Raw genomic sequence first — 144,179 nt, 5'->3', positions numbered from 1 at the left:
CACATCTCTCTCTTACCCCTCATAAATTAAACACTGGCTCCTGAACCCCGCACACACGTTCCAGCTATATAACCTTCCTCCACCTTTTTCATCCGCGCTGCGCCAACACATATTCTCCTATAGGAACTCTCAAAGATGAATTTCTAATTTTTCTTTATATAAATCAGAAAACATACTATATATACCCTTTCTATCCTCGTGCATACACGCAGTCATATACATTATATATCATCACTTGCAGCTCATCGCACCTTGTGATATTGTCAAATTCTTATATTATATTAAGAATTTGGACCACAGCCTTCTCCCCTAAAATTATATGAAAACTATACCCTTTCTACAGTATTCCTGCTTTAGATATATATATATATATATAACGTTCCTCCATTTTTTCTTTCTATAAATCTTTTATCGTTCTCATAGTCACTAATTTCCAACTGAATCACGCGCACAGTACCTGACATGTGCACTTCTATGTATATACATATGTATATAGGTATATATACGTTTGATAAGAGCAATTAAACGTGATTCTAGCTACCAATGAAATATTTCACGAGGCATATTTGAGGTGTACGATAAAGATTGGACGAGATTGACACGTGGACCGGGTCGGGTCGGGTCGGGTCGGGTCGGGCGGAAAGGTGCGTGAAATGAGAGATGCGTGCGCGCGCGCGCGCGCGCTATTATAATGGCTCCGTGACTTTTCACGAAATTTCCACGCTCGTGGGCTGGGAGCCGGGGGCCAGGGAGAGGAGTGAAAAAATTCCAGGCAAAATCGACCTTCGCACATTCTGACCGCGCGCGCGATCACTCTGCACTTTCCCATCGATTTTCAGGAGCCAATCTCCTCCGTCCGTTTCTGTCTAACGACTTTCGAATACTACTTTTGGCCAACGTCCAATTTTAACGTAACGTTTGCTTAATATACACCAATACAGACTCATTTATTACAACATTTTATCGCTCCGCGTGTAATCAATTACGACCAATTTGGTATAATCGCGAAAATTTGCCAATTTAACCAGTCGAGGAATGTTTTGAAAATTCATTGATTTTCTTTCCAACATTAATAGTCGCTCGAATATAATCGAGGAGTAGATATATATCCATTGACAAATATTACAACTGCGTTAATTAAACTCGCGACAATGTGTATAATCGTTGGTTGGGTTGAAATTAATTGAGCTGGATATTCGCTGGATATATATATATATATATATGTATGTGTGTGCATGCAAGTCTCATTGCACGATTTTGTATATAGGTAAACAATTCTTTTTAATTCTGTTTCAACGTCACTCGAAGCTCGCATTCGTTTGACAAAGGAACGCGTGTGCGCATGCCTATCGTACTTGGTTTGGAGCGACTTAAATTTGTAGCTTGGTCTCTTTCATATAGTGAACCACGCGCGACGCTCGGTATAAAGCACAAAAGTACTTTTTCAATTGCAGTATATCTTATATACGTGCATGCGCAAATTATAACTGAGACGAGTCGTGCGAGAGATTGTTGAAAATATATATTTTCTTTTCGACTAAAAGGTTGTGCAGACCTGGTGAATAACACTGCAGGATTACATATTGAAAGCATAAATGGGAAAATGGTGTCGAGACTTTTTCCATCGACTAAAACTGATAAAACCTGCCTTGGCCACTGAGTGCAAAGTCGGCAGGGACCGGAAAATCGCATTTATATATATATACACGTACGCGGTAAACACTACAGTAGCGATAGTGGGCTAATAAAAATAGACCATGCAATTGCAAATTTATCTAAAGATACCAACTTTTCATGAGAGATTGAAAGAAGCGAATTAAGGATAGATTTTCTTTCGTGTGGAGGGTAAAAAATAAATGATAAAAAAACAACGAATTTCATAATCTATAATTTGACTCGCAACGAGTATACTGTACTGTATACTGCAGTTTGCTATAGTTGAGTTTTTTCTCGCAGGAGAGTCATATATACCGAACGAGACACTTGACGGCCGTACCAGAGGAAACGTGTCAAACAATTGTTCGTCTCCTCAACAACAATAAATATATATTTATATCTCACCAATAGAGAGAGAGAGAGAGAGAGAAATGAATTCCCCTATATTTCAACCCATGGGGCATATATCTCAGGTGCCAGACTCTGCACACACATATACATATGTGTGTGATGACCCTTTTGTGGGGGGGGGGGGGGGGTGGAATTTTGGACTTGTCACAGCTACATTTGCAATAAGAGAAAAGAGTGGGCTGGAGAAAAGCGTTGTGGATTGTGATCGCCCCGGGTCCGCGGAACCAGCATCCAACCTGCTTCTGAGGCACTACGGCCTACGGGGAAAGTGCATAACTGCGTCAAGTTGCAACTCTCCAAGAGCTGCTGTAATGCACTAATGGCAGCTCGAGAGTAAAGTAGGAGGGAGAGAATCCTCTTATATAATCTCTGGCATATTAAACTCCTGTCTTGAAATCTCTGTGCCTATATCTATGTCCATGACTATATGACTACATGATTGTGCGCAGCCTTTGTACACGGATACGTGCACACACACACCGTAAATCCTCCCCACCTCGCCCCCATAAAAATGCATCACGCCAGACCTTTAAAACGTTAAAAATTCACTGACACACACATAAAAACACACAAGTAGGTAATCAACATAAAACCACCGAACAGGAACGAATCTCACGTAATAGCAGTCTGTGGCTGAAAATTGAAAAATTAATGTCATCATTTTAACGAAACGTAGTAGCTTTTAATTTTGATTCACTCATCATTAATTAGATGATCGTTTCGCTATAGTTTTATTACGTTTTCCTTTATTATATATAACTGCGAATCCATGCTCGTGGTTCTTAGCTATTTTCATTCTCTGTTCTATAAAGCATAAGATTCATCGTGGACACAATCGGGAATTACCGATTGTGAATTTTTCCACTAATCAAGGGAAAAAGAGTCTCACGGAATGCGGCGGCGGCGGCGACGACGAATCGATATAAATGCATCGAGTGTTTTCCAGCTAATAGCAAATGTTGACGCGCGTGCCGCGCGCATATTCATCCGATTCTGACTGTTGAAAATTTATGCAAAGTTAATTTGACCCAAGTGTTTACGCGTTAGAGAATGACAATGAACGAGCAAAGGATTATCCTGCAGAGGTTTCCTGAAAATTGCCATTAGAGAGAGAGAGAGAGAGAGAGCTCTAGGGGCGATTCGTCGTCCACGAGAAGATGGTCGGTTTTTCATGGAAATTATTGCGAAACGAAAGGATAGATACTTATTGGTAGAAAAATGTAAATAAAAGAAGGAAGCTTTGTCAAGTGGAATTTCGATAGAGGCTTTTATTTGCTTTCTCTCAAATATAGAAGCTGCGGTGCTGGGCTCTGATGATACGGACGAGGATTCTTAAGGAGGTAGATAAAGTTATGCGTGCGCAGTGCGCGCACGCACGTGTACAGACTCTTCTCGATTAAAATCAACAGTGTGTTTGAAAAAGTTTAATGGGCAAAGTCTCCGTATTCTAAAGACAGAGGCTTCGCGCACATCCATATATCCTGTAAATAATTTAAAGAGGACACAACTCGCTCCATGTACTCCATTCAATAAATCCATCATCATCCTCCATTCAAATTGATCGTCGTGTTCTGAAAGCAAAGAAAAATACGCGCGAAAGAATATTTCTAAAAATTCTCATCGAGTCATTGAGAGAATTACAAATTTCTTTCATGAATCGCGAGTATAGAGATTTGTTTAATGAGCAAATTTCGCGAATTGGCATCATGGACAAAGAGCCTCGAGAACTTATTTGACGTATATTTTCGATACGTGATCGGTTTGAGAATAGACTTTTGCAATTTTAGTCGGTCGATTTTACATTTGGTCGAAGGAATTTTAATGTATTTGCGAGTTATCTCGATTAAAATGAGCAGAGCGGATTTTGAGGAAGCGTATATATATGTACACAGACACATGAGAGAGCCCCGTTGCATATTCTATAGCTTTTCCGAAGGGCATCGTGTCCATCGACTGCTGAATCGCGAAGTAGAAAGGATCGGTGACCTTCAGGGTCGTCGTCCACCAACACAGATCGTCTCGTATACGAGTTGCCCACGCAGTCCCACACACGCACACGCACCTTCAATTTTACCGCTTCCTCAACGTGTCACAACTGCACAAGTGAAATATCTTGCTCGTTCGAGAAGTTGGCGCGATCCTGTAGGTATATACATATGTGCATAGCTCCCTATACACATTTATATTTATTCCCCACATCTTTAAACGAAACTTTTTACATCAAACCAATATATAGGTATAGTAATTCATCAGTATATATATGCGATGTATATGTTAAAATATTGTTTATCATATATATTTCAAATGCTTCTACTATAACAATCGATTAACACGCTAATATATCGATCAGAGGCGTGTCAAAAGTTAATTCCATTTGGCATTTTTGCAAGAATGATTGATACAGTTTTTATTTCAGGAAAAACTTTACGCTCTTAGTGATATCGCTCTATTATTCACTCTTTGCATTGGATTATAAAAAAAACAAACAAACGGAAAACTATCGATCGTCGTTTTTTACGATAATTGAATTCCAATTTTGAAATATTTCCCAGGATTATTGAGCAATTATCGATAAGCTGAGACAGAGCGATCTATAGAGAAGAGAGAGAGAGAGAGAGAGAGAGAGAGAAAAAAGCGAAGCGAGTAGAAAAAGGTGTCTGACTAATGAGAAGCGTGACGCAATTTAGCGTACTTTCCGAATGAATTTTTTGCATTATCAATAACATCAATAACACCGTCGTTTTGCGTGCTGAAACTTTTTGTTCGTTATTATCGAGAAATTACAGGTTGTTAATGTAAATAGAATCAAGCCTGTTGGGGATTGTGTACCGAGGGGAAAGAGGGATGGGGGGATGTAGCCGCGTGTTACAGTAGAAAATAAATACTATGTAAGCCATGCAGACATAGGAGAGCGCGCGAACGCATCTATCGCAGTATAGGAAAAAATTCTCAACGATCGATTGTGATATAGAATTTCAAGTTGCTCCTTTCAATGTTTCTCACCGTTCCATCCTGTTTTCCATTCTCTCGGCCAGTTCTACTCTTCGTTATATATATATATATATATATAAAAATATAATGCTCGAATCACAGGAGTCTCTCTCGCGCTCTCTCGCCCTCCTCGTTAGTTTTCACGTTGGAAAAAAATCATAAAGATTCATCGAGTAAATTTGAATCACCGACTTGTTGTTGTGCAGTGTAGTTTTACGAGGAATTCCAGTCTATTGTATAGCGATGGGTGATGGGGACGATACCTATATAGAGATGCTTGTTGGAATAAAGTTGCCGATTATATTTCTAGGCAAATGATAGTCTACGTCTATAGGATGAGAAAAGTGTCGAACACTTTTGAAATGTGGAAATTGAATACCATTGTTGTATATAAATATTAGCGTGAGGAAATTTAAGGAGGAAAATTGATTTGTGGCCTTTCGCGAGTTGTTTAAGCTCACGCGGTATTGAGACGATAAGTTGTTTAGGGGTTTATATATGCATATACAAATAGAGAACCAGAGAGACTGAGAGAGACTCGAATACATGCACACTGCACAGATAGAGGACAGTTTACGATTGCGTCTCCCGTGCGTTTTACGCTACGATAGCCAGTTGTTGGCTCATTGATGGTTATTTGCGCAATCCGATTGTTACCGAAGAAAAAGCTAGGCTAAGAGACTGTAGAAAAGACAAAATACCAAACGATCGAACCAATCGACCGTCCCGTTTGAAAGCTCCGCGTCAATTATGAGACACCGCGACAAGCCCCCCTCTTATATATATATATATATATTCCATCCATTTGACAAATTCCTATATATCAGCTGATTGATGATTCTCTTTGCTATATACGTGTAATCGGAGAGAGAGAGAGAGAGAGAGAGAGAGCTAGATTTCTCTCACCATATAATCTTTTTCAACCTGCCATGGAATTTTCATTTCGAGATTCGTTGGTGTAATTGTTTGTTTCTATAAGGTTTACCGTGCAGTTTATAATGAGCAACATTTATTCCTTCAATCAAATTCTTCAGAGCCGATTTCTTATGCAAAGGATAATGATAGATCGTCGCGAGTGGCTGTTGATAGAATTAATTTTTCTTCGAGTCTCTCAATTATAATGTTAATTTCTCCATTGATCCATGTACTAATTGGAAATAAGGTTTTTACCGTGTGCTCAGTGTCATAGTCATTCGTTCGATCGAATTTTCTCTCAGCTCTGTTATATAGGTATACACAAGACTTCCTTTCTGCGCGAGTAATAATGCCGGCGGAGGATTATTGGCCCAATCGCGCGACTTTTGCTTTCGAGAATCGTTTCTCGGTTATTTTGAAACTTGTGTCACAGTCGTGACAAGCACAACTTCCCCTCCCCACGGCTCCCTTTCCAAAGATTATAACATTGCACGAAATTATTCACTCCCTGTAATTGTTGACAATTTCTTGATCATCTCGCAACAATTAGTTTTCACTCTCGAGTAGCATATCGATGTGTCTATACCCTGTATTATAAAAAGAAACTATATATATATATATATATATATATAGTCGCGCACATGTGCGCATACGAGCAAAGTGCATTTATTAATTGGATCAGCAAAATTCCTCAAAGCTGCTGCGCTGCTCTGGCTCTGTTTTCTTTTGCCCTTTTTGTCGGGCGAATAAGACGCGCGCGAGAAGCTATTATCGACTAATTGTATCAACCGAATGGACTTTTACTTTCGAGAATCGTTAATATACCCTGTCCCGTTTGAAATCTCCGCCAGCAGCTATGACCGACATTCACGAAAATTCCTCTCGTAATTCTGTTTGCGAGTCTCTCGCGATCGACGCGACGCTCAAACGACTTTTACTTTCAAGAATCGTGTTAATGGCTTTGACCGATTGTTCGCGAGAGTCTCTAAAAGCGTTATCGTTTTTACGGATCGTTCGTTCAAGGATTGGCGAGAATGAAATGGTGCATGTTACCGCGTGTGCAATCCTGCATATAGAATTGGGGAAAAAATTGCTGGAAATTAAGAAATGGCAGCGGAGCGAAGAATATTTGAGAGACAAAGTTTGAGGGGAGCTATATATATGTACGGCATACACGTAGCTTATATATAGGCAAAAACTACGCCACATGACGCGCGCGCGAAACGCATTGAGAAACGACCACGACTACCACGACGACGACGACGACGACGACGACGACCACGACGGCGATGACGATGACTCTCAAGGCTTCCTTTGGATTATAAGGATGGCCTAACGACTATAAATACGTCCATTAAACACTCCCACAGGCTGTAGCGAACGCGTGGAACGTGAATCGAAATTAAATTAGCGGCTCGCGTGCTCGCGGTGATTCACTGAAAGGAAAAGGAGAAAAGGAAATCATTGGCCAGACGGTCCTCCATCCATCCATTCCCCACCAAGTTCACTGCTGTAATCAATTGGCTGATGTCGCATCATCGATCGCGTTGCCTCATCCAATTTTCTATTGTATACATATTATATATAGTACATATATGTAGGAAAAATCCAAACCCATGCACTGCACCGTTCCTTTTACCGCAGCGATCCAAATATACTTGAAACTCCAACGAACGTAACCATGCAAGCGCGTGTACGCGATGATCACAATTTACGACGCGTAGTCTCTCGTATACGTGGCAGAGAAATTCTATTCTGCCAATTAATAGCAATGATAATTGAGAGAGAAAAAATAAGTACCTACCGAGAGGAGGAGAAGAAGCAGAAGAAGAAGAAGAAGAAGAGGGAGAAGAAGAAGAAGAGAAGAGCGTCGAGTGGAGAATTGGAGCACTATAAAAGTCACAAACAACCCTGAAGATCGTGGTAGATCCCGAATGGAAGTTCGGCAAGATAAAAACAACGAGTTTCGAGGAAGCGGAGTAGAGCGGAGCACGCGCGCGTTGAATCGGCAATTTTCAACTCGGGGATTCGAGATTTCGTCGCGAGATCTCGATCCTGCCTCTCGATGACTTTTCCCACAAGGATATACTTATTATTCGGCGAGACACGCGAGAGATATTCTCAATAGGGGACTAAGAGGATCGAGCAAAGTATAGAGGAGAGTAGAAAGGTGCGTGGATGGGAAAAAAAATACGGGGAAGGAGAAAAAAAAAAGAGAGAATATATATGTGGGGCGGGCGCGCGCGCTCGAACGTGCTGCCGTCGTGCCAACTCGCGGACTGACAGGCGTTAGGCCGGTCCATTGCTTTTAACCGAGCAGCCATATTGGTACCGACGCATCCCTCCCACCTGTGGACAGCCTGTGCGTGCACACTTTCCCTAACACTGTGTAGGTGAAAAGGCCTGAACCGCCTCTACTCGATCCCCCCACATCCCCTTCCCCCTACCAATCCACCCGGCTATATACAACACACCGTGTAGTGTCTAAGGAGCAACAACACGCACGCACGCACGCTCGCACGCACGCACACACACAACTTCTTTTTTCTTCGACTTCGTCTTCGTCTTTGCCTTCGCCTTAGCCTTAGCCTCAGCCTTAGCCTCCGTATTCCTCTTCCTCTTCCCCGCATCCTTTTTCGTATCCTCTCGATCAACCAAACCAGACTCGAAACGTCCTGACGCACGTACATACGACCCTTGCCCCATGCGTGACTGAGAGGGAGAAAAAAGAGAGCTTTTTGCCGACGCAAAAGCAACCTTTAATATCACAACCGATATTGCGCTATACAGCCCCATGTAAAACATCGGATACAATGGAATATTTGTCATCATTATTTAATCTGAAATTTATGCGACTCGCGCTACATATATATGTGCAGTATAGTCTCTTTGGTGAAAGGTTTCCAGAATTTTCTCCAATCTTGTTAAATTTTCTTAGGGGATTATACACCGTACTGTTAACTTCTTCAATCGTTCCGTTAAACTCATCGGATAATATGCGGAGGCTCTTATATGATCAAAGCAGGATAACGTCGATTTTTGATCGAGACTTGGAAAAATTGCAAATCTCATCTCGTGAATTTTAATTGGTTCCGTTAGAAATTGAACTCGTGTAGGGTTTCGTAGTGCCGAATTCAATCTGAGATCTTGGATATAATTAGCATACATTATAGAGCCGTTAAGGTTTCGTATGGCGCATATGTATAGGTATATATATATATATATATAGTTTGAATTATTTTGTGGTAAATTTCCATCAGCTTGGAGAGCGAACGACGCATTTTGCGATCGATTCCAAGGGCCAAATTATTGCACGAGTCGATCATTCGTGCGAACTTTACTGCACAGCATGTGTCTTTTAATCCGATCGATATATTCGTTTATTATATTATTATAAATTGAGCGTGAGCACGGATTTTGGAATAATTAAGGCTTTAATGTGAAATTTCTATATGCCACAATTAATGGATTTCTTCTTCTTTTTTTTTTTTTTTTTTAAATTTTCTACTATATATACTCTTCAGTATCTTAAATGTGTGAATAAAACTATATCGAGCGGATATTTATCCGAAAAGCCTATTCGAAATTTCTTTATGGCACGAACCGAATGTATTCTAATCAGCGTTGCCAACTCCGCCATTTTGATTATACTACGGTGTACAGTGATGCCAGAATCAAGCTTTTAGCAACAAAAATACCAGCAGCAGTATAGAAAATTTGAAGGGAAGGGATATATACCTCTTCCCTTCAAGTTTTCAATAATGCTGCTGGCTAACGGTTAACTTTATTTTTGTTGCTAAAAGCTTCATTCTGGAATCAATGACATCACTGTACACCGTACACTGAGAAAAAGTTCCCATTTATTTTCATCCAATTAACAGTTATTCGTGATATTATTAAATTAATTTTATTAATATTACGAAAAATGAATTGATTGTTAATTTATTCATAATATCAATAAATTTAGTTATTGATATCACGAATAACTGTTAATTGGATGAAAACATTTTTCTCAGTGTAGTATAATCAACAATGGCGGAGCTGGCAACGCTGATTCTAATCTGGTTAAAAATTATCCCTCTCATCTTTTTCCACAAATTGGCATAATAATTTCATTTCACTGACACATAACTATTAAAACCTCGATACGTCTCAACATCCATATTTATCGCGGCGTTCAAAATTGATTTTTCCCCACTGTTATCACAAATTTTCGACATTATTACTGCGGCACGTGTATAGAGTAATGCTTCTCGCAGAGACTAAAATCGTGTAAGACTTTACGCATGCAAGTATACACTTGTTTTTTCGTGCATTTGTGCATCATTCATAATTCACTAGTTTCTTTGGTATTCTAGAAATGCTTCGTTCCTCCAACGTCAATGCTGCTCTCGACCCTCAACCGTTTGTTACAGAGAGAGAGAGGGAGAGAGAAAAACAATTGTCCCCTGCGATTCCGCAATTCATAATATATATTCTTAAAGCACATTGATCCTTGCTACGACAAGCAAAAAACTTTAATTGTTGCGAGCATCTTTAAAATAAGCAACCATAATCGAGAGCCTGAGCGATTCTTTGCCAAGTAAACACCTGCGGGTATGAAAGATTTGATTAAAAAGCGAATGTGTGTACATTTATCAAATGTAGAGAGTTAATTTATGCCAATAAGTAGAAAATTTCATATACAATCCTATATGTTTCAGCTCCCCCCCCTGTATATTCATCGATCGATTTGGCGTGAGAGTCAACTGATGAGCACGCGCGTGTGCATGCACCTTGTAAATTACGTACGCTGTATTATGAATGATTATATAGAATAACTAAAAATTACTTGTCCTTAAAGGACTTTTATTTATAGAAGCTGACAATATGGGGGACAGCTCTTTAGAGTTGTGATTTAAAGCTGCCTTGTAATTTCTATATAGTAAACAGAGAGAGGAAAAGGTTTTGCTATTTCTTCCTTAGTCTTTTTGTCCACAACTTTTTATTTCTTTCAACAAAACGACTTGTCTGAAAAATTATTTTCCCAATGAAATAAACGATTTATTACAATTACACAATTTAGCTTAGCATATATTGACAGTACATGGCTGAAGTGTTTTATTTACATGCTGCAATCACAGGGATGGAAAATTTCGATCCGTTCGGTACAATCAGAGAGATTTTACGACGAATCGATGGACGCTGCTCTATAGCTTCGTTTAAACAATGTTAATTAACAAATTCTGTCAATTAATTTACAATGGAAATTAATTATATTGCAATTGATATAAAGCATTGCATAAGCAACAAAGGTATATACGCGTCGACGGAATCTTGCAAAAAAAGATATACCATCTTAATCAATGGGGCGAATCATGATATAAGGAAACAGATGCGTGGAACGAATCAATTAGAATTAAAGTGCATTTGCGTAAGAGACAGAAATTATTTTGTTGAATTTATTTTTAAGAGTGCTATTATATAGCGATATATGCAGCATTTATGCAGCTTTCAATGCGCTCCTCGCGAGAAAGAGATTTTCAGAATCAAATATACACATTCATTCGCATAAACGTACGTTTTCCTACTGACTCGATCTGCATACGCGAGCGCCTACAATAAAAATCATATATTTTTTATATGAATTATGTTATTAGTACGAAATTTTCCTTTTCATATTCGAAAACGTTCCACACTTCTTCAAAAAAATAGTTTCTTAAAAAATCTAGTCTGATGACGAGACACAACTGCATGCAGAGAATGAAAACGCTATCCTCGTTCTGATAATTGTTATTTTTAAAAGTGCGTACACAGGCATATGTATATATACATATATATATATTTTAAGGGGTCAGGAGTTTCTATGAGAGTGAATTTTTTGCAGCTTCCTTCCGTGGAAGCTGCACAATATAGTTGCACAGGTCAGGGGAACAATTGTTATTCATGCACCTATAGTACCCGATGCAAATTGTTCCTTTTATTTTACAAACAAAAAAACATTCTCTCTTAGAATGCGCTAGCTCACTTTAGATTCTATACGCGATTCGAGTTTTTCTCATACCGATATTCAACGCTAAATTGTATTGATTCTAATGGTTTGATAAGGAGAAAAAAATAAAAACACTCATTATTCAGTGTGTATACTTTGAACTCTCAATAATATAAGAATAACTTATTGCCCCGGCTCTGCACACTGATCGGTTATTTCTTATACGTCAAGCAAAAAATCATCGCGATGACTGCAGTAGACATGTATAGCCTTGAACTTTGATTTACGAAAAATTTGGTTATTTCAATACGTATAGGTATACGCAGGCGTCCCTCTTTCGTCCTGCTGTGTATATACGTACATACTCCTTAATGTATGTATTTGGGATAACGCGGCAGGATTCACTCATTATAATAGCTAGTATAGGTATGGTGCCTTACTTCTTAAGAGTTGCATGGGGCAACCAAATCTTTTTCATTCCGTACGCGCGTACTCTGACGAAATTCCAGCTCTCTCACGATAAAAATTGCGAATATCCATGCGCGAATCGTGTAAATTTTCTTTGGTCTGGAAATCGAAGAGTCGCGACCTGGCTTTTTTTGTGTGTATATATATATAGTATAAAACAACAAGACCGCCTCTAGAGAACGAGGATCGTGCAATAAGAGGCAATCCGGCTCTAAATTTCTATATATTCTATATTTTTCTTTTCTCTTCTATCTACAATTAACATGAAAATGAAGAATCTCGCTGCAGATGTGATCCAGTTTTAAATATGTATATATAAATATGGAGATCGTTACACGCCGATCGTCATGCATATAAGAATGATTTCAATGGATATTAATTGAGCTGATGTGTGCGGAGGCGCGCACCACGAGCAAACTACATCATCGCTCCAAAACCTATTGGAAGCATATATATCTTGCAAGAATTTAAAAATCAAAACAATTTACTCGCTAGCTACTTGATTGACTTTTCCGTGGCGCACCTCGATCGTCGTTTCCCTTGAACTTTCCTGGCCAATTCAAATTTTTACGCGTCATCTTGGATACTTGTATACGTAATACCACGGCACGCATACACACAGTTCAGGTTCTTTTTATTCACACCTCTCTATATACCACCGACACCAATAAAACTACACACAATCGATCATTACGAGCACTACTCTCTATAGCTCTGGCTCTAATATATATATATATATATACATATATAAAGTACATGTATATTTGCTGCAAAATAAAATCTGTATAAAATTATAGAAAAGAAAGACATTGAAAAGCAAGATAAATTATTATATTATTAAATCGATGCTGTTGGACGTGTATAAACTAGAATTATATACATATATATCATTAGGAAAATTTGTACTTTGTATACATTTTGCAATGTTATTATCGTTATGATCGATTTTCATATGCTGTGACGTTTTTCAAGTAAAAGATTTTTCAACACAGAGTTTCCCTCAGTTTAATGAGAGGCCATAAAATAATGCCCTAGGCGAGACTAGTCGATCACTAATTAATACAATTCAGCTCCGAAACTGGACTCTCTCTCTCTCTCTCTCTCCCTCGGCCTAGCTTCGACGTTCCTTAACGGGTTATCGCAAAGGTCAAAATCCAGATGTACCGTACGAATAGTTTCGCATGTGGTGCTTGATTAATTTTCACAACCGATACTTCCTTATGATTTAATAGATTCATTTCCTACTTTATGAGAAAGAGAAAAAAGATGAAAGAAAAAAAAACAACGCTCTCTCGTGGCCCGCTCAGCTATAGTTTGACGTAATACGTATGCGCAGGGATTGATGACAATCATAAAAAAATCTATATTATTAAATCATCGAGTGTCATTGACTCGTGGCGCGTTTACGATACGTAATTTACATCCGTTTCCTTCATATTACTTCATTTTTTTCATCATACTCAATTAGCATAAGAATTAAGTAGAGATATATACGCGCGATATCTTTCAATGTATATGAATAATAATTGACCGAAAAATCTTTTGAAAAGGACCGACGACATTTGCACATGTAGGTACCATAATTATATTTTTACCACATACACAGACGTTTACAAATGAGGTTCCTCTTTTTTCTTCGCGCGAGTACTCGATGAAAATTCTTTCCAGGGGGCCAAACCCAATGTATATATAAATATATTATACATATAATGTAACGCGGCTGAATCTAAATATAATGAAGAAAATCACCAGTGTCCGTGATTACATCAGGCAACAATTAAAGTGTACTCTGAATATATTGCGAATCGTTCATTTCGTTATATGCCGAAGAAAGAAAGAAATTCAACGTGCAGTCGCGTGGGTGTAGTATTTGCATGGATTCCAATAGGATGAGGATCGAGCAAAGTGTTATTTCGGGTGTTGAAGAATTCTGTCCTTTTTATTTTCCTATACAATATATATACATGTATATAGTTGCTGTGTGCCGCGAGAGTACATAGGGAGCGAGACATGCATGCATCGTGTAACGCGGAGTGTGGCATTGCTTGATCATTCATGGATCGGCCGGTCGATTTATAAAGAAGCGTGTGTCTGGAATGGTGCATGAGAAATTTACGTTTTTTGAGTATGTGTCAGGCGTGCGCGCGCGCGCGCGCGCGACTGGATCTGCACCCCGTTTATTCCGACGCATTAAAATATTTTATCAGGAAAAGCTTATGCATATATTGACTAAAAGCGACGAAACGGAAAAAAGAGAGACTGGACAAGAAAGAAATGAACGTAAGCAAGGAACAAAAAATCCTGTCATACTAATACTTCCGTTTCTCCATGTGCGCGCGCGCACGCGCATTTGTCAATAATTCTCTAAATTGGAATCGATGATTAATCGCTCGAGGGGACACATGCCATTACTCTTCTGCTATACGTATATCTATACATATATATATATATATATGTGTGTGTGTGTGTGTGTGCGCGCGTATATAACGAGACGATAATGACCAATCGAGAGAATTAACGTTTAATTGCTATTTCTCAAGTTTTAAATTAAACGCGGTGCTACGTAGAGGGTGTTGCGTGCATGCCCTCGAATTTCCACTATAGGATTAATTGAACGAACAAAGAAACTCACTCGTTTCTCTAGTAATAAAATATATGTTCTGTGTTTTTTATAGAGCACACCATATTTCAAAAGTTAATGTATATATAGGTATAGCAATTTACATTCCAAGATGAGATATTTGAAGAGAAAAGAATAATCGTACCTGCTACATGTGGTTTAAAAGATAATTTAATTGTGATAAATATATAGCGCTTAATGTACGTATAGGTCCTCGGTAGTAGAATCCTGTATATCATTCGTATACCTAGCAATATAGGGGAACTTTAATCCAAGATATACAAGGGGGGTTACTGTATAATTAGGGAAGAGAAAATTTTCATATAATTTGGAAAAGTAGTGTGCGTCAGCAGCTAGACCGGGGTATAATTAGTTGACGTTGCACAATATCAATTAGGCTAATGTATAATATACTATATATAGGCACGATAAGAAATATCGTGCTATCTCGACGCGACTTTTCAGCTATCCCTTCGCTATATATATATATTCACCGGATTTCCGCGCGCGACACATGCAGCCCCATACAAATTATTAAACCGCGGCGTATACGCGAGAGAGTGTAGTACGTATATAGGCGTATACAAGAGGCGCTCGCGCGTAAGCCTCGATTAAGAATGTGTATGTACAGCGGCACGACAGAATGCGCGTGTGTGCGCGTGTTTGTGAGCGGGAAGTGCACGTGGAAGAGCATGTGGGGGACTAAAGACGCGAAAAAACTTACGTGCGTAATCGTGATGCAATTAACGTATACGTCTGAGCATCGATAAACAAAAGTCTGTCTTAAAAAAATAACTTAATGCAAAATATATTCCAAGAACGTATAAGACTGAAAGAGTAATAACGCGACAGAAATGAGATTTAATTGAACGTCATTTCGATATTAGAATAATCACTATAGGAATTAAACATAGTAATATGGAGATTACTGATTTTTCTCGTTATGTCATATAGTATACATATATACATAGAGAATACGTGCAGCTGCCATATGTCTATATGCTATAAAGCAAAGCGATGATATATAGGTAAATTATTGAATGGAATTGAGGAACAGGATTCTTTCAAAGGCGCCTCCGCCCGCCCGCGCCGCATACAACTTAGTCTCTCATCCTTGCGCGTTCCACTATTTTTTCCATCTCATCGCTGCAGCGCATCCATCGCACAATTTACTTTTTACGAGAATCAACGTAAGCGATATAGAGTGCGAACATTCGTCGTATATACGCTGCTTTATTTTTCTACGCATGCATAGAGAGGGAGAGAGAGAGAGAGAGAGAGCGCAACCTTAAAAAATGCACTTTGATCGAAAGAATTTAACTTTATTTATACTATAACCTTATACTAGCTTGTAAAATCGTCAAAGTCTTCCGCGCGAGTGATAAGCAGCAGAAAAGTTATACTTGGCGCGTCCAGACGTGCCAATTCAAAAGAAAGATAACAGCGTTAATTTCTTTTTCGCGATATTGTCACATCCAGAAACTGAGAGAAGCTAAATGTTTATATATAGGAAATACAATTAGCCATCATGCATGCAGATATACTCGCAGTTGCGATAGCTATAGCCTCTTCCAATGAAAATACTATACATATATACAAGCTATCCGAATATTTTCATTCGATTAAATTAATCGCGACAATTCTCCCGTATAGCTGCTCTATATAGCCCCCCTATATACCACCTTTTTTTATCCATTCTCAAAATATCTTTTCCTCTCTCACTCTCTTACAGCGAGCGCGAAAGCTTCGAAGGATGCTCCACCAAAGCATCATATAGAGGTTTAGATTCTTCAAAAGTCGAAAGAAAAATCAAACAAAGAAGAATTTATGTCGCTTTGAATTCTACGCGTGCACGCGTGTATACATGTACGAGTACAAGTATAATAAATATCTATATACATTTGATTGTGCATGTGCATGTGTACGCCAATCGAATCGTTCGTGCACAAGGATCGGTCGGCCGAACGCGCGCGCTCTCGAGATGAGTCTCTCTCCTCGAGGTGCTGGTGCGGTCTCGGAGCTGTCTCTGGTCTTTAAGCGGAATAGTGGACCAAACGAGGCATCTACGACTCATGTCCGAAGGACGTACGTTTCAAGGTCAATGCGAGAGACAAGCGCAAGCAGCTGCTGATTCGTCCATGCATCTATCATCAGCATTGCTCGCGATATTCCCGAGGATCGTCTCGCGTATCGTCGTCGTGCAAGGATTCCGGGAAAGAATAAGACGCGCGGGGCATTCGCGGCGGACAAGACTGTGCAGGCAGAGTCCTTTGCAGTCCGAGAACGCGCTGCCACGGAGATTCCCCATCTCAGCTGTAGCTGCTGCTTGTATGAATTAAAAACAAATCTACAAGAAAAAAAAAGGAAAAAAAAAACTCGCATCCTGCTGACTCAACCAAAAGTTACCAAACTGCACCTATACTTCTCTCTCTCTCTCTCTCTCTCTCTTTCTTTTATTTTTTCTTTTTTCCTCGACAACAGGTAGAACGAACAGTCGACCGCAGGCACAACGTTAGCTTTGCACATTTTTTTTCTCCATACCAAATACCTGTTTTGATAATTTTTTCCTCTTTAAAAATGTAGCTACAAAATTTTCCACTTCTCTCGATAGTTTTAATAGCAAGGATTCGTTATATCACATGATTGTATTATTTTCATGAAAAATGCTAAACTCGCAGTTGTGCTTGTTTATTTTGCTTTCATCATCAAGCCTCGCAATATTGACTGAGTATCGGTCGAACATATACATATATATATATATATAGTTTTGCATGCAATTCGGTGGAATTTGGAATGTTTTGAGTGGAGAGATAGGTTTGCCATGTGGAATATTTTATTGAGAGGGGTTGTAATATTTCATCAAAATAGGGGAGCTAGAAGATACTCGTAACTCCTACAAAATAGTAGAGGGGGTTGAGGAGGGGGAGTGGTAAAAATTGAATTATGCATCTTTCTTCTGAAGCCACACACACACACACAAGTCCCAATCTCTCTCTCTCTCTCTCTCTCTCTCTCTCCCTGGCACTGGTCAATTGCAAAATCGATCAACCTTACAGTCCATTCAACGATAAGACAGACTTTCTCTCAGGTTGATTTACGCGTCAAACCAAAAATTGCTCATTAGAATTTTTAACGTTTCGCGTGAGAGAGATTCCATCGGGAGCTAATCGACTGACGAAATACCAAACTTTTTCTCGGGGTGTTAAAGAAAATTGCACGCGCACGAATGAATATATGTTTGAACGATTCGTCCTACAAAATAAAGGCCTATCGCGCAGCTGAAGAGACAATTAACAATTAAAGATCCATAAGGCCAGACGACCCCACACTCGAATTTAAATATATAGGTAATCACCGTTTTAATTCCACGAATCTCTTATTAATCTCCTTGGTAAATTTCGATGGTATATCCAAAGTACCATAGGATACTCTCGATCGACTCCTAATATGCAAAATGTTCTTTATAAGCTTTGATCGATTTCCGGGCTCCTGTGAATTTGGTAATAAGGAATAATTAATTACCGTATAGAAGAGAGGGAGGGACGCGGACGGACGGATGAGCTGTGCGGAGGTGCGAACTTTGCCTTACGAATAAATTATTTGGAGGAGAAAAAAATTCGAATAATTCTTTTTTTCTCCCATCTGTATTATATATATATATATATACACATATACGAAGCACTATGCTAAAAAATTGCAACTCGATATCTAAACCCTATTATTGAAATATATTCCCTGCGTGTCAAAGAGAAAAAACATATACCGTTAACCAGCTGGCATCCACATGTACCAGCAGCATAAAGATAAAGTTCATCCAATTATTAATATTTATCAGAATTTTTTTAATACGAGTTACAAATTTCTTTCTTACCAATTAATTATGCATGTAAAGTAACGATGTTTGCGTTATTGCTCTTATTACTATCGGTTAATTATATGATTCCATATAATTGCTGCTGCTGGAAATGGCTATTTGAATAAATTCCTCGACACGATTGTAATACACTTCTAATGACGTTTTATGTGTCACAATGATTGAATTTTACTGGCTCTTGTAATACTTTGTACGGGATGGAAATGTACAACAAGTTTTACAGAATTAACATTTGCAATTTCGTATGCAATCAGTAGGCATGTGCAGCAGCTCTTTGCTAATTTTAATTTATTATTAATAAAAAATTTCATGTGTAGCCTTACAGATATTACCTATACGTACATCTTTTACACATCTCATTAAAAATCGTCATTAGTCGATGATCTATAAATCATTGCTCAAGAAACTGATACTTGTCTTAAAAGACAATAATTTCATTACGTACTTGGAGATATTTCAGTTATTTATATATCCAGCTTCTCCTACGTGAATTATTATCTATAAAGCAGCACAGGCTGAAACTTAAATCATCACAGAGGATGCAACCTAGCTTTTAAAACAGCACTTTTTTCAAGCAACACCAATTATGCTTTAGTATTTTAGCCTTAAGTTTTTGTTCATTGCACAATTCATAAAACTCTTCCTGTAAGCAGTATTTGTCTTTTTCTTCTCTCCATCCTCCCTCCCCTCTTTTAGAAAATAACTGTGTATCCAAAAAAATCAATGGTAACGGGACAGGATTTATCTGAAAAAAAAAATGAAAAAAAAAAAGGCACGAGTTAAACTCTCATTCCCGACATAATAAACTGTGTGTATACACACGTATTTATAAATTTTGAGTTTGATGGCTTTTAAATGTAATAGATTGGAATGCTTGTAATCGCTTACATAATAGAGATTAGAAATATAATACAATGATTGGTCGAAGAGATAAATATTAGGTTCAAAAGTTGCATCAAGAAATCCCTATAGAGAGAAGTTATAATACACTTTAGTATGTGTGTCAGGTGTTTAATACAGAAAATGCTTTCAATGTCGTTTGAGAAGAATGTTCGAGGTCGTTTTAGGGATTTTACGATTTATTATATGTAGCAATGAATCTCGTAATTATTTTACTACCGTATATGACAAACGCCAGGTGTTTTCTATATAAAATATCTTAACACTATGGTTTAAAGATATTTTCAAGGTCGTTCCGTAAAATCGCATACTCAGCTAGGTATCATTTCTCTCGATAAATAATAAGTAATATAGTATATGTACATATATGTACTAAATAGGTATTAACATAGAAATATATGATAAGTGTGATTGGGAGAAATTTCTCCCTCTCTCTCTCTCTCTCTCTCTCTCTCTCTCTCTCTCTCTCTCTCTCTCTCTAGGGAACACAACGTAGCTCGTTTAATCATGCCAAGCTTTACCAAGGGTTTCCCCCTAAATCAATCACTCTTTGCAATCAAAAACTTTAAAGATTGGAATAATTGCATTGATTCTGCATTCATAGCGTCTCGCCTTCCAAGTTCGCGCATTGAAAGCTTTACTGCACATTAAAATCGATTAAGTCAACGATATTCAACGCTACAAGGAAAACCTGGTGAAAATATGTGACTTGAATACTCATTGTAAAATCCAGATCAATAAATAATAAATAAAGAATAGTCATGTGCACATGGACCAAGTCTTTTACTTATGCGATGCATAATCTCGTCAAGTTTACCAAATAACAAGATATAATAATTGTCTATATAGATTTATTTTGTCTAGTCTGTCAAAAATGTCCTTAGAAATTCCTTAAAACCGATTAATTATTTGTCGAATCGTCGAATTCTATTTATATAGTGCAGTCTCTATATATGTGCACAGAATTCCAACAATAAGTCAAACGACCCAGAACATGGAATTGAATAATAAACAGGATAGCAACGGACCTTATAAGAAATGTTTATACGTCTATATATATATATATATATATATATTTATATAGTTACTGATAGAGATAAAAGCACCTATGTCTTCGCGTACTTAATATATTCTTGACTGAAATTTTTAATGTACAGATAGAGTATGGGGAAACAAAAAATTAAATCATTTCATAGACAATAGGGCCTGCAATAAAGTCACTCAGTTTATTAGCTTAATTTTTCGTGATCGAATAATTGATCGAACAAATAATAAGTGCTTTCAATCAGATCGAATCGAATTCTCATTTCGATTAAAGTTTATTCATATCCAATAATTAATTTTATCGAGACTGTTCTAGTGCATCGCTATATGTTCGAATGAAATAATTATTTTTTAGCTCACTCTTCCAAACCTTATATATAATAAATAACTCGATATAGGAAATTAGAAATGGAATAATAATTATGGTATAAATGCAACTAACCTACAAATGACTTTAACAGTGACCGATAATACGTCCGACAGGCAATATATTTTGCCATTTTAAACGAGTTTAGCATAAAAGTCTCGTGTTCCGATAAAACTGCAGCCTCGATCGTTTCTCCTGAAAAACTTTTCTTCTCCATTCGGCCAATTGACACTAATCAAATTAAAAAAGATTGATATATTGTTCCACTGTGCGCGGGGGACCATATAGGCTAGGATCGCGAATTGTCATCTAAAATTCAATAAAGTTATTATGTAAATCAATATAACGAATGACAATTTGTGTGTAAGAAACATTAGGAGGGCGGGGGGGGGGGGGGGGATATATTCCACGAAGAGTTAACGTTAGTTTTATTTTTCCGACAAACGACAATGTTTCCGTGATCTGCTTTCGCAATTCGTCGTATTGTATATTGCGAATCATTCAGGCTTTTTTCAGCCGATTGCAGCGTCGTTGAATGAACACGCAAACGTTAATCCGAATTGCAGTGAAATGAAGGTTGCGGTCGTTAAAGTGTTAAAACTGACGGAAGATTAAGAGGAATAAGAAAAATTAATGGCAGAGAGAGGGCGCTGTTGAAGCTTAGAGAGCGAAATTCCTATATATATATAGAGGATATAGGCATGCACGCACACCCTGGCCAATAAATCTGAACATTTCTTCATCGAGCGGATTCTTGGAAGATGCGATACCCTGTGGGCTATTCGTCGTAGTGCATGCGGACGCGCATCGGGTCGGCCCGTAGGCGAGTGGCGCGACTTCTCTCTTCAATAAGAAAATAAAAGAAACCTCGATCGGTCGGTCGGTCGCGCGCGCGCGCGCGATCCATCCTTTCCGTCACACACATGGCTCGAGACTATTTAACACGTATACCTCTCTATAATTTAGGAACCAAACGATGGCACTGTATTTTTCCTATAAAAGAAATTATGCTAGACGCTGCCTAACTCCCATAGTTCATTATTATACATATTATATGTATATCTGACTTTTATTCCTTTCACGTTTGGATATGAAACTGGTCAGTAGTCGATGCAAGAATATGTGCTGAGATGTAATCAATTTTTTTATTATATATTTGCAAAGTTTCCTCTTGAACTTTATTTCGAAGGAACGAATCAAGTTTTATTGTTACATGTATATGATTAAATTGTAAAACATATACGTGCGTATATGTGCAGGAAGAAGGCAAGAATCAATATTCTTAAGGAAATGAATGAATGATCGTTGGTGTATTAAGAATTGAGAGGAATGAGACCAAAGTTGCGAACATATATATATATATATTGTGTGTGTGAGAGAGGCGGAATGGAAATTGACAAAAGTAGATCGGTCACACACAGGCAAGCGAGAAGGTTTACAAAGCAGGTTGGCAGTTGGCAGGCGAGTATCACGGAGGATCTCGGCCTTGGCCCACTAGTTCACCTACATATATGTATGTTTCCTACTGTGTACGTACGTGTGACATGAGCTAGCGTCAGAAAATCGAGCGTGCGACGCGATACGTTGCACAAGCCAAAGGAACGTGTGTTGGCGATATCGCTCCCTGCCCGGGCCCCTGCCCGATTTCATATACTCACTGGTTTCTCTCTCGTACGCTCCACCAACTTCATACGTGTACACTATTAAATATCACTATTTCACTGCTCGTGACACACACGCTCACACACCCTAGAAAACGTCTGCCCAAAATCATCACTATATATATACCCATCGATACGCGCGAGCCAGACTATCCATCTCTCACCTCTGTCCTTCTTTAATATACCTCTATATTTATTCATCAATTCCTTTAAATTTATCCATTTCATATTCGATGGTTTGCGCAAGCTTTCGCTACCCCTGCCTCCATCTATAGGACGAATACAAAAATACTCTCGAAGGATCTCCAAGTAAAGTGTATTTCTCAAATTCCATGGCGAAACTGGAGCCGAGACATTTTCCAGTTTCTTTTTTCTTTTCTTTCTTCTTTTCGTTCGTTTCTTCATTGTTTTTTTCCGAACCCTTGCAAAGTTTCATATACACAAATCCACGGGAAGTATTGAAAGAAAGCATATTTGGTAAATGACCTTTGGTCCAAAACCAATGCTAACTTTTTCTTACAACACTCTCGAAACACTTGAAAGACGTATTTGTCAAGAGGACTGCAAGTACTTGCTTCCCCATTGCATTGTTGAGTAGTTGTAGAGAATTATTGGTGCATGGATAAATGTAGGAGCAAACTTCCGGAATCCAAGGCAAAGAGGAGAAAACATTTTAGCACTTTGCGTTTTCTTATCATTGCAATCGTTTCTTTCCATTCTGGAGCCTTTAGCTTAAATTTTCGTAATATAGACTCTCAAACGAGTGATAATCTGTCGGCATTGTATACAACACGCAACGTACGTTCAAAACAAAAGAAACAATGTTTTCTTCGCCTCGGACGAAAGCCGAGGAGGGATAAGGATTACTTTGAATTTTTTTAACGCGCTCTAATGTCTCCGAATGATTGTGGCACTAAAGTATCAATGTCACAGAAACGCGACGTTCAAGTTGAAGGAATAAAAGAGATGGAGACAGTGTTGAGACCTCTTGCATGGTGGCTAAAAACTTAGTCTGACGATCACTAAAGTATATCTACGGCGTATGCACACAGAGACCTTCGCTTTTCTTTCCTCCACTCTCGCTGCACTTGTCGTTAAAGCTCTGTACGTATATGCACTTTCTGACATTTATTCAACAAAATTTCAGTATTGAAATACTTAAAAAGTACAAATAAACTAAAACAAATTTGATACTTTATATATATATATATATATATATATATACCAGAGTTTACTACAATTATTACAAAATTACATTACATTGAAAAGAAAAGCCCTATTAACTGTAAGTGGAAGAAATAAAAATGAATAAATCTTGCAAGAAACGCATAGGCTCGATAAAAAATCACGAGTTTAAATGATTGTCGCGAGTGCAGAGAATTTTCGTGATTTTTCGTAAAGTACGATAAGAAACTATTTATACCACAATTACCGCTCGTGTCTGCGCTACAACCAATGCAAATAATGCAACGCGAGTTCACTTTTGTACTTGCAAAACGGTTCATTTGATTGCACAATGCTTTAATAACCCAGGGACGAATACTATTACGTGGATTCATAATTTTGCTTTACAGTTCCACGAAAAATACGCGAAAGGATCATGAATAATCGCGTTTGGCAAGATTCTTTCCTTTTTTTTTTTTTTGTCGTCGTTTTAGAAACCATATAATCCTAAATCTCGTCGAAAGCGATTAATAACGAGGCGAGCAACGAGGATAAGTCGCCTAATGAATTGCCGGGAATGTTGCATCCCACCGCCAGCAGAAATATACGTACGATAACTGGATGGGGGGGGGGGGGGGACGGTTGAAATATTTGGACAGCCAGTGATTTCTGACGATTCAAGGACCTTTTCGAAGAAAAACAATGGATCAGCGGTGGGAAAAATGGAATGTGTGTGTGAGGCAATTTAACATTCTTTTTTTCTTTTTCTCATTTATTCAGAAGAGACTATACACACATACGCATATATATATACATTTTGGCGCGCGCGACGCAATTGATGATTGAAAAATGTGCAATCGTTCAGAAGCAACTTGACGTAATATTTGCTTGCAACGCCTAAGGAGCGTCTCGGTTACGACTGGTATGTACGCGAGTTAGGGTGAAAGAGAGAGGGAGGAGTCCGTGACGCCCCATCGAAAGAAAGAAAAGGAGAGGAATTTCTCATCGACATTGCCGAAGCTATGGAATAGGCTGTTGTCGATGATGGAGAAAGTTTCGGCTTTTAAGCGAATTACACGGCAAGAAAATGATTGCTCGAGAGAGACTCGCTCCATCCCATTCTTCCAACGATCGACGACCACGACCACCCGATTCATCACCGATCGCTTTCCTATATCCTCCAGACACGAAATTATCTCACTCTGTAAAAAAGCATCCTTCCTAACACAAGGCGAGCGCGAACGTATCACACGCGCTCTCCAACTCTTATTTTCGCAACGCAACAACTCGAGCAATTTCATTGAAATATCAAACTCCCATGCTTGCTGTTTCGCTTTATAGCTTGGTCAAAATCTTGTGGTGTACAGAATTCTCCTCCAACTGTCTCTAAACGGATTTATATTGCAATAAATTAATCGGGGATTAGATTATATACATATATATCTCTCTCGCAAATCCCAATTTATGTATCGATTACCCGATACGTGATATAATGAAACCATTTTTTAAATTTATTATACGTTCTTCCTTGGATCATCTTTATTCTATAATATATATTTGCGCGTGTGTACGAGAAGTTTCAAAGCTGATAATTTGATCGTATACACTCGTATAGCGCATACCTTATCGCACATTTTGCGAATAAAAAAATCAGACGATTCGATTTGCAAAGAAATGAAATTCTTTGCAGCAAACTTATATTTCTATCCCAGCGAAAATTTTCATTGCAATCAATCTTTCCATTTTCATATAGTAGCTGTACTTTCAACGCTCTGACAATTTTCCACTTATTATTTATATATCGAACTTGCTGTGCTGTGTGTGTTATCTCGTGGTATTGGCATATTGATATACCACGTAGAACTATACATATAGATATATAGGATAGGTTTAGAATTACATCGATATTTCGATCTATTCGTGCCACTAATTTGCTATTCCATTATTTTCCCATTCTATGAGATGATGAGTCAGAGAACATTTCTAGTGGATTCGATTAATATTTTAATAGGAGATATTAACCACGGTGTGCAATATCTACACGCGAGAGGTTCATGATAATTAAAGACCGTAAGAAGGGATGAGGGAGTATATATGTATATGACATTTGTAAACTTGTCAATGGTTTTTGAAAATTTGTTCTGAAACAAAAAATGTCATTGGACAATACGAGCGAGCCTCGTGTCGACTATTCTTAATAGTTACTGGAATATCTTGCTCAAGTGCACGTAATTGTTTCACAATTCGAGCCGAATGGCTGTGCGACTGAACGGTTTTGGATTTCGGACGTGCGTACTCGTAAAAAGTGTCGAAACCCTTCTATTGCCCATGAAATTGGTCAACTAGGTATATATATATATATATATATACAGGGGGAAGGGGGGGGGGGAGGGGAGGCGCGCCTTTCTAGTTTTCCTCCAGAAATTTACCATTTTCTCCTAGACCTCTTAAATTACCGAGAGAGAGAGAGAGAGAGAGAGAGAGAGAGCGCTCCGTATAATTCTCTCCTTTCGACAACCCTCGTGCAAATACTCGTATCACTGCGAGATCTCCTATGCAATCTCCGTTCACCGTAAGTATGTAACACCGACCAGTGGTTATAACAGTAATGCACGAAAATATTTGAGTGATTTGGAAAATGGAGTAGCGCGCGCGCGCGCGCGCACACACGATCGATTCCAAAAATAAATTTCCCAACGACATTTTTCCAGCTCGTCACACGCGTCCGGCACAAAGTCAACGCTCGATCTCTTGAACCCGAATAATAAACAAATATTGTATTCGCCTTGTATTCTAATTAATCCACGTGTTGTTATGTGCAGAACACGCGTCTCACATGTAGTACACACGTATATTTACCTTAGAGTTTTTCGATTAACAAGTGAAATTTTCTTCTTGGCCTATTTAACGCGACCACGGTCGATGTTATAACACCGCGTCGCGTCGCTTCGGATAAATTACGAGGAGAAGAATTAATGAAAAACCTTTCGTATCGAACAAAAAATATTCACTGATTTACACGCGATAACTCGCTCGTATATAGCTTGTACTTTTTTGCCGATGGAGAAAATTATACGGATGCAAATCGAAAACCTCGTTCAAACTTGGAAAGTCACACTATAAGGATGAGTATAGAGTTTTATAATAATCGAGAGGAAGCTTATTTTTCAGATGAGGAATCGCGCGTCGTACAGTCACCTGTTAAAGAGAGTGACGAGGGAACAGATTCACGCGGTCGAGTTTTTCTGGCTCTTATTAAAAATTAAAAATTACGCCCATGGTGAATAATCTTTTGAAAAAAGGTGCAGCAACATTAATTACATGACATTATTGAAATGAACGAGGAAACGTATACGCGCTTGGTGAAGCGGTGAATTGAGGCACGAGAACCCTCTTATCAAACAAGAGGTGCAATCTTCTCTTCGCGCGCGACACTTGCCTCATAAATTATAATATATCTCAATTAAGAGTGATAAAAGGTACAATGATATATTTTGCAATAATTAAAACCTCGCTAACTCGAGAGATGATCACTGCTAGATCGCGCAAACATTGAATCCGACTCATCCTTCTCTTGACAAAAATAGAAAAAGGTCTGGATTATTCGCGTGAAATACATCAACTTTTACCATGCACATACGTAGCAAAATTTTGCTTAGCTATAGAGACCGTGCACACCAACACAATGATAGCGAAGTGTCAATGTATAACTGTATACGTATAAATAAATTACACTGAAAAACTGCGAAAATTGACCGATAGTTTGCGCTGATAGTATGCATATACACTAATATACATTCTTATCTCACTGTCATTGTGTTGGTGTGCAAGGTCTCTATAGGAGGAAAATAACAATTAAGAGAGAGAGAGAGAGAGAGAGAGGAAGAAGTGGACAAATTGTTTCAGTCCGATCGCGACGTACTGTACAAGAGGGCACGTACCTATGAAAATCCGGCCAAGTAGAGTCGAGGCAAGAAACATTAGGCGTTCCTGGCGGCGCGATCAGCTGATCGGGGAGAATGGAACGGGGACGACGACGATGGTCCCCCGGTCGGTAAGGCAGACCACTTCCCTCGGTCCCTCGTCCGCGTTGTCGTCGTCGTCGTCTTCGTCGTCGTCGTCGTCGTCGTCGTCGTCGTCGTTCGCACGGAGAGACACGCGCACGCATGCACGCACGCACGCACAGGCATGTACAACACACATGCAGTCAGGCACAGTCGAGCACTGCAGAAAGAGACATTCACCATTCACAGATTGTATGGGTGTAGAGTGGCAAAGGATTACTCGTGGAAGAGATGCGATCGCCCGGATCTGCTCTCCAGCCGGGGCTCTTTCTCCAGAGCTCTCTGTACCACCCGTTCACACGATTCATGCGTCCGGAATGCGAAAATTGCGGGTCCAAGAGTCACGGGGTAGGGCGCTCTCTCGCTCTTCCGGTTTAAAAATAATTCACCACGGGCGGGGCACGATCCGAGACTAGAGCGTCTCGCGAAGCGTCCCGACGCCGAGACTATACATACGCGCGCGACGCCCAGCCCCAGCGTCGAACGCGCACGTGCCAAAACCCCCTCCTCCTCCTCCTCCTCCCCAACCATATCCATCCAGACGTAACCCGGAAAATCGCCAGGAGCAAACCGAACGCTCGCGCCCACGGCCAATTCTCTCTCCAACTCGATCGCTGGACGTCAGTGCTCTACTCTCGAGATCATTGATCGCCCCCGCTATATATGTATAGTACATGTATATATATATATTTCTCATATTTATTCTGCATTCTCAATTATTTTACGCGAGCCTTAATCGCAGTACCTACATCGTTCCCCTCCTCATCGAGGGGACCCGTTAAATTCTCCCTCCGTGTGTGTCTTTCATTTAATTATTACTCGCCTCTCTCTTCAACTGCAATTTTGGCATGCGCCACGAGACAGAGTCTTATCAGAAACGATCCAACGATCGAAATTTTTGTCCATGCAATTTTCTACCAACACTGCGCGCGTTTTCTCGGAGATTTTTTCATTTCCTCTCACAGGCACGGTGTGTGCACCAGCGATTCTTCATTAATTATCTGCCTTTAGGAATGCAATATGCATATATATATATATATATATATATATATATGTATATATGGCAATAAAAAATTGTACAAGTGTTTACTATCTTACTGCATCGTCCGCGATAAAGGAGAATCCAAAGCGAGCAAAATTTTCAATTGTACAATTTTTTAAACCGCTGTATATAGCATTGTAATTTAAAGAGTACACTTTTGATGCAGACTTTTTCGAATGAATAATCTTCTGTGGTTGTATGAATTTTAACAGAGTTGCATAACTAAATAAGCAGTGTGCCAGCAAACTTGCATATCTTTTTGTAAAGAAGCCACGTGATAGCCGGATCTTATCAAGCATGCGTGATTTAAACACACGAGCTTGATAAACCATCAGTATATGTATATGTATATATATATATATATATATATATATATAGTAGGGAGAGGCTTGTATTTTAGATAGAGGAGTTCTTGGCGCCTTTTTGCTCGATAAGAAGAAACTGTTGCATATACCAACACTTTTTCTAATATTCAAATTACCTTTTGACATATTAATAACGACTTGATAATGTACGTACGTTACGATTGTGCCTATACTCTTTTCTTTGTCTCTCGCGTGGAATACACTGTAATATTTTTTCCGACAACGTTTCTTCATCCTTTGACCATCCTCCTCGAGTGGACAATCGATATTATACTTACTTTTAACGAAAATTTGGTACACCGAGTTGACCTTGAGCTGCAAATATAAAGTTAGCAAGGACCACAACGACCTTTGTCTATTCACTATATGACACCTTCCACTTTGATACAAGTCGGTAACGCACAACGCGACAAACTGAATGACGAGAGACCAGTAAATACAAATAACATACATGAATGACACGAAATAAGATGTGTAGCACAGCAAAGTTTTCTTTATTAATATCTTGCAATTTCTATCCGAGTTTCAAATTCCCTGCACTGTACAATCTCATCGATAATTTCAGAATCAATTTGTAAAGGCGATCGAGTGAATTGGCGCAGAGAGAAATTAAATGGGTTGATTTAAATAAAAATTGTGTGGATTTAAGAATTATTATACAAGTGTGCGCATGCGCGCGTTTATGATTATAAATTAAATTATAAAGTATTAAACTTGGCTAAAATCTGCGGTTACCACGGAACTACGCGAGTTTCACGATTGTTCTGAACACTCTCGCGCGTTGAACTGATCAACCGTAATATAAACTCCAAGACAAGCACTGCCAGAAAACCTGGTTAGCTTGATAAGGAAACTCTACGACAGCAAACGTTTCTCCTATATGCGGCAATTTATCAAACGTTCAAATATATTTTCTGCTATAATGATACATCGTTGACCCTATCTATATATTTATGTATCTTATTTTTTTATTAAATTATATCTCATTATTTATGAACGAAAAGTGCAGTTATTTAAGAAAATCTGTGTAGAATGTACTGGTGATTTAATTGGAGCGAACGAGATTGTGCGTTCGTAAATTCGCACGTTGAGACTACAAAGAGGAATTAATGAATTATCGGAAAAAATCAGAAATGCATCGTTCAAAGGGTCAACCGGAAGTGGTACGACACATCCTCATCGCTTAACATCCTTCAAATGTTTTCCTCTTTCTTTCGATCGGAAACTTAATGAACAATCGCGTTCACTTTGATCAAAACATCCCGTAAATTGACTCGCGAAATTTAAGTGAGAATCAGACAAGTCTTTCACTTGCAATTAATTTGATAAAATAATTCGATAAAATGTCGTTTAAAACAAATGGAAATTCAGTCGCTTTTGGCCTCTGATTCAAGGATTGATGATAAGTAATAGACGCGTGCTGGTAACAGCAATATAAAGCTGTTCTCAAGGCTATTTATCGAATATAAGTCAAGTATAATCAAGAATGTCTGCTCAGCCAGTCTGTCTCCACGTCAAAGTTAAAGATGCGTAAGAGTCTAAAGTATTGGGGGGGGGAGGAATACATATAGGTACATTTTTTCTATTTCAATCCCTATCGTCGTTCCGAGGACTCTTCTATTGAAATATTCAAGCCAAATTCACGCCACAGTGAAATTAATGTATACCTATCCATCTGTACTCTCCATAGTACAGAGACATCGTGATAAATCGTTCTTTTCATCATTTTTCCTTCGTTCGTTTTATTCCCTCTCGTTTAAGCTTCTTCTTAAATACCTGTGTATACAATAATTTAATGAGAAAGAGGATAATCCTTACAGAACTCGTAACATTGGTGTCTCAATAGCCTATCATTTGAATAGCATTAAAACTGATAAACACGCTATCGTCTCTCTACATTACTTACGTCTATATATACATGTACATTTTCTATATAATCTTTTCTTTCAATTATTTGTGTGCTCGAAAGCTTTTCACGAAGCTTAAACGGGATAATATAATAAATGTAAAAGTCTCTTTATTTTAACGTAAAAAGTAATTATATTCTGCCATTGTGTATTGTAAAGGTAGAGGTATATAGGTAGCATAAAAACTTCTCAAATTGTAAGAATAACAGGAAGTATTTAAAAAAGCCAGTTCACATCCGACTGTCAGACTGCGCAAAATGTTAGTTTTGTGATCAGCAAGCAGTGGCTCTCGATTAAATACTGAGAAAAATCTTAATGCAATGCGTCGAATGCTTAATGATGTTACACGAAACTGCACGGGCTCATTCGTCGAGTGTAATTATAAAAAAAATGGCATCCTTCGATCCGGTCGAGCCTCGAGGGGGCTCGGAAGAACTAGACAAACCAGTCGTGATGAGATGAATAAATAACGATGAATTAAAGAAAAATGAAGAAAAAAAAAATACGCAGCACACACACACACACACACACACACACACAGAGTAAAAGTTTTCAGGCTTTAACAAGTGTGACATCACTTTCGTGCTACACTCAAAGTATCTCTCGAATAACATTTAACACACATAACGTGCACCGTAATTGTATCGAGAGGGACAAAACAATACAATAGACCTCATCGAATGAAAACAATATTCTTATTTCTGCACAGTCTACACAATATCGCATTCAACAAGAGGCGTACTGTAGATCGATATTGTTTTTCTTCGATTGCAGTCTTGCACTCGAACTTCGAACTTTCTGCTACTATGTACACATAGTAGAAACATGATAAAACGAACAGTCTTAAATAGCCAAGTAATTGTGCGTGCGAGAGAAATATACATATATTCGTGAAGGGAGGAATAGTGTAATAAGTCTTATCCACTGAGCGGAAAGTTCGAATTAAGGAATTGTTCACGTTTTTCCTTCGTATAAAAGAAAAAATAAGAATAACGTTGGACGCGCGCGCGAATCAGTGTAAAATTCAATTCCTGGCTTCAACACTGAGATCAGGTGAAATGATTACAATGTATAAGGTATAGCTGCGCTTTTACAAAAATTCATTAACATCGACGGTGATCTTATATATATATATATATATATATATATATATATTCAATTCAGCACCTTAAAGATATATCAAACATGTGATTGCTATTTGAACAAATGAATCGAATCGTATTCGCAATTTGTATGACACATGCGTATATATATATATATGTATGAGTGGATAATTTACTTGGATAAAGCACAAAGTAAATTTAATAATTTAAATAATTTAATCAATTTCTTGTGTATATTATCAAAATCATTATAATAAATTTACATGGCTTAAAAACATATCAAACAGGAGATCGCATTACTTATTTCATTTCATTGTTCGACGAATTTTCGGAGCTAATGTTTAATCCATCTTTAAGTATAGCCAAAAACAATTGAAAATCTTCGATAGCGTACTCGATTAATGAATACGCATGGCCCTAAATTAATATCGATAAATGATTTGAGGCTCAACAACAATTGCCTTCTCCCGTAGAGAATTATATATTCCACACAACGTGCACTATCTCGCATAATGTTACGAAAACTTGGTGTGTCATTTCGACATATTCGTACCTCCCTAATAATAAAGACTTGTAAAATGTGGTATAAATTTATAGCAGCTTTTTTATTTCTCTAAAGTATAGACCCATTCCCGTTGTAAAAATAGATTAGGTTCAGTTCAGTTTATACAATGGGATACTTTGTCATGAAAATTTTATTACCTTCGAGTCATAAATAAAACGTTAATCAAAATAGGAAGCGTACAAATATTTGCGTTATTCTATCATCCCAACACATTTTCCCTTTCACTGCGTGCCTACACAAATGGAGTAATTTACATTCGACTTTTTGCTTTTCGGTGATTTTTACAAATTCATGGAAAGAAAGAGAGAGAGAGAGAGACACGATAGATACGATAGATCTTGACTGGGCTCAAGAGACTGTCAGTAGTCGGTCTCGTTTCTCGAGAAGTGCGATCAAAAGCTCCCGTATCACTTTCCTATCCATGTCGCTGTATTTGCATGATAATTTGGAAAAATGAAGAAACGCTTAAAGGTCTACGAACACCAAAGCTTTTGAACACAATTTGGGCAAAAAAGAGACAGACAGCGCCATATGACGATCGGAAAAGTTCAAACGTGCCCCGGGCCTAGAAATGCCACGTAATCGCGTGCAACAATCGCTAATCCACTTTCAAAACACACGCTACCTTTTTATACAATCGTACACACAAGCGGCATACGCAACTATACGCAACAGACATACTTTCAGGAATACACGCACGTCGATTGAAGGCATACAATAATAGCTTTCTATACGGTTTCCTCGGTAAAGCTTACTAGAAAGACTCGACAACGCGCGACGTTCTCCTACTTCTGTTTCTGCCCCTACCTCTTGTTTCATTGTGCGTAAATTCCTTCCCGAAATCCTTAAGATCCGTCAAAGTCGTCGACGAGCTATTCGGTTCGAAGCGAGGCAACGATTAACGAGCCTCGTCGAATCTCGATGCTACCCTAGCATCCTTATGCAACACATAGCTCGGTCAAACTGACCATTGAGTTCGTCTCGCCGACGACTCTTTGTACAGAATAAAACAGATCTTACTGACTATCTTACAAGCTATCTCATTATGCCGTCATCTTGCGTATTATAGAGCAGAGCCTGATCGGCATATATCAGGAGAAAGGTGGCACGCAGGTGCCAGCCCCTAATTCCCTAGTTAAAGATCTGTCGTGTAAAGAAAGGGCAATCCTATTTCGATGACTCGGATGGGGGCGCGCGCTCGTAGAGAAATCTAGCTCGGTCCATCTTGAATAACTAGGATGAGAGTACTGGTACCGGCCTAATACATGCCCTTGTTCGACCTGATAAAATGTTCGAACCAGTCGGAGAGGATTTCGATCAGCCCCACGTTAAACGGTCAAACTAATCCACAAGCTCTGTGCTCGATGATCCATGTTAAAAGGTGTGGATCGATAAATCTATCATGACGAATCGTAGAGACCAGCCCAGCTTCGAAGCTTGAAACGAAAGACACGGGGAAATAATTGTTATCAGGCACCAGCCTGATAGACCGTGATGTCCCGATGATCTGTTCTCAAGGCCTGTATGGCATTTCCATTGGCTGGATACAATGATCGAACGCTCCGGACGCGATCCAGACACAGCTATAAGGATCGATATATTATGTAGTAAGAAAGATTAATTGTGGAAAGCACAGGCCAGCTTGACACATTGACCGGAATAGAGGAGAGACGCGGAGGGGCCCGCGAGACCAGGAGAGCTGTGAATATACGCGAGAGACGAAATGAGAGACATAACACGCGAGTCCAAGAGTCTCAGCCTCGCAGAGGCTTCTCGCCCCAGTCTAAGCCAACTTCTTCTCCGTATTGTTATTCGCCACGTAGCCGTTATTCGTGCCGTTGCTGTAGCAGCTGTTATATTCCTTATTGTAGATGGTGGCGTACGACGAAATTCCATTCTGTTTCGGCTGCGTATCATCCAAAACCGCCATGCAGAATCCATTTTTCCCATTCTTCTCGCTCTTTCTGCCAGGCTTTCCACACTTGGAGGTATATTTGGTTTTGTAAAAGTCGGAGAAGAGACCCAAGAAGAGAACGCCGTGCAATCCAATCCATATCATGAAGCTGCGAGGGTAATCGCATTCCGTGAACAGCAATTGGAACTGGTGGGTCATGATCATAACAAACTGGACCTAAAAATACAGTTTCTTGTTTTATCAAACGTGTGTAGAGAAGCTGACGCGACACGCACGTAGATGTCGCGTCAATGCTTGTGGGTCAGCGGTAAGGCTAGGGTGTGAGAGAGAGACAGAGAGAGAGAGAGAGAGACCCTCGATAAAAGCCTGATAAACATTTAAAATCGCTCTCGTCGTCGAACGCACGAGAGGTACGCTTTAGCCAACAGTTGCTAATATAAAATCTCATGTAATAAAGTAATTTTTAACGCGCTATATGTCAAACTCTGGCTCGAGAGAATGCCGAAGAGCAATAAAGCGAATAAACTTTTCGAGGACAGTGTACCAGAGCGAATATTATTGATAGATAAAGCTTGAGAATGAATTTTACAATAATCTCGAACCGATGGAAACAATTTTACTGTACTGTTGAATCCACGGATTAAGTATGACTGATCAAAAGGACGAAACGTTAAAAATCATCCTTACCATTTGGAAAGTGGTCAAATACTTTTTCCACCAAATGTACTTTTGGTACTTTGGTCCCATGGCCGCGACCATGTAATAAAAATACATAATGATGTGAACGAAGGTGTTGAGCAGTGCGAAGAACGTGCTGTGGCCTCCAGGTGCAAATTTCATTCCCATCCAGACAGAAAAGGGCATCACGCCATGGTGAATCACGTGCAGCGTGGAGACATGCTGATTTTTCTTCCTCAGGATGAAAAAGAGCTGTAAAATACAGGAGAGAATGTTGTAAGTGATTCTGCTCAGTTGATTTCGACGTCGCGGGCGAGTCAGTATGCTGGCGAGGAAGTGGGTCAGACTACAGTTACAGCGTTAATTTGTGTACGGCTAAAATTTCGATTCAACGTTGAATCTTTGCAGGGTCAAAATCACCAGCAGCACCAACGGTCGCAAAATTTCAGCAAAAATTCGAGCATCGCGTCTACGCTCTCCGACTGGTCTGTCTGTCTATCTGTGTGTTTCCATCCCAAGAGTATACGTCTTTGACTCGATTAGCTATTTTTGCAGCTGGAAAAGAGCGTCTCTCTCTCTCTCTCTCTCTCTCTCTCAAGCCTCTCAGCCCTCTCAACCCACACGTATATATATTGTAGAAACTATCAGAAGAAAGCCTCGGATTATCCAATTCTACTCAAATACTGTACTAACAACTATGAATATTCATCATAGGAGAGAAAGTGCTTATCGTTCGCAGTGCTGAATCTTTAACAACGTTTGTGTGCTTAATTACACCTAAAACGTAAAAATAAATTAATAGCCAATATTAATGGGTTACGACTGCGGAATAAAATTAATAAAAGTGACCAAAGCTGACAATAATAAGAATTCTCTGTAGGTATAAATACGCGTTCCCCGATGCATGTTCAAATAGGAAATCCAGCAGGAATGAGTGATGCGCGCGACACAAAATTTGTTGCATAATTTTCTTGTACGCGTCGCGTGTATACTTACTGTATCGAAGAATTCGGTGAACTTGCTGAAGTAGTACCACCAACACGTGTTAGCCATTCTGAGGGCCATCGGACTGGTAGAGTAGTCGACCGGTTGACACCGGAAACTGTATCCTCTCGCCCATCCACTCATCAAGTACTGTGAAGAAGAAAAATCAAGTTAGATACGAGTCGAAGGTTCGTTCGATGAAGATATCGGCAGGAACAATGAAATGGATGAAGAAAGATTGAGATTACTCTGTGCTATACAACTGATTATTAAGAATTGTGGAAAGTCGCGTGTCGTTCTTATACATAGTATACATATATGTGTGAATATATCTATATAATTTTCCCACTCCTCGAATTTATCTGTAAACTTGTGTATTGGCAGTGCCAGTAGCGTCTCGTACGTTACAGGTATATACTACCTATAATATGCGCTTGGTCAGCAATGGGTTAAATAATGCACAGGTAGAGTGAGGGGAGAGTATGGAAGTGGGGGGGGAGCAGCAACGACATAAGGGGGTGAGTGTGCTAACGAAATTCTGTGGAACCTGGCGTGACGAGCGGAGGTTCGTGAAACCAAGTTGCGGCGTGTGTGTGTCCGGTTTGAGAAATTTTACGAGTGGCTCTCTCGCAAATAGAATGGCGTGTGTTTTGCGAAAACGTGATGGAGGCGACGCGACGCGACGCGACGCGACGCGACGTAGACTTGTGTCGTGTGCACCGCACGAAGCTACTACCGCACCAGGTCACAGCACAGCTCGTCCAAGGTAGAACGGTTACGACTATTGAGCTACCGTGCGCATGAAAAACGCACAAACGGTGTCACTTTTTCAACCATCCACTCGATTCAATCTCGAATTTCATATGTAGATCAATAATTAACACTGTACACGTAGCCTACGACGTTATATCTTCATTTCCCTCCAACGCGTGAAGCTATAAAGTCCTTTTTTAAAAGGTACCCACTGTCTGCGAAAAAATTGACGTCTTTTACAAGTATTTGGATAAAGAAATTAATCGTGTAGAAAATCCTGCGGAGGATCTCTCGAGAGAGTGGACAGCAGAGAGAGAGAGAGAGAGAGAGAGAGAGAGAGAGAGAGTTTTCGGACCATATAGCGGCGCCATAATAAGATATGTTTTATCGTTGAAGAAATTAATAGAGAAAGGTAAAAGGATCACAGAGCTGCTGGCTGCATGTGCAGGAAAAATGAGCCCTGTCACGCGACCAAATGTATACCTACCCTTTGGTTTGTCCACGTGATGCGAGAGAGCGCGTTGCGACAAGAAGCTGCACCCCAGATGAGAGCTAGCCTCGAGCAATTCAATATTGACATAACGCGATATCGCGCGGAATCCGACGAGAGCTGGGACGTAGATTGAGAATAACAATTAAATTACACGATTGCTCGCTGAAAGTCGTCGCTCGAGAAAAGGCCCTCCCTCCCCCTCCAATGAAATTCTAAAAGGCAAACTACCGTCGTAGTCGTTGCTCTTTATGAAAAAATCCACAACACGTTTTTATCCCTCTTACATCAACGTGCTCCAATTACTTTGTAGTTCTATACGCGCAACTTTCCCGCCACAATCTCACTTTTTTCCATCCTTTCTTCTTCTTCTTCTCCCCACTCCCCCCCCCCCCCCCTCCCGTTTTTTTTACATCTATGCGACAGTCACCGCGAGTAGCGATAAGAGAAAAATATTCGTGAAAGAGTTTAATAAAAGAAATATCCATATCGAGAGATGATTATACTTTGACAGAATTATAGCTATATAGGCGAAAGTTTTAGGAGAATATATAAATATAAATAAAATAGTGTAGGTAAAAGTAGCTGTGATGGGAAAGATAAGGTACAGGTTGTGGAGCAGTGTCAAGTTCATTGGACAAAAATTGATCCTCGATTTGTCTCGAGCGAAATAGGAGTTGCGATAAGAGCGACCCTGAGAGATAAAGTTGGTATTCTTAAATACCCTTAAATATGCTATTTTGCCCGAGTTACGTACGTGGGCCGTCTGGTTACATATATATAGGAGAGCATATTAGCAGCTTGGCTATGATCGAACGAGTCGTGCATGTCAAGGTCACATATTTTTACCAAAGCAGCATATTCTTCCAGTGCTCGCATTACATGCGTTTATCTACATATACATACGCATATGCACATAGTTTCTAATCAGGTTCATCCTCCATGTGCACGCGACTCATCATCTCTTACGCTCGTCCCCGCAACAAATTCACACAAATCCAATTCTTTCATTCAAACCGATCGTTCGACGATCAAACTCTCGTGTGCGTGTGCGATTAAACTTTCATCTCTCTCTTGAATTAAACCAATATATACATGTAGCTATTATATGCATACCTTTGAGAGACGTAAAAACCTCGATCGTTCTCGCAGATTTAATAATATGCATATATAATTATGAAAGAGAAGAGAGAGAGAGAGAGAAAAAATAGATCAAGTGGCAGTTTTTTCATTTTACACGAGTGCGCGCGCGCAGCGATCAGGGCCAGTTGGGGAATGACCTGATCAGCAAATAAAATTAAGCGTTGTATACATAATTAAACTACGTACTGTTACATAATAAACTGAGTATTGTGTGCGCCGGTTTTAAGCATGCTCGTTAATGATTTGTTTATAAACACAGACGATTGATTAAGTCAGCTTTTTCAGACGCTATACGTATACGATGATAATCTCAATCGGTAAGACGGTGGCAAAGAATTGTTATATATGCGCACGTCGCCACTTTGTATATTATGACGCGACGAGGCGAGCGGGGTAAACGAGCTTTGACCCCGCACGCGCGGCCGCGCTCTTCAAGTATAAAAACAATGCGATAATATTTATTACGAAACTGCGCTTCTATTTGGGAAAAGGCTGAATTCGTTTGAAAGAAATGCTTCCGGTGTCTGTGTGCAGTATTTTCCTTTTCCATATACGGGACAAACAAGTCGAGAGAGTCGCGGCGCGCGAATATATGTGTACATATAGCTATTTTTTATTCCAATTCCCTTGTGTCTATGAAGAAACTCTTTTTCATTGCGATCGTATGATTGAAATGTAGTCCTCGCGTCAGAGAGCAGTGTCAGCTTTTCCAGAAGAAGAGGAGCGCCAATTGGTGAAATAATCGGTATTGAAGAATGCTCAAGCTTGCCGATGTGTCTATTTGCATGGTAGTATATAGTTTTATCGTGTTGAAACATTTATGTGCGGATAATATAAAAGATGGCAAAGTGAGAAAGGAGGTAGAGCGGAGCTAGAGCTACGTAGTATATACACGTAGGTATATAGCTCTGTTGCGTGTGTGTGTTTCTCGCGCTCTCTCCTTCTCTGTAGCCGCGTCGCGTCGTCCACGGATCCAGAGGAGCCGTGCTGCTCTGCGATGCGACACAAATCATTAATAATCTCGCCAACAAGATATAGACAAAAACCCACATGTCTGCGCATGCTAATACACTTGTCCCATCAGTTTTTTTAACCATCCGCTTTTCTTTCGTCGTCTCGGCTCAACTTTTAAAAGCCTCTCGCAATCGTGTGTATATATGTATATATATGCATATAATAAAAAATCTAGAGTCCCTCCTGCAGCAAACAGTGTCGCCCCCGCCTCGCGTATCAGCTGCTCCTCTCTCCACTCCTCATTGTAGCGCGCGCGAGCGAGCACAAGAACAATTTCTAAACGATACGCTATCGTCCAATTAAAATGTCAAGTATATACCACTTCCGGATATCCGCGTCAGCTTCTTTTACATAACGTGTACGTTGCACGGTAAATTTATAAAGTTGGTACAACAGAGTTAATGGGAGCTGCACCCGGTATACGTAAAGATGAGCTTATTTTCGTTTAGAAATATGATAACGGTTAATTGTGTTTTTCTTTCCTACACACACACACACACACAACCTCTACTGCACCAGCAATGTGGGAGCCAGCCGGGGGCATTATTGGGGGCTCTTGTAATTAATCGGTTCAACTCTCTCGCGTTGTTACAAAGAAAAAAGAAAGAAAAAAATGGCTGTAAAATAAGAGCTTTTCCCCCTGTTAATTTTAGTGGAATATACATCTTTCCTATTACGCGTGCAGAGTGATGATTTTTAAAAGTATATATATATATATATATATATATCTATTATAGGAGGGGGAGGAGGAATTGGGAAAGAAAGTTTAACCGCGGAGAGGGGAATTGTAATAAACTTATATGACGGAAGCACATGACGCTGCGTTTCGTGAAAATTTAATTAAAGGCATTTTGATGGAGGGTTGACAGAACGGATGTGGTATCGTCTCGTTCCTGATTAAATTTCCAGTTCCATCAACGCACGATCGTTTCGCGCGATCAACTTGTTACTTTCGGAAAAAAGCTCGAAATCTCTTGCTCGAACATCAGGATGCGCACCGGAATTGCCGCACAGGCAATTTCAGCGATACTCCCAAAACTTTTCACACATCGGCTTCTTTTAATCGTAAGATTGAATCAACGGCGTACATGCATGTGTAACGATCGATATACGGATAATCGTTAAAAATACTATATAGAAATATTTCATTAAACTTTGCCATCGATAAAATTATTATAGAATGGAATAGAGATTGTGCGGTGAGACAATTGTCGGAGGAAAGGTGTTGAGATATGTGATTCCCTCTAATATATGTATATACATAACACCGTATGTCCTTTAATGATTATACATATATAGTTTCAAAGTCAGGCTACATCGACTTATTCTTAATCTTTTCGATATGGATAAGAAAATAATGGCCTTTTATATTGTAATCGTTTATAACGATATTTCCGCATTTTTATCGATTGCCTGTACCAAATAAAGGAATTTTATTAGAAATAGGGTTTTGTATAAGCCTCTCTCGTATATATATATATGTATACAATTTAATAATGATTATCTTGGCACGAAATCTGCTGACTTTTTGCTGCTTGATAAGACACGAGAGGCAGGCCCGATATATCAGAAGCACTTGTACATACGACGTCCCACTTGGAACTTTTCTCCAGTAAACTCGGCCCTCCATTCATATACACATTGTACATACACTCTGTACTGTTTAGACTCCTTATTTTTAACAACTTGGGTAATGCTACACGTATATCATTCTTCTCCTTGGCTCTAAAAATAATAAGAAATTCAATTTATTTATTTTATAAAACGCATGCACACCTCGAGACCCCCGGCGGCTCCCACATGTGATATACCTGACTGTATCGACTTTACTCGATCGTTTCTCAACCATATAACACCGGTAATATGGCATTTATCTTTAAATGTGAAAATTTACGTAATCTTGTGCGTTGTTGGTAAAGTGCTGGTAGACTTTTTATCGAGATTCACCGAATCTAAAACCGTCTGACTTTTATTCGTGAAGATTCTACCTGGTTTTAATCTTTACAGGGCATCATTCTTCCCAACTGGTTTTTACGTAAGATCGATTACAAGATTTCGATAAGAAGCCTATCTAAAGAGAAGCAATTTTTCATCACCGTCTAAAAGATTATTATAGTAAGCTATTATCATCGTCATCCGTGTATTGCTGTTTAAAACAGTACCTTCATTATTTTACTAAAATTTAATTGATTTAAATAATGCGTTGTTATATGTACATCTAGAGAGAGAGAGAGAGAGAGAGTATGCGCGAGGGGAGAGAGTGTGTCTCGTGCAGTGTAAATAAATGTTAAGTAAATAGGAGGAAGAGAGCAAAGACGAGTGTGTGTGTGTGTCGTAGTCGAGTAACTAAGCAACTATTTTTCTCAATGAAATTTCTTATCGAATGTTAAGTAGGAGCCGGGGTAGACGTGGACAGGATGTCATGCAGATGCATGGAGGAGACTCGCTTTATAACTGTATTGCAGCAAAAGCCACGAGCCATACCAAGCAAGCAGCACGAAATATAATCGGAATTCGATATGAGAGCCATGCAGCATATCTCATGATCGCACACGCACGCTCATTCTCAGCCGTGCATCGTGGAAACGTTGCGTCCAAGTATCATACTAAGCTCTCTCGAGTTTATTCATTTTTATATATGCTTCACTGTTTGTGCGTTTCACGACCTTCCACCCGAAAGTGAAACGCACAACTGCGCACACCCCCTCATTAACGTATACGTTCATCCACCCACCCCCGTAGAGCGAAATCTTGACAGAATTTTCATCCCAAATTATTTCATCAATTTCATAAGACTTTAATTTTACGAGTGCTACACAATCCCTACGCGCCATGTAAAACTGATCATTTGCCATATACATGCGCGTGTTACTCTTTAGTATTGTACCGCGATGAGGCATGCGGCGAGTGTGGAAAATTCACAGGGAGTAGGGTAGGTGAGGGTAGAGTATAGGAAAAATTAATGAAAAAAAATTACGTTGGTTGAAAGAAGTTGAGAGTAAATTATAGTCCCGTGTGTACCAAATGTTTTCGGTTAATTCATTTGGAGACACGTGGGATAAGGAAGGAAGAGAGGAACGTTATGAAGGAATGGTCCATCGCGAGGACTCGTGTGAATTTTTCACTGCCAAAGTCCCGCAAAAGCACGCATAAATTTACAATGCCGAAATCCTCATGGTTTATCCACGCAGAGCTTGTGGATGGAAAGCATCGATCTCGCTTTAGCTTCGTGGCATTATTAATGAAGCTTCGACCGAACGACCGGCAAGAATTGCTTTTTCGCAGATTCATCTGGAACAGGTGGTATAATTTCTTCTTTCTTTGAGAAAACAATCGCTACAGCTCGAAACACTATTTTGCCGATCCTCGTTAAAAGTTGCAAGTCTGTCGTTTAGTCCTGGCGCTACGCAGCACGTTATAGAAATGTTAGAATAATAGAGAGGGGCTTGAGTGTAAGAGGGGGGAGGCTACGATGACAGAGGAATAAAATGCAATGTATATGTGCATGGAGGGTGTGAGAGGAAAGGATGAAATGTGGTAGAATGCTAAGTAAGTGAGTGAGACCAACCTCGTAAAAGATCCACGTGGAAAAGAGGGTCTGTATAAGGTTATAAAAGATTAAGATCCTCCTAAGGTCGAAGGGCTTTCTGTTTTCCATCAGCCTTGGCCCCAGAACCTTGCTGAAGTACGCGTACGACAAACATATCGCCAGGGTGGGAAAAGGGCTGCTCATCATCGCCCAATCGTTTACCCTGGGATCTGAAAGCAAGAAACAATATATTAAAGTGCGGGCATAAGTATCGTCAGTGTCCAATGTATTCAACATTTCTTTATCTCGTATACTGCTTCCTCGGGGTCAAACTTGCATTTTTTGCCAATCGACCAAGACGAAACTAGAGGTAAGAAGAGGAGGAGGAGGAGGGAGGCTCGCGAAATGCGCTCGGTGACTCGAGTCTTTCGAAGAACGGATCTAGCGCCGGCGAGTTGGCTGGCGTGTCCCCGATCCGATATATCCTGCATGCAGCGCCGTCGACGAACAAAAGAGGATGATGCCACGGGCGAATAATCATGCGGAAATTCTATAAAAAGCAAGGAGACGCGTCCATCGGATCTCGTCAGTGTGAAAATTAAGAGTGGAAAACTGCCCGACCCTATATAAATCTCCATTCCTTCCTCTTCCATATATTTTGCCGCTGCTACATGCTGCGTCGAGAAATCTGCTGAGGGAATGCACCATTTTCAATTAACAATTCAAAAGAGAGACTTTGACTTTTGTAAGAGAAGGATGTCAAATGATCCTTCGAATATACCCAGCATTTGTCTCCACACACATGCATGCACAAGTAAAAAAATATAATAAACAATTTAAAGATTCGTACGGGGGCAATACGAAATATGACAAGGAAGGAAGCGATTGTTTGTTGAAATACATGTATAGTTTTCTCATTGAAATTAACACTTGAGATTGATGGCAGTCGGGCTTGAAAAAGAGCATCAAGCTCGCTACTTGCTCTTGGACGAATCTCAATTGGCGCATTTTGCAATTTCGAGAGAGGGAGAGAGAATGTGGGCCGAGCGGCGAGTACATACGTATATATATATACATACGAGCGCCGCATGCACTGTGCTCGAGTGATCCTCGAGTTGTGCAAGCTTGCAGCCCGCCCGCCCACCTCTCGCCGGTGTGTACTCGAGGGATTCGCGACCGCCCGCGGCGCGTCAAACCTCCCAAATGACGACATTGCGAGTATTCGTGACGTGATGCAAATCAATCCCGGACGCACCAGTCGCGCCCCGCGCCGTAAAGAACAAATCAACCATCTAGCAATATTCGCCTTACTGCCCTACTCCTTTCACATCCCCCTCGTTGAAACAATGAGAGTCGATCGAAGGGGAGAAACACCGGAGCTAAGAAGGATATAATCTGCGCACCTATTGGACGATATTCCCTTGTGTGTGTGTGTGTGTGTCGTTGCTGTTATTGTTGAATAAAGCAACGAAAGAAATTGCTATAAAAATAGAGAGAAGAGTGGTGAAAATTTCAGTGAAAGATATATATATATATATATATATGAAAAGAAAAAGAGAAGAAATAAAGTTTGTGGAGTCAGTTTGATTGATAAACAGAAAAGTAGCAGATTGATAGAGGAAGCAGCAGAAGAAAGATGAGCTTCTATAAAGAAGAAGGAGCTTTCAAAGTTTGGCTTAATTGGGTCAGATGCATTGGCGAGGAATCGAATACACAGAGCGAGCGCTCTCGTGCGGCTGCATGACTGGCTGGTAGTTTCATCTATTCGCAAAATTGTACTTTCTATATCGAAAAACTTGGTGAACGTAAGAAAGTAGGTAGCAATTGCCAAGAATAGGAGAGAGAGAGAGAGAGAGAGAGAGAAAATACTGGAAAATTCGTTAAAATCGAAAAGACTGCAGCTTTGTCAAAAGGTCGCTTGTATATTTTTCTCCATTCAACTGACTTGGCTGCAGAAGGAGGGAAGACGCCGCCGTTCAATTCTCAACGTGCCTAAAACATGATAATTAGTTGAAAATGAGTCTCGAAGGATAACGCGTGAGGATCTCATCTGGTGTTGAGCTTGCGTTGGGGGGGGGGGGGGGAGGTTGAGAGGGAGAGAGAGAGGCGCCAGGATATATAGGTAATATATTACTTTTCAAGGTAGGTACGCGTGCATGCATGCGTTTTTGCCCCAGTGGGAAAACTCAGGGGGGGGGGGGGGGGGGCAAGCAGGTTGGTTATGAAGGAGCGACAGAGAGGGAGAGAGAGAGAGAGCAGTCCTTCCGCTAATGCCCTCTTCCGACCCCTTTTACGCAGTCTACACGGTCTACTGGCAGCCGAGCGCGTACATGCGCGCAAGTTGGTGGCCGACCAGCCCTCCGTGCACATGGGGGAAACCCTCCCCACCGAGTTATTATACCATATATATATATATATATATAGGTAAGACGAAAAACCACCTGGACGCAAGGTAATATAGTATACAAACTTGACGATGCATACATACATGATGGAGAAATGTCACACGATTGATTTTCCATTACCAACTCGACCATTTTTTCCCCTGTCATCGCGTCTACGATGAATTTCAGCGGGGAAGAAAAGTAGGAAAAAGTTTGCACCAAAAGCGCGCGCACGAATTATCCAATCGATGGAGCAATTTGGTGCTTGCTCCATCCAAACATCAATGTTTCAATAAAGCGATCTGTTCGCCCAACGTGTCATTGTGTAAAAAGGCTTTTGAAGGAATACGCGTGCTGCCGATACGGTACACATATACAGATATTGTCCGTCCGTTCGTCCGTCCAAGTGTCGCTCGATCCGTGTTGCCTCTCGTGCGAAATCTATATAGCAAAGCCATGAAATATTCATTGGCGATCCTCCTCCTCGGGACAGAGAAAAGCTACCTTATGGCAAGGTTTTATGGGAAAAGCTGTAAAGGTGCGGGTAGAGCGAACGTACGCGTGCCCCCTCTTCCTCTTACCTATTGGCTTTGCCCGACTCTCTCTCTCTCTCTCTCTCTCTCTCTCTCTCTCTCTCTCTCTCTCTCTCTCTCTCTCTCTCTCTAAACCATACCTTCCCTCCTTATTATTGCACTCTTAAATTTTAATGCAATCATCATCCTGAAAGAATAAAAAGTTCATGTTTCCAATTGATTTATTCCACTGTAAAATACAAGCGATGACATTATAGTCATCCATTTCGAAGGTAATTGCAGGATAAGCATCGGTTGTTCCACAATTGGGTAAAGAAACGTGACGTTTGTCCAACGACGACCGATTTGCATTAATAACGAGCAGCGATTCTCTCGAGATGTGATTTACGGGTGACGCGGGATCCGAGTCGAGTCAAGTCTTTGGAGAGACGCTCGAGCTGCTGAGGAATTATTTCGGGGTGAAGGTACCACACCCCCCCCCCCCCCCCCCCCCCCCTAGGAATATATCGTAGAGCGGAAGAAGGAAAGGATAGGTATAGGTATATAAAGGGGATCGCGCGAGGGACGGTTTAAAATGGGCCGTCTCAACGTATCTATTGCCTATATATACGATTAACGAAAGTATATATACGGTCCGGCACACACATGCCGCGAGCCGCTATTAAATCGATAATCCTCCTCACGTGTTGCACGCACGAAAGTGAAAAATCCCGCACGGAATCCTTCGCGAAATGCCTCTCCCTCCTCGGCTCTTATGAAACTTGCGCAAGAAGCAGTAAAAGAACATTAATGCAATGTCTGTCTATTGCTCACTGGTGCAACAAATAAATTTCTTCCAAAAGTCTCGCGAATATTCCAATAGCTCGCGCGATTTCCCATTTAAAGTCCCGCTTGATTAGCCAAAGAGCCGTTTAGCTTGATTTATCGCTCGAATTGCAGCCAAATGGTTCTTAAGCTGCTCTGCTAAATTGCTACAAGCGACGAAACTAATCGCACGTTTCGCATAGCACGTGAAAAACAAGTAACAATTGTATATACGAATGGCATGCACCGCGTACGAGCGAGGAGAGTCGAGAGAATCGAGTGGCTCTTCCCTCTCTCTCACTCTCCCTGATTCAATAGTACCTGTAGTACGATAAAAGAGAGCACACAGAGACTGTTTACTATAGAGCGGAGCCACTATACAGCTTTTTCCGAGCAACAAATTTCTTCTTTTCGCAAATAGTTGCGCGTGCAGCCTTCAAGATGCCCCCCGATTGCTAATGACGAAGTGTATAATAGTGGTAGTTTGGCCCCGAACACACACACACACACACACACATATGTATATCCTAACGCGTGCTATACATAAACGACCATGCTCCCCCGCGAGTACACTAAATTATATTCCATTGACTGCTGGCCACCTCTCAATCGCGTCCTTTCAAACAACCGATGAATCGCAATCGACGCGCGCCAACTCTATATACAATTCTATATCATTTTATTCCCGCGACGGACCCGAATCGATCGATATAGGTATATAATTGTTATAAAAAGGGATTCGAAACAACGATCATTCTCAATCGTGGACAATTGACAAATTCATGCATCTCGCAAGAAATTAATTGTAAAAGCAGCCTCGAATAGCAGCGATATACCATTGCTATACTCTGTATATATATATACTCTTGTACAAGCACAATGAAAGAAAAAATAATAATTTGAAACAGTCGGTTGATGTCGCAATCGCCAGAAACTCTGATGTCTGTACGACGATTGGTCTGTGCAAAGTGGAGTAAATTTGATTCCGAGAGAAGAATGCGCAGTGGAATTTCGTACGCACGGGAGGATTTAAATTCGAGTTGTCGGAATGGACGAAGGATAATTTGTTGCAATAATACGCATGCACATCGGTAGCGTATACTCGCGATGATAATCTCTCGGATCCGTGATCAAGTGTCGGATGAATATATAGTTTTGCGGTCTGCACAGGCGTCTACATACATGATATATGTATATACACAGAGAGGGAAAGAGGATGGCGCGCGCGCGCGCGCGCTTGTGTCCGGCGCGGCCCTGCCTGTCGCAACACGCACGCACGCACGCACGCACGCACGCACGCACAATGCTGACAGTAACACCTTTCTAATTTGGCATGCGCCTTGCTTTTTTGGCCCGTAACACTTTCACGCCCCCATATCCGAACGAAGCAACAGCAACAACCTCCTTTCGTATCATCGATTATTTCCTCGCCGACCAATCCAGCATCGATTAAACAAACGCCACCACCCCTTCCATTTTTCACTCTTTACCACATACTCCTCGAGAGTTTCAGCCTTCCTCCCAATCACTCAACTATATTCAACGACCATCAGAATTTCTGCAGTAATCCTTATTCTCTCCCCCCACCCGAGACATTGATCACTGCTCAGACTCTGCGTACATATACATGTATTCGCCGAGAGAGGAAAAATCATTTTAATTGTAAATAATATGAGGATTCGGAGGAGCCAGCCCGGGCCAGGATAAAGTTTTCAAGTGGACTCGGTGCTAAATCATTCATGATGGAAAGGAAAGTGTAGTTGCACGCGCGGCACAAGTTTTTCGGAAATCTAATAAGATTCTAGGGCTGGCAGAGAGCGCGGCATGTGCGAGCATGAAAGGACGATGGGTCGGTCGGCTCGCTCGACCATTAAACTCGGCCTTATGATGATGCTGCATCTTTATTATCGGAGCGACATTCTTCGAGACGATTGAAACGCTTGTTTTTCCACGCACACAGCCTAGCGCCTTCCGTCGTCCCAAATGAAATTTTACTCTTAATTGCCCGATTGCCATATACCGCACTGCTATATATATATATACATATACACATGCTCGATGAATCTTTCTTTCTACGATTCCAATGAATTCGATTGCAGCACCATTTATTTGTCAAAGAAAAAACTGGGATTCCCAGACGCCGTTAGAGCTCCGAGGGTCAAGGACTTGGAGTTAGACGAGAGAATACCAGCACGTATAATACTTTCGACTCGACGGTGAGCGAGCGCGCTACGAGTACCAATGACGCTCCGACCGAAAAATATCAATGGTGAACAAATCTTGCCCAAAGGGGACAAACCAACTCTTTGGCTTGTGCAACACGCTTTATGGACGTCCGAGTTACACACACACACACGCATGCCGTTATAAAGCCAAAAGTGTCTCGGGCCTCTGACAATTGTATAAACAAACACAGAAGGAGAAGCTGGCTGGACCACAGAAATATTTACGAAATCCAGCAAAAGGAATGTGATTTCCATTCTTGAAGATATTTCCTGTGTGACCGATCACTTTCCAATCCTTCCTCTCGATATTCCCAATTGGTTTCGTGAAATTTATACAGCCCACGATACTCTCCGCCACGCTGTCACTTGATCATTTCGTCGGGCGATAAGCAGCATATATTTAATATTGCAATGACTTGACTCGCTGCAATGAAAACTCAATTGATCCTCCATATGTTTCAAAAATGGCCCCATCGATGTACTACGTTTTTATTCAGTTTTTCACCTATGAAAGTATAATTAAGAGAGAGAGAGAGAGAGAGAGAGAGCAGTCGATAAAACATGTAAGGAAAATTAATAAAATGATCTTTAATTTGCTTATAAGAAAAACGCTTAATAAATACTTCTTCTTCTCGTCCTCCAAGATACTCTTAGATACATATTACGTTTCCGTTTTTTTTTTACCAGCTATTCCAGAGTCTTTTGGGTGTTGTATAATACTTGGACGAACGAGTGATGGGGATATATCAGATTATGTATGTATATATGAAAAAAATGGAGTATAAACGTTTGAAAGAAGGTGTCTTTTCTACCAGAGTAATGTTTAGTGTATACACATAGGCATTGGTTGGCCACAGGAGAGAAACGTTTGTAAGCATATTAGTATTGAACGTTTTGAAGAAGCTTTAGAAAGTAGATGCTTACCGGATCGATTATCCATAAGGTCCCTGTAACTGTGCACCAAATCCGCCACTATACTTGTCATCTTGACTGATTTCTGCAACAGAAAGAAATTATTCAGTTTTCATACAAACGTTACATTAAAATTGGAGCTTATTCCTTTTACACACACGCATGCACGCACGCACGGAAGACCGACCTTTACCAAGCATCAATTTTACACGTCGCACGTCGCAACGATTCTTCGATTGGCTACAAGAAAATTCACTGAGCAAACAATTAGCAATTATATCGAATAATAAAGACACGGTGTTCTGGGAACTAACATATATATATATATATGTATGGTTTAACATTTCGCAGTGCTACCAGCGAGGAGAAAATTGCTGGTCTATTGCGAATATATTATGTGCAAATTTAATGGATTGACAAATAGAAGGAGCTCCCATACTGTCAGAGTTAAGAAAAAAAGTGGAGAGAGAAAAAGTAAAGGTGAGAAAAACTCATTTTCAATGCACAATTTTTGCATAACGCGATTCTTGACGTAATCGCGACTGCTCCAACAATATTGATTTATTATTACCATAAAAAATGGAGAGTAAAAAGACGCAGTAAACATTGAATAATGTTAATAACATACATTAAATTAAAAATGAAGTCATCGCGACGAATTTCATTGGTAATTCTCTTGGAGAGTCGGAGGGAGGCTCGAGAGACGCGAGCGCTCGCGAGACCGGTTACCGCTGACCGGATACGCAAGAAAAGCGCTATATGCGATATAGAAATTCAGGCAAAGGTACCTTCCACGCAATGGTGGAGAAAAGTACCGATTGATACAGTGCCTGCCAATTGGTCTCTCGATGCGCATGCAATAGCTGAAACATACGAGATTTTACATTTACGGCTGGAAGCTTGCTACAATGAGATATTCCATGTAAAACACATTTCTGCGTGCACTAGGCTGTTTGTCTGTCTCTGTGCACATGTGTAAAGTATAGACGCGCTCTCGAGGACACTGTCACGCCAAGTTAACGGTTCCCTCTAGCTTTGACGGCCGACACCTAAAGTTTCTCGACCAGCTTCATTGAGAACGCCTCGCGTCGCCTCGCGTCGCGTCGCCTCGCGTCGTAGCGCCGCGCCGTACGCGGCTATAACCAATTGTGCGAGTACACCACGGTACGTACATACGAGCGCACAGCCTCATATCCTGCAACCAAACTGTTTCCTTGTCACGCGTCGCTCTATATGCGTATATATGCCGGTTTAACCAACAATCTTCGATGATATTGAGAGGTGGTGCGCTAAAAAGTGGCCCGATATACTGTATTGACGAGACGATAAGACACGACAGTTTACAAACAAGTTTGCTCAAACTATAGACCCGTCAACTATCCTCTTCTTCGACAACCTTCCTACGATAACATATAATTTTCCATTATAGAGAAAATCAAGCGACGCGCAATAAACTAGTATAAATCTCTGTAGAAATATATGCATATAAAATAGTAAACACTTGTCGAAGAAGCAAAAAACCTTTAATATCGCAACGCGCATAAAAGATTATACATATACATGTACAAGTAGAAGAAAAAAGAACTGGACGCGCCAGACTTTCCTGAATCTCCATGCCGAGATCAAGTTCTCGTGCAATAATCACATTTATATATACAGTCACATAACAAAGTGGTCTTGATTGCTCGTAATTCGCCAAGAGAAATAGTAAAAAAAAGTAGGCTTGTGTTCCCGATACTTTCGGCTATGTATGCGCCTCTCAATAATATCGTGCAATGTGTACGCTTCACGCCGAGGACGAAGATGCGAGCGAGCGAGCGAGCGTGCGCGCGCGTGCAGTATATATACGTTTTCTAATCCGATGATCCAGTGGGTGCACTAAAAAGGAAAAGGAGGAAAAGTGTTGAAGGAATGAGGAGTGATTTTGAGAAAAGCAGGAAGAAAGCAAGCAAGGAAAAGAATGTTAGATTTTATTCAATTGCGCGATTGGTTGATTTTTCGAGAAGGTATTTCGGTCATGGAGCCGGAATGATCGAGACACGAATTTCACCGTGGCACATCGGGTCGATTACAGGGATTGCGTAAGGTGCCCTATAGGCCTGTGCTTCGGCGAAAGAAAGGTGAAGACTCTCGAGGAGGAGGAGCTGGGAATAGAGAGAAGATATGGTGCAAAGGGGGCCTTTTGCTTGCTGACGCTGGCCGCTGGATTCTATCAGGGAGCAGCAATGCTGCGAGAAAGTTACCAAATAGCCGCTGCGCTTACGTAGCTGGGATCGATTACACCAGCGGTTAACGTAATCCGCGGATCGATGTGATGATCCATCGATTATTCCGCCTTACCCGTCCCATCTCCATCGACTCACTTTTCACGAAATTTCGTGCAAGCAGCACCATCATCAAACGTATTCTATCATTATACATATATGGACACTATGTTTCCTCGCTATAAGATTTTCCAACCGCTTCTTGCACACAATTTCTGCACCGAGACACAAATTTCTCTCTCTCTCTCTCACCGTCCATGTAAAAAATATTCAAGCGTTTCTTTGCTCCTCAGGCGAGATGCGTAATCGACCGATCGATTATTTCATACACATCATCATCATCCCATCCACTTATTTTTAACTCACTCTCAACAGATTCTCTCGTGGGTGGTAAGCAGCACCATCCTCGAACACTGCGGTACGTACGTTGTTACATGCGGCGGAGAATATATACTTTCTCGTTTTTGCTACGAGAGAGAGAGAGAGAGAGAGAGTTCCTATCTATATATATATGCGTCCGTCCGCGGCGATAAAGTTAAAGAATTTCGCTTCGCTTATTAAGAGTTATATCGTATATGACTGGATATATATGTAGATCGACTCTACATATACTTACCTGCGCCGTGCCATATATGCACCTCCATCCAATGTTCTCTGAATCAAGTGTCCCAAAAAACGAAGAAGAAAAAAAGTAACTTGTGTGCAATATTTCATCTATGAATAATGCTTCGCGGTATATATTAAAGTACAGTCGATCAATTACTTTCTAAACATTCTTTCAAATCCCATCGAAAAGGACTCGTTGTCCGCGAAAAACTTTGCCTTTCGTAATTCACTATATATATATATATATATACTCGAAAAGAAAAGAAAACTAGTGCTTTATGTGTGTGCGGTTGTCGTAGGCTGAAATAATCATGTAAATTAAGAGACTAATTTACCGGGTAATATTTGTTGAATCATGCCCCCCAGTGATAAAAAAGGGAAAAATTAAATCTTTGCGGAATCGAATGTGTCAAGCTCTCGCTCGTCTGCTCATGAGAAAGAGTTAAAACTTTAATACTGCATGGAGCATACGTTCTTTTTAATTACAGCAACAATCATTGAGCAATACAAACGATGATTGAGCTTCCATGCCAAAAAGAGACGAGTTCGGAGCGTTGATTAAAGGGTCTCTCTCTCTCTCTCTCGATATCACGGCACGAATTAGGTAAATAGGGAATATTTCTTGGAAAGCACGTGTTTCAGCAAGGTTAGGCACATAATGCTGCACGCACTCGCTTGGTTTCTCACATTGCGTGTATTATTTATAATCGGCTATCGTGACCGAGCGAGGTCCCTTTCGTATCGATCTTTCTTTCTTTTTCTTCTTGTTTTTTTTCATTCCCTCCCCTCGCTGACGCCTTTTCGCGACAAATGTTTCTCATTGTAGAGCGCTGAATCGGAGGCTCGACGAGAAACAAATTCCAAAGATGAATTATTTTCATTGATTCATGGGAGAGAGGGGTGGGGAAAGAGCAGCTGAGAAATCATTAGCGGGAATTCAGCCTCGTCACCATCGACGCGCCGAGCCGGCAGACATGACATAATTAAGACAGAGTAGAGAGAGAGAGAGAGAGAGAGAGAGAGAAATTATTCATTTTCCATTAATATTTTACGCGGAAGACTTTGCATTTGCATAATAAAAGTACACTTAATCAGGAAATTACGAAGAATGAAAGTTGCGGACCAGTTGTTATTGCGCTTATAAATCGTGCGAGACGCGTAATAGTAATAACGTTGGACGCGGGATTAACACGATTGCTGCATGTGTATCCATCGCGATAAGCTTTGTCCAAAAGTGTGTGTCGTTTCGTCAGTGAAGAAAGACTTATCGACCGTCTTATCGTTTTAACCTGTAAAGAGAGAGAGAGAGAGAGAGACGGACGGAAAAGGGAAAAAGGAAGAAGGGAGCAGAAATGCGAAAAATCTCTTTCTCTGCAATTTTTCCCGCGTATAAATAACTTTCGCCCCATGATTCCTACAAACAGTTTCCAATTACGTGCAATCGTTTCGTTAATTATTTTCTTTAATTACGGGGGATAATAGACTGTTGATAGAGGTTGAAAAAGTCATTGCTCGTAATAATGGCGCGCGATCAAAGATTTGTCCGGCCATGATTTGGAAAGATCGGTCAGGCAAATAATGAAATAAAAAGCGTCAATGAACCCAAGACGAGCGGAGAGAAAGTGCAGTACAGCATTTGCCGGAAGCGCGAGACATGGCGGAACTGAATACAAATATAATAGACCGACTTTGGTCAAATTAATTGAGAGATATATGTATACTATGCTAGATATACGAAAGGAGCCGTAACAGCGCGAATCTTGCTCCGAGAGAAAAATCAGAACCGCGGATAATTCATTAAGAGGCATTTATTTTCTTACCCGGATGTAAATAAATATTAGAAAACTGTGTTGCATGTGTATTGCTTACGGATTGAGAACGAGTTTGGAATATTTTATTAGAGGCGCGCGGGTTGAAAGGATAGGGTGGAAACGATACACACGCGAGAAAGAGAGGGGGAACGAGTATATTTAGGATCACACGATAAGACACGAGGACGCTGCGAAAGAAAATACTGATTACGGGCATAACCGAGTTTCGGTAGAATTTCGTGGATTCCGCGGCAGCATGGTAAACAAACGGTTTGGTCCAAGCTAAAGCGCGAGTGTAGATTTCGTTGACGAAAAACACCGTCTTCTCTAGAGCGAGAAACAATTTCAAACGTTTGCTTTCCTTCCGTTTATAAACTTCCCGAATTCTTATATACAAACAGAGTAGAACAATGATGAATATCTGTAGGAAAACAGGTTTAATAACGGTTTTCAAGCTGTTCGCCATGCCCTTGACTCAATATCTCCGAGAAACGGTTGGCGGCCGCGAAAACCTTGAAAGCAAACGCTATAGCCGTGTTATAGGACACAACTTCTCGTTTCTCGTTACTAGCTGTTATTTCTGTAACTAGCGAGTATCACAGTTTCTCTGGAATCCAGCAAATCCGAAATACTTCTTTAGCTGCGATATCTGTGGGAAGATAAACCGTTGAGCGAGGCTTTACTTTATTTTTCGACTACCTATACACTTGCTCTGTCGAGCTGACATTTCAAGAAAAACATGGCAGAAGAGAAAAGCCTTTTTCACAGAATTGGAGGTTAGGGTCGGTCACTGGGTTTCGGCTTATTGCAGCTGAATAACCACCAAGGCACGGACCGAGAAAAGGGAGAGTGAGAGAGAGAGAGAGTAACAAGATATGTACTCTCTTTTGGTTAAAAGCTGGACGCATTTGAGGTTAGGTTAGCGAGCAACCAATGAGCCAGCCAGCCAGCCAGCCACCCTCTCTCTCTCTCTCTATCGGTAAAAATACGCCCTCTCTGCCACGTCTTTTGCTCGTGTCTCGCCCATTTCCTATACGAATAGTTTGATCCTTCCACGTGTCAAAAACTCAGTCGAGAAAGAACGATGGTAATCACGCGAGGCGATAAAGGATAGCTAGAGAGCTGTAGACGCCGCGAGGTCGTTAAGGTAATCGATCGGTTATTTCCTAACCTCAAAAGCCGGTACTGAGCACTGCTATACTATATGATAAGTGAGAACGAGCGGAAGGCTTCCGTGCGCAAACATGCAGAAAAACCTATGGGAGAGGGGATGACTACACCCACCTGCTTTTCCTGCTTTTTACCCGCTTGGAACTCAGCCTTCCCTCGGGAACAGCTCTCACCGCGTTAACACCACCTGTTCCTGTCACCTGCTCGCGCACATAAAGCTCTCGGACCGTCTAGTACGATGCAAAGTCGCTTCTCTTGCCTCGGGCTTGTCTATCCGTAAGCTGAAAATCGTTGACTTGGCTCACTTCCCAGTTCCCGGTCTTCCCTCCAAACTTGACTTGGCTCTTTTGCTCCGTCGAGCCGGTCGCGCTTGACGTTTGGCCCCTCGGGCGTCAATTCTCTCTCTCTCTCTCTCTCTCTCTCTCTCTCTCTCTCTCGAAGTTTATCGCTTGATTCGCGGAAGAAGGCACAGAATTCGGTCGTTGGGTTTACGCACACTAGTTCCCCGTGCACGCGGTCGCGCTCGACTGGCGGTCTCCGCCTTTTAGTACGGTCTATTCAGCCGGCGGATTTTCGTTGACGCGGTTCTCAGTACCGCCCTACCCCGCACAATTCCATTTTCTATCCTTCTCTCTCTCTCTCTCTCTCTCTCTCTCTCTCTCTCTCTCCTACCACCGGCTTTCGTCTCTCCTTCCACTTTCCTAACCTGTCTGCTTGTCTGCCTCAGCTCGTTGGCTGCTGTCGCTACCGACACTCTCCGTTCCCTCTTCCTCAAAATGTTCCATGCATATACTCCTCCACCTCCTCTCCTCTTCTACCTCTGGTATTCCTAGTGCTGGTTGTCCCCTCCTGTTCTTCCGCGTCTTCCAAAATTGCGCTCTGCTCTGCCGTCCTCGGTCCTCGCACTCCTCACTCCTCAGTCCTCAACGCGGACGCAAGTCGCAAGGAAATCTCACGTTCCGAAACTCTGAACATCACGCCGGAACGAACGGCAAACTACGAGGCAGTACAAGGACGCTCCGCTGCAGACGCCACTCGACACTTGAAACTAGCGTCATCCAGCGGTCAACCGGCCAACCAGATTCCAACTGGTCTTACTCAACGGGCTATACTCCCTCTTCTCGACCCCCACTCTTTTTAACGTCGAAATCACTCATCATTTAACCGCACAAACTCTTCTTTTGCGTTATCCATTACTTAAATGCCCCCATCCTTTCCCCATGCCGCGAGGAACTAATTATTCTTCGAGGTTTCATCGTAAAAGAAACGCGAATAAAGAAGTAATGGGCCATTTTAACGCTGCGCGCGCACACGAGCCGATCCCGCCATTTCATGGCGGGAAAATTAAATTTACGAAGCTCCGCGAAAAGCGCGCCAGTTTAAACGTGAAATTGAAAGAGCACTCTCAGAAAAGATTCCACGTAACTTTTATAGCCTTGTTTCTTGATACGCAAGAAAGAGAAAAGTTTCCGAATGTCACGAATAGACTGAATGGCATCCTAATCCTTTAAAGAAATGTCTGATTTGAAGAGATTGCAGGGTGTGATATAAGATATGTTTGCGATCGATAAAAGCGAAAAAAGGAATGAAATATTATAAAAACGGCGGCTGAGTGGGAGTACCAAAGGATTGTGTGTCAAACATTAAAATAATAAAGTATATAGGGAGGAGAGACTGATGCATGGATCGCGCGAAGAAAAATGGTCGTTTTGAGTAAAAGAGAGCAGTGCTAAAGTAACGCATACATGCAGCAGCTATTGAACCGAGTGAAATCGGTCTTTCGCTCGATCATTACGTCATGCGTTATGCGTGCTTCGCTAGCTCTGTCTTCAGCTCTTACGAGAAAACACTCAACTGCACGTACATACGACGCGTCGCACAATAATCACGTTTACGAGCAACTGGCGGCACAACCGGACCCCAGGAATTCCCATCTTATCGCTAAAATTGGCAGAAATAACTTTTCCAAATTTATATACATGTATATATACAGGCTGCATATACATAAGAAAAATTGTCAGATTAGCCAATAATATAGAGAGATATAGGCGCGTTTGTAATCAGCCAACGAGACGTACGTGTGTTTTTCCTTTTGCTCTCTTACGAAATAAACAATTTTCTACCATAAGGCATGCTTTGTTTCGATAAAAAAAAAAATCTTTGTTTATTTTTACGTAAATTTGGGCGCGCACACGGCTTGCTCGGCAGATAAAAAGTGCAGGCTGCCCAGCTTTTGTCCTTAATCGCGATAATCTTGATGCAACGTGCGATATCTCTGCTGGGTAAAATGTCTCGTTTATTTGCTCGTTTGTCTTTGACATTTAAAACGTATGTATATATGCGTAGCTGCATCTTGTTATCTTTGAGCCTGATTTATCGCGATTTCTGTAGGATCCACGGTGCACGGAGCGAATCTAAAACTTTGATCGTCTTGTCGCCCGCGCGCGCGCAGTCTGCAGATTCGTACAGGTATATAGGTATGTCCTTCGATAGCTGCGAGCTCTGAATTTATTTGTTCAATAGAATTCTTGCAAGTCCATATGTATATATACTTTTACTGTGAAAACTAATTGTTTCTTTCATACGCATATATAAATGCATGAGACACACTTTTAAGGAGTAATATATATTCTATAAGAATTATAATTGCAGAGAGAGAGAGAGACAAATTCTTGATAAACTATTATCTGTTTGCTTATATAGAAAAACACAATTTTAATAATCATATTTAAAATATTTGCATCCAACGGTAAATTAATATTAATGAAAGAAAGAATTGGCGAGTTGCGAAATGGAGTGGAGCCGTAAACGTATGGAGAATTAAGAATCGTTTAACACGAGCATCTAATTAAGAAGGTCGAGTTTGGGTAAAGCGAAACGAAGCGAGATCAAAGTCCAGGAATTGTCTTGCATAATATACTGCATAAGATTTTCAGCGAAATATTCACATGTTGTTGTTATACGTCGTGGGAGTGAGATAGAGATCGGCCGGGCCGGGCCGGGTCGGTCGGCTGATAGCTAAGCGCAATAAGTCGAGCGTATAGATGAAAGTGAGCGAGTGGGGACCGGAATGAGAATGATTCCGGGCTGGCGAGGCTGCGCGAAGAAAAGAGTAGAAAGAATTTAATGTCGCGTCGCGTGCGTATACGCACCCAAGTATATATATATGTATATACATAAGACTTGCCACACAGAGGTTATGCAAGTCACGATCGACTCGCGCGGGGCGGCATGCACGCGGGGGGATATACATATAGTATAGATAGGGAGAGAGAGAGCGCGCTCGCGGCGGTCAGCGAAAGTGATCTTTACCTGTTTTCAATGGACGCACGCGCACGGATGCTGCTCGTCTGCTCGTGCCGAACACCGATACAAATTTCTTATCTATCTATCGAACACGTGTCGATACAAACCAGCAGTCCTAATGTTTTCTCAAACGTTTCTCATATGCATCGCGATCTCGATCAATGCTACAAATTTCAATGGAAGCTGCAGAGAGCTGATTCGCGCATATTACGATCCTTTATTGCAAATTAAAAGTTTCATCGATCAGAAATTCGTCAGTCTCAAAAGGGATGACTCTTCGTAAAATGCTGGACCCCGTTAGATTTTTAATCCAACCAATGTGGCGCGCGCGGCGACCAACGAATATAATATAGATATACGAATGTTTTCCTTCTCAACTTGAAAAATTATAACACGTACTGTGCGGTATATATATATATATATATATATGTAAAAGAGAGAAAAATAGAAAGCAAATTATAGACTACCCACGCGAGACTCACCGAGTTTATGCGCGGCGAGATGACCTTGATACAATAGCTCGATCGTTGAGTGTGAGCTGCGGAGAATTTCACTTTGCTTTGAACTTGTTATCGAATGAATGCAGCGCGTAGTGTGTGCATGTATATAGATGGCTTATTCTGGAAACGTCCAAACTATTTCAGTGACAATTGCTGGAGGCGCGGGCGGGCTCTCGTCATTTCAGAGCCAGCTGCAGCATATGAGCGAGTATATAACGATATACAATAAGTATAACATGTATACGCGCGAACATGTGCGTGTCTCGCGTCGCGTCGGAGAAGAATTCGAGCTGGAAGAGCGCATGCAGTGCTACAGCTAATCGCTGCTATCGCGCTAATAAGGTCCGTCCCCGTCCCGCCAGCCTGCGTGTTGCAGTATACGTTGCTTTATTGCATTATCGAACCCTCTCTCGATCGCGACAGCTCTGTTGAATTTCTCCAGAATTCTGCCGAGTCGAGAGGTGCAAGTGTGTTGAAATCGACCAGAGTATCAATTCCAAAGCAATTGTTTACGCTTCTTCGTTCGGATGCAACGCACAACTGAAATTCTGCAAAACATTTATCGCAATTCCTGCACATGTATATATATCCAAGCTTGAAATATATTAATTTTTCCATCCACATTGATCTCGCGGGCGATGCATTTCTTAATTTCTTAAAATCCTTCTGACGATTTTTATATATACATATATGCGCGCATCCTCCACAGAATCTACCTCGTGGAACACACGGCGCTCATTCGACGTGCTCCTTTTGGATTTAATTGTTTAGCATTATGCAGATTCTCTATTAATTGACCGCATAGAAATGATATATTTCCATTCGATTAAAGTATATAATCCAATAAATATCACTATTCGAAACATTATATTATATATTTAACAATACTCGATCGCGCTGCGATCAAAGAGTTTTTCTTTAAATCAACGATCGAGCTACTCGTACCATATATTAGATCACTTGAATAATCATAGTTGTATTATATTCTATGCAGTATAAATATGGAAAATCTCCCACCCCCCAAGTATAGCTAATATCCAAATTGACGAGTAACCTTGAAAGAGGAGGAAGCGAATTCCTCTCGATAATTGCATGCGTACATGGTCAGGATTTTTTCATAAGAATTCTACTGACAACTTTTGAAGAATTGTAACAACTCTCTCTCTCTCTCTATATATATATATATATACGTATATATAGATACAATACAAATAAGACTTGGTATAGAGCGAGTCACACAAATTATAGAAATGTATTATGATTATCGTGGCGATTAAACGAAATGTTGGCCGGGGTACAAAAGCGTTACATATCGCGGTGTCCTCAATGCCGGTGTATACAGATTTCAATGAGATATACGTATATACTCCAGCAGATGACGTCAAACCTTTTGGAATGCATACAATTTCCTTTTCTTACTCGCCGCGACAATAATACGATTCATTTGATTCCTTTTTTTTTTTTTTAGAAATCCCCATCGCGTTATTACGCGAGTACATATACATATTGAAAATTACCATAATAAGCGCATTGACGCGCGTTGTTTGAAACGTTTAAATACGCGATAAGATTTCGAAATGAGATTCAAAGTTTTTATTGCAAAAATTTTGCTGCATTGGTAAATAAATTTGTCAGACTAGCTCTCATCGACGCGAACGAATCTCCAAGTTAATTTGTCGTTTGGGGGGAGTTTGCTTGCTCAAATGATTTGTGCAAAAGTATTACGTGTAGGAAAGATCGAGGAAGTTTAAGGAAGATTGACAGCTGATTAAATGGAAGAGTCGTTAAGAAATTTACGTGGAACTGTTTGACGAGAGCGCAAAGCATATTGACTGAAATCTCGCCTCGTATAGCACTCTACGCGCGATGACGCATTAGGGGGGGGGGGTGGCGAACATTACTCATATATTGATGTGCGCGTATGTGCGCTTTCGTTCTCGGACATCCAAGTTCAGGAACGCTTTTTCACGGTGAAGGATAGGACACGACGAGTCGTATGTATATGAATAATGCACGCGCGTATTGGAGACTCGATCCGCCAAATGATTTTTCCATAGATTATTTCGAGGAGAAGGCGGTAAGGTTTATCGGATATATGCAGAAAAGTATTGCTCTGTCGGTAAATATATATATATATATATATAGCTCGGCCCCGTGTGTGCATGCGTGTGTTATTTGTTTGACATGGCCCTGCTGATGTGTTTGTAGAATACATATAAAAGTCGGAGAGTATCGCGCGCACGAGAAGCGTGGAGAGTGTTGGGGGGGGGGGGGGGGGGTGGGCATGCAGCCTTCGATCCTGTTAGCACTCGACATTCCTAGGATCATCACAACACTTCCTCCCATAACGTCCCAATGCTCCACGTTATTTACCTCTCGCAGCTCTCTTATATCTGCGTAATAACACACATCGGAGACTCGCTGCACATGCGCGCGCGCCTCTATATTACAAACACAATCGATATTTATGCACATGCAGTTTCCTTCCTTTTCTTATATATAGCCATGCAATTTTATTTCGAGTATCCAATTTTTGCACCATATTTCTTTCATTAATTATTTATAATTCAATAATCGCGATTCGAGTGTGTGTTATTATTGTAATGATTGCTTGAATGGTAAATAAAATGTTAATGTTACCGGCGCGCGGTGGCGGTCATTTAATTTCCACTCGGAGTCGCGCCCCTTATACCCGCGCGCACAACACACACACACACGCGTATATATATATATATACATATACCTACATGTATATTACATATCTTTTCGTCGTAACGTCGTAAGACTCGTATGCATAATAACGTATACTATATAGTTGCGCGCCTAGCCTATATTGACGCAAGTAATATCATGCACCTATACCGATTTACTTGCTGCTTCCTGCTCTTGTAAGACGAAATTTCCATTAATAGAAATTCACCGCGCAAAATCTGCCGAGAAGCAATTTCTCAACAAATTTTCCTCACTTTTGTCATTTTCCTCATTTTAATTCTTACCCAAACAATAAGTGGCCATTTCTGCGGCGTAAAATACAGGGTTGATGAATAAAAGTGAGAATGGAGAGAAGAAAGAAATATAACGACGATCGCGCGATTATAAAAGCCGTACACATTATTTAATTAGCAGAATTTTATCAAGGACGCGCGCTTACATAATTCTTATACATATATATATATATATACGTATAGTGTTGTAACGAAGAGGAAGAGCCGGCATCTCTCTGTGTTTTGGAATTTCATTGAAAATCATTTGGAAAGTCTGGCATGAAATTCTTTTCTCGCGCGGGGGGAGGGGGAGAAGGTTACACTTTCAAAAATCTATACATACCGGGCGTGCGATATGAAATGCGCGATAAACGGCCCTTATATCGAGCCATTTTCAACCTATAATCATGCAATATATATACACACGTGCTATACTAATGCTGAAATGTTGAGAATTTTACTATATAAAAAATGAGCAATTTTAAAGTAGTTGTACAAGTTTTTTCTCTTTGTATACACACACGCGCGCACTGCAGGCATCGCAGGTAGTACACACGCAAGGTCGATCGGCACAAGGAATAAGAAAATGAAAGTAAAGTAGATGGGGGGTTGACAATGACGTCAAGACTCTTCTGTAGGATTTATTTATTTGAATAATTGACACATCAAATGATTCTTGCGAGTGTCGCGATTCATGCAAACAATGACGCAATAGGGGTCACAGAGAGCGCGAATCGATCTTTGATTCGTCACATCTAAATGCTTTTGCATAAATGGAGTACGTGCATGGTTTAAGCTGTTTGCTGCAATGCGCCCTTGCGTTTGCTGCTTTGACCAGGAATGCTTTTTTTTTTCTTTATTTTTTTTTTCTTTACTCAGCAGGATATGTTCGCGCGTTCGTTATTCCCATACAAATATGTATATACAAAAATACAATATACGAGCCTAATTGAAATGCAATGTACATAGAGTTGGAATCAATTTGCATCGTAACACTTTCTTCCAGGTGAAAGAAATCATTGAATATTTATAACGCTCGCATCCATTATTGCTGCAGATATATATATATATATATATATATGTATATATAATGTACCCTCTGCAATGTTTACGCGTATATAATACATGTACGCAGCCATTGAATATTTCTCATGTATTTCTCGTTGACCGCCAGCTACATGAACGCGCGGGCGAATATAAATTGAGAAGCGAGATCGAGGGTTGCAGGCAGGGTACATAGTCGCCACTCGCCATGCAGCACTCGCGAAATTACATCGAGTCGAGTTACATCGCGGAGAAGGTTGAAAATCGTAATTGCACCGATAGCTCTGTATTACATGGATCGTCAAGTGCCATGCGCACATATATGTATATATATATATATAGAAATTGAATAATCTCGAATGTTGGGCCTCGCTGGCATATATGTGTATGTATATCGGCCTCTTTTATTCTGTCGCGCATATATGGCTTGCACTTTCACCAAGCGGCGCGGACACTTTCACCATTGAAAATTAGCACCGTCCCTCTAGCTCCTACCGTCCAATCCGTGCTAATACGACGACCTACTGCGCTTAGCCGCGTATGTACTTGCATGCATGCATGCGTTTCAGAGGGGGAGGGGGAGCATCTCTTAATTCCTCCTCGCTTTAACATATATGTAAAAACGCCTCGTAATTCGCTCCACTGCCTGCAGCAGCACTCTATTTAAATCCATCGATTAAGAGCTTGCGCTTATTACGAGAAACAATTATCGCACAGCCATCAATGTCACATAAGTCAATTTATCTCTCAAGTGGCAATAACTCGCTTACCATTAGCAGTCGTTGCTTTGTATATTGTTCTAGCCGCGCGCGCGCGCTCTGGAGAATTATATGTATAGATATTCAATTGCCAACCGAAATTACCCCTTTCAACTTTTATGCTTTAATTATCGAGTTATTAATTTAAAATAAGAAAGCACAATCATGTCAATTACTATAATTGAAGCTAATCATGATTCGTGCAAGTGCGATTAAAGGCATTCCCCACTTGGCTTTTCTACACTTGTACAAAATTAACATTAATCGCACATACACGCACAATTATAAATTTTTACAATATTATACCTATATACATTAGGGTGGTGATTAAAAAAATATTTTTTGGCGGATCCTTAAAAAACACTAGTATTTGATGAGAAACTACAGTGGTTGAAACCTGTGGCCTGACACAAATGATAGAAACACGTGCCTCGATACGATCAAATATAATTTTCGAAGAATTTTACAGTTTTTCGCAGATAACTCATTAAATATTCGATTCTATGAAAAGATGCATATAACCTTTTCTCTGAAGAATTAAATTCTACATAATAAAGATTCTATACATTTTTCTTCTAGAATGCATACTAATGGAGATATTGCTGAAAAATCGATCCTCTTTTTCGTTTATACACATATTATATATTGACATATGCTCATATGAGTAGTTATTCTTATTTCGCTGTAGTTACACATTTTATTTCTCTTAATTTAATAAAATATGTTAATTGTACGGTAAACTGAATATAATTATTCATATAAACATATATCAATATAATGTGTATAAACGAAAAAGAGGATCGATTTTTCAAGAATATCTCGATTAGTATGCATTCTAGAAGAAAAATGTATAGAACCTTTATTATGTAGAATTTAATTCTTCGGAGAAAAGGTTATATGCATCTTTTCATAGAATCGAATATTTAATGAGTTATCTGCGAAAAACTGTAAAATTCTTCGAAAATTGTATTTGATCTCGCATCGAGGCACGTGTTTCTATCATTTGTGTGAGGCCACAGGTTTCAACCACTGTAGTTTCTCATCAAATACTAGTGGTTTTTGCATGGGGATCCGTCAAAAAATTTGTTTTCAACGACCACCCTAATATACATATACAAGCTGTATCATTGTGATATCTTATAATGAATTAATTTTAAACGAGTTAAATAGTTGCATGTTTAAAGCCGGATAAGATGATGGGACGATGGAGCGATCGACTCTAACTGTTGGAAAAGATAAATTAGACCGCGGTGCACTGATTTATCCAGCATGGTAAAAAGTAAGCAGCAGCACAGCAGCAGCAGCAGCCACGCACGTACCGGATACTCTCCCATACCAGTGGTCGATAATGTTGCGAGCGGCACTTTTTCCGTATCTATATATCATACGCGCGTGTGTGTGTCGTGTCGTCGTTGCCGCACGCGCGCTCGTTGTATTTCTATTTTACCCTCGCTCGATTACAACGGAGAATAACTTGGGGGAAACAGCATGTTTAGTTTGTACCTATTCTGCACACTCGGTTTTAAGCAATGATGTACGTTCAACTTGATAAATATGACACACCCAATGTTAAATTTCTCTTTATTATTTGACAAATGTCATTGACTCGATTGCCTCTATGAATATTGTACGTATATATAGAAGAACGCATGCGCACTAGCTGTCCTTTTAATCGCGCGAAAAGAAATCTTATTTGTTTTCGCGCGATTAAAATTGCTGCAACATGAGAGGATGGATGACTGCGTTGGAGGATCGAGGGGAGAAGGTCGTCGGTTGATACAAACAATCGCTTAAAAAGAGTATACAATTTATTTGTCGTATAAAATAAATATACAACTACTTGAGTGAACTCGCTCTATACAAAGTTACTTAACGTTATACTACGTGCATTTCTCGAGTTTCTATTTTTTGCTTGCGATTACTTTTAACACTTGGGTACAGTATTCGTCGAGATTTCGTAATGAATAATGCTACTCGAAGATCGAGTCTTTGGATATTGAAGGTAAACGCGCGAGGATTCCTTTAACGGATGGATGCATGGCAAGATTTCCAGATGCACTTCTATTTCGCAAATATCGCCCGTGCGCGTGATCGCGACCATGCGGATGAACAATTTTATTTTTCTCCAGCGCTCAATAAATTGTCCGCGTCTCTCGCAACTAGCTGCCTCGTGCGGGAATAGGCGAAGAATCAAAGTCAAAATCCAGATTAATATTCCAAGGAAAATACCTTTGGCAAAGGCCGAGCAATAATAATCGCACACAAATTTGCCTTTTTCCTCTTTCCTTTTTTCTTTCAAGAGAAAATTATTGCTCTTTCAGTTTATTTTGAAAAATGGACAAAAGTGCTTACCTAAACGGGAGGACCTGGTTTGTATAAACATTCTAAAATTTATTAGAAAATTAGTTTAACAGAAACAACAGAGATCGAGCAATGTAATATATATAACAATAAAAGAATCGTGATGAATATATGGGAATTATATAAAGAGTTAGAACGTATATATTAATTGTTGACTAAAAAAAGTAATAATATTCTCTCGAGGGGCAAATTAGCCCTATTGTACGATGGATAATTATTGCACAGCCTGTACAAAGTGATATATTTCACTGATTCTTTGAGCAATAAATCGATCGTGTCCTAATACATTTAGTGCCAATAAATGATATACATATATAGGTATGTCGAGCTAGGCGAATTTGATTCTCAGACGAATATCAAGTAGCTTATATTATTTCGGTTTGTCGATGTACGCGGAAGGAAATGGTCATTTCAGTTTGAATTGCCGATCGCGTCAAGAGGATCAGAAAAATCTAATTAATCTGAATTTCACGAAAAATTCATAAACTATATACTTTACATGTATTATCTTTATATATGTGTATATATATACAAAAACGCTTTAATCTATAAACGAGACGAATATAGCAAGGCATCTCAATTGGCTTATTTTGGTAATTGGATAAGATTTGGCAGGCCAATAAAAAATTCTCCTTAACCTAAATAACGTTACTCAGTCCTCCAGCATTCTTTCGCGCGAGCACGCACGCACACACGCACACATGCACGCACACATATACACGCAAGCATTCGTTAAAAATGTTGCAAAATGCTATTCATGTCGAGACGATGAATAAGCTCTCTCTCTCTCTCTCTTTCTACGATATACATATATAGGAGGAGGCGAAAAAAATTCGAAGGAATCGAAACCGAATCGCGAAAATCAACGTGGATTTTGGGCGAGTTTGTCTGATGCGAGTGTCAGAACGGACTAATAAATCGCATAAGGATTTTTGTCAGGACGAAGAGATCGATCTCATCGAGCACGCGCGACGAGGAGGAGAAAGCGCACAGCAGCCTCCCTCAATCTTGAAATGCACGATTGTCGATGAACACGCGGTTCCTCAAGCCCTTGTCAGAAATGTATCCAGTCGCCATTTTGTACTGATTGGCATAAATCACAGAATTGTCCTTGGATCCGTTTAGCTGGGTCTGCTGTTTCAGCTGATCGAGCCTCGATTGCTCCTGTCTGTACTGTTCCTTCTTCTGGGCAATGGACATCTTCCTCTTCTTGTAAGCCTCGACGTAAAAGTCCCTGAAGAGGAAGTAGAACATGACAGCGTGGAGTCCGATCCACCAAACGAAGGCTTTTGGGTAGTTGCAGTCGACGAAGAGCAGCTGGAAGGCATGGATCATCACCAGAACGAATTGGATCATTTGCAGACTCGTCAGGTATTTCTTCCACCACAGGTAGGGCTGTATTTTTGGACCCAGAGCTGCCAGCAAGTAGTAGGAATACATGACAATGTGGACGAACGTGTTTAGTAATCCAAAGAAGGAGCTGTGGCCACCTGATAACAACAATCACCATGTCAGCAGCAATTAAGGTCTTTAGTCTCCTCCAATAGTTATATGTACAAACACGCGCGCGCGCGCATGCAGCATCATTCTCATCTTGCTGCACTCTATAGTTTTTGCATGTAAAGAAAAAATAACACGCGTTCCCATACTGACAGCGCGAGATATTCTATACACATGCATATATACTCTCCCAATATACTCGCGCGCGCATGTGCGGTATGCTGCACGACTCGCGTCGTGTAGCGCGGGAGATAAAATAATTGTTGCCTCGTGAAAATCACGATTCTTTTTTTTAGATTAGAAACTTGTTATCGTGGCCACCCGGTGTGCCGATAGGAATTTTCTGCCCCGACTCTCTTACCTGGCGTAAATTTCACTCCGAACCAAACGGATAGTGGCATGCAACCGTGATGGATCACGTGGAGAGTCGAGATGTGATTGTTCTTCTTTCTCAACACAAAGAAGACCGTGTCCATGAGCTCGGTGAACTTGGAAAAGTAGTACCACCAGCAACCTCGTGCCATTCTCATTGCCGTTGGGTTGGTCGAGTAATCAACCGGTTGACACCTGAAAGAATATTGTCCCCACCAACCGGATGCCAGGCACTGTGCAAAATCAATATAGCAATTTTATTACACCGTCCTTATAATAATAACCAAATGGTACAAATAAACTAATCATTTTTTCACGATACGATATAATACACATGCGCGGCAACTTATTCTCTCTTGATTTTTCTCTTTTGTCTTCTGAAAGCGAAGAAACAAATGGCTCATCAAGTGCCGCGCACTCGATTCACTATATATATATATATATATATATATGTGTGTATACATATACGTAAATTTACCATATTATTTTGTGCGTGCATGCATGTGTATATGTACTTTAATTTAACGTTGATCAAACAATCGTGTAAGAGTGATCTGCGATTGAAGGAAAATATGGTACTTGCGACGAATATAGCGAAGGTCATTCAACTCGAACGTTGGATTATTGTCCTTTTCAAGATTTCTTCAAACTTGATAGGGTGGGGGCAAAAGTTGCACACTCTTGAAAAAACTACTCTATATGTACAGAGAGAATCTAATGCGTATGGGCGAAATGGGATATTTGCATGATTATAGCTTGTTACCTCGTAGAACAGCCAGCTGGAGAATATCACTTGGAATAAATTGTAAAATATCATGACTCTTCTGAGATCGAAAGGCTTCCTGTTCTCCATCAGCTTGGGTCCCAGGACCTTGACAAAGTAAGCGTAAAAAAGGCAAATGGCCAGCGTTGGGAACGGACCGCTCATCATGGCCCAATCGTTCACTCTTGGATCACTTTTATTATCCATGATGTCTCGGTAACCATCGTAGATCTTCCTCACTATGGTCGCCATCTGAAAATTATAGCAGCATATTGAGAGATCCTTGCCGAGTGTGCATGATGATATAATATCGATGATATATTGGGAGGAAAAAGTGGAAAGGCCACGGTTATAGGATATATGTATATATGCATGTGTAGGGAAATGGATGAGAGAGCGCGAGGTCTAGGGGGCCTAGGGCTGGATATATCTGCCTGCGCGCGCGCGCGTGCTTGAAAAATTATTGGAGCGTTGCTTTATTGGAGCTTCAGTGACGCAATGGGGCACAGCTAGGGATAGAGTAGAAGAGAGATTTTTTGCAGCTATAATGAAAGACGACTAGCAATAAGCGATCTCTTTCCGGTCGAGATCAGCTGCGCGCGTTACACAGGATAAACTGGCCGATAAACCCGATCGACGAGTTTCTGCTCGATCGTGTTGGGTTGGGGCTAGCTTTATGGATCAACGTTCTCCTGCTTATTCAGGCTATATAGGAAAGGTTACATTGCTGTCCTTTCACCGACAAAGATTTTCTCGAATGTGCCAGAAAAAAGTCGGAAATATGCACCAGTTTTGCCAGTGTGTGGATGTCAAAAAAAAAAAAAAAAAAAAAAAAAAAAAAAAAAACAAAGAAAAAGGCTATAGCTTCCAGCATTATCTCGCGATAGAGCTGTTTAATGCAGACTCTCTTGAGGAAGGATCGATTATAGCTGCAATGCCATGCACCAACTCCATTTCCGACCTTGTCAACATCTTATCGAACCTTCCTATCCTTCAATTATTATATAAAAATCTTACTCCTACCTTACACTTTCATCTATCAAACAAAAATTCTACAGCTATAATTAGATAGATGTGCCTATAATAAATGAAGAGTGTAATTTTGCACAAGTGACCATGCATCACCTTTTCGTTATATTCCTAAGCACTAGTTTTACCTCCACATTATTTTCTGCACAATATATTAGTGTCTATCGAGTATAAAATATCACATTGGCCCAGTATTATATTAAATGTGCAGGTCTGAGCGGAGGAGAAAAATGATTGTTCGTTTAAAAATATATCTCGTTCCCAAGCTAGACACGGGCCGCGGTCGATTAGACATTTTTTACGATAGATACATGTCCTGGATGAATTTTTCCCACGTTGATTCTCGTGGTATTGAAAGTTCCTTTTGAAATATACGTATCTGTATACAGAGTCGAGTTGCGATTAGACTTTTGACGTAGTACGCGGGAGATTCAAGTTAATTGCCGCGGCGTGCGTTAAACTCGATGATATGCGCTGCAGTGCAGGATCATTCGGCGTACGTTTCGTATACCGCGCGCTTCAATTCGAGAAAATTCCTCGATCACTTGCCGAATCCATCGAGCTGAGATATATATAAAAAAGAGACGCAGAACCTGTTGGGATTTGCCAGGTTCTAGGTGCTTGCCTATAGTGCATGCTTCTTGACTATTAGAAATTACGCCGCGGATTTTTTGCCCCAGTAATTTGGACCACCTTGCGCACTACTCGCTATAGATACGTCCGGCAAGTAAACCGGTCTAGCGGCTTTTCGCTAATTCTCTTTTGGACACACATTTCGAGACCAGCCAATGTGTAACTCTCGTCCTAAATAATCGATAGGCAGCTGCAGCTGTTTAATGATCAAAATGTGGATGTTTCGTTGGAAAGAGACAGCGATGACGTATAGGCGCGTGCCTCGCGTTATGGGAGGGGGGGGGGGGGGGAGGATATATATAGTACTCTTCTCTTCTCGCGCTTATAATCGGATAACACATTGTACACCGCGCTGCGGTGTATATCGAGAAAAATTAATTGAAAAAAACAAAGAAGGAAATAAAAATCTCCTCCGTTCGAGGCACATGCGCGTATAAGTATGTGCACACATATTTATATATAATTAAAGTGTGGGGGAAGCTATTTTAGGGAAGGAAAAATACAACAATAAGTTTATATCGCGCAGCCCGCTCTGGACTATTGCAGGCCGACTGCACGAGTTTAATCGAAAGATCATAGCCATGCGCACCGCATGTTTATCGCGCCTCAATTTGACAATTGAAAAGAAAAGCCCCCCCCCCCCCCCATATCCTGCAGCGGAACAATGGTCAAAAGTGGGTCGTCGTCGCTATATATATATAGTATAGTTTAGAAAAAGAGAGACGATAGGACGAAAGAGACATTGCAAAAGAAAAAATATTGAAGCACGAGGCCCGGGCGTTTTAGATTGGTCGCGAGCAATCGCTGCGCAGTGCGCCGAGAAAAAATTGGCGAAAGACGTTGCAAAATTATGGGGAAAATCCAAGGCGAGCAATAACGGCCCGATAGCCAATAAACTAAACAATCTTATTGTTCCTTACGATTGTCTGCGCAAGCAATTGCTATATGCGGTTGATGGAAGCTTCGGCCTCCTCGCGCTGCAGCAGCAGCCGACACGTTTAACGAAAAAAGGAGCACGATTTATAATTCGTTCGAGAGAGAGAGAGAGAGAGAGAGAGAGAATCTCGAGGCGGCTAAAAGGGATTTTGCAATTGCACGTTGGCGCTGAAAGGAAAAGTAACTTCACCAAACACTGCAACTCACTGAAAACTTGTTTACACCGCAAAAAATGCAGTCCCTATATACCGTCTGCGCATGCAGCCACGCGTAGTCATTGCCTCTTGTAATCCAGTTTGCTCCTCAGACCCCCACAACTAGTTACTCCACTTATTTCAAATAACTATCCTTTGCTGAATGCGCTATGCATGCCTATGGCTGCCTCTCTTCACCCACCCCCCTTATCTCTTTACACACACACACACTCGAATTTCTTAACAATATATCCTTGCAGCTGAATCAAAGCTAAATGCCATAGAATATATTTGTCACTCTGAATCAATCCTAATGCACGATAAATCTGGCCTATACTGTTAATTAGCTATCCGCTGTGACAAGTCATTGTAACAATTAATTGTCCTGCGATAATTTATGATTAATACAAGTGGAAAAAACAACATGGAGGAAATTAGTATGTTTGCAGTATGATGCAAGTTCGAATTCCTATTCCGAGAATTCCTCTGCTCCGAGTCATGCAGTGCTCGATCAAATAAAATCTGATCTACGGAATAATAATTGTCCAAGAAAGATTAAAAATTGACACTAATCGCGCGTGCAACTTGGCAGTTGGCACCAAACAAATCTTTCATTTAACTATACATGCACATTATGTATATTCGCCTGTGTTGAACAAATGATTGCTAATAATAACTGCACGCCATCAAGTTTTATTATACCACCCAATCGAGAGAGACTCTTATTGTTATAATTACTTTTCTTTTTTATAAGCTAATATTTGATACTTTTATTCGCATCAAGTGCTTCAACATGCCACTCGACAGATTTCATATATACATGTATATGAGAGAGCTAGATTATAATTGAGATTTCAGAAAACTGTTATATTCTAGGTAGATCGAACGATGCGATTCTGCCGAGTCAACTAACGGTTTTGCGTAAAATCGGTCTTACCCCAAAGGCCAAGACTGCTTATATTTTATCATAATAATTCAATTGTGTGGTTTGCTCTTTAAGCTTTTACAGTACTCGTTACGATGAATTATCTTCAGCTTTTTAACAATCAAAGAGAACCTGTTTAAAACATGGGAATATAATAATATACACAACGACTGACATGCATGCAAAGACAAGATATATCTCAGGCTAGAGTATCTGCAGCTATATCGATAGAAGCTCGGCAGCCTGTACAATAATTGAGAGAAAAAGAATATATGGTAAATAATAGTAAGATTATAAACTATTTAGAGAGTTTCGCGTTAAATTAAATTGTACATGATTTATCAGATTTTATTGGCAAAGAGAGAAACTGAGGGAGGGAGAGAGAGAGAGAGAGAGAGAGAGAGATGTTGTGTTCTTTTTCAGACTCGCGCCTTGTCTTTCCATCGAAATGCCCGACCGATTGTGATTAGCTCTCTCAAAGCCACGATAATTGTTTATGTATAACCTGCCTATTAATTTAGCACAATCCACACTCGCACAAGATTTTACACGTATCATTTGGACATTTTCTTCAATAAAGAAAGTAAAATTTGCTCCAAACGAAAATTCTAATCTCATCGGTATTAAATTACCGCAGAATAAGAGATCAATTACAAGAATATATATGCAACGAGAAGAAAAAATCACAGAAGAGCACAGATTTCCACTATATAGAGTCACCAAAGAAATTTCTTGGAAAAATGTAATCAATGGAACCAATAGGTGTTTGTAACAACGGGCAACTGCAGGACCAATCAAAGTTTTTATCCAAATCCTTATTCAGGTCGCTCTGGGAATAAGATGGAAATAATATAAATAGAATATAAGCATATGGAAAGAGAGCTAAAACTAAATGAATGATTAAAATGCGAACCGATATATATTTTGCACTGAACGAACGACCAAACTGGCCAACTCACTGTTAATGCTGCGGTAGAAGAAAAATTCCTCTCTGTAGGAGTATATGTGTGTGTGGAAAAGAGTTGGAGAAAACTAAGCGTTCGCGAGAAGGGAGGAGAGAAGACGTAAAAAAATGTTCGCGTCGAAGCCTAGGTATATTATATAGGCAGCACCGCTGTACTCGAACTGTCTCGAACACCTTGCAGCTCTATCACTGAGGTGTCCAGGAGCCAGACACGGTTTCTTATATCGTCTTAAGCCCGTGAGACGCGAGACACGACACCTGTCTGTGCGATTCCTTGCATCTGACCCTCCCCCCTCAAAGACCAACCAGCAAAAGAATCGCGTAGTGGCGGTGGCGGAACGCTGAAAGAAGCCCCCACCCTCTTCGAGCGATGCAAGAGGAAGGCGCGTCGCGACGCGCTGTCAAGCAAACCTATAAACCACGTGCGCGTGAGCGTGCACGATGCGTGTCTCGATCCCTCCGAGTGCCGGCCACCGTCGTAGTGTGCGTGTGTCTGTGTGTATATCAATCAACGCGCGCGTTTTTGGTTCCATCCGTTCCTTCCTCCGACGCGCCACTCGAGTCTCTCCCTCTCTCTCTCTCTCTCTCTCCCTCTCTCTCTCTAGATCATTCTGGAGTGTCCAAGGGTCGCGCGCGCGCACACCATGCAATTCCTATTCATTTTCACACTCGAAACTTACTCTCGTGCACTATATGTATACTAATCGGTGGAACGCTTGCAAGCCCTACAACATATATATATATATATATATATACGACTCATCCACCCCCTATGCACTTCCTAATTATTATTTTTCGCCTCCCCATTTGCGCAACAGATGCATGTGTTCGTGCACGCGACTACAACTCAAAGTTTACTCAAACAAACAATAGACTCTTCGTTGCTTCGATTACTCCATGTATATCTGCATCATGACATTCCTTAAATCTTTTCTCATATTAATAGAACATTTCTTTTAAATAAACAAACAAATATACAACAATTATACAATAAGGTTCTGAAGCAAGTAGTTTATCAGTTAATTGAATCATCTATTGAGGAATATTTTAATGAACCATTTCCTCCAATAAGTTACAGTAACTTGAGAAAAAAGTTACATGACAGATAGGGTAAAAAAATTGCTCTACCCCCTACTTGAGCCTCCTCGTGATCATTCCAGAGGGTCCAAGGATCGCACATTGTGTATTTCATGTATATTTATTTTCACTCGCGTATGTATGTATATAATAGGTGCAGTATCTTGTGCATGTGTGTGCGCCAAGAAAAGTGGAATATAATTCTTGCAACTCGGTACCCCTATACTCTCGCACAATTATCATCGATATTTAAGGAGGTTTGTGAAACAAAAAACTTTGTGCCCTTGCAAAATGGCAAAAATCAACGAGGTACCTATATAATTGCATGACTATATGTAAAAAAGCTTGCACTTCTCCTTTCGACTCACCCATTTCATCGGGTCGAGTCTGAGCAGTATTTACTACTTTCGTCCACTTAAATATATCTATATAGTAACTTTTTTCTTTCGCCAACTATTCGCCCACTGAGATGTGCTGCACATTTTTCTCTACCAATAATCTCTCTTAGTTATTATATATAATAATTATTTATTGATATAATTTTTAGCGATAGTATATATATACCTAGAGAGTGTAAATTGTGTTTCTAATGTTTATTCGTTGAGTGTGTTAAAATTTATATCTGCATGCAGAGTTTGGAAATAACGTATTGCTTCGAACGGTCTCTCCTTGAGACTATACCGTACCTACACGTACACCTTATCTTCTCAAGCACTGAATTTCGCTCGTGTCAAAAATCAGATCTATATACGAATGATGAATTTCATACAATTGAATATTTTTCGTCACTTCACGCAGCTTTGAATCGAACACGTTTGGTATTTCAAGCACGTACGTGTTTCATTCTTATAAATATTGTTGGCACGTGCTTTTGTCGGCGATTGTATAAATTTAAACGCGACGTTCTGCGCTAATAATAGTGAGTCAACTGCTACACCTAGACTTTCTTATCGAACGGCCTACAGATTTTGTTTATGCCAATATACAAAACTCATGGAAAAATGCCTCGAGTCCCTGTAATACTATATGTATGTATATATATATATATATATATATATGTATAAATGTAGTTTATAAATGAATTGCAATATATGCGAATACAATTATTTGCAAAAATATCTCGAATGTACATTAATATCGAGATTTTGCCAATAAATGCATGCATAATTTAATATTGTTGCTCGGCTCGAATAAACACTATTTTGATTGTACTTATTTTAAGTAATTTTCTCCTCTTTTGTATTTATAATTCCCTACTTTTTAATCTCAATTGCTAGGAGCTCGTAGAAATTACTATACTATAATTCGCCGTGCCAAATCTCTTCTCCCGGGGATTCCCTATATACATATATATATATATATATATATATATATATCCATCCTGCAGTGTGATTGCAGCGTGTTAATTACTCTAATAATGGTGGGAAATGTATCCATTACATCTAAAATAAAAATGGAATAATAAATGGATAAATCTATCAACGCGTTATTGTGAACAACGCATTGCACCTTACATAAGAGTTGTAGTGGAATATTTGTTGCCAAGTTAACGAGATTGTTGATTTTTACTGCCTATATATACTAATGGCGATATTTTTTCATTTTCTCTCAGCGATTACGTTTTATCAGCCAATTTTATTGTCACAATTTACATCTCCTCTCGTATAAGGACATTTTTTGAGAATTTTGCAAATTTAAAAATGTCAAGGACTGTAAAATTGACGATCGCGCGGGCAGTTTATTCTTCATAAAGCTAGGATTTTTTAGAGTTAACTAATAAAATAATGTAGCATGATAGTACGATGGCCAATGATGACCCAGAGAATTAAAGTGGAACAAGTTTTTCAGGATTAAACATTATTCGGCATGTAAATGCAGGAGTTTGCTGAAGATTAAGGGGGGATTAAGTTGACGCATTGTAGATGAAAAAAGTTGAGCGATTATAATTTAGAATCGATGAATGAAATGAGAGTTACGGCACATTGTAACAATGACTGATGATGTGTGTCAATACTAGAATGTATATAAGAGAAGTTAGAGCTTCTAGAATAAATATTACAGTCGGGGTAACTGAACTTTGGTATAAGATTGAAGGAAGAAAAAAAAAAGTTGACGCGCTAAATATAGAGAGATGCATAGATATATATTTATATAAGACGAAGAGTCGATTGAGCTTAATGTGTGCGAGAAGTTAAAATGTTGAAAACGAATAATAATCGTGTTTCCTTGAAAAAATAGAAATTTCGTGATGTTCGCGGATTAGAGAAATTGTCCAGGCTCTGATTCTCTTGATTTGTCATCGGTGACTCGATCGACTTTGGCTTTTATCCGAAGGTACCCGAGAGCTGATATTGCTAGGACGAATGTGGTGGCTATGAGCAAAAACTCTACCAAGTGCCCTCAACCGGTTTCAGATTTAACGATCCTCTCGATTCTTCGATTTCAGTGATAAACGAGCCAAGGAATGCCAGCCAGCCAGACAGGGACCGTAATTTGTTATACTGAAAAGAGACGAAAGATTGAGAGGCTGCAGTGAGGGGGAAGGGGGGGGGGGGTGTGAGAATAACCGAGAGAATAATATTTGGAAACTTGGTGCAATAGTGTCCAAGTGGCCGAGCGGCCAAATTGCATTTCCGGTTGCAACAAGTGGGCCACTTTGGTCGAGCATGAACGAGAGACACACAAATTACTCTACTTTTTATGGAACAGCTTTCATTGTTATTTGTTAAACAATGCTTTTCGTTTATGAACAAATATTGTTAAAAGTCGCGGCGCGCCCATTAATAATTATATGCACTATACGTATATCCATGCATGCACTAGGAAAATCTTTTGGATCGAACGCAATTAAGGTGGAGGAATGATCGGTGTGTCGATTGTTTCATTGGAAATAAAAATTGAACCAATAAGCTGTTAGACCGCGAGTGATAATATTACATCATTATTTCTATTTAGTTGGAACGCCAGAGAGATTTGCAATATTTATTCCTCTGTAAATTTAAATATAATAGGCTACCAAATTGAAAAATCCTCCAAGATATATTATTTCTCTTCGCTTAGATTGGGATATATTTCATATAGATATAGGTACCATTTTTTGCCTCAATGTTGAACCGTGAACAAACGGTATATGTATTTATACATAGGAGGTTCAAGTTAATTTCTGGTTCCCAAGAAAGTTCGAAGGCTGTCTGTTTTTTGCGACTGTGGAAAGTTTTCAGTGTTATTGGAGCCGCGTTGGCTCAGATTCGTCCAGTATCTTACATATGTATATACATACGCGTGCACAATCATTGACGTAAAAACTAGATCCAATTGTAATTTGCATCTTCCACTCGAAAAGTGAATTAATTCATGTTGTTACTCGCGAAGCACGCGTGGGAGAATCTATTTACACTCATACTGGAAAGTTCCATGGGTATATCATTAATGCTACGTCCCATTTGAGTCGGCCTCATCTTAAGTTTTAATCGGCTTATTATATAGCTATCAAGGAAAGCTATGTCATTGCGCATCTCGTAAAATCTTACAGAAATTACTACACCTACGTCATCCTTTATTTTATAATTTAGACAAATCACACACACATACACACATATTCTAATTTATATACCATCTCTCTATAATATCGATAAGAATTTTTTTCACAGATTTTCGTAAGACTATAAGAATATATTATTGAGAGAGAGAGAGAGAGAGAGAGAGAGAGAGAGAGAGAGAGAGAGAGAGAGAGAGAGAGAGAGAGAGAGAGAGAGAGAGATGTATACATGTGTATTTCACAACTATCGGGACATAAATTATTCAAAGCTATCCGGAAGTTTGAGAATTAGCATATATATATATATATATATATATACATATATTAATTTATTTGCGAGGAAATATCCTTTAAAATATCATGCGTAGGTGACACAGTTGTTTTAATATAAATTGTCATATTAAAAAGTGCTGATCACGTTTATCTTATTAGCCTATTGACCAAGATTGTAAAATATCAGTACTTGTGGTCGAAGGACTCATCACGCTCGGCATTTTTTCTCTCTTTCCGTCATAAACTTACCCCAATGAATTATTTATAATGATTCAGAAGAATGAGTTGTGGCGATTCTCTCTCTCTCTCTCTCTCTCTCTCTCTCTCTCTCTCTCTCTCTCTCTCTCTCTTTCACATACATAGATATATGTATACCTGTCCCATGCACACACAACTGACCATTTAATTTCTCATTTACACTACAATTACTTTGTGCCAAAGGTATCTATATATAAGCACAAAAAAATTGATATTTTAAACGACACACACACAGTCGCGTATTTTGTGTGATATAAAATAGCATTGAAGCGCGCAAACTTTCCGTGTACAGTGTAGATATTAAAATTATATAAGAATTCCCTCATTGAAAACCTTTTACTATGCCCATGAATCTTTTCTAACGGTCACTCCGCGTGCCGTCCATGCATGCTCGCGCGCACGACATAATCTCTTACCCATGTATATTGAGATTATTTTAAGCATACATCGGAAGAGTCTATGACATAGACCAATTTTAGGATATGCAAAATAAATTGTAGCCTCCGTTACAACGCGAGATGCGTCAGTGACTTGATTTTTTTTTCCTAAATCAAGGACTATCAAGTGGAGACGGAAGCCTCCAAGGTTCCGCAGACCACTCATTGGCGTATATATCAGCTCTAGTCAATCTTTTATTTATATATTTCTGCTCTCTCTCTCTCTCTCTCTCTCTCCCTTACGTGAAACCAAATGCATATCAGTCCCTTTTACGCGTCATTCTCTCTTTCGACTGAAAACTATGCGAAAACTTATTTATCAAGGTTTTACAGGGCTCTACGCATAACATTGATTCTCACGTCATTTCTATATAATGCAAGTCTGGCAGGGAAGGTGGAAGAAAACTATGAATTCTTTAGTTTTGTACGAAAATTTTATTCACGTGTGCGATACCAAAATATACATCATCATTACATGGTTCGCGCTATTATATCGAAACCTGACGCGTACCTGCAAAATCATGTAGCTCTACACTGTTTATCAGACACAGGTTACGTATGAACGAACAATTTTTCTGCATCTGTTGCACATGTATATATAAATAGTAATGGGGAGAAGAACAACTTTGTTCCATTTAATTGAAAAGGTAGAGTTTAAAAATAGTTGTAACGAAATTCATATTCTATTTGAAGATGTTCCTGTTATGTTGATTAAACCGGTGTTTCTTATATACCTCTGAAAGGTCAATGATCCTTAAGAAAGATCAATCTCTCTCGTAAGAAATGAGGGAAAAAAGAATGTTTGCATGGCTCTCGCGCGATTGCTTTAAAGAAAGTAGAAGCTCCAGAATGGAAAAATTGATGCAGCTTCCCCCTCTTTGAGCATGCAATCACGAATTCGGTAGAGGTGAGCAGCTATATGTTTTTATTCAGGGTGACTGTGCCAGCCACACACCTGTTTCCTATATAGGAGGATTAAACATTCTTCAAACATATCGAAGCCATGCAATGCCTATTATGTTGATAAGTCTAGTATATAGCCTTCTGCGTGGTACTAATGTAACGCAATAATGCGCACGAGAGAGACGTTGACAAATTCATAGATTTCAGTCACGAATACTTTTCCAAAATGTTTGCTGCGCAATTTAATTCAAAAAGGCATAATCTATATAAAATGAGGGGGGGGGGGGTGGGGTGGGAGAGTGCTCGTTCACGATGGAATATAAAGTGAGAAGCTCGAGCGAGAAAAAAGGAATTAATTTGGTTAAAAATAAATTCAATATAGCTAATACATGCATGTATATTATAGGAATTATATAGGCGTGCCAACGCGCGCAACACATTTTGACCTGCATAATCGTCTAAAAGTTGGAAGGAATACAATAAGATAATAATTTAAAGGTGACGATGCTCGACTAAAGAAAAGAGATTGAATTTGTCCTCTAATGTATATATACAATTCAGCAACACGATCGCATGCAAATTAATGAAGACCATATATGCAATGTCAATATTTCACGATGATGCACTTTGTTATTTCTTCCGCAATATACTGACCTTCCACATTCCAATAAATACTTGAGATGATAGGTTCGAGTGATAATAAAACGAGTGCGTTGAAGGAAAAATGATTAATATTTGTCGATTCTCTAAAAATTAACCTGCAAGAGAATAACATATATACGGGAAGATATTCCTCGTATGCATAAGTGTAGTAGAACGTGTTAGGGGGTGGAGGTAGTTTACAAGCACGGCAGCTGCGCATGGCATGGCTATTTATAAGTAGCCAATGATGACCTTCTCGCAGGCTCTTGCACTGGCAAAACACATTTGGCCGGTAAGTTGCTTGGGAGTTGGGAGCACATACTTCATCGGACAGAGCTCGTACGCTAATTCTCATGCGCGTAGCGCGTACCTGACAGAATTTTGTTTTGCCAAGCATCCCCCTCAATTACGGACCACCCATCACTCTATATCTATGTATATACACATGCAGCCGCAGAAGAATACAAAAGTCATATAAATAGCTAATGGGGCGCTTGCCTCGATCGAGTATAGTGCTCGGTGAAGCGCGCGTACGATTCTCGCATAATGATACAATCACTTGCATGGCGTCGCCAAATAACATTTTCTCATCTCCATTATAAACTGCAGTCTAAAGAAGAGAGACACGCGAAGAAAAAAGGTAAAACTCTCCCTCTCCCTCCTGCCTCCCTGCACCTTACTTCCGCAAGCCCCACGCACAGCGCAGCTGCTGCTCTCTCGCGATCAACGTCAATCGATCCCTTCGCACAAACCATATATTTTACACCGGGGAGAAGAAATTAACCATTCGATATATCTTTTCTTTTTTTAACATTTAAACTACTGCAGCGAAGATTGTTTGTAAACGTGTACATGCTTGTAGGCACCGGCTGGCCTACTCTAGCGCCTGACAAGAAAAGCGCTATGCAGAACCACATAGTTAAGCAAGTGTTTCAAGTAAAACATTGCGAATTCCTCGTCTTCCTCCGGGCTATTTCTTCCAATTTTAAGTTACTTATTTGAAACTTTACATCTCATCTCTATACACTATCTCTATATGCAGCAGCTTTATAAAATAAAGTCACACAGTTTCGCGTGGAATAATTTCCATTGTCTCTTTTATAATAAAAATAATGCCAAGTGTGGTGTATATATAGTATATATAATAGGGCGGGGGAGACGTACACGAATCAGAATGTTGCGTTTTCGTAGCACGGTGGGCGCCGAGAGATATCGCGGAGTTGGAAGGAAGGGGGAGCATGGACAAAGGCAGTGGCAGTTGTGAATTTTCTTGGTTTATACGTATGTACATACTAGGGTGTAGGTAGGGTAGGGGCGGCTGACCTTGGCCATGTCATTCCGTCCTGAATATGGCGTAGCGTAGCCTGCGCAACGCGCTAATTGCCGTACGCGACGACCCCGGCTTTCTTTATCCTCTATACATGCCGCAGGACTACTTACTACCGGCTGGCGCCACGCCACACGGGCGGATCAAAATTCGACTCCCTTCCCCTGTGAAGCGTGAGCTGAGAATTAGATCGACGCGCGCGACGGCGTAAACTCTCTTTGCTTATTATATGTACATATTTTTATATTATTGACACTCGAAGCGGCGCGCGCGTCCATGTGACCCTGACACCTTACGCTGTTATTTCAGCCAGCCCATGTAAACGAACCTTATTACACACACGTATTTTTGTCCAAGCTTCCTTAAAACCATGCTGCACACATACGTTAATCGAATTAAAATTGCCAATGTTAGCATTAAAACTCAACTCATAAATAGTTCAAAGTCCATTGATCACCACGTAAAACGTATATAGTATAACACGCGCGAGGCACGCTATATATAGTTACAATTTACAGAATACAAATTATTCTCAAAGCTTTACATATACATATAAATATATTGGAATGCACTCGAGAAATTCAATATTAATTCGACTGGAGGCTGTTAACGAAAATCGATATCTTACGACATTTGCAAAATACTCTCGAATAACGTTGGAAATTTTGTATATAATTTTAGTATCGTTCATCTTGTAAAAATGTTTTCTTAGTTTTTACCCTCTGCCATGTAGAATATTATTATTTTTCAATGTAAAATAATTCTCCAAGAGATTTTCTCATACATTGTAAAACGTGATCATTCTGTATGAATGTGTTGACAGATATTTTCTTCAAATGTAAGCATGAAGTAATCGTTTGTCTTTTGTATGAATCATTTGCTTCGCACTACTCTAGTCGGACAATCGAATGTGTGCACGGTGGTCGTTTGTATTACAGTTATCCTATCAATGGAACGATATATGTATAGTATAACTTGGTTATAACAAGTTTTCGGTAATCATAATTTTCTGCCATGTTTCTTTCATGCCTGATCGCGTGCGTTTCTTTGATACCTATATATATATATATATATATATATAAGATAACGCAATCGCGCGTAGGATGAATTACATTGATAACGTCAGATTGACAAATGCAAGAGAAAAGCGTAGGTGGAAAAAGCTAATACATTTCTGCACGTAATTAGCATATAGATAATAGGTATACATGTAGTCGCGCGAAGAAGGAATAATATTTGTAAATGTTAATTTAATAAAAGCACGATTATTGGAGAGAAAAATCTAATCGTTCGTTTATATCGCATTAACATTATTAGTAGCTGCAATAATATACACAGTCTTAGTATTCATTAACACGTTTTTAAGCATCGTTTAAACGATTTGAGGATAAAGTTAACGAGAAGGTAAACTCTACTGGTTTTTGCACATCAACGAGATGCAGGATGCACCGCAACCACGTCACAACTTGTTGGAATTTCAATGAAATTCCAACGAATTACTCGCGTGATTTTTACATATATAGCCTCGGACACACGGATGGATTTTGCCGAGCTTTTGTCACAGCCCTAGCTCTTGTTTGATTTGCATTATTGGAGGGACTCGGTAGTTTTTTCCTTCTCGCGCGCGTTTCATGACCGTAGACGAGCGATGCACTCGATCGCTCCTTGTATTGGTCTTCGAAGCTGCAGTGGAGATTTTCTGGCCCGAAACAAAAAATATATCATTTGCAAGATCACACGTACTCATATATATTTACGGCCGTTCGACGCTGCGCGCGCCTTGCGATTAAGCCTCGACTTTTTACTCAATTTTTTCCTTCTACCGCTCTGTCACTATATATACCTTCTCTATACACCTCTCAATAATAATTATTCTCCATTTTACACGCGTGCTATATGTATACACACATGCAGATATTTCACCAATTCGAAACATTTGACTGCTAGAAGAGAAACAGAGTTTTTTCCTTATATGTGTAGCGAATACGCCTTTTCAATATAATCATCCATACTTAATTTATATATGTATGTACATGCAAAATATCCAGAGGAAAATTCGCGAGAGAGAAACTTTTATTATTATATTTGTCAGAATAGAACTTTAATAATACATTTTTCCTTGCAATACTCTTTTTCGACATTTCTTGATATACGTGCCTTAATAAGACATATATTCTTTGCTAATTTTTCACATTTGTCATCACATTTATTTAATAAATAAATCAATATTTTCTCATCTACATCTTTTAAGGCGTTTTGTGTGATTGGTGATTTTTGTAAGGTTGAAGAGTTTTCCAAAATTTCTTTCAATGTCTCATTTTTGCAGGATTCATGTTATAGGTGATAAAACGCGAGGAAGGAGTATATGTAAGTATAAGGAAAAGATAATTAAAGAGAGAGAGAGAGAGAGAGAGAGAGAGAACGAAGAGTGACAGATTATCCCTATAATTTGTCAGATTTCGCGTACGGTGCATAGACGGGCGTGTGACAGGTGCCACGGTACACCGAGCATGACATCATTGAATAATATTGCAAAAGAAATAAATATAAGAGAACTTGTGCCTCTTGGGCCTTCGAAAATCGAGAAGAGACGCGAAGAGCGATTATAGCCCGGCCACTCTTAAAATTAATATACAATAGTGCAGGAAAGGTTCTAATTCTCCACCGATCGAGGAAGGAATAATTATTTCACTCGAATAAATCAAACTTTTAATAATCCCAAATTTAATATATTTAAATCAAAGGCCTTTATGTCAAGTAAATAATCCCCTTTGGAATATATATATATATATATATAAGATTTAAGGCGTGATTTATATTTAAATTAAATAAATTTATCCTTCATGCAGCCTTGAATTATATCTCAAACAAAAAGATACTTGTATAGTTTTAGAGCAAAATTGTAGTGCATTTTCTGCACAAATGGTAAGAGTTAAAAAGCCTTAAAACAACGTTCTTAAGAAATCAATTCTCATTGAATAAATGACTAAAGAGGGGGTGCACACAAAACGGCCAATTCCCGAAAGAAATGTTCACAGAGAGAGAGAGAGAGAGAGAGAGAGAGAGAGAGAGAGAGAGAGAGAGTGTGCGTGTGTGCGTGCGCGTACAATTTAATGCTAAATCCTGTCAAATTATCTGCATCTGCATCAAATAATTAAATTGAGATTATTCGTGAATTTTTTTCTCGAGGAGTACCGCTCAAGAGGAGTCTTCTACTTACGCTTACTACATACGATCAAAAATATACACACGATAGTTAAATGATGAAATACAGAGATGAAAAAAGTTTGAAGGGAAACGACATTTGGAATAATTAAAATTCAAATTTGATTGAAATAATTGTAATTAAAAGGAATGTTATAGATAACCTATATTAATACCTTTTTAAAAAATTAAGATTTCAACGAAAGCCACCGATACGTGGAGATGATGGAAAGAAGGAATAAAAATAGTGCTCTATTATCTATAAAGAGCAAAAAGTATTCTTATAAGTAGAGAGATGGAGAGAATTATATTTGTAAATATTAGAAAGAAAGGTGTAACTATATAGAAAACATTGATAATAACGATTCCATGTAAAATTTGTATTCCCAATGGATTAATGCTGATTAAAACCCTTCTAATTAGGCTCATGGTGGTTTTCCTAATTTGTTTGTGCAATGTATAAGCGTGTAAGCTGGATGTGAGAGAAAAAAGACAAAAAAAAACATGAGCTTTGAACTAGATCTATTTCCGAGCTTGTTTATCGAGAATGACCTAATATGTGTTATATGGAAATTTCGATCTGGAAGGTTCAAACTGACGTCAAGAAACTGGCCAATATTGTGCTTTTCAATAGGCTTCTTTACTTTATTATCTGCCCATTAATATTGCAGACCCGCGTCGATTAGCCACGTGAGGACTGTGGGGATCGAGCTCGTCGTGTGTTTACAGCATCGTGAAAAAAAAAGCCTGTGAAGACTGTAGAAAAAAAGTTCTTCCTCGAGATATCTCATCCAACTGATGCTTCAGAGTTTATACATATAGGTACTCGATAAGAGCTTCGAGATTTTAAAGTAATAGTAGGTATATGATAGCGAGTATAGAGAAGAATTAAAACGAGAGAGTAGTAACGTCGTGGGCCAAACTGAAAAACTGCAGTGCAAGATAATAATTTCACTTGATACAAAGTTTTAATCCTTTATCATGCGTGTATACGCGTACAAACATGTGAATTATAAATGGATAATAATTTTATTTTTAGCTGCAGTTGGAGCGAGAAGAAACAAGACGTCTCTGTCTCTCCCTCTCTACTGTATATAATCTACGTATTTATACTTAACCAAGTGTTGCCAATATCGTATAAAATTATACCGATCCATCGTTGCATGTTACATCAGGCCCAATTTACGAAGACTCGGCTCCTCCTAGAAACTTTGGCTAAAGCTAATCAGAGTCCTGCAAGCATTTTCTCTTCGAGCACAACCGCATGCATGCACAGATCTCTCAATCATTTCTTGCACACAATCAAGTATAATCAATTTTATCGTTGTATGTTGTATCGATCGATTGCATCGCAGATACTTGCATGCAATTAAAGAAACTCTAATTATCGATATTTGTTAATAGCACGTACGAAGATAATTATAAGAAAATGTTGAATTTATGTGATGGAATATTTATAAGATGATTGGTGAAATATTATCATAAGTTGACGATGATTGAGCCATAAACGATTCTGCTCTTCCTGCTCGATAACGATAATTTCGGCCATATTTTCCTTTCGCGTGTGGCAATTTATGGTTAGATTATCATAATTCTCGTCCGAGGTGTGCGATCGTTTTATTGCATGCGACCTGCACACGAGTCACGCTCCATCATGCAGGAAAAGCGGAAGAATATTTTGGCTGATCGATCATTGTCACGTACTTGAGAAATGCTACAATTATGATTGGACGGTGAAACAAAGGACTGCTCCTACACCATAGTCTCTCTTGTCTTATTTTTTTTTTTTCCTACATAACAGGTTTCGGAAGGAAATCCTTCCTTTTAAAAATGGCAGCTCGTGTAATGCTTCCATAATCCACGAGTTTAAATATAAGATTAACGTCAAACAAAGCATAATCGTTTCTTATATATATATATATATAATATATATATATATATATATATATATCTGTTGGGTATATAATCTATGGAGCAAGTATAAATAGAAAAAATGTGTAAAATTGAACCAGTCAGCAGCAAAACTCTGCAGTTTGAATAACCAAGTAGTGTATTGGAATAATGTACACACAATAAAAGAGACGCGTTAACAGTAATCGATGTTGAACCATACAAACTATTGCAATTTTCCACAATTAATGAATAGCTGAAACTGACAAACAGGTATTTATATAGGCGTTTATGGAGAGTTTTACGAGGCAAGAATAGTTGTTTGGTCAATTGTTGGGCAAGAGAGCTTGGCTCTCCTAATCTCAAGAGAGAGAGAGAGAGAGAGAGAGAGAGAGAGAGAGAGAGTGGGAAAAAATATGTGTCGAGAGCGAGATTTAGAAGGTTCAGCATCGTTCGGCATCGTTCGGCAGCGTTGAGCAGCGTTCAGCACCGTTCCCACCGCGAGAGAAACAAGCGGCCCGCACACGGGGTGATTTACCTGCCGCGTTCTCGCGCTCCCGCGCAATTCTAGCAGCTCGTTCATTAAACATTTACGCGAATGGTTATAGGTTTGTGAAAGAGACCGGCTAAAATTGCTATGTCGCATGTCGCACGGTTAAGCAAACTTTTTTGGAAGAAAGTCGAGCAGTAGCGCGCGCGCGAGCACAGTGAATTTTAATTGTCTCGAAGAGATCGAGTTAAGCGAGTAAACGCATGCATGATTGCATACCGATATACATTTGTCACGCACGAATTTTCGTTGATGTATCTTCCAAAGGCTTGAGACGTCATCGAATGCGCAATTATATACATAGAGATGGTACAAAGTTGACACCGGCAGCTTCCGTACGCCAAGCAGCTTCGTGATTGGACTCTGTATCCGATTCAGACGAGACGAGCGAAGCCTATGTATATATATATGCATGTGTGACATAATCGAATGCTGCACGCGGCCAATAATCGTCTCGCCCCGCATATCGCGCCCGCCCATATAAAGGTACATAGGAAGACGAGACGATTTTAAATATTTGGAAATAAAGTTCATTCCCCCCCATTTGTTCCGCCTAATTTCTTACATTTTCACCTCTGCGCTCTTGTACGTCATTCTATATTATTCTTCTGTTATTTAAATTAATCAAGCTACTTTTTCCACCAATTATTCCATCTTTTAAGCATATAACTCATCGAGATGGCTAGAGTATAATTTTGTCGAATACAATGAGAGCATTCTTATTCAACGAAACGTATGAAAGAATTAATCGAGGTGAATCCCCTATGGTCGTTGTCCGCTTAACGTTATACGTACACAAGATTTTACGTAAGATAAATTATTCTCTCGATGGCTCGCTGGCAACGTTATTTAAAATATTTGCAAGAAGCCTTCGAAAAGCCATTATCAGGCAACGAGTGTAAACGAAATTACACAATTTTGCAATATAATAGCCCAAACAGCGATTGTGCAACATAGACCGAGCTCGTATTGCTGAAACGTTTGATAATATCGAGCAGCATAAAATTTACACGACCCATAGAATATTCAATCAAACTTACGAATTTTTACCCCGAGGTAAATTCTATGTTGAGAAAATTTGTTACATGGTGAAAGGTATATAGCATATAATGGATTTGCACAAAAGATACTATTTTATTATTATTATAGTTATTTAGATCAAAATGCGAGAGAGGGAGAGAGAGAGAGAGAGAGAGAGAGACGGAGAGATGATTTTATTAATTTTCTCAATTGTACGAACAAAAAACACGTATAGGTGAATTAAAAAAAAAACAAAAAAAAAGTTATAATTATTAGCAGCAACAATTACATAGTAAAATAAACTGTATGCGAGGGAAATACTACTATGTATAATGATAAGTTTTCTTCAGTCGTGCAGGCTAAGATAGCGAGAAAATGATGAAAATTGTCGTCGGCGCAGTCGTTAAGCATAACAATGCTAATGGCTGAAATTACGCTAATTGTTTTCGTAATGCTGAATCTTCCTTGTCTCGACAAATCTAGCCCTAAACATTGCTAAATTCAGTCTCGACCAATTTTTAATATAATTTATAGATATATCAATTTAATTCAATTAAAAACCTCTCTCTCTCTCTCTCTCCATACGAGAATTCTTTTTCCAAATTAACTCTCGTAAAACTTTGCTAATAACGCGCAATCGCATTGTTCCATTTCTCTTTCCTTTATGAAACGCCACTCTATGACCAATTTGCGGCAAGTTTTAGGGATCAAGGGGGGGGGAGGCTTTCGTATTGTCAGGTTCAAAAAGTTTTAATCATAGAATCTATATATACATCATATACGCTTTGCAGATATAGGAAAGTGGATAAACAATCGGCAGAAAATCACAATGGAAAAAGAAAGAAATCGAAACTATGTCATCTATTACGTTTAAAATATGCATGCACGGTTTACGCGAGCGATTGCGTATTTGCCGTGGCGCGCTCCCGCGCACTCGAGTCTTCGTCAGCTTGGCGAATGAGTGGATGGCTCTAGAATGCCATTCATTCGTTTCCCATTTATCCGACGACGCGCCAATCGATTACGTAAATTCCAAAACATAAACAAGACGAAGCACACGCATAATGGAAAATTACGGAAAATTTTCAATTTCACCACAAACTTCCGTTTCCCACCGTGAGAATCATTATTTTTCTCTCATTGATTTCCATCCCTGCACCTTTTCACCTGTGACATTTCTGTCTTTCGACGCGGGTAAAACTCTAATTACTTTTCGTAACGTCCCGAGGTCAATGAGCTTTGCTCAACTTAATGCGCGTAATTTCTTTCTTACCATATTTGTCAAGTCACACTACTCTATAAGAAGCTCTCTTTACTTCTCAACTCTATATATATATATATATATATATACGCGCAGTGTCGAAAAAGTTGTGTGCATTTCTAAAATGATGCATTTTCAACAAAAATGTCCAAGGTACCTTGAGAGAAAAGTATTTTTAAAAAACTATTGGATGGCTGTACTAATTTGAACTTGAGAAACATGCCGAAGGACATACGAATGGTACCTTAAATTTTTTGCAAATAGTATATGCCCATTTCTTATGTTTTTCATACTCTTGTATATGGTCAAACTCAAAAGCTTCGCATAATTCTACACTGATTTGTAATTTCACTTAAGCGTATACAAGATACATGGACTTGAAAGTGTAGGTGAGCGACAAACAATGCTGCATGCGCAGCAGTCGAACTCTTTACTCTCTCTCTCTCTCTCTCTCTCTCTCTGTAATACTTTACTCCTCGATTGAGAATTTTCCAAAACTTGGCTTCTCTCAAGTTCGTGCCCATCGGGTTAAAACATTCATGTTTTCCAATGATTTTTTCGAAAATTTCTAGGTCATGATATTGCGTGGCTGCAGCTCTCTAATGGCTGAGCTTGGCTGCTCGACTAATTTCGGGCAGCATTAATCGCTCATATCATATTTACATTTACAAATGGAAATTCTTCGTAAACGGCTGGCTGAAATTAAAGATAAGACAAAATTTGCTTTATTAAATTATCAAGAATATTTTCTAACAATTGGGATGAAATAATTGTTTGGCATATGCATTTTAACGCAACAAAATGGAAGAAAATAGCGAAATTTATACTTTCTTTAAAAACGATGCTAAAAGATTTCATTTACAACTTTTTCCGTTAAGTTAGTCTATATTTTTCAGAAACATGTTAACAATGTAATAAAAAAATCTCATTGATACATCATTTTCAGAAGCGTGACCATTAAAACTCCCGCAAATTTCAAGGTTGCGTAAAAATCAATCACATTTAAACAAACAAAATGATTAAACTTTCATTTTAAAAACATTTCAGTATTTCACAATTATTTGATATTTAACGCTATCTACATATCGAGTGTGTGCGCTGATCTCTTCCAAACAGTAATCAGCACAAATTTGGTACAATAGAAATCTACCAAATTAAAAAACGAATGATTTGTTTGTTTTTTCGTTTTCTTTTCTTGAATTTTTTTTTGTTTTCTTTTTTCTCGAATTACGACCAACTCATACCATACATATGTCAACAACAGACCAAACCTCACCGTCCGTTGACATGTGAATTGGCCTTTATGCGAACATTATACTTATAATGTAAATCTTATTTACGTTCGCTTATTTTGTATACTTGACAGTGTTGCGACTATCATTACATTTTTATCAATTATCGAGGATTAACCAAAGATAGGATGATCGATACTTTCGCAGTTATTATGTAGTACAATGCGCTATACAAAACAAGGATGAAGGCTACATCGAAGGAAGCGACGCAGTGAACGTAACGTTAGTATAAATCAATTAAGGTACATGTAAACATGAATGTGTAAACGGTCTACTATATCGTGGAAAATTGATTCGTTAACGTATCAGCTAAATCCACTCCCCCCCCCCCTCTCTCTCTCTCTCTCTCTCTCTCTCTCTACTGTCTAGAGCAAAATCCATATACCACACTAAAGCATGAATAGAACGATTCAATTTTCCACTCTTACACCATACTAACAAAACAATGCGTTTTTACGCTTCCGTTTTCACGTGCCTTACATGTACGTTTATGCACAGTCACACGAATCAAAGTAAGCGATGTAACGGGCACAACGTGAACTTAATTCAAGCTGTTTACGAAAATACACATGGTAACCCACTTATCGCTACCCACTGGATGGAAAATATATACATCATACTTTTTCTTCACAACTACACGATCAATGCAGCTATGCTTACGTTTTCGCATGCCTTGGATTAACCCTTGAAGGACGGGAAATTTCTTTCCATTGAAATAGTCTCTCTCTCTCTCATTCTCTCTCTCTCTCTCCCTCTTGTTTGTGAAATTTCACTGCGTATGCATAATGAAGGTCGTCTGTCAAGTCACTACCTTTACTACTGGTCGATATGTCTACCGCTCCCGACCGTAAGGGATTAATCTTGCCTGCGTCCACCACGTCGTTTACATTAATTTTGTTTGTTTCTTTACCCTTACATGTGCAATACGCGTTGCTTTTTCTAACGTCATCCTAAATGAATGCAGCCTTCAAAAACACATTTCAACATGGTGGTATTTTAGTAGATAAATACTGCCTGTATCTATGAAATACTGTAGTTTTACCAATATTAACCCTCGTAATACGTATATATTAGAGATTGAAAATTTTTTAAATAAACACCGTGCAAATACTTTATCTCGTCACTGTCGAAATATCAAATAAATAAACTTAAGCCCCGTGTCTAGGAAGCCTTGATTAACTTAATCGAAGCTTGTGACACCGCGGGGGCCGCATCGATAACTTTCTCACATTTCTAAGGATAAATACGGTATTTATACCTATATATATATATATATATATATATATATATATATATATATATATACCACATTATCTAATCCGCCAGGGTTTATAAGATTTTTATATTACTCATCCTCGATATAGCTGTATTTATCACCTATAGTTTCGAAATTACGATATCATTCAAAATTCAATACCAGAGGTTGATCTATATACCAAAGTGCTTAGAATTCTATCTTCTACATTTCTTTTCATTAACATTTTCACGATCAATGGCAAATACACTGTACCAGTAACAATTTCAAGATTCAATAGCCTCCGTAGGAATGGAGATAATTCCGTATTAATCCGGCTTCCCGAGCTTCTACAGTTATTGCAGATCTGAAGAGTCAAACTTGAGACCCTGAAAATTCGCAAGACCCAATATGACAGTCTCAAAATATTAAAATTATTCATATTTCTTCATACTTAGTATATAAAGGGAAGGAGACTGAATTTTTTGACAACCATTAAATCAGATTCACTGTCTCTACTTCAAATTTCCAATCAGTAATCTCAAAATTTTCTGCATATTGAGTATGGAGAAGATCTGCCCATTTTATCACATTGAGGCAACCAAATGGGATGCGCCATTCTGAAATTTTCAATTTTTACTTAAATCCATAATTGTCGCGCGCCTAGAAATTACATAAACGAGAAAACTTTCAAATTCGAATCAGCTTAAATATTTTTTTATGAGGGAATTAAAATTTTAACAATACTGAGCCTAAAGAAACTCCTACGATACATTGTAATGTGAAATTGCCCTTTGTATGAGAAACAATTGCAGGGCCTGCATGTACCAAACTCTGTCTTCTTCATACCGATTAGACATTAATCATTGTAATATATTATAGTTCTAGTGATTCGCATCCAAACAATACATATTCCTCCCTTGATAACCAAAATGGATTGCCTTCTATATATTCTGGAGGGGTTTTATCTGAAGTAACATTTCAATACAATTAAAAGTTTTTTACAATGAAATATAAACCAAGAAAAGACTATATATTTACCAGGATGCATAGCTAAAGGCACATATGTAGTTCCCATTGCAACGTTCCAACTGTGTGTACCAGGGCAGCTTTTCACATCTAAGATTTTACTATACTCTGGTAGTAGCTCTTTCAAATCTTTGGTTAATCTTAATTCAAAACCTGATAGATCGGTATTTCCTCCAGTAAGTAAGATATGAGAGAGGCAATCTTGAGTGATCTCTTTTGGTAAGCCTAACGTAACATCTTTTATTACTTCTGGTAAACGCAGGCTGGTATACATCAATTCTGGTGCTATGTATACTTCGGATCCCAAAGAGACTTTCTAAAAAAGCAATGGAATTAACTAAAAATATTTGTTACATTAGGTTATTTATCTGCGCAAGCTTATTTCACACTTTGTTCAAACGTCTGACATTTACTAACCCAGAACTGTTTGTAATCTGCATAACTATCAACACGAAAATGAATGTGTTCTCTAGACTTTTGATGTTCTGCCTTATTTTCATTATTATTATAGCTTAATCTGCACCTTTCCTTAACAGCTAGAGTATCCAGATAGGAAATTGGAATTTGATTATATTCTTTAATGGCCTGTTTTAAATGATATGCTACATGCCAACCACCAACAGGCAATAACTTCCATCGATTTGGTATTACTCGACTACCAATTACCACTGCTACAGTTGTACTAAGGGCACCACTATCGATAACCACACAGGTCTCGATATCGAGCATAGCACATGCTGCCAATGGTTTTGGGACTAGGCAAACTCTAAAAGTGAATTGAATATTATGTATCAATTATAAAAAGCAATCAATATCAGTGAATTTAAATGCAAACATTATTCACCTTGCTACTTTAACTTCTTGAAACAAATAATGCAATAAGTGTTTTCTTAACACAGGATGCATTGCTAATGGTTCGGACAGCATAAGAACTGCATTTGGTTTTCTTAAAGTCGCAGTTAAATTCATCTGATGAAATAAATGGTCGACAAATTTTTTAAGAACTGGAAATGTCCCGTCGCTTAATAATGCCTCTGCTGGACTAATTATATCAACAGTTGGAATTCCAAGAACTTTACGTGTATCAGTACAATAACCATTAACAAGTTTTTGATAAACAGGATTAAGTCTTGTGTAAGATGTTGGATCAATCTCATATTCGATTAACCTTTTCTTTTCTCTATATAATTTCATAGGATTGCAAAATACACAGAATGGTCCGCTAGGCCTTGGAATTTTTGTTGTTGTCAATTCTGATAGCTTTAAAGATTTTAATATTTTAGCCAGTGTTCTTTCTGCCTTCACTGGTATATTACTGCTACTAGGAGTATTTTGTACTAGATCTATGTGTGTCTTGTCTTTGTACCTTGGAATACCAAACATAGAAAAGTGCCTTCTTAATCCAAAATGAGGAGTAATTATCCAAGTATATTTATTTCCTATTTCAATAACTACTTTAGCACTGGATCCCTCGACACAATTTCGCTGACAGGTATAACCACTGCAGTGACAACATTGTGGAAAAGGAGCATTATCTCCTAATGTTATTACCATATGCAATCTATAGCACATTGCTTTAAAACTGACACTTAGTAGCTGCAAACACTTTATGTCAGGAAATCTAAATTGTACCTTAGAAATCAAATGTAGCCATTTTATCTTCCTACAAAAGGGGTGAAAGATTAGAGTAGTATAAGAAATCCAGTAAACTCAATGAAAAAATTACAATTTAATTTTAACAAAAGATTTTAATAAAGATGTCTTTGAAAATTATTCTTATATTGATAAATATGAGAGGTGAATTCTGAATAAAGTGATATCAAACAACATTAAACTTACCACAGATAATCTGCATCTGACGTTCTTCGAAGATATTTACAAGTGCTACCAAAAGCAATAATATCAGGTACATCGCAGTACAATAATATTTTAATCCAAATTTCTTCAGGAAACACTGCGGGATCCATATCTTTAAATAAAAGCGATAAAAAATGTGAAAATCGATCAACAGTTTATTTCCCACTACTTCCCCAGCAGTAGAGCTGCCAGATTGATCCAGGGAATTTGTGTCTTTCTACCAACGTGACTGTGACTATAGGTCTGTTCTCGTTGGCCTACACTTTTAACACTTTCTACACTTTCCGTATTTCTGTCTTTGTCCATTGTATGTATAAGTTGACATCCTAAAAAGTGCAAAAAGTGTAAGCAACGAGAACAGACCTTATGCGGTTATATATGTATATGTATGCATGTATGACATGCATACATACATACATATTTTCAGGAGTCAGAAACTCTGTCAGGATGGACATTACAGAAAATTAATTAGCTTTCGTGTTTGATCGTAATTGTAAAGTGTATTCGGGCAGATGCTATATTAATGTTACTGCATGTATACGCTCAAGAGAAAGGGGTACAGTAATTACATATCATCTGATTTTGGAATGGAGTTGCATACGTACTGTACGTGAAGTAGTTAATCATGGAACACATCTTGGCATTGGCCCTGGGAAAGTAACCAGGCTCCCCTATGTTGTGCGTTACAAAAAGTGACAAAAAGCAATGGGAGTATTTAAGCCAATTAAATTATTTATTATTTTTAATTGAAACCGTGGAAATATATATGTAGTATATATACATTTAAGTTTACATAAATGTAACTTTTACAGTGTAGCCATGGGTATTCTATATCTGTACTATTTTATTATAGGAGGTATATTCCATATAATAAAAAAATTTTTCAATTTAATACTTTACGTAATTTTAGTCACATGTTTGATATGTCATTTTATGCATGAACAAAAAAATATTGATAAACACATGTGTATTATATTTGGAATTGCAATAGTTATAGGAATATCAGCTGATGAAGGAATTGTGATTCTGTCTAATGATGGTCCAGCAATGCTTGGTGCTAAAATAACGTTTAAAGCAGAATTGTATAAGTATAATGGACAAAGACCATCGGGTACATTTAAATATAAATGGAACGATAATACAATTAACTATAACCAGTACGAAGTAAGTATGATTTAAGTTTTATAAATTTAAGGAATAGGTTTATTCCTCCTAACCTGTAAACTTTATATACAAAAGAATAGTTTAACATTGTTAAGAGAATATACCAAAAATAAATTTTGCAATTTTCAGTAGTTAATAATTGTTACATTGGTCAGATGTAGCATCTATGTAGCTGCTACCAATAAACTCAATATTATTGGTTAGTCACTTTAAACATATCTCTTGTAATGCATATTTTGATAGCAGATAAAAAGCTGCTGCATCTGTTGAGGGTAACCAATGATTGTGTTCATTCAGGCATTCCAATTCTTAGGGAAGTGTTTGTCAATATTGGTGTATTTCAAGCAATATGTTCTGTGATTATTAAGCATTCGAGTTACCTGAGTACAGCTGATTGTTCAAGCAGTGAACCAATTTTTACTAACAATCATATTGAATATTGATGAAATTTTCTAACGAATCCAATGGGCACAATTAAGTATGCATTGAAATATTATTATTTATTGAAAAAATACTTTAATAATAATGGGTTTGCTTGTGCATGAAAAAGATATGGATATATCGACATATAGCTATTGCAAATTAGTACTAGCATGTACTTAAAGGGTTAAGAATTAAATTGTAAAGTATGGTTAATAATTGAAAACTCGTTATTAAGGATTGAAAGTTCTTTGAATTAAGGTTCCCCTCAAGGTAATAACATTAATCAATGAATTGTTGTAACAATAAGAAATCTTAATTAGAGAGAGAGAAAGAGGGAGATAGCTTTGAAAATGACTAATTTTTGGAAACCTAGAATTGAAGTATACTTTTAACCTTGAAATAATTTTCCATTACAGACTAGTTCTGAAAATTTTATATTTTTTTCTTTAAATGTTCACCTAATAAGTTTCTGATGTCTGCCTCGCCAGAAAGCTACTGTCTCATCAATCATTTGCAAATTTATCAAGTGCTTTTTTACACAGTATACAAATATCCAGCTTAATGTCATCTTAAACCTGCTGCATATCAACATAAAGACAGTAAATTGAAATGTATAATTGTATAAGTAAATCAAAAAAGTTATCTCAAAATTTACCGTTAGATAATAATTATAATATGCATATGCATCACTGCACATTCTTAATTGCATGTTGTCGCATTGGTATGCAGCAAACCTAAAGAGCTGCAGTAATGTTGAAAAATTCTGTTTGTGAGAAAAACATTTTTAAAGTTTTAAATGTGCCCATTCTGTATATTAAGGAATTGAATTTACCATGCTCAGACAGCTATTTTGCTGTCTACAAGAAAGACTTAAATTTATTCCTGCATTTCAGACTGGGTATATAACCAATAATACATCATCCTGGACATTAAGCTATTCACATGTGAATAATACTGCTGGTTCTTACAAAGCCACTGTTACTGCTTTTGAATATGAGTTTGGTCAGCAGAAATTCAGTTCAAAAAGCACAAATTTTAATATAACAAGTAAGTTGCATAAATGCCCATTGCCTACCTTTTATAAATATAAATCCAATATTATTAAATTTCAGATGAAGTGAATGGTTATCTTAATGTGATACAATATAATAAAACCATCAATGGTAAATTTGTTTTATCTACTTCTCCTGTAAAAATAGCAGTAAATATAAGAGAGGGAGATTACGAATACATTAAGAATAAAGCAACATCATTGTCAGTATTTTGGTTTATTGATTGCAAATATTATGGCAAAACAAATGATTTAACTTTTGTATATAACGTTTCAAAGCCCGGGGCATCCCATGAACTGAATGCCTTAGTTATTGCGTCATATAATCATATAAAAAATACTTCTGAATCAACGCTGCTGCTAAATGTGTCAAACCCCGTAAATGCTAGTGACGACGAAAGTTTAAGCTTAGCTAATTTAACAACATTGAAGCCTTTATTAATTAGGGATGATGCTGTAGCAGAAGATGTCGTTAGTACTGAAGAAGTATTTCCAAACGCTAAAAGGTTCGCTTTTCCGCATTTTTGCCCGAATTCGTTGATTATTTCGACTGATCCTAAAAAATCATATGGATTTTTTACACGACAGATTTTAGTTCGAGGTTTGTATGACAATATAATTTTCAATGTTACCTGTCTTCTGCTGATTTATAAGTCGCTCGCGTGTAGAGGACTTTTAAGAGTTACAAAATCTGTTAAATACTTTTGTGTTAAATATTTTAATTAAGTTTTTGACACTTATTTGTTATATTTTAGCACCAATCACAAACATTACAGTTGATGGAACCAACTGGATTCAGCCATGGAATATGCTTTCTCTAAATGTTTCTTTTAAAGGATCAACCCCTTTCAAAAGATGCTTGCAATTTCATAGAGGCATATATAATAGTACAGGAAATGAAACATGCGGAGAAGTCGTGAAGTTTGACTACAATAATTTTTCCATTAGTCATTATTTCCTTGAACCAAGTGTATATACAATTTTAGTTATATTAGCTAACGATGTTAGCACACAAATTTATCCACTGACAATAAACATTTATAAAGGTATGCTTTGTTGTGTTAATGATGGCATCTCTATGTCAAAATGTACATATTTCGCAGTTTCTTATTTTTACGCTTTATTATTTTGCATTTTTAAGAAGAGTCCAGTGTATATATAGTCTAAAAAGTCGAAGACAGTCACTCTTCGAACTATAGAACCTTGGGGGAATTAAAGGTAAAAATGACGAATATGATTATTTTGTATCGCGTATCATTGGTATAATCCTGTAATTTGTATTCTTTATTATCAATATATTTATATGTATTATTCGTTAGATTTATAATTTATCTGGTTAATCGAATTACAGTTGTTTGAAATTAGATTACTTATTTTCCAGAATTTTGTGTAGAGCTTTTTTGCCATGCCGAAATTGTAATTGAAACGGAATTGGGGCGAGAAAGTAAGAAACTCTGAAATCCTCACATTTTGGTATAGATTGGCCTGTATAAAATTGTTTTAATTAATGGAACTAGTTTCTAGATGTGTTAAACTAGTGAAACTAACATTTTTTGAAGTAGTTTAAAAAATTAAGTCATACAACTACTTTTTTATGTTTTAGTTACACCTAAATCTCAACTATCAGTTATCATTATTCCAGTTTCTTGTACACTGATTGCAGTGGTACTTGTTGTTTTTGGTATTGCTTTCTATTTACAAAGTAGAGCAAGATTTACTGTTGAGGTTGCAGATTTTGATTTTGGGAAAAACAACCCAGAGATGGAATACAAAAAGTTTTGGGGACGTTTGCGTGATTCTTTTAATACCACTGTATCTTCATGGAATAAACGGATAAGCGTTCGTCAACCATGTTATGGAAGTACGATATAATAAAAAAACAAAAAAAAAGATGAACAAGTAGTCAGGACTGATTTCATGACACCCAAACAAATCATTCAAGTTTTAAATTGTAGAAGAGAACAATCTAATATAATATAAAAAATTGAAAAAAGTCAGGGGAGCAGTAAGACGAAATGCATGAGAATATATTTCAAACATTTACTAATGAGTCAATTAATTATTATAAGGGAATTTAGGTCCTGCAAAAAGTTACATTCAAGAAAATTTGAGAAAATATTGGGAATATGAACTTTTTTTGAGGGGGGAGCAAAGTTATTCGTTTTATTGTGCTTTAAATTAGTAGAGTAATTTTATTTTTTGGAGAAATAATAGATAATACACCTATCTCTTTAATCAATGAAATTGTTAAATCACCAATAGACATGATATGTACATGTAATATATATTATATTGCGGCATCGCCACTTGACACACTAGTTTGTGAAGTGTGAAATGTGCCGGAGTGTATATAGGTAGTAGGTGTAGGTGATGTATGTACATACTCCGTGTCTGGACAGTCGGTCGGTATCTACATATAGCTGGTAAACGGCAAAGTATAAATGGTCATTTTATATAAAAATATTAAGCACGGTGTGCACCACGGGAGGAGAGAGCGCCTGGTGCTTGGTCAATTTTATTTGTTACTTTCTTACAAATATTTACAGATTTTTTGATAATTTTGTAGAAGTCGTTACGGTTTCTAAGCAAAAAATTGTATAATTTAAAAACAACGACCAACTGACATGGTGGTATTTTTGATCATCTCTTCTCGTTTCTGCAGCTGGTAATTATATTTATCAGCACAAATGTATCTTTTGTTGTTGTTAATAGTTTCAAGTTGAAATAGAGTTTTCATTTTCAACTTTCCTAATAAATTTTTATGCAAGTGCCTCAATTTTCAGAAGTTCAACTTTTTTTTTTTAAGTTATTAAAGTTTTATAAATTTTTCTCGTTACAATATACATGCAAAATAATGTAGAGTTTTAGTTATTTTCTCCCCGTCGCTTAAATTTCTATGCATTTGAAACTGAAATCTTAAGAAAGTAATAGTTTGGTTACTCTAAGATGAGAATGATGAGAGACTGATAGGAAAGAAAGGTTAGTTTTGAATTGTATTCTTAATCATGCATATTTATTCTTTTAGTTTGACAGGACGAGCAGAACAATAGAGTCAACTCGGCTATTACCAGGGGATTAATAGACAGAGCAATCAAAAGTTTAAGTCGTTCCATCACAGAGTGCAACAGGCTGTGCATATTTATTAGGCATAAGACAATATATTAGCTACGATGCAAATAATGGGAAACTTATCTTTCATGCTGCTGTTTTACTGCTTCATACGAGTAGGGATCTCTTCATCGGTTTCTCTGTATCCCAATGTGATAAATGCTAATTATTCGCAAACCTACAATCATAATGTTAATTCAAGTCTTGAATACGTATTTATTTACCATAATGTAAGTATTTCAATTTTTTTTTTTTTTTAATAATCGAAAAGCTTAGTCATTGAAAGTAATTGGTTTATAGGACACAGACATAGAGACTGCTAGGATATGTGTCGAAAGCAATGCGACACACAATTCTCCATTGATCGTAGTTGCTAGACAGAGGCAAGGGACACTGTCATGGCAATTACCTTTCATCATTGAGAATAAAAATTTCACTAGTAGCTATAACAGAACTAGCCGCTTGTTGTGCTCGACAAAATATTATCATTCTTCCATTGGAGAGCAGAAGGAATTTGTATTCATCAGTATATCGACGGCTAGTGATATTTATGTTAATTTTCAGCTTACCGTGGTAAAGGAGGCGCATTTTTACATGAAGTATGTTATTTGATAGATTTAAAAAGTAGAAGCCTATTATTAATTTTCGCGAAACAAACATTTTAGGTCTGGAGAGGAACGGTCGGCAGTAATTTCACCCGCAGATCCTACATATTTTGGATATAATTTTGCCAATGACACAAGGAGCTCCTCCGTAGTTATCGAGGTTTCGTCCGACAATGACACCTGCATGACCGTCTCGATACAAGAAGCTTCCGTGAGATATCGCTATTGATCAACGAAAATGTTTATTTGCAGTAAGATGTTATTTCAAAGACTGAGGCTTGTCTTTTTATTTCTCAGTGTCCAGTATTCGATTTGGAGAGAAATGTACAATTTGTTGGCTATTGGGAAACTGTGAGCAAATTAGGAGGTATAACTGTAGCAGTAAGTATGCGCCTCCGTTCTTGGACTGGTCGACAGAAAGATACGTAATGCACAGATAACCGTTTGCAGAGGGAAGCTTTCTCATCGGGCTTCTTTATAGTGCTTGTCGTGAAAGGGGACGACACCGACTGCGTTGGGTATTCCAGTATGAAAGCCAATAGATTTAAAAATGTCAGGGTCACTGTATCTTCTAACATTGCGCGCAAGGATTATATCATTGCGTGTTCAATAGCGTTAACAATTGTTATGGGATTCTGCATCTCGTATATGATAAGTGCTATAGTTGCGAAAGTTAAGAAAAGTAGAGAGACGGTGGCTAACGAAATTCTGAATAATGAAATTCGTTATACCGAGGATGCGTTACCCGGACCGGCGACCGTGAAAGGGGTTCGTTATTTATTGCATCGAAGTGTAAGATTTCATTATGGATGTGCCATGATTGAAGACAAAATGTGTAACTAATTTTTAGGGAGCAGTGGACGACTCCTCCTTGGACGAGGATGACGTAGATATTATGAACGACGTCACCTCGGATAAACACGTCAGACGTATGAAGCTAGTGCTCTCGGTCTCGGATCTGGCTCACAAGGAGCCGAAAATTCTCAGGCACAAATCTCGCTTATACCTGTACTATCTGATAACAGTGGCTATATTTTACACTCTACCCGCCGTTCAATTGGTGTGGACCAATCAACGCGTTCTTCATGTCACTGGCAATCAAGATCTTTGCTACTACAATTTCCTATGCTCTCATCCGATCACGATTTCAAAGTATTATTTTTCCGATTTCAATCATATTTTCTCAAATTTCGGTTACGTTCTGCTTGGTCTGCTCTTTATATTTTTAACGTACATGAGAGAGACGAACGTCGAGGAAATGGAAAGGAACAAATGCTATGGCGTTCCTCAGCACTACGGATTATTTTACGCGATGGGATTTGCCTTGATGATGGAGGGCCTTCTGTCCGCAACATATCACGTTTGTCCGAATCAGAACAATTTTCAATTTGGTAAGCCCCTTTAACGAGCTGAAATTTAACGCGTTCATCTGGCATGGTCGCGCGCGCGTTGACTATCCATTGATACCTGGCTCATTTCAGATACGAGCTTTATGTATATAATATCAGTATTGTGCATGGTGAAGATTTATCAGACTCGACATCCCGACATTAATGCGCGAGCACCGGTCACCTTCGGCGTCCTAGCCGTTATTATACTATTGAGCTTAATAGGAGTGTTCCAAGACTCGAAAAATTACAGAATCGTGTTCGCTGTGATATATCTGCTGGTCTGTTTATTGCTGATCGTAAAAATTTATTACATGGGTCAGATCAAATTCAACCGACGTCTCATCCTCACGATCACGACGGTAATAACACGTTAGCTTTAACGAATGCTTCTCTTAATCTTAATTTTAATTACAACCGACCAATACAATGGACGCTTCCTGTGAGATTTCAGACATTGAGATACGATAGAAGCGCCGGTATTGCGAATCTACTACGTCCCATTTATTGCAGCCGATTCGTACTGCTGGTGATCGTTTATCTGAGCAACTTTGGATTGGCTATCTTTGGCTGCATTGATTACAAACAGAGCTTCCCTCAATATCTCTTAGGGATACTAATCGGCAATTTAATCCTCTACACATTCTTTTACATTATGATGAAGGTAGGTAAATATATTTTTTGCCCCTCTTTGCACACACACACACACACACCGCGCGCTACAAATTGCGTAGCAATTGTACCGTGCGTTGCGATGCTATAAGCTTGCTATATCCTTTATTAACAATCTTGTATAATTTTCTTCTTCTTTTTTAGATAATTTGTGACGAGCGTATTCTACTTACTCCGTTGATATATATTTTAATATCTTTCGTATTGTGGGGTTTTGCACTTCACTTTTTCATAAATAATTCCGTTTCGTGGAACGTCACTCCGGCACTGTCGCGCTTAAAGAATAAGCCTTGCCAGCACTTGCTGATGAATTTCTTCGATAACCATGACGTTTGGCACTTTCTCTCTGCATTCGCCATGTTCTTCTCCTTCATGGTGCTGCTTACTTTGGACGACGATCTTATGGATACTCACAGAAGCCAAATATCCGTCTTTTAACAAGGATCGTTAATTGTGAGCAAATCGATGATACCTATGAAATGAAGTGAATTTGGAAATTTGAGCCAACGCGTGCTTTAAACGACACTTGTGTGTACATATATATATATATATATATATATATATAGAAAGAGAAGGAGAGAGAGAGAGATTTTATAATGAAAACAAAAGAATAGTGTTAGTATTTTTGGGTCCCGATGTGTGTTGAGAAAACATGGATATATATATATATATATATAAATATGTACGTATATGTTAGGAGAAAAGCCGAATGTTGTATAATTGAAAAGGTCTCGTCACCGGCGGACTATAATTTAGGTTTTATTAAAGAAAGAAGAGACGATTTTTTCTAAAAATAAATATGTGTTTTTCTATAATCCCATTTACACACGCTTACACAGTATATAATAGCAATAATAATGATAATAATAATAATAATAATAATATGATAATAAAGTGGTGGAAATGTTGAGGAAAATAGGAGCCACCCTTTATATTCCTTTTTAGCTTTAGCCGTTCAGCATCGAGACATTTTTCCCATAACAAGAGTAAAAATATGAATGGAAGGTATTCTCCCTCTGACCATGAGAATAACGCGCTAATTACTCTGGTATTATTCGGTAGATTATCGACACACAAGGGCAGCAATGTCGCGCAGATCTCTGTACAATTGATCGTAGGATCGATCGATATTGCTGGGAATAGGGGAGAAGATTTGTTGGAAATACATATGGGGAAAATGTGTAGGGGAGAGGGGGATTATTAGGAAGAGGTGGGCGAATCATTATGATGCTCCTGAGCGGTACCCTCGAGCTGCGCCAGAGCTCTTTGCAATTCCGCGCGCTCCGAGGGATTCAACCTATGTACAATTTCGAGGACCGCGTTGAGCTTTACGTCGGGGATGCTGTCGAGAGACTCCTTGATACGCGTGACCACCGCATCCTGTTTTACGCAGGTAACGTTGCGCGACACAACGCTATTCTCGCTCTGCCGTTGACTCTCGAGCCAGAGCGTGGCCGCCTCGTCTTGATCCCAGAGATAGGACTCGGTGGCACCCTTATCCTCGATGAACCATCTCCGTAACATCGGCCCTACCTGCCTCACGTCCAAGCTGGGCTGGGTAGATAAAATTTCACTCTTGATCTCCTCCTCGTGCAATCGTCTGCGCAATCTCCAATAGAATATCCTGCGGGCCTTTCGCCATGGCACAATCTCGTTGATGCAATTGACCTCGAGCATCCTCTCGGGCGTGTCGTGGAGGTCCGCAAAGTGAACCGCCACCTGATGATACATCGGCTCCAAAATCTTCTCCCTCTTGTTGATCTGGCTCTCTATCTGTGCCTTGTCGTCCGGTGAGTTGGCGCTCGATAATTCCTCCTGCGGGTGTGGGGGCAATTGGGAGTTGGACCGGCCGTTAATAGAGTTGCGTACAATGACAAAAGAAATATCTTAACGCGGTGCACACGGGGGAGAAACGAGTGGCGGCGACTCGGCGCGCCGGGCTTACCTTGAGCTTTTGGATAACGGGATCCATCCGATGCATGGCCTTGACGGTGTCCTTGGTTCGGAATTTAATTTCAACGATTCCGTCGGGCTCCAGTACACCGCCCCTGCTGGTATTATCGGCGAACATCTCTATATATCGGGGATTTATGGTGGGATCCAAGACTGCCCAGGCGCCGCCACGAAGCTCTCCGTAAGGCGGTATGTAGATGAATATCGGTCTGGTGTACTCTCTCAGACCGTCGACTATGTAAGCTCCGAATTTCATGACTTGCTCGTACATGTCTGGAAAAGAGGCGGATGAGAGTTTGTTCGACGGATAAAAGTATAAAAAATTGCGGGGGCGCGCTGGCGCACGAGGCGAAGCAACCCACCTTTCATGCCGCTGGAGAAACCTCTCCAATTGGCGAAGATGAAGAGCGGAATTTCTTCCTTGGAAAAATCTTTGATGGCCTGCGCGGTCTTGTAAGCGCTGTCCGGGAACCAAACCTGGCCCGCTTGGGAGATGGTTTTCGCCTCGGAGTCCAAGTTGGCAGGATCCGCGGGAAGGTGGAGCTCGACGGTCCTCGACTCGGCGGCGATGACACCGCACGGTATTCCTCCGAGTTTCGCTCGTCCTGCAACTACAGTTTGAGCCCAAGGTCTCATAATTTCCTAAAAAAAGAAAAAAAGAAAAAAAAAGAAAAACGGAAAGAAAGAGAGAAGAGCAGAAGGCGCGCGATGGAGAGAGCGGTGCGAGGATGTAGAGGGGGAGGAGAGGACATACCTGCCAGGAGCCGCGATCGAAGAATCCGCTCTCCCAAAGGTTCGAGTCGCTCGGTGAGAATCTCCCCTCGAACATGAGCCTCGGATCGTAGGCGGTCTTGGTGGGCATAAAGGTGATCTCCCGGTCGATCGGATCGATGCAGAGACGGGGCCTGTGTATCGGTAGACGCGCGCCTTTCCTCTTCGGTACGTAGCTGAGCCACTTGAGGGTGGTCGCCACCCCATCGAGATCCCTGGGATCCGTCGCGTGGGAAATGCCGTTGTTGTGCATTATCTGGATACCGCCCAATTGATTGTTGCTGGCGTAGACCTTGCGGCCGAGGACAGCGTTGATGGCTCTGTACCCGGTCAAGATAATGTGCGAGTTTTCGATCTGAATGACCCTCTGGCCGAGCCTTATGAGGTAGGAGCCGATGCCGATGGCTCTGCACGAAACTATGGATATAGTGACGATCTCCTCGTAAGCCAAGGAGGTCTCGGCGGCGATCAATCCGGCGTACTTGAGATTCTCCACGCCCAAGCCGTAGTCCTTGCCGATGATGTCGGTGATCTTGTAGCGCGCCTCGCCGGCGGGATCCTCGATCAGCGAGGCTTTCAAGGAATTGAACGGCGCCAATTTGGCGTAATCGTCGGGCGTCAGATAGATGTACTTGAAGCCCTTCTCCGGCTCGTTCTCGTCCTCCCAGGCGATCCTGAAGAGAGCCTTCACCTCCTCGGCGAGGCCTATCCTAGCGCCGGAGTTTGCCGAGAAGTAGACGCGCGGTACCTTGAGCTGCCTCGCCCTCTCGGACGCCCTGTAGAATACCAAGTCCTCCCTCGTGCCGAACGATCCGATCTGGTAGGTGATGTCGTTGGCGATCAGTATTATGTCCCTACCCTCGGGATACTCCGGTGTGTACATGGTCAATCTCCAGGCTACCATGCCGACGTCGTTCTCACCTGGTAGCCTCTTCTGCTCGACGAGGTTGTCACCCTGGAGGAGCAGCTCCACGCAGTCCATCACAGGATTGGGTGGAGCGATGTGTTGTTGTTGTTGTTGTTGCTGCTGCTGCTGCTGCTCTCCCACCTCGCTCGATAGCCCGGCACGCTCCTCGGCGTACCTCTGCCAGATCTTGTCAATCTGCTGCCTGAACATATCCGGCAGATCGTAGACGTAGGTGGTACCGAGGCTCTGGGCCTGAAACCTCTTGGCCTGGAGGTAGTCCTTGGTGAGGTAGGGCGTGGATATCGGCAGACCGTGCATCGGTCCAGGCCGGAAGTTGTTGCCGGCGGCGACGGCGCTCTGGGGCGGATAGGACTCGAACCTGATGATCCCGGTGTTGGCGTCGGTCGACTCGGTATACAGGTGAAGGTCTATGCTGTAGCCGCTGTCGTTGGCTATGCAGAGCCTCAGGTTGGAGGTCTGCTTGCCCGGGGCGGGCCTTATCGTCATCTTGATCTCGGCCTGCCTGACCCGCAGCTTCCAGAGCCTCGGGCCGTAACGCAGGACCATGCTGGTGACGCTCTCCTCTATCCTGGCCGGGTCCATGATGACGGTCGGCACGAAATTCAGGAATATGTGATTGCACTCGGTGCGCTTGGCCAGCGGATGGGAGAAGGCGACCTCGAGCTCGTCCATGGCCTCGAGGAGCACCCGCTCGCCCTCGTTGTGAAGATAGTCGAAGCTGGCCTCCTTGGTGATGAGATCCGAGTGCCGTATGATGGACCGTATGAAGAATCGGTAGTCGGTCACCTGCTGTCCCTTGGCGACCTTCGCCTGGCCCAGATAGAGGTGCATCTTTTGATTGGAGGTCGGCAGAGCCTCGAGATCGTAGGTCCTCATTCTGTTGAGCTCCAGCTGGAAGGCGCAGCCGGGCTCGAGGTGACGATAGATCCTGTCCTCGACGAATCCGTCCCGTTGTCGGAAAGTGAAGAATTTCGGGAATTGTCTCTTCTTGAGGGCGGCGAAGGTGACGCGCCTGATCCCGCGAGAGACGAGCTCCTCCTTGTTGCCGGCGCACCAATCGCCGAACATTCTGGCCATCGCCGCGTCGTCCTGCTGGCCGTTTCCGTTCTCCTGCACCGCTATGCTCAGTATGTGAACGGGTTCGACCGGTCTGTCGCCGCCGCCGCCACCTCCCCTCTCAACGACGGTTCCTCCTCCGGCGGCGGTGGCGGCACCACCACCACCACCACCACCACCACCACCAACGCCGGCAGAAGGAGGATCCATGGAATTGCTTATGGAGACGTTGATGGAGGTACTGTGACGAGACTCGCTGGCCCCGGTAGCAGCGTCGACGGCCTCGAGGACCTTGGCCGAGATGGAGTTGGGCGAGGAGAGGTCCTCCAGGAGGTCGAGCACCTCGTCCGAGTACTGACCAAACTGATGGAGATCCTGAAAGGCCGCCATCGCGCCGGTCCTGTGATTAACCGTCGCCTGATTTCGTCGATTGGGATGATTGTTCGGTAGCATGAATTGAAAGTGCACCAGCGGTATCTCGCCGGAGAGCTCGAGGTGCTGGAGGCAGGTGAGCTCGTAGCTGATGTAGGCCCGTCTCACGTAGACCTCGAGGGCGGCGTTGCACACGGCCCGATTGGAGTGGTAGAAAAAGTCGTGGAGAATGTCGAAGATGGAGGTCTCGGAGAGTATGAGCTTCTGCAGGTTCTCCGGATGAAAGTCGTGGCCGTACATGTCGACCGCCGAGAGGAAGATGGACTCCATTTGATTGTGCCTGAGCTCGTAGGCCGGCTGATGGGCGGCTATGAGCACCTGTCTGGCCCTCAGGGCGACTCTGCTGTGCTCCGTTCGATTGAGGCTGGTGAGCTCGGTGAGGGTGCTGGAGAGCTCGTCGGTCAGGCCGGGCTCGTTCGCCCAGAGGTGATCTATCAGCATGGTCACCAGGACGTTCTTCTTGGTCACCTGATTGTGGCTGAAGATGACGGCGGTGACGGTGGCCGCGTCGTCCTTGTAACGATCTATCAGGGCCGAGACGCACTTGTCGTAGTGGCCCTGCTGAAAGTGGCTCTCGACCGTGAAGTACTGGCGCAGCAGCTCGTGCACCGCCGTCTTCATTCTACCGCGAATGCCGTTGCGGTACCTCTGTACCAGCTGAACGATCGCCTGAGTGGTGAGGAAGAATACGTCCCTCTCGGAGCGCTTGGAGAGGGTCGCCGCGTGACCGTCTATCACCGCGGCGATCTGCTGGCTGGGAAATTGGGCCAGCACCGAGGTGATGTTCCTCTCGTACAGCGACATGAGCTTCCTGATCTTCTTCTCGACGGACGGCGGTATCCTGCCGGATATCGTGGCTATGACCTCCTGGAGCTCGAGGAGGGGCAGGCTGGGGTCGCGCAACGAGTACATGAACCTCTCGATGAGCTCGCGCAGCCTCGGCAGGTGATAGGGATCGGGCAGGCAGTAGCCCGCCAGGGTGTTCTCGAGGGCCGCCCGGTACTTGGAGTGCAGATGATTGAGCTTCTCGGGTATGGCGGGTGCCACCGGGGCCGGGAATTGGCCGGTGTACTCCTGGGCCTTGGTCACGAGGGACGGGTCGTCGAGGTCGAGCCTGGCGATGAGAGTGCCTGCCTCGAGTACCGCCCCGGGCCTCTTCACGTAGAACACGTTGCCGGACTCGCCGGCGGTCACCGTCATCACCATCTTCATCACCTCGATCTCGGCGTAGGCCTTGCCGGCCTCCACGTGGCCGCCGTCCTCTAGGAGGAAGCTTATCAGCTTGCCGGCCGAGGGCGACCTCAGCAGGGACGGATCGTTGTCCTTCTCGAACACGCAGGTCTGATTGCCTATGACGATCCTGTAGCGGTCGACCTCCTCCCTCATGTAGGTGGTGAAGCTGGCACCGTCGAGGGAGAGTAGGAGGCCGCCGTCGGAGAGACGATGGAGCTCCACCTCCTTGTACGAGCCGTTCATCACGAGGAAGTAGCTATTGGGGCCGGACTTGGCGGCCTGCACCCTGTACTTGTAGCCGTCGTTTATCAGCTCGACGTCGACGATGTTCTCGAGATCGTTGCTCGCCTGTATCTGTCCCTTCTCGAGGGCCGTCTGGAAGCCGGTGAAGGCCGCGGTGATGCTCCGGTCGGCGATGTGGAGGGCGCCGCAGGTGACGGCCAGCAGGACGTCCGGCTTCTCGCTCCTCACGCGCTCGGCGATCAGCAGGTCCAGCCAGGCCGTGTCGATGTTGTTCGATTGGAAGGACTCGGTCTCCAGCAGGGTTATCAGATACTCCACGGTGGTCCTGAAGTCGCCCCTGATGCTGAGCTCCTTGAGCGCCACCACGAGGTTCTCCCGGGCCTGATGGCGGTCCTCGCCCCAGGAGAAGCAGTGGCCGAACTGGGAGTCGGCGAACTCGTGGAGGCCGCCGGAGGCCCCGACCGAGAAGTAGCCCCAGACGTTCTTGGAGGAGCGAAAGTTGAGCTCCTGCACGGTGCCGGAGCTCGGCTTGAAGCCCTCGTCGGGATTCTCGCTGGTGATCCTGGCGGCGATCACGTGGCCCCAGGGCTGGGGCTTGTGGCGCGGCCTGTCAAAGTCGATCGGGTTCTCGCCCCAGGGGCTCTCGCCGTACAGCAGGCGCACGTCCTTTATGCGACAGAGCGGCAGGCCCATGGCGATCTGCAGCTGGGCGGCCGGCAGATTCACGTCGGACACCATCTCGGTGCAGGGATGCTCCACCTGGAGGCGGGGATTGAGCTCGAGGAAGTAGTACCTGCCGGCGGTGTCGTAGAGGTACTCGACGGTACCGGCGCTCACGTAGCCGACCATCTTGGCCAGTCGCACGGCCGCCCTCTCCATCTCCTCGAACACCTCCGGCTTGGCTATGACCGCCGGCGCCTCCTCGATGATCTTCTGGTGCCTGCGCTGTATCGAGCAGTCGCGGCCGAAGAGGGATATCGCGTTGCCGTAATTGTCGGCGAGCAGCTGGACCTCGAGGTGCCTCGCGCACTTGGCCAGCTTCATGATGAAGATGGGCGAGCCCGGTATCTCGGTCTGCACCTGACGGAAGAGGCTCGGCAGCTCCTCGGCGTTCTCGACCTTGCGGATGCCCTTGCCGCCGCCGCCCTCGCTCGCCTTCACCATTACCGGGAAGCCGATCTTGTTGGCCGCCGCCAGGCACTCCTCCACGCTCGACACGCAGCCCTTCTTGAACAGCTCCGACGAGATCTTTATCTTCTTGCCGCTGTAGTGAGCCTTGAGCTCCGAGCCGGACCACGGCAGGGTCGGCACGTCCGCCGTTTGCGCCACGATGCTCGAGGCTATCTTGTCGCCGAGCGCCCACATCGCCCTCTCCGACGGACCGATGAAGCATATGTTGTTCTTGTGCAGCAGCTCCGGTAGCTTGGGATTCTCCGAGGCGTGGCCCCAGCCGGCCCACACCGCGTGGACCTGCGTTCGAATCGCAATGTCCACGATCAGCTCGACGTTGGCGTAATTGTTGTTGTTGCTACCCCCTGGCACCGGGACGTACTGGTCCGCCATCTTTATGTACTCGGCGTTGGCCTTGAGGTCTTCCGGCGTCACCATCACCACGAAACGTATCGCCCTTTCGTTCTTGAACATCTCGTACGACCATCTTCTCACCGATCTCATGCATTTCACCGCCGCTATTCCGTTGTTCGCTATCAGCACCTGTCCACACGGACCAGCCAGAGGAATCAGTATATATATGTATATACTATATTAGAGGGTGGTCGTTGAAAACAAATTTTTTCACGGATCCCCATGCAAAAACCACTAGTATTTGATGAGAAACTACAGTGCTTGAAACCTGTGGCCTCACACAAATGATAGAAACACGTGCCTCGATGCGAGATCAAATACAATTTTCGAAGAATTTTACAGTTTTTCGCAGATAACTCATGAAATATTCGATTCTATGAAAAGATGCATATAACCTTTTCTCCGAAGAATTAAATTCTACATAATAAAGCTTCTATACATTTTTCTTCTAGAATGCATACTAATCGAGATATTGCTGAAAAATCGAGATCCTCTTTTTCGTTTATACACATTATATTATGATATGTTTATATGAATAATTATTTTCAGTTTACCGTACAATTAACATATTTTATTAAATTAAGAGAAATAAAATGTGTAACTAGAGCGAAATAAGAATAACTACTCATATGAGCATATGTCAATATATAATATGTGTATAAACGAAAAAGAGGATCGATTTTTCAGCAATATCTCCATTAGTATGCATTCTAGAAGAAAAATGTATAGAACCTTTATTATGTAGAATTTAATTCTTCAGAGGAAAGGTTATATGCATCTTTTCATAGAATCGAATATTTCATGAGTTATCAGCGAAAAACTGTAAAATTCTTCAAAAATTATATTTGATCCCATTGAGCCACGTGTTTCCATCATTTGTCAGGCCACAGGTTTCAACCACTGTAGTTTCTCACCAAATACTAGTATCTTTCAAGGATCCGCCAAAAAATTTTTTTTTTAATGACCACCCTAATATATATATATATACGTAATATACGGCAAACATGACGCGCGCGCTCTCTCTCTCTCCCCTCCCTCTTGACCAAACGCAGAGAGGGGGAGGGGGGGGGGGGGAGCAGAAGAAGAGAATCCGCTTTGGGAAAAACCAAAGAGGCCTATATATATATATATATATATATATATATACGAGCGCGTATATACTTGACGGCGCGGCCTTTTCCGCCGCCGTGTTTGACCGAGGCAAATCAGGAGAGATCAAAGTACACACTCTATTATATTATATGCGCGCGTCGTCCTTGCCAATATAATATTTCACGGAAGGAATAAACTTGTGTGTCGTACGCGCGAGAGCGGCAACTGATTTGCGTCAGAGATTCATTCTCGCAGCGACGTTTCAATTTTTACAGGAGAAATCTTGGGAGCGCGAGCGTGCGCGCCTGCGTGCAATGGCTCTCTGCACATATTTACCTTGTTTATCACTCTGCTACCGCCGAACCTGTGGACGAATTCTTCCGGTGTCGCAACCGTGAAATCCTTCTCTTGAAGCCTGCTCTGAGTCTGGATCATCACCGTTCCCTGCGACATGCTGGGCCTGTCGAGAAGATCAACGCGTTTCTCTTTTACTTCCATATACGCTTCTCGCGCTCCTCCCACACATCCTTCTTATACCTATTCTTATAAAATAACAACAACAACGCAATCCCTCTCGTCGCATCGTATATGTACATTTTTTTCACTATCGATATTTATCCGTAAAGAGTGCTGACTCGCTCTATTTCTCCTTCTCCATTGAAATATACGACGGAGAAATTGCGCAAGCATCCAGCGTACGTGGCAAAGCCAAAAAAGCCAATCTCTCTCCTTGGAAAAAACCCTATTCACTCCGCGCCTATACTTATTCTTTTCTTCGTGATGCACGCGTGTATCTATATGCATTTAGTTTGACGATTTGAAGAAAGTTAAAAAAACGTGCGCTCGTGTGTCATTGAAGAATCGACAATGGGAGCGAGGGGGGTGTTTGCTCATTGCTGCTACCAAGCAATTGTGCATAGACTAGCGGTTTTTTCTTTTCTTTTCCTTGCGCCAGTCGGAGCTTCGGCATACGATTACGAGCAGCGACAAAAAAAAGACGTAACGAACGACGCAAGTCGATGAAACACCCGCAAAAACGACAAGCTCCAGTCACACGCGAAAAAACTCTCTTTTTTTTTCTTCCCCTCTCCATCAGAGAGAGAGAGAGAGAGAGAGAGAGAGGGATTGACAAGTGTGATGGGGAAGGGGGGGGGGGGATAGAAAGAAGGGAGGGATCGTTTGCTTCGGACCGTTTTGACAATAAAATTTCTTAGGGCCAATGAAAAATTTGAACTGGAGGATATATTAACTATAGAGAGACATGTACGCGCGTGTGTGATGGGTGTATATATCATTACGTTAATCCAGGAGAGGCGGTGGGGGGTGCAAGGAGTCCATCCTTTCGTGGCTCGTCCTCTTCCTCTTTCGCTTGAAAATCCTGCTTCTCAAGGTTGACTTTGGCCACCCCGGCCAGCAGATTATCCGAGCTTTTCCATATAGGATCCTTCTCGGTGCTCTGAGCCAGTACGAATCGTTTCATGCGCTTCATCCTGACCGATCTCTGGTAATCCGTGCCAGGAGTTCTTATAAAATTCACTAATTTGTCGATCCCGGAACGTTGCAAGGATCCAGTGGTGGTGGTGGTGGTGGTGGTGGCGGCGGCGGCGGCGGCGGAGGCTGCAGCCGCGGTAACATCCAGCTGCCAGTTTAAATCTCCTTTCGGGAAAACTATCTGATCCAGCGATATTTGTTTGGTAAATTTCCTGATCGGATCCACTTTGAGGCCGGACTCGCCCACTTGATCTTTCTACTCCTCCCGATTGTTCGAGGCTGTTGCTGCTGCTATACAGCAACTGCGCGTCTCTGCAGCGTATATAGCTGTAGAATCACCGTGACGAGTTCAAGAAATCTGTAATAGGTATATAGGTGCGCGTGTAATCTTACGAGATCCTCGTGCGAGCAAGGACGTGTAGGTATAGCTATAATGCAGGTCTCTCGGAAGTTTCCTTCTTCCTTCGCGATATTCTCTCACTTTATCCAAAAAGTGCGGAACAAGGTAGTGACGCGACTACTCGTCGTTTATTGGCTCGCGTCCAGTGGTGGCGCGCGCGAGGATGCTCTCTTTAACGCAGGACTCGTCGGCATGCACTGACAGACAAATTTGTCAAAGAGCGCAAAAGATTCGCTCCTTTAGCTTCTTTGGCGTCGCGAGTGCGCAGAGGACGCGTCGCGGCTGTTCCTCCTCAAGCAAGAAATATTTTTCAACCAAACTCTGAATTCCGATTAAAGGTCGACAAAAGCAAGGAGGAGGGGATCCTACGAATGTATATATAGTGGGAGAGAGGCACGCTCGCGCGGACGGGCGAAACGAAGACTCGAGCGATACTGCGATAAAATAACACCTGCTCGTTCTCTCGATCGCGAACGACGACGACGACGATGGAATGGGAGGGGAGGGGACAGACTCGCGTATACTCGCGCAAACTATATGACAATAACGCGATGATTCTTGGAGAGATCTTTCCACTTGAGGGTAGGAGGAGGGAGACGAGCGAAAAACTTGATAATCGGGCGCGTGTGCCGATGGAGCAGAAAAATGGGAGACGCGAGACAAAAAAAAAGTCGAGGGAAGAAACGAAAAGTATATATATATATACGTGCACGGTTCCCACACAATTGAATCTACCATGCACATACGACAAGGAGAAAATTATATCGATTAAATTTACATATTTATACGCGAGATGCGCGTGGATGATGGACTATTTAGCATCACCCCTCCCCTCCCATCCAACGAGAGGTTCGTTCCTATCGTGCGGGGCGCGCGAGAGGAAACGATTAGCCGTCGCATATACACATATATAGAAGCTAGGCTCGTGTTCGAAGGATAAATCACTAGCGAGCATCGAGAGTCTCCTCAGTCGCGTTTTCTTCCCAGTGATCTCGGCTGCTGCTGCACTACGCGCAACGGTGCAGCGTGCGTTCATGCACCTTGGATACTGTCGCTTTGCTCCAGCACGCGCCCGCGCCCGCCCTACTGATATGCATTGGAGGAACAAGATTGACCCGCGCGAGTGCGGAAGCTCTGTTCCTTCGGCCGGCCGCGACCGATGCAAAATCATCGCTCACTTGGAACTCTCGCATCCATATCCTTCAACGGGCCGATATTACGAGGCAAGAAAAGTTTTATTATCCACGATAAGCTCGAGCAGGAGCACGCGCAAAGCTAGCCATCGAGGAATGATACATTGGAAGACAAATATTTCTTGCTATGGTGCGCGTTCTTAGAAATTTAGAGTGAAAAATGAGGAAGAGTTGGAATCACGCGCGCGCGCAAACAATTAAGCTACGCCATTGAAAGAGCCTCCTATATACCGCAACTTTCTAAGTTACCGTTAAGCTTTTCCGTCGCTAACGCTAGCGCTCGGTGTTTCGATAAGAGAGAGAGAGAGAGAGTGAGACACACACAAGGATATACTATAGGTGTCCCTTTCAATTTCTTCTCTTGCTCTTCTCTCTTTTTCTCTCTCTCCCCCCCCCCCCCCCCCTCCTCCTTTCATCAATCTCGAGAAAACAACTAAAACTCCAACTTGTCCATCCTCCTTATTTCTCTCTCTTTCGCGCGACAACAACAGCATATGTAGCAGGTATATATGGAAAAATCTTTCTAAAACGCATGCGTGTAAGCTAATCAGTATTAGCCGAGAGAAATTTTTCCTGGACACTTTGAGGGCACGCGCGGGGGCCGTTAAAGGCCCGCAGCACTGACGGTAACTACAATGGAGGTGTCCCCAACACCAACAGCTGTTGAGGCAAGAGCGTCGCGCGCGACTACGAACGTTCGCCACACGCCAACTAAACTGAACCGATAGCCGATAGTCTCCACTCTTGCCTCGCTCGCCTTTACTTTCATTCTCGATTACACGTCTATATACTATATAGTAGACATCCTTTCTTTTCCTTCCTTTGATCTCGAGCGATGCGAGACGAGGTGGCCCACTCCCCTCCGTCGCTCTTTCCTCTTGCTTTCTCTCGCTCGCGTTACGGCCCCCCCCCCCCCCCCCCCCCCATTTCGTTCAGTGGCAATACGAGCGAATCGAGTGTGGCGAGCGAGCGAGAGAGAGAGAGAGAGAGAGAGAGAGTCCGAAAAGAGAAATGCTTACTCTTTTCTCCGAATGGAAACGAACATTATTTTTGCTGCCTGAAAAACGCTCTATATTCGGCTCGACAATAGAATCGTTTGGATATATAATGCAGAAAAAACCTCTTTCTCTTACTTTTTCTCCCCTTGCATTCCACTTTTCATTAGCTCCATGCGTTTATTCGCTATCGGGAAGTGTATAGCTCGTAAATTTTGCTGAATCCTAATAATTTCAAGCAATTCGACAAACCTCGGCTGAAATTGTTGAAATTGGTTGGAACAATTGATGCCATATATGTGTGTCAACATGACATTTTTTCTTTCTTTTTTACTGGTAAGGTTAAATACCAATGGAGCTTTTCAACGTTTCTATTGGCTCCTTCGCTAAAAAACAGAATAAAGTATCGAATAAAGAATGTATTGAATGACTGTGTGTAATCCGAACAATTATATAAGATTGATACGCGAGAGAGAGAGAGAGATGCTAACGGTAATCGCGATATGGCTCCAATTATTCTAGCCCCCCTCCCCCCTCCTGCCAATAACGGCAACTCACTTTTATACATATTTAAGAATGAATTGTTCGGAAAGAGGGAGAAAAGAGAAGAGTGATGAGAGACCTCGTCATGTAATAATCAGCTGCTTTGATCCCTGACTCTTTTTTTCTTTTCTCGATCGAAGCATCGAGAGACGCGTATACACAAATATGCATGCAGCTGAATAATTATATGCAAAGCAATAATCTCTGCTGCTGCTACGTACAGTATACTACACACGTTTGCGCCGGCCTCTTGCCAAAGGCAAGGACGCGCGAGTGCTTTAGAGGGTGGGGGGAGACTGATTTCCTCGAAATTCACGATTTCTATATATGAGCAGGAGGGGGAGAGAGGGATAGTCCCTCTTTTGTGAAAATTTCATTGCTCCGCAGCTTGGCGAGCAAACAAATGGACAAATTTATTTTACGTGATTTTGGTCCTTTATCAGGTATATATAGCTGTGCAATAATTCGCGCGGTTTATACATTTGCCGTAGCGTCGTTTCCTCGAAAGAAATTGAATTTGTCCATACAATGATTGGCCGTGTCGAAAGACGATGTTGACAACGGTAGCTCGATTCGACGATTCGCACGTTTTTATTATTGTTTTTCTCGCGTTCGCTCGATTATTATTAAAACACGGAGCCAGTCAGCATGCAATAGTCGATATTGGAGCAAAACTTTTGCGCAAACAAACTGCTGCCTCTGTGCCCCTACCCCTGCTCCGTCCCTTTACAATATTTTCTTCCTCGCGATCTTTCTTATATAAGCAACTTTGAGTTGTTGTTCCGCCACCCCAAAAGGATGACCTTCCTATATCGATCATTATTACAGAGCAATATCAATTCAAAATTGATCCTCCTCCCCCCTCCTACGCGTATTTTTACACTCGGACAGAGAACGCTTGACAACGCACCTGTAATATAAAATGGAATAAAAATGGAAATAAGTTAAAATTAAAATTAAAATTAAAATAAAGATAAATGTGTAAAGGGGATGTTGAAGGGGAGGGTGGTGTGGTGCGGATGTGTGAGACGAGGAAGGAGTACCTGAGGCGCCTTCGACGTTCGACCAATCCAGGCATTGCGTTTTGGGAGGATTGCTGGTGGGAAGTGACGTCAGTGGGGAAGCTGTTGGTGCTTTCGCTGGGGAAGCTGTCCTCGTTCTCGAGCTCCTCGCTGGGATCCGGCTCACCGACTACAAAACTCACTGGAGCTTCGGTCACGTCGTTCGGCCCCGGTTGTTCCGGTCCGCCTGGTTGCATCTTCTCGCCGCTACCTTCGAAAACAATCCACGACCCTCTCAATCATCCCTATTTCTATATATATATATATATATATATATACATGTAGAAACCTTATCGCGTCCCTCGGCCGCCTCGTTGGCCAGCGCACACCCACACACCCCCACACTCGTGCGAAAAGAGAGACATCCTCCTCCCTCCCATTTTTCATGCAAGTCATTATGGTGGTAACGGAGGATCGACGCACTCCGAACCATCTCCCGCGTCCAATTGTTAATTCATCAGCCACCAAACAAGCAAACGAGCAAACAAACTTTCGGCCCTATTATTGTTACTTTTATTTTATTCCAATGATCCAGCTCTTTTTCCCAGCCCCGGATAGACTCGCGTAATATTCCCTCCACCAACGACGAGACGAGACGAGACGAAACGATATCGACTTTACAATCCAAGTCACCCGCATATCAGCTGGCCCAGACAAATTAGAGACATCGTGCATCTCTCTCTCTCTCTCTCACACACACACACATATAGTTATATACATACAATCCCAAGAAGCAATTAATCAACCCAATTTTATTGCACACAATGAGCCTTTTCGAGGTCGAGGGAGAAAAGCATGAATGGCAGCCCGTTGTTCTTTTTTACAAAATGATCGAGTCGAATAGGATTTTCGCGGAGGAGGCACGAGCGCAGGAAGAATCGTGTGACGCACAGCAGCGTCGGCTAAAGGTTTCACTTGGTTGATTATTCAAATGGCAGCATACAAAACTTGCCTCGCACCTCTCGATTATCAAGGAAGTGAATAGGGAGACTCGCGCGCGAGCGAGCTCGTACGCGTCACCCCACTAAGCGCCTGCCTGCCTCCTTCTCCTCCTCCTCCTACCTCCTCTTTCTCAATGTAATTCCGAAGGCTGACGATCGACCACGACGCTCGCGTCCCAGCCATTAATGATAATCAACTACGATTATCCGGTTGATTTGAAATGGAAAAATGTTCAAGCTCTACTTCCACTCTGCTTTTCCATACAAACTCACTCTCTCTCTCTCTCTCTCTCTCTCTCTCTCTCTTTGTATTCCTTTGAGCGAGTCTTGTGTCATGAAATAATTATAATTTCAAGTATCGTCGTTAGTGCAAGCATTGATGGCCGACCATCCAACGATTCGTGCGACGGTTCCACCGACAAATGTGAGACACGAGAGGAGGGAGAGAGAAGGAAAAATGGCCGCCGACGCACACGTGAATTGATAACGGTGGAATAATGGAATGCACGCAACGAGCAACCGTTGCAGTCTTATCCAACCGAAAGAAAAGTATATAACGATAAGGAAAAGCCAGCTCGATTTTTCAAAAATGGTCGTCGGACAATGATCGACGTTCGAAAGGGGATACCAAGAGGGATCTTTTATACTTTCATTTCTCCTACAAAACTCTTTTGAATTTTAAAAGCGCGCGCGCGCGCGCGTCCATTCCCCATGTTAAGTATCGTGTAGCGTTGGAAGCATATATGCATGCGTTTCATCGAAAATTAATAATATATATATATATATATATCGGAGGAAGGGGAAATGTGTTGTGCAGGCACAGGGGATGAGTATGATCGATCGACCGACCGACATATGCCATCATGAAACTCAATCTAAAATCCCAAGGCGGGCTCTGCGCACTTCCGGTTCCTCAGCAGCTAGTATACCAGCAATGATGAGATCCAGCAGGTTCCGGAACATGGAACAATGCGATTCTCCTTCGATCCGAGGAGGTACAAGGGAGAGGGTTGCTGACCTCGGTGCTCTCCTGCCAAAAACCTGCGGTTTCGTAATCGACACGTAAATATTCTCCTTGCCCTGCAAGAATCTCCCTCAATTTTCACAGCAAAACAGCAATGGTGTTAGAAGCAGCGCAAAACGCCTCGTCGGTCGGTCAGCGGCGACGGCGGCGCAAGCCAATGAGAAAGCAACCAACCCGGGCCCCTCTATAGTTATTAATCAAAGTACAATCCATCCCTCCCTCTTCTCATTCATCAGCTAGGGTCGCCAATGTACTTTTTCTCTCAGCTCGACGAAACGGCGGAATAATTTCAGGCGTTTTTCATCACGTCCGCGATTATCGATATAATGATATATATATAGTTTAAAATTACATTGAAGGTTCCGAGCTTTAGGAAAGTTTGAGCCAATGTTTCCGTTACACCCTCTATAGCCATAGCCGGTAGGTAATGAGTCGAGTTGTTAGAGGCGCGCGCGGTGAAGAGCGCGCTCGATAAAGAAGAGCCATGTGACTCGGGTTGGAAGGAAGGAGGCAGTGTGTGGTGTTGCCACCGAGCAATCTCGTTTCTCCTCCAGAGAGAGAGAGAGAGAGAGAGTCGTGCGTGCGATGCGTGCGCGTCGCCACTCGACACGTGCTTTGCCAGCGCGAAGCTCGCTCCACTCATCTGGTCCGATCATCTCTTCTCTTCCTTTCCCATGTACCAGCCAAAGTGCCAAAGAACGAGGCGAGCCGTGACACGTGAGGGAGAGGGAGGGAGCGCTCCCTCCCTCCTTCCTCTCCTTCCGAAAGGGCATCTTCGTTACAGCACGCACACAAAACAACAACACGTGATACTTTACGTTTTATCCCACCTCGCTCGCTGTGCGGTGGCGTTCGCTTCACGCGATAACCTCCGCCTACCATCTATTTATCCCAAGCTTTTCACGACCGACCCCACGAGAGAATCTCTAATACTGCGACTGTCTCTGTGATCCCTTCCGTGCGCGCGCGCCGATACGTCAGATTTCTTTCCTTCTACGACGCACGCACACCCTACACCTCCACTCTCAACGACACCATTTCAAAAGCTCTTAGTATTGAAATTCATGCAACAAGCTACGACAAAAGCTCGAAAGCGTTAAAAAGCAGAGAGATAGAGAGAGAGAGAGAGAGAGAGATGTACTATCAATGTGCTGTTTACCTTGTTGGACGCTTGTCGGTAGACGTGAAAATTCCCCCTTAATCAAAACATGATCCACACACGCGTGAGTGTTGCGGCAAAGTTCAACTAATGGAATCTACAATTCAGAACAGAATGATTTGTGAAAAGGAAACCTTGCTTACTTAACATGTAAATTCGACCGTCTCCTCTAGTAACATATTATACAGCCCGCTTGCTATATACACACATATACTTCTCTTTCCTCGAGAGAGCTCCTCTGTACGTTCAACTCTCTCACGACAGTTATATATTCCCCTATTCTTATTATTATTATTAGTATTAATGTTATTATTATGAATGTGTAAAGAAACAGTGGAAACATCGACACGGATGAGAGGGATATGTTTTCGTTTGTTTTGGCAATTGTTCGGAGAAGGAAGGTCGGAGGAGAAGGAATGGGATAGTATTTTCAAAATTCATTCGTACTAGAGAGAGAGAGAGAGAGAGAGAGAGAGAGAGAGAGAGAGGAGACGGATGGGCTGATTGATGCGTCGTTGATCGATTGTGAGTAAATAAGAAGAAAGACGTGTCGAACCTGAATCGTAAACTCGATCGAACGTTTTCGGGCTGTAGAGACTCGACCGAGTACTGGCGAGTACTGACTCGAGTGAGAGAACAGTGATTAGTTATCGAGTCCGTAGACCGAGCGAGCGAGCGAGCGATTACTATGGAGTAGAGGTGAACGCGTGCTTTCCGACAGAGTGGCGTGGCGTGGCGCAGTGGTGTTGGGCTAGGAGAGGAGAGGAGAGGAGAGGAGAGAGGCGGGACGAAAGCTCGCTGTAAACGAAAAAAGGGAGGGAAGAGGAGAGAAGGGAGCTGACGAGAACACGCGGAGTGTCAGCCAGCAGGAAGGTCTCCGTCAGTGTCGAGGACGAGCCACGCGATTATCACCGACGAGTCGAGTGAGTCGACCCTGTTGACCGAGTCCGATATTCCTCGCATTTTACCATCCTACCACTCACAAGTATTACACCCCGTATGTGTACATACGTTAAACCTCGCGGCGTCGGCACAGGCCTGTTTCCCTCGAGTGCCAAACAAACCCTCGATGCACGTACATACGCCCTTCTCCAAAAATTATCAAATCAAAACGATCCCTATACGTGTATAATTGCGTATAAACCCTTTGTGCCTCAACAGCCATTCTTCCACCAAACAGAAATGTACGCGCGCACACACATTCACTCTCTCTCTCTCTCTCTCTCTCTCTCTCTCTCTCTCTCTCTCTCTCTCTCTCTCTCTCTCTCTCTCTCTCTGTTTACATTTCCTTGCCTCCTCTATTGCCCTTCGATGCCTACCTGCCCCTTTACTCTTTCTTACAAATTTCGCCAATTGATTTCATACCGTACATTATTTATTTTGCTGCTTGGTATAAGCTAGACCGCATAAAATAGAGATAAAATTCTGACGACGCGCACACTTTTTCCCTGTGCGATTCTCAGCTCGTACGTGTACGTGCGTGGTCCTATGTTTTTATTGAATAACGCACGATGCAAAAGATTCTCCCCACTGGGCCCGCGGTATAGCGCAACATTTTTCACCCAACTTTCAAGATCATACGATTTACGACCTCGCTCTCGCGCGTCAATAAGTTTCTTCTCTTCTTCTCTCTTATCACACGCGGGACCCTCATGATCCACAACGCCGCCGGATCATCGCGTGGCCACTCCAAGAGATTCGGATAAATCTCGACGCTTCTTCTAATACCATTTCAATCATCGCGCGCCTCTTCCAGATAGATCAATCTTTTATACTTATCCCCACGTGGTACGTAGATATATACAACAACATTGGGTGCTGCGCGTATCCGGATTCATGTATGTGGGAGACCTGTACACACTCAGCTGCAATGACCTTGAAACTAGTTAAAACCAATGATAACCGCCTTCGAGATAACACATGTACATTTCGTTATATTCAATGGTGTTTCTTCTTCGTAACCGTAAAACTTATTCCTATACTCTTGAAAATTATTTCACCGCGATATACGTGTCAATTTCTTTCATTATATACACACTCTGCAGTCGCGCCATATATATGTACCATTGCGTTTTTCGCCACGTTATGGAGAATCTCCCAAAGAATTTCTGCCAAAAAAGAAAGAAAGAAAAAAAACGAGTAAGAGATAAAAAAAATAAAGAAAGACAAAAAAAAAGGAATGATTACTGAAAGGGCGCGACACATCAATCATACATATCAACCCTGGAAAAAAGGTTATCGATCGAATTGTGTCCGGAATAACGGGGAAAGGGGATCGAATCACGTGCTTCTCCATTCGAAGAGTAAATAAACAAACACTGCACGTTCGAAAAGTCGTCTGGTTACCGCGGAAACCTCTGTGGCGGCCATATTGCTGTTAGTGACGTAATTGCGCAATTTTGCAATTGAAAAAATATCGATAATTGAAGGAAAAAAAACCTAAAAATCATATTGTAAATGATCAAAAAAGTGACAGATGGTTGTGATTGGTAGACTTTCTGGTCAGGCGACGTACGGCCAGCCGTGATTGGCTAATGGAAAGCGTGTGGTGTTTCCAAGGAACACGCGTCATCGAATAATGAATGACCGATGCGATTTTAATTCGGTCATGACATAAAAGCAGCAAGCAATACCACGCTTTGACATAGAAATGCCTGGAATGCCGTTGGAAAAATCACTCACCGGTGACGAATCTTTCGTTGAGGAGGAGCTCTTTCCTCCTGAAGGTTAGGTTCCCTTCTCTCCTGGTCTGTCATTCGTTTCTCTCTAGGTTTGATATTTACAAATGTAAAAACCTCCGACTTTCACCGGAAACTCGCGACTCTCTTTAAACTGGACGATCAACGCTGGGAACCAAGCTATCGGCAGTTGTCACCTGGACATGGATTTTTTTCACCATTCGACGTTTCGGTTATTCTCGTGATTACAGAATGATAGGAATTTGTATACCTTGCATACCGACGCCTCCTACTACCAATAATGCGTCCTAACATCCCCCCCCCCCCCCCCCGAGACCCTCACTGCAGAATCGAAACCTTTCTCTCCTCTCTCTACACACCATGCACGAATAGATTACCTACGGTAGGAAAACAATCCGCCCCGCCGTCGTCGTCCACGCCTGCTGCTGCAGCATGATGCGCGCTCGAACGCTACATGCAGCGCCACCTAGCGGCGTCGCCGCTTGCTATTTGCTGTTACCGACACTGCTGCTCTTGCCATTATTTGCCGCAAGAGGTCGATACTTTCCCTAATTTTACGGCTTTTTCTTCTCAAACAACATTTCCCGCGCGCAATTATGGAAGTTTTCGTCTCACGAGTCGATTCAATAGCCAATACTACTCTAAAGGTACATTTCCATAGCTTTCCTTTCATTTCCAACTCTCTCTCTCTCTTTCTAATTCCCCTTTTTCTTTTCTTTTCCTTCTTCCTCCTCTACAAACAAATCTACTAACCTAAAACTATTCTACATTTTGTAACTTTTGTCTACAAACCTTTCGCCACTTCGTTGCATGGTTTATTCTTCTCTTTTGCATTTCTAGGCCGTTGATAATTTTTTAAATAATTTCTCAGAGCATGCAAACATTGCAAACTCGAATAAGGTCGATGTCAATCTATCAAAGGAAGAGGATTTTTATGCGGTGAAAATTTTCTGTGATAAGGCTCTTGATAACAGATTACAATTTGCTTCCAATGTTTTTTCTGATTTAACGTCGAACGATGGTTTAACAAAATATGTGCACCTAGGGTCAATTATCACGAAAGGTTTACAGAATCAGAAGGGTCTTTTAAGCGAAATCTATTTTATTAAAAGAAAAATATCTTTAAGAAAATGTTCATTTAAAAATCTGTTCGTCAAAGATGATCCTATCGAAACAGAATACACTCTGTTGAGACTAAAGGTTGGTGAGAAATTCAATGAGACTAATATAAGTCATTTAGTTTTTAAGGTTTAATGTAAAAACTTTTGCAGCAGAGTGTTTTATCGAATGATGTAGAAAAATTTAAGAGAATTATACTCGATGGAATAAATGGTCTTCTAGAGACTAAAGTTGGAATCATTAATTTTTACTGTCAGCAAGAGTTGATATTTACCAATCGTCCAGATGCAGCTGATCGATACAAATCATGCGAATTACTCGGTAGTACTCTAGCAAAGATAATCAAGCAAAGTATCAATAATGAATTTCGAGAAGAATGCTTCAAGTGTATGCGAGTGAATTCTTCTCACGAGGCAAAGGATTCTTTAACCAGTAGGTTATTATCATTGATGCCATGACTGCAACGATAGAGCACATTTATCACAAAGCACATTAGTATCCGATTTGTCAGTAATGGTTATTAGAATAATCGTCCAAGAGCAATTGCTGAAATAAATGTGTTTTTACAGTATAGGATGAGTTTGATATATTTCTTTCAGTACTGGTAATTAAATTTTAGTAGAAGTTGTGTAAACATGAGAAGATGACGCGAGCCTCTATAGCGTTTGAAATTGGGATGGATTCAAATAATGTCGCGCGCGTTTCGGTTGTTCGTACAGTCCTGCCGGGAGTTTCTGCGCGTTAGTGGATGCGCGGAGAAACGCCTTCCGTTTTTTAGTCGACGTCTTGTCGAACGAGCTGCAAGAAAGAGAAAGGGAGGGAGAGAGAGAGAGAGAGAGAGAGAGAGAACACGGATAGACTGCGGAAGGGTCAGGTTAGGAAGGTTTGCTGACCATCCATAGAGCTGACAGCGCATCGAAAACAGCGAGCGTCCAGCAGTGATCGTCGTGGTTGTGAATGAAGGTTAGTCGTGGTTGTTAGCTGGTCGATTGTCGCGAGACGATTCCATCCAGCGAATAAATGGCAATGCGATCGTTCAAAGTGCGCGAGAACACCCAGTCGTATGTCGTTTACCCGGCTGTGCTTTGAAACCTTCAGGATTACTATTCGTGAGAGGAAGATGGCTCGTGTGTTGGAATTTCCCAAAGTTTCCCTGGCACTCTAGGAGGGAGAGACCCGCTCGCTGGCCCTACGCTAACTCTCGCTCAACTGCGTAAGAAATAATTTCTACCGAAACCTCCCAAACCTAACCTCTTTCGTCAAGTAAATTGAGCTATACGACATAGCTATTGTACAGTATTATGCTTCCGTATACTCGTACATTTAGCCTATTCACACATTGATTCAAGCAACGTAATATCTCGTTGTTTTATTATTGTTGTTTTTTTGCTTTATGTTAAACGCTTGAGATGTGTGTGGTGTGTATGTGCATGTACAAATGGATAGCCTGTGCAAATAATACATTTCCGGTGGCTTCGGCCACGGATGAAAGATTCAGCTACGAGCACAGATTTTTGCATGCAATTATTAAAATGGCTAGTTTATCAGCGAGCAGTCGAAATGACATGACCTGTTGAAACATTGTGTGTGCGTTGTGTAATTCTATATATATATATATATAAAGCACATAATAAATTTGTTTTCGTAGGGAAAAGCGATGGAACGGTGGGATAAAGTTTTTTCGAACGACCAGTCAAGTGACTCTCCTTGGCCAGTCAAGTTTTGGCTATGTTTGTAGCAGCGCGTACTATGTATATTAATACTCTGCTTAGTATGCGCGCGCGAGTGCAGTTTCGTTTCGGTTCCCCTGCTGCGTGGCCTTATTTGCCAGCGCGGAAATCGCTTGGCGATATACAACTCGATGGAAATGCGTAAATCGTCATCCTCTTGTACGAGTCGAAGCTGCGGAAAGAGGAGAAGAATGAAGGGGCCGCTGCACGCTGATGCCTAGCCACGTCTAGCTAGCCTCTAGCCTCGCGCGATCCCGAGGCGCACGTTTCTCATCAAAACAAATACCAAACGGTATGCTGCTAGCGCTCGCGGCCAGAGGCGGATAAATGGTCTAACGTTGAAGCAACGAAGCAAAATATTGTCTCGTACTAGAGAGAGAGAGAGAGAGAGAGAGTAAAAAATGATTGCCCAGCACACTCTCTTGGAACGACCAAAATTGAAGAGTCTCCGAAGGGGCTTAGGTGTCGTAGTATATTTACATGGCACGCGCTCCTCGCGTTTCCGTTTCTTTGCCGCACGGCGCGTATCTACACCCGTGAACCTATTGTTCGTATCGATCAACGACCACTCGTGCGCCTCTTCTTCCACATTTATCTTGAATTTAATTATAAACCAGTGAAATGGTGCGTTTGGCCGATATACTACTTTTTCGAGGGCAAGATCTTAACCTTGATATACCATAACGTAAAGTTGTCGCATCTCGGTGTAAATAGTCGTTGCGCGCGTTGTGTAAAATCCCGAGGAGGAGAGAGAAAGACCCTCGGCTGGCTGGTCTATTAAGCTCGTTAAATTTAATTCTTACATATATGATTGATTTCCTCGCGGCAACGGTATCAAGTTTCGTATTTTTGCTGCAATTATCGTTCTACTCGATCGTACCCCCGTCCACCTCATTCCCTTATTTGTCATTCCTATATTGTTTACAAATTTTTATCGCAGTTGCTCGTGAAAGCTAATCGTCGCTCCGTCCAAGCGCGTTAAATTTCCACGAATCTTTGCTCCATACAATTTTCGACTCTGCCTCCTATGCCATACAATGGCACATCGAAGCCTAAACACAGCTGGCTATCGTATCGAATCAACTTTTCTACGCTTTCCGCTTAAAACATCAAACTCGCTAGCATGGAAAGCTGTTCGCTCAGCTATAATAAAAGAAAGAAATAAATAAAAAGGGAAGAAGCACATTAATAAAAATTCCATCCGAAGAAAATGTTGTCGCCTTTATGGTTATTCGCAGGAGAGAAAGTTGGTGAAATTAAATGCTTGAGCTCATTGGGGGGGGGGGGGGGGAGGTCTGTATAATTGCTGGAGCGTCGCGTCGTCATAACGGTTTGGCATCGGCCGGCCAGCGAGTGGTGACACGATGGAACGGATGCTCCTCGAAACTTTTTACTCATCCTATGGCTTTGTCATACTATTATTTTGCCTCTTGCCTCCTCTTCCTCCTCCCTCTCCTCCTCCTCTAGCCCATTCGGAATCCTCCGGATCTCTCTCGCGAACCAGCAGAAACGCGAGAGCAGCATCCCCCCCCCCCCCCCCGTCGCGTAAGCGCTGCGTGGACTGTGCAAGACGAAAGAAAAGAAAAACAGCGAAGAGAAAAAGAGGCAATTTCGTCAGCACAGCCGGATCTTCTTTTTCGTCTGAAAGACATATTCTTTCGTCGTGAAAGACTAGCTTTGTTGATCATCGACCAAAGCTCCATCCTTAAAGCTCATAATGGCCCTACTTGTGCAGTGTACATTGATAAGAAAAACTCGACAAATTAGTCTTCTCTCCCCCGAGATTGAGTCTTCCGCGCACACATTTTATCCAATAGAATTTTATCGCGATAATTTCGTTGATTCGGGACGACCGTTCGGATCTCTATGGAAATTGAAAAATTAACTATCAACTGTCGGGGAGATTGTGCAAGTGAATCGTTCGATCAATTTGACAATATACTTTTGCACTGGCTCTCCTCCTCTCTCTCTCTCTCTCTCTCTCTCTCTCTCTCTCTCTCTCTCTCTCTCTCTCGGCGCAAATCTTGGGGATGGGTTTTTTTCGAGTTACACCTTCCATCCATGCCCGCGCGCGCACTGATTGTGTCTCGAGTAATGGGTGGAGGGGGGAGGGCGGCAAGGTCACACAACAACAGACGGATTTCAGTCAGCGACTTTTAGCAACTTCGCCGCGCGTACACGCGGGCAGCTGTAATTTATACGTTTGCCAATTAAAAGCCATGCAATTTTACAAGAAATCCAGCCAGATGGATGCGTTTCCCGCCTTGTTGTCTCTCTCTCTCTCTCTCTCTCTCTCTCTCTCTCGCTGCGAGTAAACATTGTATTACACGATTGTGAAAAAAGAGATTGGACAAGTCAGTGCGCGCATATGAAATGTATACTATATATACTGCGTATATTGATCAAGTTTGGTCACCGATCCCGGCCCTCCTCCCTTCCCTCTTCCTGTGTATATATATCGCACATGTAATTTATTAGTCAGAGAGCAATTATGTAAATCGATGCAACGAATAGCTCGATTTTATTCCTTCAACACATTTAACGGCGTAAAGTTTAAATTTTGTACAAAAGTAAATTGAATGAATAAATTTCTTTTCTCGTGCTTCATTCAAAGTACACTGTTCTTTCATTTGTTGCAAACTCCGTATCGATAGATTCTATACGTGCATGTGTATCTAAATTACGTATGGCTCGTTTGTTTTCCTCAAGTTCTTTCTGGCGGCGCATCTCGCGAGTCTCTCGCGTCGTGCCTGCCTGCCTACCGCCTTGTACTCTGCACTCTCTTGTCGCCAGAGATAAAGCTAATTACTCTTCAATAACGAATCATTGAACGATGCAAAACACGAGTTTAAAGCTTTCTTATACATTCAGTCTAGCAGCTTTGTTAGCTACATTGCACGGTGTATAATGCCCGGTCTATACATACATCATAGACTTTTTTCCTTCAATTCACATCAGTTGGATCAATTCCACAATGCACCCCAAAGAGAAGAGGCGTATTTTAGCCACTCGGCGCTTCACGTGAAACGCTCGAAAGAGTCAAGGATCGTTAATTCCATTTCCCTTGTTTTTTTTTATCTTTTTGGTAACCAGTCGACGATGGGATTGTCAAGTGTTTTTGTATATACCTATACACCTCATCCTTATCGCCAAGGAAGGAATCTTTCTGGAAAATGCTAGAGGATCGATACGCGTCTACGCCGCGCGCTAAATCTATATATGTGTCTCGTAGAATCTTATTCTATATATATGTGATATATACCAGGGGGAATCTATTTATTTTAATTTGCCCTATATAGATTCTGTGCAGGCGTAAAAACGCATTTATCTCCCCGCGGCGTTACTATGCGAAAGGTGCGATTTTTTGCGCAATACCTTTTAGAATATGTATAAAGATGGAAAGGAGTCTCGCGAGATCAAAAAGGTTTCGTGCAACAGAAACAAAGATAAATGTGAATTTTTGCGTCGATCTTCCGTGTCGAATTAGAGAGACGCTCTGTACGCACACGTGTGTGCGTGCGTGCGCGCGAGAGGTTCTGCAATGCGGACCGGAAGTAACACACGCGGTAGCAAGCTCCGGTAATAAGGAAGAAGCTGCTACTGCTCTCTCGGCTAGCTCATAAATTTAAATTGCTTTTGGCTGCTTTCGCTTTTCACGGGACGTTCGAGAAATCGGAGAGTTTGATCTTTCCTCTGTGTGTGTGGGTGTGTGTGTGCGCGCGCGCGCGAGGAAAGATCGTTCTCTTCTCGGATTGCCAATTTGATTTGCGATTTTTTTCCTCTCCTCCCCCTTTGTATTTAATTGTTTTAACAAGATTGTGCTTTTTGCAGGATATAGCCGAGTACGAGGTAGAGAGCGTGGGAGAAGCAAGAGGAGGAGGAGGAGGAGGAGGAGGAGGAGGTGGAGGAGGAAGAGGAGGGAGCCGAAGGAGAAGAAAAATGAGATGGTTGTGTGGGGATTAAAGTGAATTTTCCAAGGTCACCGTGGCGCGTGGCAAACCGGGCCAGAGGCCTGGATCCTCTTCCTCCTCCGCCTCTGCCTCCGCCTCCTCCCCCTCCCCGTCCTACTCCACGACGGAGAGGCTTACAAAGATGCCAGGACCAACGGCCGACAGGCCTCGCGCGCACAGGCTCACCGACATCGAGCCCCAAACTGCCAAGGTAAATCGTTTCCTTTCCTTCTCTCTCTCTCTCTTGGATTTGCGCTATATTATACGCTATTGTCACACATCCGTGCCCATTCCCACAATTTCATAACAGTATATATTTATTTACGTATGTATGTATGTGTTTGTTCAGATGCAGGCTACCAATACCGTTTAATTGAGAGAAATTGATAGTTCTCTCTCTCTCTCTCTCTCTCTTTCCATCTGAGAAATTGTATATAGTTGAAAGAGAGAAAGAGGAAATGGGGGTTCGACTCGACTCGTTCCTTCCGATTGCTACTGCTCGATAAAACTATCAATGGAAGAGTATATAGAGTGAGAATTGTGTAGTGGAATTTGACTGGAGTGACTGAAACGCGAGTAGAATTGGACAAGTGCGAGAAAAGGCGCGAGGAGAGACGGGCAGGCAGGCAGGCAGGCACACAGTTGAAGCAAACCTTCCTAGCCACGCACATGTAATATTTCAAGTCTGCTTTCAAAGATTGGATGGATTTTTATTTGTAGAGACTGGCTAGATCGAGTTTCGCAGTTTCACCGTCGCATTAATTTCCAAGCTTATCTACGTGGTAGGTATATATATTATGCACGACGACGAGACGATTGGCCAGATAAATTCTTCTCGAGGAGAGAATATAAGATTAAAGAGAGCGCGCACGAAGGGTTGATTGTTCTCTCCTCGGAAAAACTCATTTCACCAATATATATTATTGGCCTCAACGCGTTGGACAAATTTTTGTCAAGAATTTTCCGCATCTCCTCGCTAGACGGAGAGAGAGAGAGAGGGAGGGAGAGAGTGGTAAACATTCTCCGTTTGTCAGTTGCTCGTCGCCTGATGGAAGGGAGGTAGAGGTATGTTTGGCCGGTGGTGACGCGCTCGCGTTCGACCTCCCATGCAACTTGAGTGAATGATACGCCAGTGGGGTGTCAACTATCATTTTGTATCCTTGGCGGCTGCTCGGTCGGCTTGGCTCCCTGGCAGCAAGCTCGCTCTCTCTATAGCACCTTTAAACATTTTCCTCCTACTCGTTGGAACGTGTGTGTGTGTGTGTATGTGTGCTCTGGTATCTGCGCGTTCTTACACCTCCCTCCTCTCCTCCTCATTAGTCATCAGAGTTTCTTCTGGCACCGGCACACGGTCCCATCGCGCATCACATGCATACTATGAAATTATGTATGTAACTATATGGGGAGGGGCAGTGTTTGTTTCTTCGCCAAAATAGAGCCTCCATTCAAGTTTATTTCACAGCGCCTAGTCGAGCCTTCCTCTCTTTCTTTTTTCCTTAGATATAGGTGCCACACACTACTTGTGCTAGGCAGGATCAGAGTTTGCAATTCGCTAACGGTACACGCTCCAGTGAATATCTTTAATAATCAATTATATGTCCTATATACTGTTACATGCCGAGTGAACATGTGCGCAGCAAGCTTTCTCTCTCTCTCTCTCTCTCTCTCTCTCTCTCTCCCGACGCTCATTTACAATTGGGGAGATTGGCGGTGGTGATGCACATTTCCGTCCCTCTCTCTCTCTCTTCCCTATATGTATACACGTACGGCGGTCATCCGTCTCTCTCTCTCTCTCTCTCTCTAAATTCAATACTCTCTCCCGTCCCCAGCGATAAACGCGTACATCTACCTTAATTTGCGCGCACTATAAAACGGAAAGAAAGATATCCTTTAAGAGATTATTTTTTCTCGCGAAGCTTTCTATATAAAAACAACTAGGAATATTGCAAGTTTAGCGCAGGCTATAGTAGCGTACAGTAGTGCGATGGTGTACGCGTAATTTAGCTATACCGTTAGATAAGTTGTCTCGAATGCCAAAGGAGAGAGAGAGTCGAGCGCAAAACTGTCTGCGGCTGGAACTTTATGCTTGACAGGATATTTCAATCAGCTGTCGCGACGATCTCTCTAGGAGGGGGATAATCGACTGTGAAATCCATGCTAGCGCTGGAAATAACACTTGTTCCTTCCTCCTTTCGAGCGTTCGCCGATCTCGCTCCAACAACCAATGGAGCTAGGCTTATTCTTTTCAAAACTTATGCTTCTTATTGCAATATGATAATACGAGGCAGATGTATCGGTGTAATTTACCTCTCTAAATAATCGGGATGTTTTCCTCGTTTTTTTTTCTCGGATAAACAGACGAATCTCGCTCCAGCAAATCCAAGGGAATTTCGTGCATGTATTGTAGAAGGGGGGAGGGGGCGCTCACGTCCTTCGTCTACCGCCGCCGTGGTCGCCGAACTTGACCGAAATTCCTCGTACGGTCTCCGCGAGTGTTGCTCCTACCACCCACCCACCCATACATGCCTTGCAATGTTCTTCTTCAAGGTCAATCGACTTCTACCAACCCCCCGTTCATTCGATCATTCTCTCTCTCTCTCTCTCTCTCTCTCTCACACACACACACACAGAATTATCATATATCACTCTCGTCTCTCTTATTTCTTCTCGAAGCTTTGCCTCGAGAAATCTCTTTACGAGAGAAGAATTGCAGTCCATCGATGTTTCTTGCTTAGACTCCGTATAGATAATATATCTGGTAGTGAGAGCTATATAGAAGGGCTGGACGCGTGTGCGCGTACCCGTGTTTATCCAGCTCTCTGCCAAAAAGTTGATTGACCCTAAATCAGACGGTGGAGGAGACGGTCGCAGCTGTTGAGAAAAATGGATTGGTTCCTCTTCAGGGTCTTTGCTGCTGTGCTCCTCAGTTTGGCACGAAACTTTTGTCGATACTAGACAACTCACCGCGTATATTTTTGGCTACTTGAAATATATCGCGTGGATCGAGGGAGAGGCTTGAAAAGTAGGCCAATATAGAAATGAAAATGTTTGCAGTTCGTGGATTAAACGACCATGAAACACGGTAAATCCCTCGAATTAATCGCAACTATCGCGTTAGAAATGAACTCGAGAGCTTCCGTCCCCCTCTGTTTGTTAGCCCGTTAACACCGCGTTAATTCTACCAGCAAATATTTTCTGGCCCGGGACACGTATACGTATATTTCTATAAAATGATTGTGAAGCCTCATTCTACGGAGGTACATAGCTGGAGGCCGCCGCATGACGAAGCTTGAATTTCAATCGCGTGAAACGAAGAAAATGACAATGAGTTTGTCAATTGGCAAAACGTCCTGCGCGAGAGTTTACTGGGTCAGCGCATTTTTGGCCGACGTCGCGAAGAAACCTATAAACCGTGTGTATTTTCGAGCGAAAGAGACCTAGAAAACCCCTCTGGCTCCGCGAAACAAGTAAGGACTGCTGCGGTACTGCGGTACCTCTACGTACGTACTGCGGGAGAGAACCTTTGACAGATTTGAATAAAGCTCGTATTGCGGACATTTCGAACGATGGCCATGCCAATAATACCATCGGATAGGGGACAAAAATCTAAGTAAAAAAGTTGTAAACACTTTTTTCCTAGGACCCTTAGTTAAAAAGCTATATACTCGCAATTAAAGATTATCCTTTAAAGTAGCCTTTCTTAAAGGGGAAGATTGTTTTGTGTGTGTGTGGTCGCGCGCATTATAAGACCAAAAATGCTAAGATTCTGTGAATTAGAATACTGAGAAAAATACAAAGGCAAACATCCACTCGAGCCTATTCAATTGGTTCAAGGCCGATCGGCAGCTTCGAATGCGAGCGCCATAAAAACAATCAAAACATAAACACACCATTTCGATCTAGGCTTCAGTGGATCTTTGGCTTTGTATTTTTCTCAGTATTCTAATTCACAGAATCTTAGCATTTTTGGTCTCATAATGCGCGCGACCACACACACACAAAACAATCTTCCCCTTTAAGAAAGGCTACTTTAATGGATAATATTTAATTGCGAGTAGCTTCTTAACTAAGGGTGCTAGGAAAAAAGTGTTTACAACTTTTTTATTTAGACTTTTGTCCCCTATCCGATGGTATTGGCTTTATATACATATACGAGTGTTCAATGGAGGAGAGATGTGGAATTCTATTAGAAACCACATACGCTATTTCTTCACATTCTTACAGCTATCTACATATAAATCTTTATCTATATTGCTAGGAAAAATAAGGATAAAGCAAACTCTCGTCTTTTGTTTATTTTTGTCTCCATGTAGCGAGAGATCGGTGAATTTTCGGGAGACTCTGGAGCGTCGCCCGTCCCACGCACCGTATGTACGAAGCGAGTCGCGACGGTTGGTCCTGAGGTCAGTTGCTGCGAGCGCGAGTAGACGTGGTGCACGGTTGACGATGGTGCAACTGCTCCACTACGTGCAAGTCGCGCGAGCGCGCCGCCTTGCCTCCCTCTGCCCTCCCGTCATTAATAACACCAATGCTCCTAGGCCACACACACACACACACAAACGAGATAATTTATAGCACTTTAATTCACGCTCAAAGCCGGGCGCGGTCATGCAGTTGTGTCACACCAGTTACAACACCGTCAAAATTGCACATGACAATCATAATAATATAAATGGCTAGCGTGCGAGAAGCGTTGTGCCGATTGCCAAGCAGAGTCTTTCCTCTTTCCGAGGACCTCGTTCATCGCTGGCGCCTACGAATGCCTCGCCACCAGCAAGACTCTTGGTTTATCGCGGCGAGAAGGAGAGTCGTCCGAAACAATCGAATCCCGCTCCATCGGTCAAGCTCGACGACACGCAAATACACATATAGTATAAATAATAAGTATATTTTGAAGATGCGCGCAGCATTTTTGGCGGGATGCGATACTGCTGCTGAGACCGATCGAACGATTCGAGATAAGCGAGAAATGGGAGAAATAAGAGTGTGTGTTTTGTTACAGCAATTGGGACGGAATGTGGGGGATGCCTTTGGTACACCGGTGAGCTCTGGCAGCAACATGTGTAGCATCGCCAGATTTCCCAAGTTGGACGAGTGCGCGCATTTTCATTACGAGCACGTAGAACTCGGCACTTTGGAGGTAAGTCATTCCACGTGTCTAAGGGGTGGGATGATATGGGCGGAGCGCGCAGCTAACCAGAGGCAATTTATATATATTTGTATCGCGAACGACGCTGGCTTGGGGCGCACGCACACACACGCGCAGGTTACCATCAGCTATGGCTCCAATGACTCGGACACCTACGCGGTCAGAGTGACTTCCGGCGACGCCTGCTGGACCCTTCAAAGGTCCTACGACAACTTTGTCATGTTCGACAAGCAGCTGCACCGCTGCATATTCGACAGAAAGTTCTCCGGTCTCGCAAAGCTGCCCGACGCAAGGCCGAACAACACCTGTGACCTCCTACGCGATTACCTTCGCAGGTTATAATTATTAATTCATAACGCAATCCTGCATGCCTGCCCCGTTAAATACCTACGCGAGATTCATTATTGAGCAGCAATAGGAGAGAACGATCCCATCGACAGCGCGTCTTCTTCTCGCAGGTTTACGCAGCTTAATCACGAAGGGCTGAATTGCGGGCCGGTGCTCAACTGGCTGCAGTTGGACAATCGAGGAAGAAGAATTTTGGTGCCAGAATCTGACTCCTATCCCATCAACACGCCCGCGGTAGCCGCCGCTTACGCCGTCAGGCCTTACTTGGGCAAGGCGTGGGACGAGATATCGTTCATGGTGGGTAACCACTCTCCCACACACACACCCTACCACGACGTTGGAAAAGGATGGACGCTTACTCTCTCTCTCTTGATTTTTTGCAGGTCGGCGATATGATTTCCGTGATAGACATGCCCCCGCCGGAAGAGAGTACCTGGTGGCGGGGAAAGCTCGGTTTCGCGGTCGGCTTCTTCCCCGCGGATCGCGTGGCGGTCATTGGCGACAAAGTGCCGCGTCACTTGACGGCATTCAACAGCGTCCAATCGAAATTGCCGGTCAAGCCGGTCCTCAGGAAACACGGCAAACTCATCGCATTCTTCAGATCGTTCATTCTGAACAGGCCGTCGAGGAGGAGGCTCAAGCAATCGGGTATCCTGAAAGAGCGTGTTTTTGGCTGCGACCTTGGAGAGCATCTCTTAAATTCCGGCCAAGATGGTACGCCACTCTCAGTTTCTACTCATGCACCAATCCCCCACCCCCTCAATTATGCCACGTATATAAGTACACCTGGGTAACGACAGAGAGTTTCACCCTGTGAAGATGTTGTCTCGTATTTGCAGTTCCTACTGTATTGACGTGCTGCGCCGAGTTCATCGAGAGCCACGGTTTGGTCGATGGGATTTATCGTCTGAGCGGCGTCACCTCGAATATTCAAAGATTGAGAAACGCATTCGACGAGGACCGTGTGCCAGCATTGCATTCCGACGAAAGTATTCTACAAGACATTCACTCGGTGGCTTCGCTCCTCAAGATGTATTTCCGCGAGCTGCCGAATCCTCTCTGCACCTATCAGCTCTATTCCACCTTTGTCAGCGCGGTCCAAGCTAGCACGGATGCCGAGAGGCTCAGGAGAATGAGGGACGCAGTTAGAAAATTACCACCTCCTCATTACAGGTGTGATATACGTACCATTCTTTCATAGGCCCTCCCTCTTCCCCTACAATTTTTTATCATCTGCATGCAATTATCGGCGATACGCGCTCTACTATCGCGTCGCACAATACACATTCTCTCTCTCCACTCCAGGACGCTGGAATATCTGATGAGGCACTTGGTCAGAGTGGCAGCCAGGGGTAGCGAGACGGGAATGACACCGCGAAACGTGGCCATTGTCTGGGCGCCGAATTTACTACGGTGCAAGGAGCTGGAGGTGGGCGGAGTGGCCGCGCTCCAAGGAGTAGGAGTCCAGGCGGTAGTGACCGAATTTCTAGTATGCTACGCCGAGCTAATCTTTGGCGACGGTCCCGTCGGCCGTCCAAAGTCTCTCGCCATCACCACACCCGCGAGACTCTTGAGTCTCGAGGAAGCCAGAAACAGAATTCTACGCGGTGAACCCGACTACATAGAGGTTGGCGCTGGCACGTCAGGTATCACCATTTTCCTATACGCTCCTCATTCTCAATATTCCTCCAAAGGGAGTATTCGTGCCTGTACAAGACGCGGGCGTACCAGCACACGACATCTTGGACAGATTCTCGATCGATGTCTCACGATAACTCGCTTCTTTCCAGGATTGCCACTGCAGTACCACACGGTGATAGAGTTGCCGAGGAAGAGGACCGGCGGTGGCAGCGGTAGCGGAAGCGGGAGCGGCAGTGGTGGCTCCAAGAGAAGCCCGTCCCTCAACTGGCGTGCTCTCTTCGGTCGCGGTGGCTCGGGCGCCAGGGGAAAGGCCAGACAGGTGGGCGCCACCACGGCTCAAGCGGACGCGGTACCGAGCTCCTTGAATTCCCTCAGACGCTTGAGGCCGGTGAAGAGCGCCGACAGCTTGGACGGCGAGGACAGCCTCGGTCCTCTCCTCGGCTCCCCGCCGGCCAGAGCCTGCGGCCACAGTAGATCGGTCTCGCACGATTCCTACTTCGATCACCTTGCCGCCGCTGCCGCGACCGCCGCCGCCGCCGCCGCCGCCGACGCCGACGCGCCGAGTACCGCTTCCCCGCTCGATCTATCCGAGATCCAGCTGAATTTTGATCTCGAGGAGAGGGAGATGAGAATGTTCTCGGAAGAGGAGAGCGGGGGCGTGGGATCGGTCGAGGCTTCCCCGAGGAGACAGAGATCCGACACCATTCAGAGCAACCCAACGACCGGTGGCTCCAAGAGGAAAAGGTCCAGACTCGAGGAGAGGCTTCACTGCGACGTCGAGCTTAGATTCATCGACAGCCAGAGTCCCGATCAGGTAGGGCGGGGCGCGCGCGCGTCTCTCCGGCAATCTCTTCTCTCTCTCTCTCTCTCTCTCTCGCGCTCGCGCGCATCCAACCTTGCACCAATCTCTTCCCTTTGCTTTTAGGTCATGGTGTCGGCCGACATTCACAATTTGGTGGAGACACCATCCCCGTTGCCAACGCCCGGCTATCTGCCGCTGCTCTCCGAAGCCTCGACACCGTTGACGCCTGCCACGCTCCAGGAGGCGCAGCCTCTCACTCCGTCTCGCCAATCACGTCGAGCAGTCCTAGAATAAGTTTTAGAAGCTTTACCTTACCGTTAGAACTTGACTTTGATCAGAGTAACTCGAGCAAACTCAACAGAATTAGCGTTTCTTCCGAGAAAACGGCCAACCCTAGTCATAGGTTATCTGTAAACTTGGACGAGCAACAGACCAACTCAAAGTCCTGCGAGAGGATACGAACGTACGACAGGCACGAGCCCTACGATACCAAGGATCCTTCCAAGCTATCCGCAAATCCATCGAGCGCCGGCTCTCCGGAGGTACAGGATCAGGGCATGACCCCTTGCAAAAGGTTGCTTCTGTCACCCTGCAGCGACATCGACATCGACGTCGATTCCGGTAAATTGGTCCCCTCGCCCCCGTGCAACGATCAGGCGCCTCTTGGCACGGAGGAGACGAGGAATTCGGGCAAGAGCCAGGAGACCGACGATGGAGGCAAACGTGAGGCGCTCGACGGCGAGTCCCCCGCCTCGCAACACCAACGCTTGGCCAATCGTTCCAACAACAACTCTAGGGGAGTAGATCCTGCCTTGGCAGGTTCTAGCAACACCGACATGGACTCGCCAATGTCGTGCGAGCACACGCTGGAGGATCTGCCAGATTCTGGCTTTGTAATCTGTGATAGCTCCGACAAGATGTTCTCCAATACGGAGACACCGCAGATCACCACCAACACGAATGATTCTGGTGATTGGGTGATCGTCGAGAGGACTACGGCATCCATCACGACTCCCAACAGCGATTCCAACAGTCCGAAGGACGAGCTGGAGGGTACTGTAAACCCGGCAATAGCGACCGATACTCCCCAGCTAAGGTCCAGGTCGGAGAACATGTCGAGGACGTCGCTCGATCTGACCATGGGCTCGACTATCGACACCGATACATCCTGCATCGGTACCAGCGATCTCACCGAGAGTCCAGTCTTGCTTCAGGAGAGCAACGAGCTGGCCTTTGATCCAGTCGACTCCTCCAGGTGCTGCGGCAAAGAATTCAACGCGGCGGAGGAGTGCGGCGCCGCTGCATCTGCCGCCCCCACTAATCACGATCCTGGCTCGATGATTATCCGCAAGACCACCGCCAGCATCCTCGGCGGAGCCGAAGATATCGGTAAAGGCGATACGAACGAGAGCGACTTCGATAAAGAAAACGAGATGGAAGTACCAAAGTCTCGGGCCAACAGGGCTAGCGAGAATCAGCGTATCGACAGGACGGCGCACGACCCTTCCAAGGATCGTTCGGTGGAGAGCGAAAGGCTGAAAGAAAAGTGCCAAAGTTTTGAGAATCGCTCGTCGAGCAAGAACAACGGCCAAGCGGAGTGTTCGTTGAGACGCACCGACGAGCAAATATGCCAAAAGAGTCTGATGGACGATTCCTCGAAGAACCTTGCCGCAGGAACGACCGAGGCTTCGAAGAGCTCCGGGGACGCGTCCATGGAGGAATCCATCGTTCTACGAGACACCGCGGCGATACTCCAGGAGCTGGCGTTGCAACGTTTATCGGGTGGTCTGGTGAAGGATTACTATCCGGCGCCCAGGAGGAAAGAGGCTGCAGAGATTCGCGATCGCAAGAGCTTCGACTCGGAGAGCGCGCGAGACGTTGCGAGGGAGAGGAAGATCAGGCAGGAATTGGACTCTGCCAGCAGACCGGCAACGACGACGACGACGACGACGGCGGTGGCGGCGGCGGCGGCGGAGAAAGCCGAAGAGCCGAACAGTACAGTGGTGTCGCACTTGCCACCTTGCGTGAGGGCCCGTTACGCCAGAGCGACCAGAGCAGCACTCAGCAGATCCCTCGACGAGGCTAAATTCAAGCAAATGGCCGGTGATTGCGGTGGGTCCTCACTGCGTGTCAAATCGTCCCCGGACGAGTCTCACAGCTCGACGCCGAATGTTGGGGCCGATACCAGTTCTGGCAATGGCTTGGAGAGGACATACCTCAGGAATCTGGGTGGATTGGATTTGGGTGATCCGCAATGCAGGGAAAGAATAGAAAAGTACAAAGAGGAAAGGAGAATTTTTTTGAGAGATAAATACAGGTCGGAGAGTTTTCGCGGCGTTGCGTCCAGAGTCGAGGATGACGGGGAGCAAGCCCTGTTAGCTAGATTGAAGCAACGAGCTTCCAGACCCACTCTTCATTAGGGTTCGCAAGTGATATATATATATATATACATACATACATACCCCCTCCTCCTGGTCACTCGCAATTTACATGTAAACACACAGAGAAACCCTCCTTTCCACATCAACCCCCCCCCTCTCTCTCTCTCTCTCTATATCTCTCCCTCCCTCTCTTTCCCTCAACGCAATGTTTATCCTTACTACTGTGACCCATTATTACAATCCAATAGAGAGTATCAAGCCTCTCCTCCACGACTCACTTTATTGCCAAATCTTTTAAATACTCTTATCCAAGATTGATATTATGACATGTCGTCGGCAGCTTTAATCTGCAAGAATTTAAGTAAGAATTTTTATCGGTTTCTAACCAATTTTGTAGAATCTCTTGCAAAATGGTGATCCGTGGCAAATGTAGAAAATTTCAAATTGCGTATTATTTACATACATGACCGAGGTATAATTGAATGGATGATTGATTAATCGTTTGAAAACAGAGCCTATTGCAATAAGGGAATATCCTATGGTATAATGATTTTACAGGCTGCTGATCGAACCGCTTATCGAATCTCGTACACAGTGGAGTGACAAAAAGGTTCGACAGCAGTGATTTTACCGATAAAGATAACTTATGCACGCTTGGAATACAAGGAATTTGGCCTAAGTGATATTTTATAAATTCTTCATTTCTTCATAGACAATTGTGGACACTGAGTTATAGCTAAGCAGCATAAACGTTTTATACAATTTAATTATAGGAGAAATATGTTGTTTCGCTTGTGTCGAAAGCTTTACGCATGCTATTCACAGATTATGTACAGATATAGATGTTTACCATTTAGTTTGATAATATTGGTTCACAACACGGAGACTGGGAAAGTTTATAATGCGATTCCCCAGAGAAGATAAAGACTTTCTATTGATCGATCAATATATGCATATATATATATATAAATATATATATATATATATATATTATACTGATATTTTAAAATGATTATTAAGGTTTCGTATATATATATCTCACAATATAGTTTATAATGTTAAATAGGAGCATTCCCTCAGATTCAATTTTAATCTGCTCGAATACTGATACTGCTCTTCTGACAACATGTATTTCTTTCTCTTTGTTTTTTTGTCTGTCCTTACACAAGGCCACGATAACTTTGAGTCCGTCGCTCGAAAATCATTACTCGTTAGATTTTTCCTCTTTTGTTCGTTTTGCAATTGTTATTGTTACTAGCAAAAGTAAAACATTACGTTTAAGGTGACGTTGGAGAGAGAATATTCGAATGTTCCATTCACTGTGGAAAAAATGTCTACGAAAGATTAATTATTGAGCCTAAATTAAAAAGTAGGTGTTTGCAATATGAGTGGAAGTGTGATTCAACAGCCGCAATTATTTCTCACCATTATTTCTAGTTATTAATTATAGTGTTGTTGCGATTAATATACTCGGGGCTCCCTATAA

At 41.6% G+C, this 144,179-nt stretch overlaps 10 protein-coding genes across 21 annotated transcripts in view; 4 read left to right on the top strand and 6 right to left on the bottom strand.

The window, feature by feature from the left end:
• The window catches only part of LOC136784893 (very long chain fatty acid elongase AAEL008004-like), a 32,822-nt gene extending 24,552 nt beyond the window's left edge, over positions 1 to 8,270 (bottom strand). For all 3 annotated transcript variants that reach the window (XM_066745821.1, XM_066745820.1, XM_066745822.1), the window contains exon 1: positions 7,778 to 8,270. The gene's annotated coding sequence lies outside the window, so the exon portion shown is untranslated. The remainder of the gene's footprint in view (positions 1 to 7,777) is intronic.
• A 19,716-nt stretch (positions 8,271 to 27,986) lies between these two features.
• On the bottom strand, positions 27,987 to 28,652 carry LOC136784895 (uncharacterized). Its single transcript, XM_066745828.1, has 2 exons — positions 28,327 to 28,652; positions 27,987 to 28,266 (listed from the first exon to the last, which is right to left on the bottom strand). The coding sequence occupies exons 1-2, from the start codon at positions 28,641 to 28,643 to the stop codon at positions 28,023 to 28,025; spliced, it is 561 nt and encodes a 186-aa protein (XP_066601925.1). The 5' UTR covers positions 28,644 to 28,652; the 3' UTR covers positions 27,987 to 28,022.
• Positions 28,653 to 32,716: 4,064 nt separating this feature from the next.
• LOC136784894 (very long chain fatty acid elongase 7-like) lies at positions 32,717 to 60,164 on the bottom strand. Of its 4 annotated transcripts, none has more exons than XM_066745826.1 (6): positions 60,092 to 60,164; positions 50,465 to 50,537; positions 43,634 to 43,824; positions 36,678 to 36,815; positions 35,691 to 35,933; positions 32,717 to 35,219 (listed from the first exon to the last, which is right to left on the bottom strand). In XM_066745826.1, exons 2-6 carry the CDS (start codon positions 50,523 to 50,525, stop codon positions 34,872 to 34,874), a joined length of 981 nt encoding a protein of 326 aa, XP_066601923.1. In that variant the 5' UTR covers positions 50,526 to 50,537; positions 60,092 to 60,164; the 3' UTR covers positions 32,717 to 34,871. The 4 variants fall into 4 exon arrangements, with proteins under 4 accessions (XP_066601923.1, XP_066601924.1, XP_066601921.1 ...); XM_066745827.1 differs by lacking the exon at positions 60,092 to 60,164 and adding an exon at positions 57,122 to 57,277; XM_066745824.1 differs by lacking the exon at positions 60,092 to 60,164 and adding an exon at positions 57,010 to 57,092.
• A 6,521-nt stretch (positions 60,165 to 66,685) lies between these two features.
• LOC136784892 (very long chain fatty acid elongase AAEL008004-like) lies at positions 66,686 to 74,813 on the bottom strand. 2 transcript variants are annotated; one of them, XM_066745818.1, is made up of 4 exons: positions 74,568 to 74,813; positions 69,892 to 70,143; positions 69,118 to 69,361; positions 66,686 to 68,746 (listed from the first exon to the last, which is right to left on the bottom strand). In XM_066745818.1, exons 2-4 carry the CDS (start codon positions 70,141 to 70,143, stop codon positions 68,259 to 68,261), a joined length of 984 nt encoding a protein of 327 aa, XP_066601915.1. In that variant the 5' UTR covers positions 74,568 to 74,813; the 3' UTR covers positions 66,686 to 68,258. The 2 variants fall into 2 exon arrangements, with proteins under 2 accessions (XP_066601915.1, XP_066601916.1); XM_066745819.1 differs by lacking the exon at positions 74,568 to 74,813 and adding an exon at positions 72,697 to 72,946.
• An 18,696-nt stretch (positions 74,814 to 93,509) lies between these two features.
• LOC136784899 (uncharacterized) lies at positions 93,510 to 96,607 on the bottom strand. 4 transcript variants are annotated; one of them, XR_010824508.1, is made up of 6 exons: positions 96,347 to 96,607; positions 95,352 to 96,170; positions 94,925 to 95,273; positions 94,520 to 94,823; positions 93,933 to 94,446; positions 93,510 to 93,867 (listed from the first exon to the last, which is right to left on the bottom strand). XR_010824508.1 is itself a non-coding variant. In XM_066745834.1 (6 exons), exons 1-5 carry the CDS (start codon positions 96,472 to 96,474, stop codon positions 94,355 to 94,357), a joined length of 1,692 nt encoding a protein of 563 aa, XP_066601931.1. In that variant the 5' UTR covers positions 96,475 to 96,607; the 3' UTR covers positions 93,510 to 94,098; positions 94,328 to 94,354. The 4 variants fall into 4 exon arrangements, 2 of the variants coding, with proteins under 2 accessions (XP_066601931.1, XP_066601930.1); XR_010824509.1 differs by having other exon boundaries at positions 93,510 to 94,098; positions 94,252 to 94,446; XM_066745834.1 differs by having other exon boundaries at positions 93,510 to 94,098; positions 94,328 to 94,446.
• A 348-nt stretch (positions 96,608 to 96,955) lies between these two features.
• Positions 96,956 to 100,901, top strand: LOC136784901 (uncharacterized). 2 transcript variants are annotated; one of them, XR_010824510.1, is made up of 8 exons: positions 96,956 to 97,220; positions 97,356 to 97,528; positions 98,845 to 98,998; positions 99,064 to 99,603; positions 99,758 to 100,048; positions 100,144 to 100,220; positions 100,384 to 100,446; positions 100,606 to 100,661. XR_010824510.1 is itself a non-coding variant. In XM_066745835.1 (6 exons), exons 1-6 carry the CDS (start codon positions 97,184 to 97,186, stop codon positions 100,872 to 100,874), a joined length of 1,464 nt encoding a protein of 487 aa, XP_066601932.1. In that variant the 5' UTR covers positions 96,956 to 97,183; the 3' UTR covers positions 100,875 to 100,901. The 2 variants fall into 2 exon arrangements, 1 of the variants encoding a protein (XP_066601932.1); XM_066745835.1 differs by lacking the exons at positions 100,144 to 100,220; positions 100,384 to 100,446 and having other exon boundaries at positions 100,606 to 100,901.
• A 234-nt stretch (positions 100,902 to 101,135) lies between these two features.
• On the top strand, positions 101,136 to 105,221 carry LOC136784898 (SID1 transmembrane family member 1-like). Its single transcript, XM_066745832.1, has 10 exons — positions 101,136 to 101,667; positions 102,028 to 102,340; positions 102,411 to 102,709; positions 102,776 to 102,926; positions 103,013 to 103,096; positions 103,166 to 103,483; positions 103,566 to 104,106; positions 104,197 to 104,465; positions 104,558 to 104,767; positions 104,920 to 105,221. Exons 2-10 carry the CDS (start codon positions 102,173 to 102,175, stop codon positions 105,211 to 105,213), a joined length of 2,334 nt encoding a protein of 777 aa, XP_066601929.1. The 5' UTR covers positions 101,136 to 101,667; positions 102,028 to 102,172; the 3' UTR covers positions 105,214 to 105,221.
• A 750-nt stretch (positions 105,222 to 105,971) lies between these two features.
• Positions 105,972 to 125,802, bottom strand: LOC136784896 (acetyl-CoA carboxylase-like). 2 transcript variants are annotated; one of them, XM_066745829.1, is made up of 7 exons: positions 125,557 to 125,796; positions 119,733 to 119,957; positions 114,404 to 114,527; positions 107,483 to 113,104; positions 107,091 to 107,370; positions 106,721 to 107,001; positions 105,972 to 106,590 (listed from the first exon to the last, which is right to left on the bottom strand). In XM_066745829.1, exons 1-7 carry the CDS (start codon positions 125,628 to 125,630, stop codon positions 105,976 to 105,978), a joined length of 7,221 nt encoding a protein of 2,406 aa, XP_066601926.1. In that variant the 5' UTR covers positions 125,631 to 125,796; the 3' UTR covers positions 105,972 to 105,975. The 2 variants fall into 2 exon arrangements, with proteins under 2 accessions (XP_066601926.1, XP_066601927.1); XM_066745830.1 differs by lacking the exon at positions 105,972 to 106,590 and having other exon boundaries at positions 106,862 to 107,001; positions 107,091 to 107,339; positions 125,557 to 125,802.
• A 352-nt stretch (positions 125,803 to 126,154) lies between these two features.
• Positions 126,155 to 127,263, top strand: LOC136784902 (uncharacterized). The gene is made up of 3 exons (XM_066745837.1): positions 126,155 to 126,220; positions 126,414 to 126,773; positions 126,845 to 127,263. The coding sequence occupies exons 1-3, from the start codon at positions 126,170 to 126,172 to the stop codon at positions 127,148 to 127,150; spliced, it is 717 nt and encodes a 238-aa protein (XP_066601934.1). The 5' UTR covers positions 126,155 to 126,169; the 3' UTR covers positions 127,151 to 127,263.
• Positions 127,264 to 128,397: 1,134 nt separating this feature from the next.
• LOC136784897 (rho GTPase-activating protein 32-like) lies at positions 128,398 to 144,162 on the top strand. Its single transcript, XM_066745831.1, is given in 11 exon segments — positions 128,398 to 128,714; positions 132,254 to 132,583; positions 137,375 to 137,512; positions 137,639 to 137,856; positions 137,980 to 138,166; positions 138,253 to 138,583; positions 138,709 to 139,042; positions 139,175 to 139,515; positions 139,660 to 140,324; positions 140,436 to 140,555; positions 140,558 to 144,162. Coding segments are annotated over 10 exon segments (4,578 nt in total). The 5' UTR covers positions 128,398 to 128,714; positions 132,254 to 132,514; the 3' UTR covers positions 142,733 to 144,162.
• Positions 144,163 to 144,179: the final 17 nt, after the last annotated feature.

Source organism: Prorops nasuta, unplaced genomic scaffold (genome assembly GCF_024137725.1).
Source record: "Prorops nasuta isolate Cenicafe-Biocafe unplaced genomic scaffold, Cenicafe_Pnas_1.2 PNAS00095, whole genome shotgun sequence".
Lineage (NCBI taxonomy): Eukaryota > Metazoa > Arthropoda > Insecta > Hymenoptera > Bethylidae > Prorops > Prorops nasuta.
This window is presented reverse-complemented; position numbering and strand designations above follow the sequence as displayed.

Excerpts from the sequence above, each read along its gene's own strand:
- LOC136784895 (XM_066745828.1), bottom strand. The coding sequence starts at position 28,643 with ATGGATATGGTTGGGGAGGAGGAGGAGGAGGAGGGGGTTTTGGCACGT. Across the intron at positions 28,267-28,326 it reads CGATCGCATCTCTTCCACGA|TGCTCGACTGTGCCTGACTG; the intron begins GTAATCCTTTGC and ends CTCTTTCTGCAG.
- LOC136784894 (XM_066745826.1), bottom strand. The coding sequence starts at position 50,525 with ATGACAAGTATAGTGGCGGATTTGGTGCACAGTTACAGGGACCTTATG. Across the intron at positions 43,825-50,464 it reads CCTTATGGATAATCGATCCG|ATCCCAGGGTAAACGATTGG; the intron begins GTAAGCATCTAC and ends TCTTGCTTTCAG. Across the intron at positions 36,816-43,633 it reads CCACGTGGATCTTTTACGAG|TACTTGATGAGTGGATGGGC; the intron begins GTTGGTCTCACT and ends TCTTCTTCACAG.
- LOC136784892 (XM_066745818.1), bottom strand. The coding sequence starts at position 70,143 with ATGGCGACCATAGTGAGGAAGATCTACGATGGTTACCGAGACATCATG. Across the intron at positions 69,362-69,891 it reads CCAGCTGGCTGTTCTACGAG|TGCCTGGCATCCGGTTGGTG; the intron begins GTAACAAGCTAT and ends GATTTTGCACAG. Across the intron at positions 68,747-69,117 it reads CGGAGTGAAATTTACGCCAG|GTGGCCACAGCTCCTTCTTT; the intron begins GTAAGAGAGTCG and ends TGTTGTTATCAG.
- LOC136784899 (XM_066745833.1), bottom strand. The coding sequence starts at position 96,474 with ATGGATCCCGCAGTGTTTCCTGAAGAAATTTGGATTAAAATATTATTG. Across the intron at positions 95,274-95,351 it reads CAAGAAGTTAAAGTAGCAAG|AGTTTGCCTAGTCCCAAAAC; the intron begins GTGAATAATGTT and ends ATTCACTTTTAG. Across the intron at positions 94,824-94,924 it reads CAGATTACAAACAGTTCTGG|AAAGTCTCTTTGGGATCCGA; the intron begins GTTAGTAAATGT and ends TTGCTTTTTTAG.
- LOC136784901 (XM_066745835.1), top strand. The coding sequence starts at position 97,184 with ATGGGTATTCTATATCTGTACTATTTTATTATAGGAG. Across the intron at positions 97,529-98,844 it reads TTAACTATAACCAGTACGAA|ACTGGGTATATAACCAATAA; the intron begins GTAAGTATGATT and ends CCTGCATTTCAG. Across the intron at positions 100,049-100,605 it reads GACAATAAACATTTATAAAG|TTACACCTAAATCTCAACTA; the intron begins GTATGCTTTGTT and ends TTTATGTTTTAG.
- LOC136784898 (XM_066745832.1), top strand. The coding sequence starts at position 102,173 with ATGCAAATAATGGGAAACTTATCTTTCATGCTGCTGTTTTACTGCTTC. Across the intron at positions 102,710-102,775 it reads GAGGCGCATTTTTACATGAA|GTCTGGAGAGGAACGGTCGG; the intron begins GTATGTTATTTG and ends CAAACATTTTAG. Across the intron at positions 104,768-104,919 it reads TCTTTTACATTATGATGAAG|ATAATTTGTGACGAGCGTAT; the intron begins GTAGGTAAATAT and ends CTTCTTTTTTAG.
- LOC136784896 (XM_066745829.1), bottom strand. The coding sequence starts at position 125,630 with ATGACAGACCAGGAGAGAAGGGAACCTAACCTTCAGGAGGAAAGAGCT. Across the intron at positions 114,528-119,732 it reads GAACGTCGAAGGCGCCTCAG|GCCCAGCATGTCGCAGGGAA; the intron begins GTACTCCTTCCT and ends TCTTCTCGACAG. Across the intron at positions 107,002-107,090 it reads TTTCTCCAGCGGCATGAAAG|ACATGTACGAGCAAGTCATG; the intron begins GTGGGTTGCTTC and ends CCTCTTTTCCAG.
- LOC136784902 (XM_066745837.1), top strand. The coding sequence starts at position 126,170 with ATGGAAGTTTTCGTCTCACGAGTCGATTCAATAGCCAATACTACTCTA. Across the intron at positions 126,221-126,413 it reads TAGCCAATACTACTCTAAAG|GCCGTTGATAATTTTTTAAA; the intron begins GTACATTTCCAT and ends TTGCATTTCTAG. Across the intron at positions 126,774-126,844 it reads ACACTCTGTTGAGACTAAAG|CAGAGTGTTTTATCGAATGA; the intron begins GTTGGTGAGAAA and ends AAACTTTTGCAG.